The sequence below is a fragment of the Cynocephalus volans genome, chromosome 2, assembly GCF_027409185.1.
Source record: "Cynocephalus volans isolate mCynVol1 chromosome 2, mCynVol1.pri, whole genome shotgun sequence".
Taxonomy (NCBI): domain Eukaryota; kingdom Metazoa; phylum Chordata; class Mammalia; order Dermoptera; family Cynocephalidae; genus Cynocephalus; species Cynocephalus volans.
The window spans coordinates 47,036,655-47,180,833 of NC_084461.1; the positions used below are offsets into that span (position 1 = coordinate 47,036,655).

The window sequence follows — 144,179 nt, forward strand, 5'->3', positions numbered from 1 at the left end:
CTGGTTTTGGTATCAGGATGATGTTTGCTTCATAGAATGAGTTTGGGAGATTTGCGTCCGTTTCAATCTTTTGGAATAGTTTGTTAAGAATCGGTGTCAATTCCTCTTTGAATGTTTGGTAAAATTCTGCTGTGAATCCATCTGGTCCTGGGCTTTTCTTTGTTGGGAGCCTTCTGATAACAGCTTCAATCTCCTTTATTGTTATTGGTCTGTTCAAATTTTCTACATCTTCATGGTTCAGTTTTGGGAGCTTGTGTGTGTCCAGAAATTTATCCATTTCCTCCAGATTTTCAAATTTTTTGGCGTATAGTTTTTTATGGTAGTCTCGAATGATTCCTTGTATTTCAGATGAATCAGTTGTAATATCACCTTTTTCGTTTCTAATTTTTGTTATTTGAATCGTCTCTCTTCTTTTTTTTGTTAGCCATGCTAATGGTTTGTCAATTTTATTCATCTTTTCAAAAAACCAACTTTTTGATTCATTGATCTTTTGTATTGTTTTTTGGGTTTCAATTTCATTCAGTTCTGCTCTGATCTTAATGATTTCTTTCCGTCTGCTAACTTTAGGTTTGGATTGTTCTTGTTTTTCTAGTTCTTTAATGTGAAGTGTCAGGTTGCTCACTTGCCATCTTTCCATTCTTCTGAGGTGAGCATTTAATGCAATAAATTTCCCCCTTAATACTGCTTTTGCTGTATCCCACAGGTTTTGGTATGATGTATCATTATTTTAATTAGTTTCAATACATTTTTTGATTTCCTGCTTGGTTTCTTCTTGGACCCATATGTCATTAAGTAGAATGCTGTTTAATTTCCATGTGTTTGTATAGTTTCCAGAGTTTCGTTTGTTATTAATTTCTAGTTTTAATCCATTGTGGTCTGAGAAGATACATGGGATAATTCCAATTTTTTTGAATTTATTGAGACTTGATTTGTGACCTAATATGTGATCTATCCTGGAGAATGATCCATGTGCTGATGAGAAGAATGAATATTCTGAGGTTGTTGGATGGAATGTTCTGTAGATATCTGCCAATTCCAATTGGTCTAGAGTATTGTTTAGATCTTGTGTTTCCCTACTGATTTTTTGCCTAGATGATCTGTCTAATATTGACAGTGGGGTGTTCAGGTCCCCTGCTATTATGGTATTAGTGTCTATTTCCTTCTTTAGGTCTAATAGAGTTTGTTTTATAAATCTGGCTGCTCCAACATTGGGTGCGTACATATTTATGATTGTTATGTCTTCTTGATGGATCAGTGCTTTTATCATTAAGTAGTGTCCCTCATTGTCTCTTTTTATGGTTTTTAGTTTAAAGTCTATTTTGTCAGATATAAGAATAGCTACTCCAGCTCGTTTTTCTTTTCTGTTTGCATGGTAAATCTTTTTCCATCCTTTCATTCTTAGTCTATGTGAATCTTTATGGGTGAGGTGGGTCTCTTGTAGGCAGCATATAGTTGGGTCCTGCTTTTTGATCCAGTCAGCCAGTCTGTGTCTTTTGATTGGGGAATTTAAGCCTTTTCCATTATGAGTTGTTATTGAAAGGTGTTGATTTATTCCTAGCATTTTATTGGTTGTTTGGTTGTCTTAGGTGTCTTTTGTTCCTTGCTTTCTGATTTACTGTTTGGTTTCTGTGTTTGTTGGTTCCTTAGGTTGTAGATAGTGTTTTTGTTTGTTTGTTTTCTCTTCATGAATGCCATTTTTATTATACTAGTGGGTTTTGATTTTTCTTAGGTTTTTATGGCAGTGGTAGTTATTTTTCAGGCACCAAACCCAGTACTCCCTTGAGAATTTCTTGTAAGGGTGGTCGTGTGTTAGTGAACTCCCGCAGTTTTTGTTTGAGAAATATAGTGTTTGCCCTTCATTTCGGTAGGATAGCCTTACAGGGTAGAGTATTCTTGGCTGGCAATCTTTGTCTTTTAGTATTTTGAATATATCATCCCATTCCTTTCTAGCTTTTAGGGTTTGTGATGAAAAGTCTGATGTTAGCCTGATTGGGGCTCCCTCATAGGTGATTTGACGCTTCTCTCTTGCAGCTTTTAAGATTCTCTCTTTGTCTCTGAGTTTTGCCAATTTGAGTATAACACGTCTTGGAAAAGGCCTTTTTGGGTTGAATACATTTGGAGATCGTTGAGCTTCCTGGATCTGAAGATCTGTGATTTTTCCTATACCTGGGAAGTTTTCTGCCACTATTTTGTTGAATATGTTTTCAATGTAATCTCTGTTTTCCTCCCCTTCTGGGATACCCATGACTCGGATATTAGAGCGGTTAAGGTTGTCTGATATCTCTCTCAGATTTTCTTCAATGTGTTTGATTCTTTTTTCCTTTTTGTTTTCTGCTTTTGTTATTTCAAACAGCCCATCTTCAAGTTCAGAGGTTCTCTCTTCAACTTCGACAAGCCTGCTGGTTAAACTCTCCATTGTGTTTTTTATTTTGCTGAATAACTTCTTCAGTTCAGCAAGTTCTGCTACATTTTGTTTCAGGACTTTGATTTCCTTGTACATTTCCTCTTTCAGGTTTTGTATACTTTTTCTCGTTTCATCATGATGTCTAGCTGAGTTTTCTTGTATCTCATTCAGTTTCCTTAGAATTATCACTCGAAATTCCTTGTCAGTCATTTCAAGGGCTACTTGTTCTATACGATCTAGAGTTTGAGATTTATTAACTTTTGGTGGTGTACTTTCTTGATTTTTTGTATTTCTGGTATCTTTTTTTTTGATGTTTATTCATTGTGGCAGTGGTTTCACAGTCCACTGGTTTGAGACTATTGACTAACTAAGATGTTGCTGTGGTTGCCAATTTGGTATGGCTACCTCCGTGACTACTCAGTTGGCCTCTAGTGCCTTGTGTGTGTGGTTGCCTTGGGTCTTGGGCCTCTCTGGGGAGCCACCTCTCTGGTCAGCTTGGACTCTGCTGGGCTGCTGGATCATGGGGCGGTACCGCAGGATGTGTGGTCTCTGCTGAGCTTCCACTTCCTGTGCAGGACTTCTCCCTGTTCCGTGTGGTCTGGCCCGGGCTGTTGGATCACGCAGTGGTGACCCCACAGGGTGTGTGGTTTCTGTCGAGTCTCCGCCTCACTAGCCGGACGTCTCCCTGCTCTGTGCGCACTGGGCTGGGCTGGGACGTGTCTTCTGCAACCCTCGTCTATCAGCTGGGCCTTCAAGACCCTGCTCGGCACCGCCTCGCCCAGGAAGTCTACCAGGTTTCTGCTAGGCGCAGACGGCTGTTCACTCTGGGTGCCTTTGTAGCACTGGGTAGATCTTTCTCGGGACTTATCACCTTCCTCCTGGTATCACGGTTATTTGTGTACTTGTCTTATCTCCCACACCAGAGTGTGAGCTCTTCGGGGGAGGAGCCTGCAGCACACAGTTCACCTTTGAATCCCCCCGGCACGGACCGAGTCCATTGCCCTCCTGCAATCAGCTCTCCGGCAGGTTCAAGTAAACTCGGGAACTCTCCGACCACACTATTCCTAAACAGAAATCGGTTAGGCGTTTTTCCAAACTGGTGGCCGCAGAGATGGTATCTGCCTCCCAGTAACAGGAAGTTTACCAGGGGCCGGAGCCCAGGGTGTGGTGGAGTGATAGTCGGCCCAGCCCGAACTTCCTTGCCCTCCCAGAGCTGGCCAGGATGCCCCATGCCACCAGCCTCGCCAGAGAACAGCTGAGGGAGTGGGAGGGGAGGCCAGCCTGCAGGCCCCGGGAAGCCCCGCGCCGGGGCAAGCAAGTGGGAAGGCTCAGTGAGGAGCCAAGCCGGGTGAGGAGGACAGGCTTGACCAAACTGGGTCATAGCTGCCACCACCTGAGAAAATGGAGGCAGCCCCGGGGGCGGTGAGTGGCCCGGTGGGGCAGGCGGAAGCCGGGTAGGCATCTGTCCCCCGAGCAGGGCCATGTCGGGGGTCACTCACAGGGCTATGCCGGGTCAGGCAGCTCCCTCTCTGCCTGTGCATCGTCACCGTCCCCATTCTCGGCCGCTGCTGCCTTGAGCTGCTCACTCGGTCCTGCGGCGCGGCTCGGGTGCTCCCAGGAAACTTCTTTTATGCTGGCCTGAAACCTCGAATCCTGAATAGGGCAGCTGGCCGCCTTCAGCATGGCCCCGGCCTCTGGGATCCTGGCAGTGTCAACAGCAGCCCTGGCGCTGTGGTCCCTGTTTAGAGACTTGCTTTTGCAGCTAAGAAACAGTTCTTTTCCTGCTCCATACTTCAAAGCTGTTGCCTATAAACGAGGCAGCCTCTCCTGCCAAGGGCAAAGTGGTGGTCAGCCCCCACGACCGGCCACCAGCAGCGGTCCTCCCTTAAGAGACGGCAAGAGGAAGGTCCACAAGTTTCCCGGCTGCCTAAGGCCCAGTGGCCACCTTTTCCACCTCAGCTACTCCGTGCCAACCACTGCAGCCACTGCCATCTTAGGATCGATATGAGTCTCTCTTAAAGCATTTCCTGATTTTTAGATGTCTCAGAGCCAACAGAGCACCCTGCCAAAGTCTTACCGTACTCTACCATCAGTGCCTTTCTATTTGCTTGTTTCCTTAATAGTTGTAAGCCCCTTGAGGGTAGGACCATGTCTGGTTGACTGTACCATTTCCAACCTTGCTCAGTGCTGGCACAAGTAGTTACTGAATGTATGATTGTGATTCCAACCAATGTTCGTAGGCAAAAGTGGTTTGATGACATTGTCTATCCTGAGAATATTAAAATTTTTGTCCTCATGCTTCTTACATCATCAAGAATAATATTCATTGAGCACTTACTGTGGTTCATGCTATTTTCTGGGGGTAAGGAAAAAAGCCAAACCACTTCCTTATTTCTTCCATTGAAATGATATTTAAATAAAGTCACTTTCATGTGTTTCCTTTTATTTCAGTGGTGATTAAAACTGAGGTCACTCTTCTAGGGATTGGTGTATAGAAACCCCAAGGACTAATCCCTGACATTAAGCAACACCGACCTCAGGGCCATGGACTTGATCATTGTTGACCAGGGGCATCGAACCATTCTTTAGACTCCTGGAAATGTTAATGCCAAATAAACACCTCTTGACAGTATATACTTGTTTAGGGATTGTTTTTAAATATGTTGAGCTGGACCACTTGTTTCCCATCTCTCATAATTAAACAAATAATAAACTAATAAGCAGCTTTTGATTTGCTTGTGGGAATGCAATTGTTAATATGTACTAGGAAAAAATGAGATCACTGTGGGGCACAGTGAAGTCATTATTTATGAGTCAGCAGAATTTTTGATGGTTTCCTGGAGCAAATAGACGTTTACATTTCTGATATTTTGATCCTATCTGGCAAAGTGTGTATCTGACATACGTGACTTTTGCAGTTTCCATCTAGGGTGCCCTTACCACATTGGTCATAGCACAGTTTGCAGAGACCTAACAAGAACAGCCAGGCTCACTGGATTAAGTTATTCCATCTCCATCTTTGTAGAAAGGAAATTGTACCATTTAATGCTTCTTACTTAAACCACCATTCAGACAGAGGAGAGAAGGCATCAGGAAGGTCAGTACTATAGTCAGGATCTGAACTGAATTATGACTGTAGGCTGAATAAACAGAATTAATTTCCTGAGCCAAAAAAAATTTTTTTGTTTTGTTTTATTTTATTAGATATGAGTTACCTTTTCTTAAACTAAAAATCTCATTCAGTGGAATCAGGTAGAGTCAGAATTGGATCATCAAACTTATTTTTTTCTTTTCCCTAGAAATGTTTGAATTGGAATAAAATAAAAATATTCAAATGTTTCTTAAATAGAGCCTGAACCAGAGAGTTGTTTTGCATGAAGCCCTAGTTATAAATGAAGACAAATGACTCTCAGATACTCACCAGTTTGTAAATTTGATCAAGGACAAAACGGTAGGTGTCAAAAGTCTCCCCATTCTAAACTGAGGGGCTAGAGCACCCACGCTGGATAGTCAGGAGGTATGAACCAGTTCAGGCAGAACGAACCCATATCCCCTCCAGGCTTCAGATGCACTGGTTGTGAGGTTGGGAAGTTGAAAAGACTTACATGTGGAGAGAATGCCCCTGGAGAACGTTGAACTCCTGGGGACTTTCCCCCTCGTTCTCCATGGGGAGGAGAGGAGGCTGCTTACCCCTGACCTCAAGCCACAAAAGAAGGGTTTCAAAGAGACCATCAGGAGAGACTTACCTGTGAGTTAAGAAGGTGTCTCAGGAGCAAGCTGCAAGAGTGCGTGCTTCCTGAGCACCAAACAAAAGCCAATATCATCTTCAAGTGGATCTTGCCCAAGAGAACGTCCTAGGGTAGAGGAGGAGCTCCAATAGAAGGCTGAGCAGTCAGAATCTAGGGGCTGGTGGGAGGCACAAGCTGCTGGCTGGAGGAGAGATCTTGTTTGTAGCGAGAGAGATGGAATGAGATGGTCTTTAAGAAGAACCATTGGAGAAAGAGGTCACTGTGCTCCAGTTGGTACCCAGAGGACATTGAGGCCAGCCAGAGTGCAAGACTTCCCCCTTCTCCCTCACCACTCCTTCACTGGGTCTGACCCTGAGGGGTCTAAAGCATTTGCTAGGGAGTTGGAGAGGAGGTGGGTAGAGGAGGAGAGAAGAAGCCAACAATACCAGTCCTCTACTGCAGGCTTCCAAGCCAGAAGCAGACCTGAGCTAGAAGTTTAGATGAGAATTTTGTTAGATGGTCTACAGGGTGTGTTTACTGTGGAGTGGTGGGAAAGATTAAAATTGCTTTCACGTTCACACTTTGCTGAGACTAACTTCTTTAAAAAATGGGTCATGTATACATTTTGGAATGTTCATTTTAAAAAAATGTGCAACTTGTGACTTTATGGCCTCCTTTTATCTCAACACCGCACTCTCCCTATGGCCTCCTTTTATGCGTATGTGTCACACACACACACATATATATATAGTCATACACTTTTATAGCTGGAAGGATACTTAGAGATGTTCTAGTCCAACATATTCATTTTACAAATGAGGAAAATGAAGTTTCATAGGATCTCTCTCATTTCTAAAGTTCTATGATTTTTATGGTATTAACAGCTACTCATAGAAGATATCGAAATAAATCATGCTTTTCTCTTAGGGATACCAATCAGGCTACCTTTTCAAACAGAGTCAAGAGCCCTCTGGTGCTGGGGAGGCACTCAGAACACTAGCTGCCTCGTTGCTTCTGTAGGGCACACAAGGATGATTGCTTTTTAAAAAAATTTAAACTGGGGACCTGCCAGGCTAAATAACTGCAGTGCTTGACCAAGAGCCAAGCCTAGGAGGCTAAAGACAGAGCTCAAAGATTGCCCTTGTTTTAAACAAGAACAAGATCATTCCTATTTACCTTCAGAGAACATTTGGGTCTTATCCCGTCTAGTGATTTAGTTTTGCTTCTAAGATGTCAGTCTTTCCATAGTGCCGTGGCTCTCTATGCCTGGGTTTTTCTCCCCACTCCCATGGCAGAGGTGAATCCAGAACAATCTTTCAAGGCAGGAGAACAGAGGAGGAGGCAATGACCACACTCTATTTATCTCCTTTCCTTTTGAGTTCTCCATTTAACATCATCAATTGCCTCTCCCTTACCACTCACAAGCCAATTACCATGTGTATTATGGTGGTTGGCAGGACGTGGGAAGGTTACCAGTGCAGCCCAGCAAGCATTCTGTGGTTGATAGAGCACCAAGGACCCCATTCAAGCCCCAATCACACACCCCTTCTCCTCTTATGTCCCCAGCAGTCATGGCCCTTAGTAGCCCCAGTGACCAAGTAGTTCAAATATCAAAGTGAAGAGGCAATTACCTGGAGTATGAGAGTGTTAGGGTCTTAGATATTCAGACAAACACAGAGCAGTGGGGAGGGTGTGGAACCTGGCCTGGAGAAGTCCCTCGGGTGACAGGCATGGATAGAATCCCGGAGTCCAGCCTCTCACTGACCTCTCTGCAGCTGGGAGACTGAAGGAAAAGGAGGCCTGAACACAAAGGTCTCCTTGGGACCCCCCAGCACAGTTTCAGGCTGACTCCACTAGGAGATGCGCCCTGTACCAGCTCTGGGCTCACAAGCCTCCTCAGCTTCCAAGAGTGTACAGGTTCCTCATTAGCCCAGGTTGTTTGTCATCAAGAATTCCGAAGAAGTGCTAGCTCTACAAACAAAGCCAATAACCACTCTGTTGTTTTGCTGAGATTCTCCTTTATACTTACAGATGACAGGGAGCTTTTACAGAAAACAAGAGTTCTTAACAGCAAAAAGCCTCCTGCCCTTAGAACATATGACTGAATCAATTGAATGATGCCCATGTGTTTATTCTCATGGTGTTCTAATTTCCCATCTTAACTCTATTCCTAACTTTTTGTTTTAAAGCATACTGATAAAAATCACCTTTCAGTAGAATCACTATTGACCTCACCCATTGTATTAACCAAGTTAAATAGTAACTACTTTGGTAACTCTTAAATCTTAGTGGTTAATACTAGACAGGTTATTTCTTGAAAACATCAAAGTCCAATCGGGCGCTTGGCAACTGGACTGAGATGGAGTCTGTCTAGTGGTTCTGCCATCTTCTAGCGCCTCAGGTCGTCCACTGGGTCGCTGCATCTGACTCCCTGTGAGGGAACAGAGTGGCGAACGACCCTGGGAGAGGTTGTAGGGAAGTCGGGCACATTACAGCGACTCACATTCAGAATCAGCCCATGTCTCACCTCACTGCAAGGGGCCAGGAGAAGTAGTTCCACCACGTGCCCAGGAAGAAGAGGAGCTCAGGTTTTGGTGAGCGCTGGCAGTGTCAGCAGCAGCCAGCCTGTCTGGGGGAAGGAGGGTGTGCGTGGATTAGTGGTGGGGGTCTAGAGCCAGACTACGTGGGCTGGAATCCTGGTCCTAACACTTCCTAGCTGTGTAAATTTGGCACAATAATGGCACTTAGCTAATAGGGTTGTTGCGAGGGTTAAACAAGATGACTTGTGTAAGTACTGAACTGGAACATGACTGCCCATCATAAACACCTGAGATATCTTAGCTGTTTGTAATGAATGTGACGCACCTAGACCAGGTCTGACACAAGAGAACGTCAACCGCGATTGTTAGTCCTTTCCCTTACTTATGGCTTCAATCAAGAACATTATTTTCTAATACTCAAGGTCTTCTACTGACCTCTGTGTGCTTCTTTGCTGCAGGTTTGGATGTCTGTTTCCATTCCTGATTTATATTTCTCTCTCCTCCATCACACACCCTCTCGCTGCAGACGTCTCCTTTGTTTATGCCCCACTCTGTGGTCTGCAGTTCCCTCTCCTCTATCAAACACCTCCTGAAAACTTCCTCTTAAAAAGATGAAATGAAACTTTGCCTTTACTGCACATTTAAAGAATCTCTCTAAATTAAGGGGGAGCATTCTCCTCTGATTTTCTTTTTTTCCCTACATGGCATTAATTCTCACAGGAAATAAAACCCAGGGGAAGCAGGGCTATTAGCTACAGCAATCCCTGAAATTGGGAATCAGGTTTTGTGAAGTTTCTGGGATACTGATGAGACAAAGCCAGAAAACAGAACCTGAGATAATTAACAGTTTTTGTAATTGTTTCATTTACATAAAGGCAATCTGGAGAAGTTTGGCTGGTATCCTTGTAGACAAAGAGCTTTATGAGAGTGAGCGTTTTGTTTTATTCATAACTGCAGCTCTCTCGCCTGCAACAGTATATATAATAGGTGCTCACATCTTTTTTATTTAATCAATTTTGGAGAAAGGAGAGTTAGCAGCAGAAGGGAACGGGCAAGTGAGAACATGACATTAGGATATTTGTATATTGGTTTGGTGGTTCCTGGCTCATGCTACTCTCTGATCTTCTCCTGACCTTCTTTCACCTGCTCCTCTTTCTCCCTGAGACAGGAAATTCTCTGACCTACCTTGTCTGATTGTAGGTCACAAGACCCCCATTTCAGAAGGGGTCCTGGCATCATACCCAGGAGGAAGGAAAGCTGCACAGAGAGGCTGAGGAGAAGCTGAACAAACAGGCCTTGCTGGGTTTCCCCACCTAGTTTGTTAATGTTAGATCAGGCCCTTTTGGTCCAATTGCAGTTTGTCCATACTGCTTCAGTTGTCCATACTGCTTCAGTCATGCCTATGTGATGACGCTTCCATAAAAACCCACGAGCAAAGGGTAGCAGAGCTTCTGAACAGCTGAAAAAGTCCTGGATGGTGGCGTGCCTGGGGAGGGCATGGAAGCTCTACACCTGTTCCCCCATACCCTGCCCTGTGCATCTCTTCATCTGTATCTTTTGGATGTCTTTACAAAATGGGTAAATATAAGTACGTGTTTTTCCGAGCCCTGTGAGCCACTCAAGCAAACTAATCAAACCCAAGGAAGGAGGTGTGGGAACCCTGATTTATAGCTGGTTGGTCAGAAGTCCCAGAGGCCTGGGCTTGCGACTGGCATCTGAAATGGGGGCAGCCTCGGGGACTGAGCCCTCAACCTGTGGGATCTGACCCTATCTCCAGGTACAGTGTTGGAACTGAATTGAATTAGAGGACACCCAGGTGGTGTGCACTGGAGAATTGCTAGCTTTTTTTGCTAGTGGAGAGAAATCTGCACACATTTGGTCACAGAAGTCAGAAGTCAGTCATCTGTGTTGATTGTTGCTGAGACAGTGCAGAGGAAAGACAGTGTGTTTTTCCCACTCTCAGAGAATAAGGGTATGGATTTATTAAAGACTACTTAGTTTCTTCTGGTATTCTCCCTATTGCTACTTGTGGTATTTGTAATTAAGGGATTAAAGTCATCATTAACAAGTATTTTCCTTTGCATTAAAAAAGATACTAGCAATGTTGAAAGGGCTAACATATTTCATAAAAATGTATGCCCTTCAAGGTCTAAATGGCTATTCTTTTCTACCACATTATTCATTTTTCTCTTTAAAACTTCTCAAGAAGACACATCCTCCAGATTAAGTTCAGTTGAAAAAAGGCAATTACTCATATGCTTGTGTTGGTGAAATTTTAAAGTGACCAACCAACCAACCAACCAACCAACCAACCAACAAACAAACAAATAAATAAAGAGCAAAGCATTACATTCTATTAAATTAATTCTGATTTTTAAAATAGGCTGTAAAGTTAGCTTTTAATTGTTGAAGATAAAACACATTTGAGAAACTTCTTTACCTGTTGTCCAATGCTTTTTTCATAAGACAAGCATTACACTGAAAACAATAAGGGCGTGGTTACCTTATGCCTGACGCTTTGTATGTGCACATGTTTGGATCTGTGCTACACACAGCCGATTCTTGATCACTGGGGGACTGCTTTGAAAATTGGCTGGTCTTCCAGGCCTCTTTCCTTCCTTCTCCCCCTGGCAGAGCTCATGAGCACACCCACAGGACGGGTAAGTGTTAAGAAAAATGTGAACATAATCAGTTTGTTTTGCTTCTTGTAAACAGTTGTGTTAAAAGGTTTCAGTGAAGAGAGAGAAAGTAATGGATAATCCATTAAACACTGTGTCTCGGGAGTGCCATAAACGCCTCTCTATTTTCTGCTGGAGTAATTACCATACAGGAAAATTGCTGGATCGTGATCCTCCTGCCTCTCCACCTTGAAAATCTCTGATCTGTGTTCCTGGGTTGGGCTGAGAGTGTCCCTGCCTGGGCGTGGGATCAGCGGGTGAAAGGCTTGGCTTTCAATGTGTCCCTTTCTATTCCCCATTTCCCATAGTCTCACAAGTCGGCTCTCCTTGCCTGAATAGACCTACTGATGAAGAAATGAGGTCAGATCAACATGAAGCATCATTTTGAGAAAGAAATAGTCACTGATACCAACACCTATGACACTGGGGCAGCTTTGTCAAATATATTAAGATTTCTTTTTTGCCTATCCAGTAAGGTTAACACTTTGTAAGAACCAGTCCAGATTTTCTCCTTCTCTGACCTTGTACCAGTTACAAAGAAACTCTTTGGCTCTGAGCTTCAGGATCCAGAAGAAGTGCAGTGCTGCTAACACTTTGGATTATCATTTCAATTTTTATTCAAGTCTGTTCAGGTCTAGAGTCTCTTTTTTAAAAAAATTAGGCTCTAATACTGTGACTTTGGTGCTCTATAAGTGGAAGAATAAAAGCAAAGAAATAATTTTGAGATTTAATATTTCTTAATTTTCTTAAAAAATAATTTATTGGCTTCAAATCTTAAAAAAAAAAAAAAAAACAAACAACCCCCCCCACCCGAAAACCAAAACAAAGGATACATAGCTTAAATGATGACTCTTTTCTCTAATAAATTTAGGAAAATCCTTGACACTTAACCTCATATAATTTGTTATATCCTTTCTACTCTATGTATTCTTTTTTCTACAAAACCTACCACAGAGCACACAGTCAATAAATATTTGTTGAAAGAATGAATGAATGCATAAATGCATTATTATCATCCATTGCTGGTCCAGAACAAGCTAAGCCAAGGCCAGAGAATAGGTGCTAGAAAAGGAGATAATTTCCAGATTTTGACATTAGGACTGAATCCTTCTGAGTCCTCATCTTCAGAATCAGTGATGTCTGAGTTCTTGTGCCCTGTGACTTTAACCTTTTTCCTTACCAACAAACAGTGATTGGCTATTCAAGGAGCCAAGTAATTCAGACTCATATATATATATATCCATTTCTGCACATAAGATCTATACTTTGCCTGGCTGTAGAACCCTTTTCTATCCCCTTGATTCTGAAAGGGCTGGCCAAAGGAAAGACACTGTCACATCCATTTCCTGCCTGACTTTGACTCCTTACCAGGGGTTGGTGTTTATTTCTCAGCTACAAGGGGTGTTGAAGAGGCCACATGTATTTCCTGAGCATTAATAGGGTGTCAGGTGGTAACAATATCAGACATAAAGCCACAGAGAGTGCTGCCTACATCAACACCAGGCTACCTACCTTGAACAGAAAAACTAAACTGAGCTGTGAGCTGTTAATAGGCTCATAAGGTAACTAGGAGAAACAGTGATCATCCATGAATACTCATTAAGGCGTGAATTGGCTCTTGACGAGCTCTGCGGGGAAATCCTACTCTTGGTGCAGTGCTGAATCACACAGGCATATATTATAGGGGTTTCATTAGCCCTTGAATTAAATTATATCCCATGAAATGTTAACAATTTAATACAGTAAAACCTAGGCATGTCATGATTCCCCTTAGGACAGGCATGAGTCCTGTTCTTCAGCATCAGTGTTATCAAAGGGATATCCTTGAAAATATTATTTAATTTTAAGTGGAATTAATTCTCAATTATTTCCAGAAAAAGAGTTATATCCAGTAGTATGCTGGATCTCAAAAAAAAAAAAAAAAAAAAGAAAAAGAAAAAAGTAATCCCTGATTTAGAGTGTTTGCTAATTTGCACGGTGTAAATATTCTCACAATGGCTGATTTCAAGCTGCCAATGGTTGAACCACCAGCTCACAAAATTCCTGAATGCTGGATTTAACAACCAACTCTTGCAGGCTGGTAAGAGCTGGCTCCAGCACCCTGCTGCCCCAGTAGTAAAATCTTATTCACTTGATGAGCTTTTGTTAGAATACTACAAAGTGCTTTATGCAAGTTTGAACCTTCCTCCTGGGCTGATGGACTGTGGTGAAGGGCAGGTGGTGCTCTAGAGACGTGCTCACTAACCTCCGCAATACAGAGCCTTTATGGGTAGCTCTCAGGGGCTAGAGGTTCAAGGGATGGAGGATCTCTTTTGTCTTTCAATTTGTTTTTTCTCTCCCCCAAAATCAGTTGTTCAGAGAACCCTGGGAAAGATGTCCTAGAGTGATCTGCTTAGACACATGAGAGCACTGCCTTGGTTCTTAGTTTTTCTAGAATTCAAAGGCTTGCTTGGCTTTATCATATCTGAGAAAATTCCTCTAGCAGCCTCCTGATAAAAGAATGCTGTTAAAAAGAACTGTGAAAGAATACTGGTTAGCTTCTTTTGTAACCTCATGAAGGAGCATAACACCTGCTGCTCTGTATCTCGCCAATAGGTAGATTCCATTAAATGTGACTCTTGAGCCCTGACAAAGTAAGTTGCAGTGGGAGTCCTAGGAGTCCTGTGAACAAGGTCTGACATGTTGCTCAAGGGAAATGGAGCTTATCCTTCCGAAGCTGGGGCCAGGCCTTGGCTTGCTCATCGTGGGAGACAATTCTCTGGGTGCTAAGATGTGGCTTTGCTACCTCGTAACCTGTCTATTTTATAATCAGTGTCTAAATAGCAAGTGTAATTAGCTTCTTTCAAAAGCCTTTTTGGTGTACTTTTAAATCACATGAATAGAAGCAATGGAGATAATTTCCTTCTTCCATTCTTTTATGTTATTCACTCTTGTGTCTGGCCCAGGTTCACTTTCAGTGCACCAAAGATGTCGTTCAGGGTCATCTATTTGTATCTGGGTTCAGTTCTTGGATTCAGTGCCCACATGGGGCCAAGTACAGTGTCTTCCACCCTCTACCTCACCTTCCTATCTTGCACAGGCCCCAATCTCCAAAAACTTCAGTTTCTTATCTTTAATGTTCACCATTTAGATTCTACCTCACCCTCCTTAGGGGACTGGCAGTCTTTTTTTTTTTTTTGCTCACGTTTTTCCTAGTTTGTAGACCACTAGCAATTGCAAGGTGATTTGCCATTCAACATTAATAAAATTTTTACTAGGGACTTAATAATCAACAAGTTATTTCCTGTTTTTCATATATCAATGTGAAAACTACCTTTGCCCCTCTGGTGACAATTGTGCTGGTGTAACGTGCTGACTGGAAACTCTTCAGTTTTTGATATAATTTATTCACTGACTTCCCAGATTTGACCTGTGGAGATATCTTGGAATTCATTCAGCTGCCAGAAAAGCCAAGGTTGAACTAGAACAGAGGTCACAATTGCTTTGAAAGACTATAGTTTTGATAAAAACATGGTTTGTTGACAGTCTTCCTCTACCAGTATTAACATTTTTATGTTGGTGTCTGGAAAGTAAGTGATTTTCCTCATTTTAAAATATCATTTTTCCCCTGAAGACACTCAGAGAGTCTGGCTATGACACGTGAGAGCTTCTATCATGTTCCTTTATTGTCAGTTTTTGGCTTGGGTATTTTATGCTAAGGTTAAATATGCTCCTTCTTCATTACCCCATTTAAACCTCTGGTGGATTCCAAAAGGTTGTTTTGAAAAATTACCTTTAAAATGCCAGGATGCACTTGCTTAGAAACATGCATTGGCAAATTTCAAAGAGTAAAGGCAAAAGCAAAATTAATGGCTTTGTTTGTCTTTCCGAAAGGCTCTGTGTTTCTAGTCAGTCACTTGGTGGGGTTTTTCTAAAATCATTCTGAGTGTCAAGCTGTGCTCTGGTAGAGTTGAAAGGGACAATAAGCTGGAGTCATAGAAATGTATTTGTATTGGCTTAATTCCAGGAAGATGAGAACACTGGAGTCAAGTGTTTACTGGAAGAAATAGCACCTGTGTTAAACCAGGTGATTACCAAAGGGGAAAAATTAACAACCCTAACTTCCAACAACTCTGACTGATTTAGCATAAAGTATTGGGTTGGTGAGCATTTTCCACAAATAGTAATAGCAGGTGCACTTTGCCTGTATAGATGTATAGGCTGGATTCAGAAAGGAGGCTTTGCCAAAGGTATATCACACTGTAAAATTTGAATGAATTTTACAGAACGAGAAAATGGTGGTTTGGGAATTATGTACATGGACTATAGGACTAGAGAGACTTCACGTCTAAGCCCTGCTCTACCATTTATTATCTGTGTGACTTTGCGCAGATTACTTAACTTCTCTCTCTGCCTTGGACTGCTTGTTTGTAAATGGAGGCTTGTGTGTATGTGGTGGGGAGGGATGGGAACAAGGTCTACCTTATAGATGTAATGATCCAAATGAAATGATGTATGCAAAGTTATTATTTTTATATGTATGAATAAGTGATATATCCTTAGCAATAAAGGGTACTATAAGTGGTAAAACAAGAAAAAAATCATTTTAGAATGAAAAGTTGCTTGACATTTTTGAAAGTTAGTCACTAATTGGTGAATACCTAATTTCTGATTTGGACAGTAAAATTTTGGCCAAGGATGAATCTACCCTAAATAAACAGCTTTACCTGGTGGCAAAAGGATAGCTGCTTTATTCATTTATTAAGGTTTTTTTTTTTTTATGGTGGCTTGCCAGTAAGGGCTTCAAACCCTTGATCTTGGTGTTACCAACACCTCATTCTAACCAACTGAGCTAACCAGCCAGCCCCCAGCTTCTTTATTTAAAGAGGTGGTAGTAAGAAGCATATTACAATATCTAACAAAAATTTTCTATCAAATTGGATGAAAAGGCCCATCTTAGAGGACTCTGTGTGTATGTGTGTATATAAGTAAGTGTAGGTGTTAGTGGATTGTGGCTTTTTCCAAAGCTATACTCATTTTTTTTTTTATTGCTTCGCCCTCTTTATTATCCACTTAGGAGAAGGGCGTACCAGTTTCTTAAATGATCAGTCAGGGCTTGAGCTTTGGTTAGTGTAGCAATCTTCTGGATAATTCATAAATATTTCAATTCTCCCCTTTCCAGACACATGGAAGGATTATATTTCTCCACTCCCTCTGAGTTAGGCATGTCCACCTGATTTGATTTGGCAAATGAAATGTGAGAGGAAGTGAGGAGACCCTCTCTGTCATTTCCTCTGCTTTGGTCACCAATAAAGCACATGTTGAAATGGAATCTACATCAGCCAACTCTGCCAGCTGGTGTGGGACATGTACTGTGAATCAGAAATAAATTGTGTTAACCAATGAGATTTGGGGGTTGATTATTATTAAAGCAGAAGCTAGCCTATCCTCACTAATCTAGGCAGCATAGGGCCAGGTGTCTACCTGTGGGCAGACATGGATTCAGAAGCAGCCTGTTGACACAACTGAACAGCTTAAAGGTTTGATGCTCACAAAAAATGATTTTTCAAAGACAAGAACAGGCCACAAACACAACAAAACAAAAAATAAAACCCTTCAGAAGCTATGTCCTGAGAGCTCTTCTATGTGTCCTCTCTCTAGCCACTGCCCAGCTTGGGAGGTTGATCCATAGACTTTCTCTTTTACAATCTCTGATTCAGATAACTATCATTGTCAAAATGGGATTGTGGACTAATGACCTCTTTTATTTATCACTTCCTACATTTCCCTCCCTTGTCAACTCCCTCTCTGCCTCTCTACTTCTTTCCTTTCTGGAAATAATGATTGAGTGCCCACTGTGTGCCATGCACTGTACAAATTTCTAGAAGTACAAAACCAAAGAACCATGATTTTTCCCCAGAAGAGCTTCTTTCTAGGTAATGATAGAGTCTGACCTCTCTAAACAAATAATACTAATATAAAGTGATAAATGTTATACTTGAAATATTTACAAAATAACATGGAGGCTCAGAAATAACATGAAGTGACCATCATCTTATGTGGCTAAGCCTTGAACTTTATACAGACTTCTGGCCAAAATCAATCTAAACAACAGATAAACATCTTAGTAAGGAGATCTGCAATTGGTAGCAATCTTTCAAAACTTTGCTAAATCTTTAAGTTTGAGAAGGTCTTGAGTAGGCAGAGACCATTATTTTGAAACAAACAAACAAAAGAATTATTAAATACATAGAGTATTTGAGGAATGTGTGAGAAATGCCTAAACAATTCTGCTAGGCCAGGATATAGATCTTTCCAACATATAAGACTTTCTCACTGTTGAAACAATTAATCATATCTGAAAATGTCAGTAGGCAGAAATAATCAAATAACAAAGAAAAGACATAAACATTGCCAAGTCATTTGAGTTATAGCCAGAAACTGACAAAGCTAAAAAATATTTTTGTAGAAGATTGTACATTTAAAAACCATAAACTGTGACTGATTAAAGGAATTTATTACTTTAATCTTAATTAAGTTTCATCAGTCAAAGATAGAATTGCAATAAGTGTGAAGAAGTCTAGAATGTGCTTTTTTTGTTTTTTATTCAGCAAAGCATACATTTTTTAAAAACAAAATCAACAACAACAACAACAACACATCAGCAAACATGTCACAAAACCAACCAAATATAGCTAAGTTTCCTTGCTGTTAACATATTCTGACTTTTAATTTAATTTAATTTTGGCATGCATAGGTAACAGAAACTCACAGACTTAACAACATATGCACACCCAAAGATCCTAAGTGCTTATTTAGGAATTGTCTTTATTTGGAATAAAGAATTTTGAGTTACAAAACTGTGAATGGCTTATAGATGCAGCTTACTAAATTAGTCTTTGTTCTTACAAACTACTCTTGTCCTCTGAGACTTGAAAAAAAAAAATCATCTATATTTCTGCAGTTCGCAGCCCACAGTTAATTTTCATCATTGGGATCGGCCAAGTGTTCACTCTCGTCAGCTGGCATTCTGTGTCCCCGGTGACTTGGAATAGCAGGAAGCACTCGGTTTGTCCATAGAGGTTCTCCAGATAGAACTGGGGAGGGAGAAGAGAATGAGAGACTTTGAAGATTTGCTTGTCTCAGAGTCTCATGAGGAATGGTGTCAGGACAATAGTGTTATTTCTTAACAAGTGGAGGCATTTCTAAGAAGTTCATCTTGGAGAGAGCTAGACTGCAGAGGAAAGCTGTGTATACATATCTGTCCAGGCTTATCATGCAGTCAGGGATTTAAAATACTCACAAATACAAGACTGCACAAAGTTTGATCAGAACATGATTGCGCTGTGCATGCCTGGCAGAGCTATTCTGTAGGGTGGAGTAAGCTGTTGAAGGTCAAGTCAGCACAAGGCTCCAAACAAGCTCCAAGACATTTGTGTTGTGCTTTTATGCAAACCTTAAAAGTTTCTCAGGTTTCTTTTAGAAAAAGCACAGTGTGCTCTTCCATTTTTTCTTGTAGAGCTAAGTTGATCTAAGATCTTTAACTTTCCTTCTCTCCTGAAACTTAATTGTGAAAAGCAAAGCTCTTGGGCTATGGCAAGGAAAACCTCTCTGGCTTCTCCAAGCTCCACCAGAATTCAAGATTGAGTGATTCGTTCCTTAAATAGATGTCTCTGTGGCTACAGTTCTGCTTAAAGACAGGTTCAGTCCTGAATTTCATTCAATGGTAGAATCGACACCATCCCAAATCTCTCACTTTACACAAATCAGTAACAGCAGAGAAACTGATCGGTCAAGGAAGAGGTCTTGATTTCTGCTGCTAACTTTCTGTGTGACTTTGGACATATCCCTCCATCTCTTAGTTTCCTTTTCTCTGCAAAAAGATGGGGTTGTACTAAGACTCTGTGGCTCATTGCTTTTACCTAAAGAGTTCAAGAACTCTTGGTTTGTCCCCTTGAAACTCTAGCCTGGTGGATAAAAGATATATTAGATATTTACTCTGTGCAAACAGTGTGCCAAGTGTTTTACGTAAGTTATTTTCATTCTCCCAACAATCTTATCGCTTGGCACTATTGTTAGAGACAAAGTGAGGAAACTGAAGCACAAAAAGGTTGAGGAACCCATTTGAAATGGTTAGGGTAGCTCCCAAATCATCTAACCTGCAATTAAGAGGATGGGGAGGGTGTGTGCGCACGCGTGCATGTGTGTGTGCATGCACGCGCACGTTTGCGTGTGTGTCATAAATGAGGTAGGGTGGAATAGGAAGAAAAGGACAAAAGGAAATAATAATCTGGTAAACACTGCTTGTTTCATAAGGCAGCGAAATCACAGTTATGTAGGTTTGCTGCTGGCTCTGCTACTTACTACCTAAGTAACATTGGGGAAGTCATCTAACTTTTCTGGACTTCGTTTTCTCAATCTGTATAATGGGAAAAATAACAGAACCTGCCTCAGGGTAGAGCTATGAGGATATACAAACTCAGAATGAAGCTGACAAGCATTCTGAAATGTCGACGTTTCAAATTTAACAGTGGCTGAAAATTAAGGATCCGAGTGTTAGTTAAACTTTTGCTTGCTGATAGCTGTTAACTTCCCTCCCCATACCTCTTGTTCCTGTAATATAATTATATAAGTCGTTGATGTTTGGTTTTCCGTCAAGCTGAGGAGATGAGCCAAACATCACAAGGAGAATTTATGTTTGTTTTGCAGAAAGAATGAATGCTCTTAAAGAAATTGAGACCACTGGATGACCCAGCTCCAGCTGCCACTGGTGCTAAGGAACCTGGTCACCTAAGATCTTACCTGGAATTGGAGAAAACACAGAACTTCCCTTAATTTCCCCAAGACTTGGAGAGATTTTTCTCTCCTGTCTCATTGCTTTGGACAATTCAAATAAACCTTTCTCTATCTCTAAGCACTGGTGTTTCAGTTTTTGGCTTTAGCTGCATGTGGGTTACCCGATCTTGGAATTTTGGATTCTGGCAGCAAGAATTTCTGGGTGTGGGGCCCAGGAATCTACTTTATAACAAGCACCCTAGGTAATACTTAGGCACACTCAAGTTTGAAGATTACTGGCCCAATAGAATGTATTAATATTTTATATTATGAGAGGTTTTTTGTATAAAATATTATAAAATAAATCATTGATGCCAAAAGTAATCCTGATGATTAGCCTCTCCTTTTTGCTTTGGGATGCAGGGACTGTGAGTACAGATGTGATGCACAACACAGTAAGGAAAGCAATGTCAGGAGGTCAGTCTTTTTTTTTTTTTTTTTTTTAAAAGATGACCGGTAAGGGGATCTTAACCCTTGACTTGGTGTTGTCAGCACCACGCTCACCCAGTGAGCGAACCGGCCATCCCTATATGGGATCCGAACCCGTGGCCTTAGTGTTATCAGCACCGCACTCACCCGAGTGAGCCACGGCCCGGCCCAGGAGGTCAGTCTTAAGAGAAGAATTTTTAAAGCAGCTTTGTAAGAACATTAAATAATACATAGCAAAATAAACTTCTCTTATCATTTTTATAGTTAAAACACAAAAATTCCTGAAGAGAGGGAGTATTCTTTCTTCTTTCTTTCTTTTTCTTTTCTTTTTTTAAAAATAAGCTTTACCAAGTTGGATGAAGCTTTAAAGACTGTCTCTATTTCCTTGTAACTTACGAGTTTTGGCCCCCGATGTTCCCTTGAAAAATGAAAATAAACTGAAATAATATTTAGTTGTGTCTAGACGTGTTAACACTTGCAAAGGAAGCTGAGGAAGATTCAAAATACTTACATTTTTGGTCTGGTAGGGGAGCTAGGTTGTTCCGAGGGACAGGAAGATCCCTGATTTTGGGTCTGTTTGGGGAGAGATGCTGAAAATTTTGTCCTGGGGACAAACATATTTGCATCAATCATTTGAGACTCAACCAAGTGCAAATTATAAAGTGTAATGGATAAGAGAATTATAAAAGTTGTTAGAGATCATTAAATTTAAGGTGCTAACACCAACAATGAAAACAATAATGACAGCTATACTTTACGGCATTTGTTATATTCTAGCCATTGTTTAAATGACAGAGAAAGGTAGCAGAAATCATTTTTTGAGTGGACTAGTTTATACAAAATTTTACAAACAAGCATAGTTGGTTACTCATCCCATAAAAGTTAAAACTGGAAAAAATAAAAGTAAAATAGATATGGCATAACATCACATATCTATCAAATCTTTGATGAATAAGTGGGTGACGAGTGGGATATATTTTTCCAGAGCAGTGTTACTCACTCCTGGTTGCACATAGGAATTAGCTGAGGAATTAAAAAGAAATACTGCTGCCTTAGCCACATCCCACATCAATTAAATCAGAATCTCTGGGGAGGGGGCTGGGCATCAGATTTTTACCAGTGCCCAGATAATTCAAATGTGCAGCCAGGATTGAAACTCACTGACTTAGAAGATAGAGCTGTTCTCTAATGTTGACTGTAAGCAGTAGCGTGCTGGAGCTGCATGCACCATATGAATCGGCTCTTGAGAACTGATGGTTACATTTTCAGAAATATGTGAACTGTTTGACATCACTCTAGTGTCTTGAAATCAGCTTTGCTGGGAGTATTTACACCATGGAAATGAGCAAGCACTGATTTTTCTCCTGTAGAGCCAGTTGTTAAACATTCATCAACACACTACTGGTTACAAAGATGGATGTTCCAGATATCTGAAAATAGAAGGGAATACACAAAAGTTATTTAAGTTCATTTTAAAAATTAATTGAATGATGTAATGAATAGGAGTTTGGTCTCTGGGCTCAGACAGGATTAGGATGGATTCCCCGTTTCCCCACTTTTTAGCTATATGACCTTTATCAAGTAATACAACCTCTCTAAACCTCAATTTCTCCATCTATAAAATGGCAAAAATAATTGTATCTGCCTTTTCCAGTTGTTGCGAAGATTAACTTGGAGAACAAGTGTAAAGCATTAAACATTAGCAAAAAAGATAATTTGATCTTTTGTCTATTAGTCTAGTAAGAAGGAACTGGAATTACTACAGCAATGTTCGTAGGGTTTGAGAGTCTTCTGTTTGGGTAAAGTAGTCCTTAGCACAAATAAAAAAAAAAGCATTAGCCAATTCATCATCTGCTGATGTGAATGGTAGATTCACTGTATAGGGGCAGCCACCTAAGCTGTCATTTGATGGAGATTGAGTAAAATTTCCAGTCTCCCTGGAGGATATTTTGCCATTACATTTTATTCCTTTGAACTTTGAAGGCCAAATAACTTAAAGAGCCATTACTTACAAAAAAACTTTCTTGAATAGAATTATGTTAAAATCCATATCTTAATTATTTCTTGCTTAGGGTTGAATGTCTCCCCAAAACATAATCCCCACTGTAACAGTTGAGATTGGGAAATCCTGTTGTGGTAATCAAAAGGTGGGGTCTTGGAGAAGTGATTAGATTCTGAGGACCATGCCCTAGTGAATGGATTAATAATGGTGGTCATGGGCATGGTTCTGAGAGCTTTAAAAGGAGAGCACATGAGAGTCTTTCTCTCTCTGCTTCTGCCATCTCACAATGTGATATGTCGTGTCAAGAAGTCACCACTAACAAGGCCTTCACCAAATGTGTTCCCTGGACTTTGGACTTCCCAGCCTCTGAAACTGTAAGCAATAAATTTCATCTTCTTACAAAGTACCCAGTTCCAAGTTTTTTGTTATAAGCAACAGAACTTAACTAATACAGAAAACTGGTACCAGAGAAGTGGAGTGTTGCTTATGACAAATACTTGAAAATGTGGAAGCAGCTTTGGAACTGGGTGTTGAAGACAGGCTGGAAAAATTTGAAGGAGCAGGCTAGAAAAAGCCCAGCTGCTGGTGAGAGTTTAGAAGTCAAGAAAACCAGGGAAAATTTGGAACTTCTTAGACACTGGTTAAATAGTGGTGACCAGCATACTGATAGAAATATGTACAATAAAGGCCATACTGAGGCAATCTTAGATGTAAGTAAGAAGGAGCTTTTTGGAAACTGGAACAAAGATCATCCTTGTTATGAACTTGCAAGGAACATGGCTGCATTCTGTTCATGCCCAAAAGATATACAGAACGTGGAACTTTAAGGTGCTAATCCAGGGTATTTGGCAAAAGAAATTTCTAAGCAGCAAAACTTTCAGGAAGCTGCATGGCTACTTGCAACAGTCTATTCTGAGTTATGGCAGAAAAGGAGGCATGACATAAAAGGCAGATGTATAATTAAAATGGAAACAGAGCATAGGATTTGGACAATCTGCAGCCTGACCATGTGGTAGAGAAGCAGAGAGCATTTTCAGGAGAAAAGTGTAATGGTGCTAAGAAGATTAGTACAAAAGAAAGGGATTATCAAGAGAAGGGAAAAAAGCCCTGAAGGCATTACAGAAGTCTCTGGGGTCAACCCTTCCATTATGGGCCCAGAGGCCTATGGAGATGGAATGGTCTTGCCCTCCATACGCTCACTGCCCGGGACCACATCTGGATGCTGATTCCCACACCAGCACTCTGGCTGCTTTGGCTGCTCCAGCTATGGCTAAATTTGCCCCAGGTGTTGCTGAACCTGCAGCTTTGGAAAACACAAGCCAAAAGCCTTGCTAGCATTCACATGGTGTTTAGGCTGCAGGCTTGCAGAATGCCAGAGCTGTGGAGGCTTCAGAACTTCCATCTCAGTTTCAAAGGGTATATGGAAAAGCCTGGGGGCCCAGGAAGAGATTTGTCTCAGGGGTGGAATCACTGAAGACAGACTTCACCAGACCAATGCCAAGCAGAAATGTGGGGTTGAAGTTGCAACAGAAAATCCCCATCAGGGCCATGTCTAGTGGAGACATGGGAGCAGGACCACTATGGAGACCTCAGAACTGTGGAGCTACCAGTGTGCAGCTGGTAGCTGAAGCTTCATCTGAGGAAAGTCATAGAAGTGGAGCTGAGGACTTGGGGACCCAACCCCTGCACCAGTGTGCAGAGGACATTGAACATGGAGCCAAGGTACACGATTCATCAGCTTTGATATTTAATGCCTGCCCTGCTGGGTTTTGGACTTGTTTGGACCTGTTACCCCTTTCTTTTGGCCTATTTCTCCCTTTTTGGATGGGAAGATGTTTGTCCCACCATTGTATCTTGGAAGTAGATAACTTATTTTGATTTCACAGATGGGACTTCGGACTTTGGACTTTTGAGTTGAAACAAGTTAAGACTTTGGGAATGGAATGAATGTGTTTGTGTGTGAAAAGGACATGAGTTTGGGGGGCCATGGGCAGAGTGTAGTGGATTGAATGTCCCCCAAATTCACTGAAGCTTAATCCACCTGTAACTTGTGAGGGTGGGAAATTCTGTTATGGTAATTGATAGGTGGAGCCTTGAAGAGGTGATTAGATTGTGAGGACCTTGCCATAGTGACTTGTTTAACAGTGGTCATAGGGGTGGTTCTGAAGGCTTTAAAAGGAGAGTATGTGAGAATCTCTCTCTTTCTCTGCTCTGCCATTTTGCCATGTGAGACCCCTGTGTCACCATCACCACCACAAAGGCCTTTACCAGATGTGTTCCCTGGACTTTGGACATTCCAGCCTTTGGAAACGTTAAGTAATAAATTTTGTTTTCTTTGTAAATTACCCAGTTCTGGTTATTTTGTTATAAGCAACAGAAATGGACTATCACAGAGCTAGCTGTGTGTTCATACATTCATGAACACTTGTGCAGAAATTGCCAAACCAAGAAATGAGATAATGATCATTATGAATAATGTCAATTGAGCATTTACTAATGTCAGGCACTGGGCTAAATGCTGTAGGTATAATCTCATTTAAGCCTGACCACTACCTTTTCTTGGGAGATAGATACTCTTAACATCCTCATTTTACAAAGGAGTACCCTATGGCTTGGAGGAGTTCTAAAAGTGCTCAGGGTCACATGCTGGGAAGTGATAGAGCCCCAACTCCAACCCAGGTCTGGCTGACCCTATAACCCATACTATCTGCCTATTGTTATGATGGAAGAAATGGGCAGAGAGGGCTCCAGTGACTTGGGAGGTGGAAAGAGAGCTAAATTTTATTTTGCCTGGTGTTGAGGGACAGGGTGCACAGCCCAAAGCTCTCTCTGTTGCAGGCACCTCCAGGGAGTGTCCAGTCTGTGGGGACAGGATCAAGGACCACTGTCCTAGAACAAAAGGGCAGGAAAAGTTTTCATAGCTATGTGGAGGAACCAGAGATGACTGGAGGATTAATAATAATGTCAAAAAAATAAACTCATTAATCATCTATCGCACACCTGCTGTGTTGCAGATGCTGGGGTACAAAGAGGAGGAGAAGGCAAGGTGCCCAGGAGGCGCTTAAGGTTCCTGCGGGAGGAGAGACAGGAAAACTTGTCATTTTGAAGCCTCGTGAGGTGAGTAATGCTGTGATAGAGCATGTGAGGGCATCGCACAGGAATAGAGGGCCCAGAGAGGTCGAGGTGTTCTTGAATCCCACAGACCTTGCTGGAATGTCTGCTCTGCCACTTCCTAGCTAGCTCTGTGACCTTAGGCAAGTGAGCTAATCTCTCTGTCTCAATTTCTTCATCTGTCAAATGGGGAAAAAACTTCTGCAGTGTTGTTGAAAAGGAGGTGTGTAGTTCACTGTCTGCCCCAGAGGAGGGGGCTCAACAAGGTAGAGTCATTATGGTGAGTAGTAAGAAAGCTATACCCACTGCAGGGATCAGGGTGAACTTCACAGAGGAGGTGAAATTTGAGCTGGTTCCTGAAAGATTACAGGAATCTGTCAAGCACACAGCGGAGAGAAGCTAAAATAACATGAACAAAGATGTCAAAGAGTATAAAGGTATAAGGGTTGTCAGGGAACTGAGAGATATTCAAGGAACTGCTGAGAACACGGGGGGGGGGGTGGGTATTTGAGATGGGAGGTGCAGAAGCTGAGAACAGGGAGCCGAACCAGACCCTCTGTGAGGGCTTTGTCTGTCCAGTTTGGCAATCTGGCCTTTGTCCTAGAAAGATGCAGGGCCTCTGATGAGGGTTTGGATCTCTGTACTGGCCAGCGGCCACAAAACAAAAACAAAATCCAAACAAAACAAAGAAGCCAGAGGGGTCACAGGATCAGACCTACTCCGTCAGAGGAGTGCATTGTTGCTGGGATAGTCCAAAAAATTCTGGAGAAGGAAGTAAGCACTTTCTTACTTTTCTTGTGATGGCTTGTAAATAACCAGGCTAGTAGAAAACACCACAGAGCTTTCTGTTCCATTTTCTCTGGAAGCTGCTTGAAATGAATAAAGCTGATGTGTTCCAAATTTCAACTCATTAGGATAAGTGCCTCATTCTCCATCTCTCTGCATCTAGCCTACTAACAGGTCTCAATAAATGTTAAACAACAATCATTATAGCTAAATGTTCAGGGTTGCTGATGTAAGCACAGGATAGTGGCTGCCTGGAATTGAAACAGTAGCACTACTAGCCTGTATTATTTCCACCAAACCCAGGGCAGAAAAGGAGAAAAGACAAATAGACTATCCAAGTTCAAGTCAGTGGTGCAGGGTACGATTTACAGTATCCAATTGCTTTCCCATGTTAAGCTTTTACATAAAAAATGGGAGCTCAATGTAGAAATCTGCTAAGTTTCAACCTGCCTAGACTAACAACTTAAACCATGCATGTGAACCCTTTCAATTGTAGCACAAACGCCTCAATATTTCTAAAAACAACATGTCAAATTTTGTTAAAAATGTTCAAAATTGTAAAAAATAAAGTCCATAAGACAGGGAAATCTTTTTATTGGGGAGGACAATGTAATTTTATAAGTAAATTGCATTGTAGATAATTGGTAAGCATACCAACAAACTGGACTTTAAGATTTAAAGAGGGAAACACATTGCCATGGTGATGCCTTCCTATTTAGATTTGGGTTCAAGTTCTGCATATATCATTAACTAGCTGTAAGACTTTGAGCAAATCATTTAACTTTTCTAGGTCATGTGAATTATAACTGAAAAGGGCCCTGCAGTGGATTGAATGGCCCCCTGAAGTTACTGAAGCTTAATCCCCACTGTAACTGTTGAGGTTGGGAAATCCTATTATGATAGTTGAAAGGTGGGGACTTGAAGAGGTGATTAGATTGTAGGACTGTGTAGTAGTGAATGGATTAATAATGGTGGTCATGGTTATGGTTCTGAGGGCTTTAAAGTGAGAGCATGCGAGAGTGTCTCTCTCTGCTCTGCCATTTCTGTCATGTGAGACCCCTTTGTTACTATCACCACCACCAAGAACCTCACCAGATTTGTTCCCTAGACTTTGGATTTCCCAGCCTCTGAAACTGTAAGCAATAAATTTTGTTTTCTTGCAAAGTACACAGTTCCAAGTATTATAAGCAATGAAATGGATTAATACAGAAAATTGGTATCAGAGAAGTGGGATGTTGCTTACAACAAATACTTGAAAATGTGGAAGCAGCTTTGGAACTGTATGTTGAGAAGAGGCTGGAAGAAATTAAAGGACCAGTCTAGAAAAAAACCTAGCTATTGGTGAGAATTTAGAAGACAAGAAAACCAGGGAAAGTTTTGAACTTAGAGACAGGTTAAATGGTGATGACCAGAAAGCTAATAGAAATATGGACTGTAAAGACCATTCTAAGGAGATCTAAGATATAAATAAAAAGGAGCTTTTTGGAAACTGGATCACCCTTACTACAAACTGGCAAGGAAATTGGCTGCATTCTGTTCATGCCCAAAAGTTTTATGGAATGTGGAACTTCAAGGTGTTGACCCAGGGTATTTGATGGAAGAAATTTCTAAGTAGCAAAGCATTAAGGAAGCTTCATGGCTACTTGCAACAGCCTATGCTCAGTTATGGCAGAAAAGGCATGAGGTAAAGCCAGAATTTATAATTCAGAAGAAAGCAGAAGGCAAAAAGTAGGAAAGCTTTCAGCCTGGCCATGAAAGCAAGGCCATGTAGCCCAGTGACCATTTGCTAAGTAGATTAGTGCAAAAGAAAGGGATTATTAAGAGAAGGGGGAAAAGGCCATGAAGGCATTGCAGAAGTCTTTGGGGCCAACCCTTCCATAATGGATCCAGAGGCCTCAGGAGACAGAATGGTCTCCAGGATCAGGCCTGAGTCATTCTCCATGGGCTTGCTGCCCAAGGCCACGTCAGGAAGCTGCTTCTAGCACCAGCACCCCAGCTGCTTTGGCTGCTGCAGCTGTAGCTAAACTGGCGCCAAGTGTGGCTGGATGCACAGCTTTGGAAAATACAAGCCAGACGCCTTGGTGGCATTCATATGATGTTAGGTCTGTAGGCTCATGAAATGCTAGAGCTGTGAAAGCTTGGGAGCCTCCACCCCAATTACAAAGGATGTATGGAAAAGCCTGGGGGCCCAGGTAGAGATCTGTTGTAAGGGCGAAGTCACTACATAGAACCTTTGCTAGATTAATGCCAAATGGAAATGTGGGGTCAGAGCTGCAGCAGAGAAACCCCATCAGCGCCATGCCTTTGGAGCTGTGAGAGTGAGTCTGCCATGGAGACCCAGACCTGTGGAACTACCAACATGCAATGCCAGCCTGGGAAAGCTGAAGCATGGACTGACACCAGGAAGCCATAGAAGCAGAGCTGCCCAAGAACATGGGGATCCAACCCCCATACCATCATGCAGAGGACATCGAACACAGAGTCAAGGTATATAATTCACCAGCTTTGAGACTTAATGCCTGCTCTGCTAGGTTACAGACTTGTTTAGGACCTGTTACCCTTTTCTTTTGGCCTATATCTTCCTTTTTGAATGGGAATATGCACTCAATGTCTGTTCCACCATTGTATCTTAGAAGTGGATAACTTGTTTTGATTTTACAGATGGGACTTAACTTCGGACTTTTGAGTTGAAATGAGTTAAGACTTTCAGGATGGAATGAATGTATCTGTATGAGAAAAGGACATGAGTTTTGGGGGACCAGGGGCAGCATGCTGTGGATAAACCCCCCCCCCCAAAGTCATTGAAGCTTAATCCCCACTGTAATTGTTGAGGGTGGGAAATCCTATTATGGTAACTGAAAGATGGGGTCTTGGAGAAGTGATCAGATTCTGAGAGCCATGCCCTAGTGAATGGATTAATCATGGTGGTCATGGGTATGGTTCTGAGAGCTTTAAAAGGAGAACAAATGAGAGTCTCCCTCTCTCTCTGCTCTGCCACTTTCTGCCATGTGAGACCCCTGGGTCATTGTCACCACCAACAAGGCCCTCACCAGATGTGTTCCCTGTATTTTGGACTTCCTAGCCTCTGAAACTGTAAGTGATAACTTTCATTTTCTTACAAAGTACTCAGTTCCAAGTATTTTGTTATAAGCAACAGAAATGGACTAATACAGGCCTCACAAGACAAAATGGTGCCAGACCATGTATCCAGAGGGTAAGGAAATTGTGGCCCAGAAAGATGACATTTCTTGCTTTATCAGTTAGGGTTTATCCTGAAAATAGAGACATCTAGGTCTTTTAAAGGGAATTTCATATAGGAAATTGGTAATACTGGTGACAGAAAAGCTGAGAAGCCAAACAGAGGGCAAGGTAGAAGGACAGTCCAGAGATTAGCCACAGCAGAAAGAGGCAAGCAGCTTTTGGCTGGAGGAACCATGGGAGGAGATGGTATTATCAACCCCTAGAAGCTAGTGGGAGCCAGTGCCACAGAGTGAGGGGCTGTGTGGAGGCAGCTGGGAGGACATGGAGCCTACTGGAGATTGCCCAGCAAACAGGGATGCTGTGGAGAACTGCTGGTCTGCTACTGGTTTCCCTCTTTCCTGCTCTTAATCTTGCCAGTGCCTCCTCCTGGCAGAAACCACCTGGAAGATGGCTGTCAAGGAAGCCTGGGAAGTGTAGTTCTTTGATAAAGAGTGGAGCAGGTGGGGAAGGACAGGCAATGGACTGGGACAGTGACTTACATTTCTTCATCTTTAAAACACTGGTCATCTCTGGCTTGTCTCTAAGGTGTAGTGCTTAGCGCAGGGCCCGACACAGTTAAAAACAACCAATGTGTGTGTGTACACGTAGAATGCTTTGTGCAAGTCACTGTTCTAAGTAGTTTACACATAGCAACTTTTAATCTTAACAGCTACCCACAACCCTGTGAGTCAGGCATTTTCTCCCATTTTTCAGATGAGGAAACAAAGGTTCAGAGAGATTAAGTAGAGCAACTAAGTGGCAGAGCCAGAATTTGAACCCAGGCAGAATGGCTTTAGAATCTCTCTCTTAACCATTGGATATTCTGTTTCTTGATAAATTAGAATGGTAAAATCTCAATAATTATTGGATAAATAATTGAATCACTAAGGTCCTTTCCATTTTAAAACCCTATGTCTTTGTGTCTAAACATAAGAAGAAAGTCAATTTAGAGTCAGCTGCAAAATCATTTTAGCAAATCCACATCCCTTAAAGCTCATTTGGAGGTTAAATACTCTTGAGACACTTATTTTAACATGACTCAGTTGCTTAGAAGGGCTCCTAGTCATAATCAGAACTCAAAAATATTGGTTGAAAAAATAAATACTTTGATACACACACAGCTCATTTCTTAAGATTCTCTTGGAGAATTTCACTTCTGCTTTTCTGCTATTCTGTTCCTCCAAGACTTTTCCAGTTACTTCATTGGATACTGAGAAAATCTCCAATAAAAGTTTACTGAATTTCCTTTTATTTCAAATAATATAGAAATTTCTGGGTGGCACACGTGGCAGAATCTACTAGTTCACTGTCTGATACATGTACTCTCTCTTCTCCTTGAGAAACAGGAGTCCAATTTGGGGAGGACAGCAATGTGCCTAGCTAAAAGACTACATATAGTTCCCGGTTTCCCTTGCAGGTAGGTGTGACCGTGTGGCTAAAGTTCTGGCCAATGAGATATGAACAGAAGTGTGGGACTTGTGGCAGATGGGTTTTTTTTGGGGGGGGGGGGTGGATGGCCAGAATGGGGATCCAAAACCTCGACAGCGGTGTTTATAACACCAGGCTCTAACCAACTAAGCTAATTGGCTAGCCCCGGGCAGATGACTTCTAAATGGGCACTGATTCAGCTGGGGGACATCCATCTTTCCCCTTATCTACTTCCTTCCTTCTGCTCCATCAGCCATTGACTGTGAAATGACCTGGAGGAGAGAAGCTATATGTTAGGCTGCCAAGCACATAGATGGAAGGAGCCCGTGTCTCTGGTGAGCACCGAGACATCAAGTGTCTGGGAACTGCCTACTTCAGACTTCTTTCATATAAAAGCAAGAAACTTCTATCTTGTTTAAACCACTGTGACTTTGGGTTTCTACTACAGGCAGATGAACTCAATCCTAACTTATATAAAAGAGACAACCCAAAGCTGTCCTTGGAACAGGAAAACAAAAAACAAAAAAACAATAAAACAAGACTTCAATTTTCAAAAGACTTTCAAAAAAGGTTATTAGCTTGTCCATGCCAGGACTAGCTCTAGAGAGCAGGCTGTGTTGAGGTGATGGAGTCCACTAAATGTCAAAGGTGGCAGACCAATAGTTCCCTTCCTTACTCTTCTGTGGAAAAAATGTAAAAACATTACTCATGTCACCAGTCAAATGTGTCACTGCTTTGTGCAGGAAGCAGAATCTTGGGTGGAGTTTTTCCCAGACACCAGGAAGCCTTCATGTGCTTATCCATATTTATCCCGTGCTATCAGCACCGTGCTATAACCAACCGAGCTAACCAACCAGTCGGCATGTTAAATGGGAAGAAATAGTCTTCTTCCAAAAAGAAATATGACCCTCCACTGCTTTTCAAAAAACACATTGTCCTCTTTGTCTTTCATTTTTCTGCTTTTGACAGAAATATGGGTTCAAGAAGTATATCATTTTTTTCTTTTAATCCTACTATAAGAAAAACAACAGAAATGTGTTGATAAGGAATATCTGACACTTCATGGAGATACACTACAGAGTGTTGTGGACTGAATTGAACTGGGGACAGTGGTGTACAAGTGGTGTCCAATGGGACAGTGGTTATTCAGATCCACCAATTATTGCCACGTGGGAATGTGGGTTCTGTGTTGCCAGATTTCCAAGTTCTCAAGAGAAGCTAAAATTTTAGATTTTTATGTAAAATGTCATGGTTTTGAAATCTTGGCAATTAATTCACTTAAAAACAAACGAAGGTACTGTGGTACTTAGATTTTGGAAGCTGCCTGTGGCCTCTGCTTTAGAGCAGTGGTTCCTAGTCTCTGGTATACATCAGAATCACCTATGGATCATTCTTAAAACATAAAAATAAATTCTTTAGTGTGATACGTTTATTTATAAGGGGGAAATAGATACATACACATTTGCTTGTATACACGATACATTTATTTAAAAGGGGGATATATACATACTACTTGTATATAAATGTAGATATATGTGTGTGTGTAAAATACCTCTGGAAGGATAAACAATTAATGACATTGGTAGATTTGGATGAGAGGCACTGGGTAGTTGGGGGAAGAGGCAGGCAGGAGAAATGCCTTGTAACCCTTTGTTATAAGTTGAGACTTGAACCATAAATGTGTGAATGTGTTACCTTTCTGCGTGTATTCAAACAAGGCATTGCTATTATATCTCTTTCGTCACCAAGATTTTGTTCAGTAAATCTGGGGGGGGATTGAATTCCTGTTTTAAAAACTGACAACTACACAAACAAATCAACCCCTTGTAGGTGATTTTGTCACACACCCTGGTTAAGCATCCTCGTTAGTGGACATAGCAAAATTCCTGTGCCAATCTGGCAGACACCATGCATACTTATTGGGAAGATGAGAAGGCATATACTTTTACTTGATAATTTCCCTCTGGGCAGAAAACAAAATGTTTCTGTAGCCTGGAAATCTTGAATCCACTGGTGCTCCAGGAGAAAAAAGTGGCCCTAATCTCTAGGCTACTGTCACTCCAGTTCCCAGCCTTGAACTATATGAGACATTTCCCATATGGGGCCTGCCAGGAATCAGAAGAAGAAATCAAGGACATTACCTGATGAAGGATTATGTAGATGAGGAAGATGTGGTGGCCCTGAGACCTCATGGTGACCAGACCGGCCAGTGAGCAATCTGTCTGGCAGCTTATCAGAAGAAGACACAGTCCAAGCCTTGTAGGAGAATACCTGGTTAGAATCACCCCTCCAGGCATTATCTAGCAATGTCTGGCAGCCAGTTCTGTTATTTAACAAATCCTGCTCACTTCGACTTTTCTGAGATCTCTGGGCAGTATGATGAGGACCAGAGCTTAGGCCAGCATGGGAAGTGGCCCCGTGGGAGGCTGTCAGGAAGTTATTGCCCAGGTTGATGGGTGGGAGACTCTGCGTTCTGATTGGTGGAAGCCCCTTACGGGCCAGAGGTTTCTTTTCTGGCAAGAGATATTTTGGATTCTCTGGGGTCCTTTTCTTAAATTCAACCATAGCCACCTGATCCCCAGGCTGTTCTTGGCAGTTGGTATCCACGAGGCTGTCAAAGGTGGTGATGATGTCATCAACTTCCGAAGTGTCCTCCCCCCGGAATCGGTCCCTGTTGTGATCCTTCTGATGGGCTTGCTGCTCTTCTTTCTTGTTTTTGCAGAAGATTTGGTTGAGCATGCTGAACCGTCCCTCCTTCTTCTGAGGTCTGCTGTTCTGGGAGGGAAGGGGTCGAGTAGGCTCTGTTCTATGGGAATATAAAACAGCAAGGTTGATATGTGAGGACAGGAAGTAGAGACAACGTCACTAACCAAAATAGTGTCCTCCTATTCCATCTGCTTGATCAGGTTGTGTGAGGTCATTCACAGACACCCCCAAGCCCTCTCAAGTCAAAGGGGAGGCGTAAGAACTCGCGGCACCCTTTGTAACCCCCATCCATAAGTGGTTCCTTACCATGGTCAGTCCTCTGCCCAATTAGACCGTTTCTTAGTCAGATTCTTCTTGCTCTCTCAGGGGCTATCCTTTCAAAATTTACCTTAGATAATCTGTTTTCACCAAGGGATAAACTAGGCTGAAAAAAGCTGAAAGTATCAATGTTCTTACTTCTCAAGGACAATAGGAGTGTAAGTTTTAAGTCACAGAGATGAAGGCCAAGGCCTTGAGTTCAGGCTTCAACTACTGTAGGAGGAGGGTGCGGGTGGCAGAGGTGGGGAGAGTGTGGTTTTAGGCTTTCTCTGAAAGAGATCCCAGGGGTAAGGACATAGTGTAGGCATTATCCACCTCAGGAAACTTGCCCATTTTATGTCGTTGGAGTGTTCTGTGTTTCTCTTTCAATCTTTACTGAATTTCCTGTTGAAAAATATTTTTTAAAAAAAGTATACTAAAGGATACCAAGGAAGGAAGCTTCAGCTTGGGCTGCAGCAGGAGCAGAGGACGTGGACGTGTCAGAGATCAGAAGAGAGGTGAGCAACACCCAACGTGCAGGCAGATTCTGAAGGAGGGTCTGTGGTTGTCCAGCTGGCTCTACTTATGTCGAGAGTTTCCCTGAGGCACTATTCTGTTCTTGTTCCTTGGAAGATTCTGTGCAATTCTCTTTTGAGGCCCCGATTGACTTAATGCTTTCTGTGGTACAAATTAATGATGACACCTGACTCATGTGCATGCCCCTAAGGGTCAGACTGCAACATTACTTTTTGGAGTGAGATATTGTAATCTGTAATTTGAACAAATCACCACTTATTTTGGATGCATATAATGAATGTTTTCTCTACAGGTCACACAGTTCATAATTGAATCTTCATTCCCATGATGCATTTGTATCTTCATTCTTTCATCTTCCAGTAGGCTTTCTGAAATATTGAACACAGTTTCTGAACTCCCATAAATAATCAGAGAGAACTCTGGGAAATCTTCGACATTCATTCAAGTTTCTCTGTACACACTATGTTCCTATGTTAATTAATGCTATTTTGGCATCTCCTGAAATCCATCTCCTCCTCCTGTTCCAGATTGTGATTTGGGCCAATGGGTCTCAAAGTGTGGTCCGCTGAACCCTGTGGGGTCCCCAAGACTTTTCCATGGATTTCATGATGTTAAAACCATATTCATAATAACACTAAGATGTTATCTGCCTTTTTCACTGTGCTGCCTTTGCACTGATGGTGCAATAGACATGCTGGGTAAAATTGTGAGTGACTTAGCATAAATCAGGACAACAGTGGCATCAATGAACTTGCAGTAAAAAAAAAAGTCATTTAACTTAATGTCCTTGTTGAGGCAGTAGAAGTTATTGATTAAATATTGACCCTCAGGGATACATTTTTTGACAAAATATGAAGCACTCATAATTCTGCTTCATTCTGAGGTAGGATGTTTGTCTTGTGGTAAAGCACTTGTGCAGTTGTTTGGGTTGCCAGCTGAACCAGACAGTTTTTTTCATGGAACACCATTTTTATGACTTATAGACAAACTACAGTTATTTGGAGTTGGGTATTTGCAGGCATTTTCTCAAAAACACACAAAGTGAAATACATAGAAGCGGAAAGTAGAACACTGGTAACCAGAGGCAAGAGTGGGGTGGAGGGATGAGGAACTGTAGGTCAAAGGGTACAAAGGTGCAGTTATGTAGAATGAATAAACCTACAGATCGTAAGTACAGCATGAGGACTGTGGCTAATAATATTGTGTTGTGTACTAGAAATTTTCTTAGAGAACAGCCTTTAGGTGTTCTTACCACACAAATGGAAAAGTAACTATGTGAAATGAGGGATATGTTAATAGGCTTGACTAGTAATCATTTCACTATGTATATGTATATCAAAACATCATGTTGTATACTTTAAATATATACAATAAAAACATATGAAAAATGTACAAAGTGAGCCTGTCATTTCAAGGAAAACAACTGGCAGTTATCGTTGCCAATGACAAAAGTCTAACTTTCAAGCAAAAATTTGAATTTTGGAAAACTTGTATTATTCACACTGTAATAAAAGCTTTTCTGATGAGATCAGTGGTGAGATTAACAAATGTGACTTTTTGATTTTATATAATGAAATGTATTATTTGGAAGATCTTCATAACTAAACAAACCAATATTTTCCAAATGACCAATGTAAGATATTATAAAATCATTCATGGATATAAGACCCATTTAAAGTGTAACCTATAATAATGGATTTTAATGTAATAGAGTACAAACAATTCATTGATTCTGTGACAGAGTGTACATCTCAACTAACTTTTATTTATTTATTTTTTATTTATTTTATTTTATTTTATTTTATTTTTTATTTTATTTTTTAAATTTTATTTTATCAATATACATTGTGGCTGATTATTGCTCCCCATCACCAAAACCTCCCTCTCTTCTCCCTCCCTCCCTCCCCCCCAACAATGTCCTTTCTGTTTGCTTGTCGTATCAACTTCAAGTAATTGTGGTTGTTATATCTTCTTCCCCCCCCCCCCGGTTTGTGTGTGTGTGTGTGTGTGTGTGTGTGTGTGTGTGTGTGTGAATTTATATATTAATTTTTAGCTCCCACCAATAAGTGAGAACATGTGGTATTTCTCTTTCTGTGCCTGACTTGTTTCACTTAATATAATTCTCTCAAGGTACATCCATGTTGTTGCAAATGGCAGTATTTCATTCGTTTTTATAGCTGAGTAGTATTCCATTGTGTAGATGTACCACATTTTCCGTATCCACTCATCTGATGATGGGCATTTGGGCTGGTTCCAACTCTTGGCTATTGTAAAGAGTGCTGCGATAAACATTGGGGAACAGGTATACCTTCGACTTGATGATTTCCATTCCTCTGGGTATATTCCCAACAGTGGGATAGCTGGGTCGTATGGTAGATCTATCAGCAATTGTTCGAGGAACCTCCATACCATTTTCCATAGAGGCTGCACCATTTTGCAGTCCCACCAACAATGTATGAGAGTTCCTTTTTCTCCGCAGCCTCACCAGCATTTATCGTTCATAGTCTTTTGGATTTTAGCCATCCTAACTGGGGTGAGATGGTATCTCAATGTGGTTTTGATTTGCATTTCCCGGATGCTGAGTGATGTTGAGCATTTTTTCATATGTCTGTTGGCCATTTGGATATCTTCCTTAGAGAAATGCCTATTTAGCTCTTTTGCCCATTTTTTAATTGGGTTGCTTGTTTTCTTCTTGTAAAGATGTTTGAGTTCCTTATATATTCTGGATATTAATCCTTTGTCAGATATATATTTTGCAAATATTTTCTCCCACTCTGTTGGTTGTCTTTTAACTCTTTTAATTGTTTCTTTTGCTGTGCAGAAGCTCTTTAGTTTGATATAATCCCATTTGTTTATTTTTCCTTTGGTTGCCCGTGCTTTTGGGGTCGTATTCATGAAGTCTGTGCCCAGTCCTATTTCCTGAAGTGTTTCTCCTATGTTTTCTTTAAGAAGTTTTATTGTTTCAGGGTGTATATTTAAATCCTTAATCCATTTTGAGTTGATTTTAGCATACGGCGAGAGGTATGGATCTAGTTTCATTCTCCTGCATATGGATATCCAGTTATCCCAGCACCATTTGCTGAAGAGGCAGTCCCTTCGCCAGGGAATAGGCTTGGTGCCTTTGTCAAAGATCAGCTGGCAGTAAGTGTGTGGGTTGATTTCTGGATTCTCTATTCTATTCCATTGGTCAGTGTGTCTGTTTTTATGCCAGTACCATACTGTTTTGGTTATTATAGCTTTGTAGTATAGCTTAAAGTCAGGTAGTGTTATGCCTCCAGCTTTATTTTTTTTGCTCAGCATTGCTTTGGCTATGCATGGTCTTTTGTTATTCCATATAAATGTGTGGATAGTTCTTTCCATTTCTGAGAAAAATGTCATTGGAATTTTGATGGGGATTGCATGGAATTTGTATATCACTTTGGGTAGTATGGACATTTTCACTATGTTGATTCTTCCAATCCAAGAGCATGGGATATCTTTCCATCTTCTTGTATCCTCTCTAATTTCTCTCAGCAGTGGTTTGTAGTTCTCATTATAGAGATTTTTCACATCCTTGGTTAACTCAATTCCTAAGTATTTTATTTTTTTGGTGGCTATTGTAAATGGGCAGGCTTTCTTGATTTCTCTTTCTGCATGTTCACTATTGGAGAAAAGAAATGCTACTGATTTTTGTGTGTTGATTTTGTATCCTGCTACTGTGCTGAAATCATTTATCAATTCCAGCAGTTTTTTTGTAGAGGTTTTAGGCTGTTCGATATATAGGATCATGTCATCTGCAAACAGGGACCGTTTGACTTCATCTTTTCCAATATGGATGCCCTTTATTTCCTTCTCTTCTCTGATTGCTCTGGCTAGTACTTCCAACACTATGTTGAATAGGAGTGGTGAGAGTGGGCATCCTTGTCTAGTTCCTGTTCTTAAAGGAAAAGCTTTCAGCTTATCCCCATTCAGGATGATATTGGCTGTGGGTTTGTCATATATGGCTTTAATTATGTTGAGATACTTTCCCTCTATACCTAACTTATAGAGGGTCTTTGTCATGGATGAGTGCTGAACTTTATCAAATGCTTTTTCAGCATCTATAGAGATGATCATATGGTCCTTGTGTTTGACTTTATTAATATGGTGTATCACATTTATTGATTTGCGTATGTTGAACCAACCTTGCATCCCTGGGATGAATCCCACTTGATCGTGATGAATAATTTTACATATGTGTTGCTGTATTCTGTTTGCTAGTATTTTAATGAGGACTTTTGCATCTATATTCATCAAGGATATCGGGCTGTAGTTTTCTTTTTTGGTTATATCTTTACCTGGTTTTGGTATCAGGATGATGTTTGCTTCATAGAATGAGTTTGGGAGATTTGCGTCCGTTTCAATCTTTTGGAATAGTTTGTAAAGAATCGGTGTCAATTCCTCTTTGAATGTTTGGTAAAATTCTGCTGTGAATCCATCTGGTCCTGGGCTTTTCTTTGTTGGGAGCCTTCTGATAACAGCTTCAATCTCCTTTATTGTTATTGGTCTGTTCAAATTTTCTCCGTCTTCACGGTTCAGTTTTGGGAGCTTGTGTGTGTCCAGAAATTTATCCATTTCCTCCAGATTTTCAAATTTGTTGGCATATAGTTGTTTATAGTAGTCTCGAATGATTCCTTGTATTTCAGATGAATCAGTTGTAATATCACCTTTTTCATTTCTAATTTTTGTTATTTGAGTCTTCTCTCTTCTTTTTTTTGTTAGCCATGCTAATGGTTTGTCAATTTTATTTATCTTTTCAAAAAATCAACTTTTTGATTCGTTGATCTTTTGAATTGTTTTTTGGTTTTCAATTTCATTCAGTTCTGCTCTGATCTTAATGATTTCTTTCTGTCTGCTAGCTTTAGATTTGGATTGTTCTTGTTTTTCTAGTTCTTTAAGGTGAAGTGTTAGGTTGTTCACTTGCCATCTTTCTATTCTTCTAAAGTGAGCATTTAATGCAATAAATTTTCCCCTCAATACTGCTTTTGCAGTATCCCACGGGTTTTGGTATGATGTATCATTGTTTTCATTAGTTTCAATAAATTTTTTGATTTCCTGCTTGATTTCTTCTTGGACCCATATGTCATTAAGTAGAATGCTGTTTAATTTCCATGTGTTTGTATAGTTTCCAGAGTTTTGTTTGTTATTAATTTCTAGTTTTAATCCATTGTGGTCTGAGAAGATACATGGGATAATTCCAATTTTTTTGAATTTATTGAGACTTGATTTGTGACCTAATATGTGATCTATCCTGGAGAATGATCCATGTGCTGATGAGAAGAATGAATATTCTGAGGTTGTTGGATGGAATCTGAGGTTGTTGTAGATATCTGCCAATTCCAATTGGTCTAGAGTCTTGTTTAGATCTTGTGTTTCTCTACTGATTCTTTGCCTAGATGATCTGTCTAATATTGACAGTGGGGTGTTCAGGTCCCCTGCTATTATGGTATTAGTGTCTATTTCCTTCTTTAGGTCTAATAGAGTTTGTTTTATAAATCTGGCTGCTCCAACATTGGGGGCGTACATATTTATGATTGTTATGTCTTCTTGATGGATCAGTCCTTTTATCATTAAGTAGTGTCCCTCATTGTCTCTTTTTATGGTTTTTAGTTTAAAGTCTATTTTATCAGATATAAGAATAGCTACTCCAGCTCATTTTTCTTTTCTGTTTGCATGGTAAATCTTTTTCCATCCTTTCACTCTTAGTCTGTGTGAATCTTTATGGGTGAGGTGGGTCTCTTGTAGGCAGCATATAGTTGGGTCCTGCTTTTTGATCCAGTCAGCCAGTCTGTGTCTTTTAATTGGGGAATTTAAGCCTTTTACATTAAGAGTTGTTATTGAAAGGTGTTGATTTATTCCTAGCATTTTATTGGTTGTTTGGTTGTCTTAGGTGTCTTTTGTTCCTTGCTTTCTGATTTACTGTTTGGTTTCTGTGTTTGTTGGTTCCTTAGGTTGTAGATAGTGTTTTTGTTAGCTTGTTTTCTCTTCATGAATGCCATTTTTATTATACTAGCGGGTTTTGATTTTTCTTGGGTTTTTATGGCAGTGGTAGTTATTTTTCAGGCACCAAACCCAGTACTCCCTTGAGAATTTCTTGTAAGGGTGGTCGTGTGGTAGTGAATTCCCACAGTTTTTGTTTGTCTGAGAAATATACTATTTGCCCCTCATTTTGGAAGGATAGCCTTGCAGGGTAGAGTATTCTTGGCTGGCAATCTTTGTCTTTTAGTATTTTGAATATATCATCCCATTCCTTTCTAGCTTTTAGGGTTTGTGATGAAAAGTCTGATGTTAACCTGATTGGGGCTCCCTTATAGGTGATTTGATGCTTCTCTCTTGCAGCTTTTAAGATTCTCTCTTTGTCTCTGAGTTTTGCCAATTTGACTATGACATGTCTTGGAGAAGGTCTTTTTGGGTTGAATACATTTGGAGATCGTTGAGCTTCCTGGATCTGAAGATCTGTGATTTTTCCTATACCTGGGAAGTTTTCTGCCCCTATTTTGTTGAATATGGTTTCAATGGAATCTCCATTTTCCTCCCCTTCTGGAATACCCATGACTCGGATATTTGATTGCTTAAGGTTGTCTGATATCTCTCTCAGATTTTCTTCAATGTCCTTGATTCTTTTTTCTTTCTTTTTGTCTGCTTGTGTTATTTCAAACAGCCCATCTTCAAGTTCAGAGGTTCTCTCTTCAACTTCGACAAGCCTGCTGGTTAAACTCTCCATTGTGTTTTTTATTTCACTGAATAACTTCTTCAGTTCAGCAAGTTCTGCTACATTTTTTTTTCAGGACATTGATTTCCTTGTACATTTCCTCTTTCAGATCCTGTATACTTTTCCTCATTTCATCATGATGTCTAGCTGAGTTTTCTTGTATCTCATTCAGTTTCCTTAGAATTATCACTCGAAATTCCTTATCAGTTATTTCAAGGGCTTCTTGTTCTATAGGATCTAGAGTTTGAGATTTATTAACTTTTGGTGGTGTACTTTCTTGATTTTTTTGTATTTCTGGTATCTTTTTTTTGGTGTTTATTCATTGTGGCAGGGGGTTTCACAGTCCACCGGTTTGAGACTAATGACTAACTAGGATGTTGCTGTGGTTGCCCATTTCGTATGGCTCCCTCCGTGACTGCTCAGTTGGCCTCTAGTGCCTTGTGTGTGTGGTTGCCTCGGGTCTTGGGCTTCTCTGAGGAGCCACCTTTCTGGTCAGCTTGGACTCTGCTGGGCTGGTGGATCACGTACCACAGGGTGTGTGATCTCTGTTGAGCTTTCACTTCCTGTGCAGGACTTCTCCCTGTTCTGTGTGCTCTGGCCCAGGCTGTTAGATCGTGCAGTGGCGACCCCACCAGGTGTGTTGTTTCTGTTGAGTCTCCGCCTCCCTGGCCGCACGACTCCCCACTCTGTGCACACTGTGCTGGGCTGGGGTGTGTCTTCTGCACCCCTCCTCTATCAGCTGGGCCTTCAAGACCCTGCTCGGCACCGCCTTGCCCAGGAAGTCTACCAGGTTTCTGCTAGGCACAGACGACCGGTCTCTCTGGGTGCCTTTGTAGCACTATGTAGATCTTTCTCGGGTCTTGTTCACCTTTGTATCCCCCCAGTATAAACCGAGTCTAGCGCCCACCTGCAGCCTGGTCTCTGGCAGGTTCAAGCAGACCTGGGAACTCTCCTACCACACTATTCCCAACCAGAAATTCGTTAGGCTTTTTTCCAAACTGGTGGCTGCAGAGATGGTATCTGCCTCCCGGGAACAGGGAGTTTACCTGGGGCCGGAGTCCAGGGTGTGGTGGAGTGAGAGTCAGCCCGCCCGTACTTCCTTGCCCTCCCGACACTGGCCAGGGACGCCCCCCGCCACCAGCCCTGCCAGAGAACCGCGGAGGGAGTGGGAGGGGAGGCCGGCCCGCAGGCTCCGGAAAGCCCCGCGCCAGGCCAAGCAAGTGGGAGGGCTCAGTGATGGCCGAGCCAGGCGGGGCTGCCCGCACCTAGGAAAATGGAGGCAGCACCGGGGCGGTGAGTGGCTTGGTGGTGCAGGCGGGAGCTGGGTGGGCATTCACCCCCCGAACAGAGCTGTGCCAGGGGTCACTCACAGTGCTGTGCCAGGTCGGGCGCTCACTGTGTCTCTGTCAACTAACTTTTAGGAAATTATTATAGTACTTGTCAAATTTTGGCTTAGTATCAAAGAAAAACATCCACAATTATCTGAAAAGGCTATTGAAATAGTCCTCCCTTTTCCAACCACATATCCATGTGAGGCCAAATGGTCTTCATCTACTTCAATCAAGACATCATATTGCAACAGACTGAATGCAGAAGCAGATGTGTGAGCCCAGGTGTCTTCTACTAAGCTTCTGTTAAGATATCAAAGAGACTTGCCAAAAATCTTAAACAATGCTGCTCTTCTCATTAAAATTTGTTGTTTTTAATAAAAATATTCAATATTAATTAATATGGTTTTTATGTTAATGTGTAAGTGTAATGGGTTTATTATTGTTTTAAATGAATAACTAAATAAATATTTTATTAAAAATTTCCTAGTTTTAATTTCTAATGCCCTAATTTTTTTGGCAGCTGGCTGGTGAGGGGATCCAAACCCTTGACCTTGGTGTTGTAACACTGCACTCTAAACAACTGAGCTTACTGGCCAGCCCTCTAATGCCCTAAATATTGATAAATGTAACTCACATAAACAAAAGTTCTTTGGGATCCTTAGTAATTTTTGAGAATGTAAAAGTGTCCTGAGAACAAAAAGTTTGAGAATTGCTGATTTAGGCAAACGGATTAAGAGGACACGGCATAAAGGAAAGAGGAAAGGGTGAAACAGGAAAGAAGAGATTCCAGTCCAGTGAATACTAGGCTGATGGATTTAGGTTTACTACTATCATTTTGCTCCACGTAGTTGAGAATGTTTTACTTTATGCTAGATAATGGCAAACGAATTAACTATATAATTATTTAATATGTTTAATATTGTATACTATTAATTAAATCTTGTAATTATAATATTAGGTTATTTCTGGTTTTGCACATTGGCAATTTAAGAAATTTCATCCAACTTTATAAACCTTTGAGAGGAAGGAAAAAATGAGTGCCTCCTGGTGTACTCACCTGCTCTCTTGGGAGAGGAGTTTGACACATGCCGAGTGACCGCAGTAGAGGGCATAGGCAAGGGGCGTACTCTCATTGATATCCCGCAGGTTGCTGTCCATGCCCAGCTCCAGCAGTGACTGGACACATTCTGCCTTCCCTGCAGCTGCAGCCCAGTGCAGAGGTGTCCTGGAGGAGCCACATGGGAAAAGCACAAGTTTCTGAACATATGAATGGTACGGGTTGCTTAGCCAGCAACAGCTCCAGCTCAAAGTTGGGTGGAGGCAGGAAAGCCTTGTTGCTATGTACAGCATGGAAATCGTATGTATTAAATGAGTTTAAGGATGATGGTGTATATGTGCATGGCCTCTCCTCTAGCTCTAAGTGTTCCCTGGCCTTCTGCCTTCTCTGGCCTTTCTGAGAAATTCCTAGAAGAGGAAGCAGTGGGTCAAAGGGTATGAACAGTTTTAAGACTGTTTAGACACAGTGCCAAACTGCCTTCCAAGAAGACTGACTCAATTTATCCTCCTACTTTCTGTGTCCTCATGCCTTACCTAATACTGAGTATTATCACCACCTTAAAAAAATCTTTGCCAATTTGGTAGGCAAAATGATACTTCATTGTTTTTTTCTTTTGCATTTCTTTAATTAATAGTAAGGTTAAACTTTTGAAATACACATTTATTTGCCATTTGAGTTTCTTCATTGAAATGACTCCCAATGCCCTTTGTACATTTTCCTATCAGAGTGTTAATGTTTTTCTTACCAATTTGTGTGGGCTCTATATATACTAAAGTTATCAGTCTTTTATAGATTAGGTGTATGAAAACATCTTCTCTAATTTGTTACTTGACTTTTAATTTTTTAGTAATTTTTTCCATAAAAAAAATCATATTTAATTACCTGTTCATTTTTTTCATAATGTTTTGTTTAGAAAGTCCTTTATTAGCTAGAAAGTAGATAAATATACACCAGTATTTAAAGTTTTATTAAATTATAAAACCAGTATTTTCTTAAGAAAATGAAAAGAAAAGCTGGAGACTGGGAGAAAATATTTGCAAATCACATGTCTAACGAAGGGCTTATAATTAGAATACATAAAACCTCTCATAACTGAACAATAAGAAAACCAATAAATAAACCAATTTTTAAAATTAACAGAAGATCAGAGTACATGCTTCATCAAGAAAGATGTATGGATGGTAGATAAGCACATGAAGAAGTAATCAATAACATTTGTCATTAGGAAAATGCAAATTAAAACCACAATGAGATACCACTACACACCTATTAAAATGGCTAAAATAAGAAAACTCCCCCAACCCCTTATCCCCCAAACAAAACAAAACGAAACAAAGCTTTACCCCAGGTGCTGGCGAAAATGCAGAACAACTGGAGCTTTCATACATTCCTGGTGGGAATGTAAAATGGTAACAGCCACTCTAGAAAACAGCTTGTCCGTTCCTTCTGAAGTTAAACGTATACTTACCTTACAACCCAGAAATACCACTTTTAGATGTTTAGCTAGAGAAATGAGAACTTACACACACTCAAAAACCTGTACCCAAATCCCAAATGTTTATAGCAGCAATATCATAATCGCCCCAAACTGGAAAAAATCCATTTTCCTTCATTGGGTGAATGGATAAACAAACCGTGGTTCATCCACACAGAGTAATACTTCTCAGTAATAAAAAGGAACAGAACACTGATGTATGCAACACCATAGATGAATCCCAAATGCATTCTGCTAAGCGAAATAAGACAGCTTCTAAAATTTGCACACTGTATATTTCTACTTACATGACATTCTGGAAAAGGCAAAACTATGGACACAGAGACCTAATCAGTGGCTGCCAGGGCTTAGGGATGGGAGAGAGTTTGACTACAAAAGGACAATATGAGTTGATGTTAGAGTTGATGGAATTGTTCTGAATTTCATTTGTGGTGGTTACATGAATCTATACCCATTAAAACTCACAGAAGTGTACGCCAAAAAAGTGAATTTAACTGAGTAGGAAGAAAACTAGTCTTTTTCCTAGATTTATTTGGATTAAAAATAAAAAAAACTGTGTGTGTGTCTAGATATGTATTTTGGTATGTTCAGTGAGGTGCAGAGCCAATCTATTTTTCCAATTACGTAGCCAATTTTTCTCAACATTCTTTACTCGTGTGGCAGGATCATATTTTGAGATCCTGACCTATACACGTATTTTTCTACCCTTTTTCTTTCCCCCATTTAAGATGATGGTTGAGTTTGTGTCCAACAGGGGAGAAATGCACCAGGACAGATAAGGGAAATAATCAGTGCTTTTCTGTTTCCAAAAGCCAAGTCCAGAACTGAGAGCAGATTTGGAGCAAAGGCAAAATACTTAACTGAACATGAAGGAAAGTGCCTTCCCCACCACTAGAAAGACAGTCCCCCACACCCAGCTGTCACAGCGGGTGTGGCGAGAGGGCAATAAGAGCATAAAAAACCAGGGGACTTAAGAGCGAAGGGAACAGACCCCTGCTTCCTCAGGAGAGCTACTGGGAGGGAGGGGATGGGGAATGCTTGTGTGCAGTGTCTGGGCCGTGGGACCAGAGACAGCCCCAGATCCCCATGCTCCCAAGCACAGCACAGACACAGTTGAAGGTGATCAGACCTGAAAGGACTAGGACAGAAGACAACGGTGCCATCCTCATCCTGCATTCCTACATATCTTACATTGTAGAAAATTCCAGAACCAGGAGCACGATAAGGGAAGGCACAATAAGGGAAGGGGATGGGGATGAAAAAGACGGAGGTTAAGTTTCCCACTAATCTAGTGAGATGATTCAAAAACAGAAATTAGGTTAAATTATAGATAATGTAATCATTAAATTAAAAAAATTCTGGCTTGTAAAATAACATTAATACTTGACAGAGTAAATATTCCATCCTTTCCCCTATTTAAATAGACTATAGGGAAATGAGAGTATTTTCCTGGCTGTTATCTTTAGCACTTAGCCCAGAGCCCAGCACATTGAGCCCCTGCTCAATAAAACAGTTGAATTAATGGATGCTTTTGTGATATTGCCTTCTTTATTACACAAATGACAAAATAATTCTGGGTAATATTAGACCCTAATTTTTTTTTTAACTTTGTGAGTAGAAATGAGAATTTGGATTACTTATTTAAATGATGCTTGTTATTTTCTACCTTCTAGGAGGCCAAGGCTTGTGTTTCTCTTTGATGAAAGACTCTACTTGCGTTTCGGTAACCTGTCCCAGTGGAGTTTTAAGTATTCCTAATGTATAGCAAAAACTTTAATCTAAAACAGATGTTTAAAAAACTGCAGCTTAGCTGAAGTGCATAAAAAGTTAACTCGCTGGGAGATAGAGCTGCATCTCTGCAGATTATATTTACTCTAAAGAAAGGTTTCTTTCTTATGTGTAGATTTATGCTGCCCTGTGCCTTGTATGCTATTACTTTTGGAAGCTGTAGACTTGTAATTCCTTAGGCAGTTGCTACCAGGAGATCAGAGGAGAGCATGGAGGTGACTGAAGGGTGAATAGCTCTGGCCCTCAGGTCGTCCTGGGAAATACTGTGGAAAGGGACTGCACATTTGGTTGTATACGTGGTTTTGGATGATGTACTGATGCCACACTACCGAGTTCTGATATTTTTTCTTAGGTTGGGGGGTGAGAAGAGGCAAAGGGCAAAATGACATTCCTATGAAGGGCGTCTGCCACAAAGAGAATGGCTATCCCTCCTGTCATTCACTCTGGAAAGGGCCAATCCTGGAAATGAGGGCATGGAAGTCCTCTTCTAAGCCTTGTGCTGTGGCCTTGCCCTGGGCAGAGGGAGTTTCTGAGAGAGCCAAATGGTCTCTCAGGCATGGGGGCAGCTTGGGGGCTGGGCAGAGAAAGGGTCAGGTGGGACTGTCTGTGGAGGGACTTGGGCCTGAGTATTAGGAGAGCATCACGTACACAGTGTGGGCCCAGAGTTCCCACGTGTAGATTGTGTCCTCTGTCAATTAAACACACTCCTCCTCATGTTATGTTATAGGCAGCAATTATAACACTTAATAGGGCCAATCATACTGCATATTTGAATGTGGCAGATATGATTTGTTCCATTCTACATGAGAGTCCTCCAGACAACATTTATTCTGAAACAAGATGAGTTACCAACAGATTATGCCTTCCCATTTAGAGAATTATTGCCAATAAATTCAGTAGATGGAGGGTCAGACATTGATCTAGTCAGGCTTGCCATCAAGTAACAATTCACTTTGAAGCTTTGTGAAATACTCCTTTACAACAATTGCCAAGACCAACTATTTTACTTCATCTGACCATCAGCATGGAAGAGGTCCAGAAGAACAGGGGGATAATTTCAATTGTTTTGTTGAGAAATGAGGAGAGAATATGGATAACCTCTATATGCTATAACTAATATACTTAGGGCTTTTGTGGAGAATCTCTAGTACCCAATTTCAAGTTGTGTGAGCTGTAATTCCTTTCTTATCTTTAAGCTTCAGGATAGCCTTACAGACAGAAGACTGGTCTCAGCTATCACAGTGGGGAGCTAAAGGTCAGAGCCCATGATTCAGAAGAAATGCAGCAGAGATGAGCAGTGGACTGATGTGGTGGCCTCTGAATGACAGACAATGAATAAAAGGAAGCAGCATCGGCTGAGGCATCTGTAGCCAAGGGGTGATTTATGAAACATGTCAACATTCCCCAGAGAATTCCCAGAAATACGTGGAGAGGGGAACTTGATAAAAGACTGTCCTCCCTGAAGATAGATGAGTTGTGTATTAAAGTGAATTGTGACCTCATAGACTGAAGAAATTTGGGACATTTAAGCTACATATGCTGCTTCCGGGTTATATGTTCTGTGACATTAATCTTAGGTGAGTACCACAATGTTTTTTTTTTTTTTCTGCAGCTGGCTGGTACTGGGATCCAAATCCTTGACCTTGGTGTTGTAACACTGCACTCTAACCAAATGAGCAACCAGCCAGCCCTACACAATGTTTTAAATATCATAGATTAATGATGTATTTTTAATATCTGGGAACTTATTATGTTCTTTTGACTCTCTTATGACTCTAACTTTTGTACTTTTTTTTTCCCCCCTTGGTTTTACCTTCTTCCCTGAGGCCTGGGGAACTAAATTTTCTTTGCTATGTGTGTGGCACTGCAAAATGGGAAACATTCTGTTCAGAGCAGTTTCTAGGGGTATTTTGAAGTAGGCAAACTTCCCTTTAGCTGTCCTTTCTGAAATTTGTTCTTTTCTTCCCTTTATGAATCACTCGCCTTTTCTCCTCGCGTGACTAAAGTGCTACTTTCTCAACTGCTCAGGATCAACACCTGCTCTTAGGAAAAAGTCTAGTTTCAATGATTTATATTCTAATTTTAATTAAAGTCATCACGTGAACCACCTCCAGCTTCTGAGACTTATGTGGAACCCAAGAAGTTTTCCCCTTGTTAAAAGAATTTCAGGTATCAGTGAGTAGGAGGTACTTTCTTGGGGCATTTAAAATCATTATAAATAGGTGGCTAATTTTTCATTTTAATAGAAGAGGGTAAAAAGAAACAAACAAAACCAAACATAGTGCCCAAGGCTTATACATATTTTCAATAGTCTTATCTGTTGTTATATTTTTCCTACATTTCCACTGACTCAATGCCCAGCCAAAACAAAGGTTAGATAAGCAGGACATTGTAGTTGAAAAGCTTTAAGTCTGGAAGACAGGGCTACAAATCTTCATTTAGTTGCTAACTAGCTCTGAGATAAGTCTTTTTGACTTTCTGGACCCAGATTCCTTTTCTAGCCAATAGATCTTTAGTGACTGAAAACAAAAAAAAAATAAAAAAAACCCCCAAAAAACTGATAAGGTCCCATCTACTTCTAGGAGCCCAATAGTTCTGAATACAAAACTCCTATTATTCTCTTCTCTGGATAACAAGAAATTGTTGACCTTATGACATAATCCAGGAATGAAGAAAGAAAAGAAAACCTACCTTAAAGAACAAAAAGGGCATATAGCAGGAAGCTGAAATACGGAAAGCCTTCTGAGAACACAGAACATTTAGCAAAAAGCGGAAAATCTGACAGTACTGTACAGTCACAGCGTCTCTCTCCATAACAATGATTTTCCCTCCCCTCACTAAAATAGAGCAATTTTTGTCACAAGCACATGTGTATTACTGGAAATAAGGATATAGTCATATAGGATAACTCCTTAAACATCTTTTTTTATTTTAAGATTAACATTCGGGGAAGACGACTGGTAGTTCCCAGCACTTTCTGAGTTGCCATGGATACCTGTCATCCACATCCAGAGCCTGCAGGTTACACTCAGGGACTCTTGCCAGTTCGTTAATAATGTCGCTGAAACCTGCTGCCGCGGCGATGTGTACACATGTCTTCCCGCTCTCATCGTCATGGTTGATTATGGATGGGCCCTGGTGATGGCTCAGAATGATGGAACACAGAATTCTATTTCCACTCTGGAATATAGAGTCAAAGGAAACCCATTATGTACAATCTGGTGCTCTTCCCTGGCTATGCATACGCATGTTAAGATAAAAATGCAAAGTAAAAAATGCAACAGAAAAAAAAAAAAAAAAAAGAGAAAAAGAGGAAAAAAAAAGAAAAAATGAAAATAAATAAATTCTACATACACCCTCAAACTAATTTCCACTTATCTCAAGTCACCGCAGGGATTTTGTCTCCCATAAGAGCTAAATTGCCTTCCATAATTAGTGAACTAAGGATGGACTTAAATACAGGTATAATTGACTGACATCAGAGCCAGCATGATGGATGGGCCACCTAGACAACTTGCTCATTAGGTATGTTCATTTTGCTTCCCAATTTGCTATAAAGAAACTTGCAGAGTTCATTTTATTGTTAAAGAAATGACTAGGATGAGTACTGACTGGGGGCACAATGATGCAGGAATAAAGCTCATTCCCTTCCTTCTTGGTGTCTCTCTTGACCTGTCATGGTGTTTTTTATTTTCTATATAATGTCACACTCTCTTGCGCTAGGGATTCTCAGCATGAATACAGAATCTTGCAGGTGCCTGGCCCCTGCCTTGTGACTGGGCACATGCTTGACCCTGACCCTCCCAGAATCTGTGCCCAGGCCCCTGCTAGGAGCAGAGGGAGGCAGCGGTTGCTGGGGGAGGGGTGGTAGGGGGACGAAGGAGCAGAGGGCTGTAAATCTGCTCCAGAAAGGCTGGGAGGCAGAACTGTGTGAGCAGGGGCTCCGTTGTCCTATCAGATTTCATTTACAAAACAAATTCAAAGATAAAGTAATGTTGAAGTGAGCAGGACTGAAGCCATGTTGGGACCTAAAGCTACCTCTGCTGCAGAGTGGGGGAGGATTTTAAAAAGGACAGTTTTTTTCTCTCCACTCTTTCTTCCCATCCCCTGACTTTCTTATCTCACTTGCTAATAAGTAGGAAAACAAGGCCGAGAACCTAATTAGTACTCTGCAAAGCTAACAGTTCTTTCTTTGAAACTTGTAGGGTTTTGAGAAATGATTAAGGCCAAATGACTAAAGCAGACCTTGGGCAGCCGCCAAGTATACTGGTGCTACTCAGAATCTTTCAGGTCCTGAGATAACAGCAAAGATGACAACAGAAACCAGAGGAGGCCTTGGTAAGACCTTGTACTCGACCCATAGAAACAGACCCCTCGTAACTCACATCTCCTGCTCTCCTGCTTTTCACCTCCCACATTCCATTCCCTCAAGCCTTTCTTTAAGAACCTCTCAGTAAATGTAAATCTTTGAGATGGGATAGTCTACCATCTCCTTCCGCTGAATACACCTGCTCTTCTAACACCAACCATTTGATTTCTGAGTTTTTTTTCTTTCCTTCTCAAGGGGGTGGGCAGCTGGACCTGAGTCCAGTAACAGTAAGAATTTCTGGATGGTGACCATAGAACATTACACAGGGTCCTCTTCTGAGCACCGGGCCCTTGATGGCTGTACTGGTTGCATAACCATAAAGCCGTCCCTACCTACACACTTTTTCCTTTTCTTCCCCTTACCTTCCCTCTTCCCCACTCCATCCTTCCTTGTGTAACAAAGACTTTTAAATAACTTTGATCAGTTTTTTAAGTTCTATGGCATGCCAGTCATCAGGAGACTGTTACACTGGACGCACCTAAGCTCTCATGCGCATTTTATCAACTTTTCTAAGATTTTTTCCACTTGCTGATAATTACACACATTTTGAAGGGATCTGAAATACATTTTAAATAGTCAAGAGACACTTTTCTTTAAAAGCACTAGCCATTCGAGAAGGAAAACAGAAGCAAAAAAAAAGGGTTGGCTTCATAAATTTCTTTTGCTTACAATTTCCCAGAAGAGTAAAGGAATTTAGGATGCTAAGGTGATTCAGAGGGCAAAGCACCCAGTCAAAGTTTCCCCTCTTTGTGGAAGATGAAGCATTAATCACAGATAGAAAAAACAAAACCCCTTCACACTTTCTCTCCCTCCCTCCTCACCTGACTCTTGGGAGGAGTCATTGTGAAATGGTAAACTGAGATAGGGGCTGCTGTCAGGACCCTTGAGTCTGCCTCTTTGGGAATCCTGACCAGCCAGTCCCAGGTAGTAGATCTCTGGTGAGCTGGAATACTAGAGTCAGCTTTTCTAGGTAAGTGAAGACTCCCACTCCTTACCCTTTCCTTCCAAAATGTCTTTTGTCCTGAATTTTCCAGAAGATTCCTTTGCCTCTGTACCTAGATCTCACTTATAACGCGATCATTTGTATTTTCCTTTTCTTTATAAGAAGATCCTCCCAGTAAAAATGGTGATAACCATTTGTATTTGTTGAATGAACACGTTGTGCCTGGCCCCTTTCTAAGCTGTGGCACGTACTAACTCATTTAATCCTGACAACAATCCCACAGGTAGGTACTATTATTATCCCCACATCGTAGAGGAGAAATCAAAGGCACAGAGGGGTTAAATAATTTGCTCAAGGTCACAGATAAGAATGAGCAGAGCCAGTGTTGACAGTCTATCTGCAGAGTCCTTGTGCTTTGCCACTACACCATTCTGTCTCCAATGAAAAGAGTGGTCTATTTACTTGATCCTGCATGTTCATACTGGGGCAACATAAAGTGAGAACTGCTGTTTAGACCTGCAACACTAGCAGCAGGGATGCATCCCTTGCCAATTGAGGCCTTGCTTAGAGTTAAACGTTAGGTACTTTAAAAGCTTCTCCTAGGAAGGTTGCCATGGTCCACCCTCATGAGAATTTGAGGGAGCCCGAGAGAGCACTGGTTTGTAAGCCAAGGCTCTGGATCAGTGGTCTCCTGGTGACAGCATCCCTGTTTTAACAATCCAGACTGGGTGTCAGCCAAAGGTAGGCTCAGACTGGGAGGCCAGGGAGGGGATCTGTCCTGGAAGCACCAGGAGAGAAGAAATGGGGAAATTGCCCAGATGGGCCTTTAGGAAAAATAAAGGATGGGTTTACATTTGGTGGGAATGTTATTAAATAGGGGAAGTAACAATATCGTACATATCCTATTCTTATGGAGCTCTACAATTCTACATTGGCTACCAGATGACAATTGTGGGTTTGTTTATTTGTTTTTGTTGTATTTACTTGCTTCGTTTTTGTTCGCGGATAATCTATAACATTGCCTTGATGTACTCTGAAAACTACTGGGAACTATTTGAGTCCTAGTTTTTTTCCTTTACTCCTCATGAGGGAGAAGAAATGGGGACTCATGACTTATAAGAAGCCTTGTCAAGAAAAAAGTTGAATTAATGTGTAATGATTTTGCATCAGGCAGACTGATAAAAAAACAAGATTCCAGTATCCAGATTGTGGACCCTCTTTATTCTAGGTGACCTTTGAAGGAGTGTAGTGGGAAATTTAGGACTAGTTGGTTATCTGTTAACATATGTCTGGAGAATTAGTTCTATGGTGGCTTCCTCTTGGAGAGAACCCCAATCTCCTCCCTTCTCTTGAATGTTGGGATATGTTTATATCGCTTGTTTTGTGATGGTGACTGTATAAAGCAGAGTTCAGTGCTTTAGCTTCTGTGCTTTATTTTTGCCCTCTTAAAAGGGCAAGATGGTTTTATGATGTGAGAAGACTACTCTGGCCCATCAGTTCAGCTGGAGCCAGACATGTTAGACTGGAAGGGAGATAGCAGGAAGATCTATGAGTCTACGCAGTTTGAGAGTTGAGGGTTTGGGGGTAACCAGAGGAAGAAAGGTGTTCAATATCCATGGTCTAGAGGAGTATGGGCCCTCTTCATGGTTAGCCCCTTTGGACCTAGACTTTTTGTTTGGCCTGGACTCCAGAGGCTGCCAAACCCAAAGCCTGGGTTTGACTCTCCTGGACAGCAAGTGGAAAATGGAAATGGTGAGAGCAGTGGAGGCATGGTGGCCTCTGGCCCTCAGCTGCTGAACGACTTCATTCCATAGATGTACTAATGCTTACCATGGAAGAAAACATCTCCATTCTTGTTGTGTTAGTGTGTGGAAAGGGTCTGGCTTCTGCTGCCAGCTGTCTGGCAAGATGAAGCCTCCCGGATATCTCTGCATTGTCCCTGCTAAACCTATGAGTGGGAATCTTTCTGCTGAAATGGAGCCTAGCAAAGAGTAGCTCTCAATAAATATTTGCTGAGCAACGAATAAATAAATAAATGAGTCAAACAAGCCTCACAAAGCCAAAATTTTACTCATCCTTATTGGTTTCTCTGTCTTCTTATTATCCCCCTCCTTTTGCTATCTTTGCTCTTCTTTCTCTGTTTGTATTTACTCCTGAGTCCTTATTGTCCCTCATTCTTCCTCACCCCCTTCCTCTCTACAACTGAGCATTGGGGAGCTGACATATGAAGGCCACTTTAAATTAGCTCCTCTTCAAGGCTCCAGCTTCCTAGTCTTTGCTGTCAGGGTTAGGGGGGTTGAATTTATAAACTTGACTCTCTCTTTGTTTACTCTGGGCTTATGTGGCTTTGTAATCATCCTCTCATCAAGCACTGGGAGTTATGTGGCCTGGGTTTCTAGGTGGGGACTGGCAAGGGAAACCTCCCTTTCTCCACCTGGGAACTAAAGGGTTGAATTAAATGACCTATGTGGTCTCTTCCAGTCTAAGTTTCTTTCACTTAATGAACTGGATCCACTGGTATGTGGTATTTATAATTATCCCCTGGCATTCTGCAGATATTTAGAGTTGAAGTATATTTGCAGGATTTTTGACACAGTTCAAACAGTTGACCACAGATCTACTGTGCTACTGTGTGTGTGTGTGTGTGTGTGTGTGTGTGTGAGAGAGAGAGAGAGAGAGAGAGAGAGAGAGAGAGAGAGAGAGAGAGAGAGAGAATGTCTTGGCCAGCACAGGAAAAGGGAGGATTACATGCTGGACCAAATTAGTCTCAGGCATTTGGGGCTTGAAGGTTATATTTAAGAGCTCCAAGAGTTTGTGTGTGTGTGTGTGTGTGTGTGTGTGTGTAATTTCCTCAACCACATAACCATATACTGAATAAACAAACACGAAATAGTTGTTTCATATTAATGCAGTTTTTTCCTTCCATGCTTCTTTGAAAAGTATGTTGAAAGAAAAGTACTCCTGAGAAAGATCCCAAATAAACATATTTCCTGGAAGTGGGGGAGGGAGCTAGTGATGAAAATTGAGGGGCAGTAGATATTCATCCCTCTGACTGACCTGCCCTGATGCGTAGAATTTCTGTTGTTGGAAAAACTCCTTGGTATTAAGGCATTATACTTCTGGAAGGCTGAATGTTATTCTGACAACGTTATTCCTGAATGCTTTTTAGTTCCATAACAGAAGTGAGGTCACAGGGTGTATTATCCTGTTTCCATTGCTTATCAGAGAATACCTGAAACTGGGTAATTTATAAGAAAATGAAATTTATTTCTTTAAAGTTTTGGAGGCTGGGAAGTCCACAGTCCGGGGGCACATCTGGTGAGGGAGGGCCTTGTTCTTGGTGGTGACTCTATAGCAATGCAGGGCATCACATGGCAAAATGGCCCAGCGAGAGAGCTAACTTCTCACTCACTCTCCCTTTAAAGCCATCAGAACCACACCCATTACTCCACGGATGGATCAATCCATTCACCAGGTCATAGTTCTCACAATCTAATCACCTCTTCAAGGCCCCACCTTTTAATTATCGTAATAGGATTTTCCACCTTCTTAACACGGTCATAGTGGGAATTGTTTCAATGAGTCTTGGGGGGACATTCAATCTACAGCACAAGGCAATCTGCTGCCCCCCATACTGGAGAGACAGACAGGCAGGTACAGAAATTCACAACATACCAGAGCAGAAACTTCTGCGGGAAACATGGCCTCGGTAGGAAAACATAAACTGTAGCTGATGAACTGCTGAGGGCTCAGTGTGGACAAGTCTGAAAGTTACAAGCTCCACGGTAGTGGTGGTTAGGGGACAGGCATGCTTTTGTAAGTTTTACTTCCAGTAGTTTTACCTCCAGGTTCTCACAGTAAGAGAAAAATCACCATGGGCTTCTGGCAGGGGGAGGAGAAAAGGAATAATTTTGAAATGCACCAGTGCTCTGTTCTTAAGAAGATCTTCCCTCAGGAGAAACTAGTTAACCAGAGCCTAAACTGCTGGGGTTTTCTAAGAGCCTAACTGACCTGGGACAAGGGAAATTCCCAATTCCAGCCCACTTTAGCCATCCTCTCCCACATAATGGGGGAGAAAAAACCTTGAGAAACACTTTTGAAGTTCACAGTCCAGAGGCACAAGCTCACTAAAAGACAGAAACCTAATCGAAGGTCTATAGAATGCTTCCCTCCCCCGACACCTGACCACCACATTACTAAAGGCCTATTTACACAAGTTCTTTTTACCCCATACATCATTTCTGGCTACCGAGAAAAATTACAAGGCATATTAAAAGGCAAAAAGTTTGAAGAGACAGAGTAGGCATCAGAACCAGACATGGCAGGCATGTTGGAATTATCAGAACGGTAATTAAAAACAACTATAATTAATATGCTAAGGACTCTAGTGGATCAAGTAGACAACACGCAAGAAAAATGGGCAATGTAAGCAGAGTGATAAAACTCCTAAGAAAGAACCAAAAAGTGATGCTAGAGACCAAAAACACTGTAACAGAAATGAGGAATGCCTTTGTTGGGCTTATTAGTAGAATGGACATAGCTGAGCAAAGAATCTCTGAGCTTGAGGGTATCTCCATGGAAACCTTCAAAACGGAAGAACAGAGAGAACAAAGACAATAACAACAACAAACAAACAAACAACAAACAAACCAGAGCAGAACATCCAAGAACTGTAGGACAATTACAAAAGGTATAATATGCAGGAAATAGGAATACTAGAATGAGAAGAAAGAGAAAATTGAACAGAAGAAATATTTGAAACAATGTTAATGACTGAGAATTATCCCAAATTAATGTTAGACCTGAAAGCTCAGAGAACACCAGCGGAATAAATGCCCAAATCCCTACACTTAGGCATATTATTTTCAAACTACAGAAAATCAAAGATAAAGAAAAAAATCCTGAAAGAAGTCAGAGGAAAAAAAACACTTTACTTATAGAGGAGCAAAGATAAGAATTATGTCTGATTTTTCCTTGGAAACTATGCAGCGAGAGAGTGGAGTGAAATATTTAAAGTGTTGAGAGAAAAGACCCCACCAATATAGAATTCTGTACCCTGTGAAATTATCCTTCAAAAATGAAGAAATAAATATTTTCTCAGATAAACAAAAATTGGAGGAATTTTCTGCCAGTAGACCTGCCTTGCAATAAGTATTGAAAGAGGTTCCTTAGAGAGAAGAAAATAATATAGGTCAGAAACTCTGATCTACGTTAAGCAAAGAAGAGCACTGAAGCAGGAATAAGAGAACGTAAAATAAAAACTTTTTTCTTATTGTTAATTGGCTTAACAGATAACTGTTTGTTCAAAATAATAATATCAACAATATATTTAATTATGATGCTTATTCATATACCTTTATATACATATACACATATATATGCTTATAAATGCCTTTATATAAGTGAAATGAATGACAGCAATTATACAAGGAATGGGAGGAATTAGGATTATTTTGTTGTTATAAAGTACTCACACTGTCTGAGAATGGTATATTGTTATTTGGAAGTGAATTTGAATTAGTTGTAACTGTGTTTTGCACACTCTAGAGCAAGTACTAAAAAGTAAAAAAAAAAGTATAACTAATATACTAAGATAAGAGAGAAAATGAAATAATATAAAAGGCTAATTAAAATCACAAAAGATAGAAAAAAGAGTAGAAGAAAAAATAGGAACAAAGATAAAGGGAAATAAATATAAAACAGTAACAAATATGGTCCATATTAATCTAACTATATCAATAATCATTTTGAACGTTAATGGTCTAAATGTACAATTAAAAGACAGAGATTGTCAGAGTGGATCAAAAAACAAGACCCAAATGTATGTTGTCCAACCTACTTTAAATACAAAGACACATATGGAGTAAAAGTAGATGAATGGAGAAAAATTTTCCATTGCGAACACTAAGAAAAAGAAAGCAGGAGAAGCTATATCATTAATTTTAGATAGGGCAAACTTTAAAGCAAGGAAAATTATTATGGATAAAGAGAGTTATTATGTAATGATTTAAAGGTGTCAATTCTCCAAGAAGATGTAATAATCCTTATGCACCCAACAATAGAACCTCAAAATATGAGTCAAAAACTGATAGAACCACAAAGAGAAATACATGAAATTTATAGCATTGAGTGCATATATTAGAAAAAAGAAAGATCTAAAATAAATCATCTAAGTTTCCACCTTAGGAAACTCGAAAAAGAAGAGCACATTAATTCCAAAGTAAGCAAAATAAAAATAAAATTAAAAATTAGAGCAGAAAGCAATGAAATTGAAAGCAGAAAATCAATAGAAAAAAATCAATGAAGCTAAACTCTCAAAGGAACTCTCATTCATTGCTGGTGGGAATGCAAAATGGTACAGTCACTTTGGGAGACAGTTTGATGGTTTCTTATAAAACTAAACATACTCTTACCATATGTTCCAGCAACTACACTTGTTGATAATTAGCCAGAGGAGTTGAAAACTTATGTCTACACAAAAACATGCACACTGGTGTTTATAGCAGTTTATCCATAATTGCCAAAACTTGGAAGCAATCAAGATGTCCTTTGGTAGGTGAATGGATAAATAAACTGTGGTCCATCCAGACAATGGAATATTATTCAGTGCTAAAAAGAAATGTGCTATTAAGCCATGAAAAGACATGGGGAAAATGTAAATGCCTTTTACTAAGTGCAAGAGACCAATGTGAAAAGGCTAAGTACTTCATGATTTCAACTACATGACATTCTGGAAAAGGAAAAGCTGTGGAGACAGTAAAAAGATCAGTGGTTGCCAGGGCTTGAGGGGAGCATGGGAAGACTAGAGGGAGCACAGAGGATTTGTGGGGCAGTGAAACTGCTCTGTAAGATGCTATAATCGTAGCTACGTGTCTTTATAACTTTGTCAAAACCCATAGAATGTACAACATCAAGAATGAACCCTAATATAAACTATGGACTTTAGGTGATAATGGTGTATCAATGTAAGCTCATCATTTGTAACAAATGTACCTCTCTAGTGGGGGATGTTGATAATGGGGAAGGCTGTGCACATGGGGGACAGGGAATATATGGGATATCTCTGTACTTTCTCAATTTTGTTGTGAATCTAAAACTGCTCTAAAAAAATTTTAAAAAATTGTTTTTCCATAGAGAGAACCCTATAAGCCATTAACCCCATTGGCCTGAGATGGATAAGTTTATTAGACTGAATTCGATGAACACCTCTTGGGGTACTTAAGATTCACAAAGCCCTGTTTTAGGTGTTGAGAGACATTTAGATGAATAAGGCACATTGTCCTAAAGCACACAGTCTGAAGAGGAAGACACAGGCACCCCACTAATTATAACACAAGTCCTAGAAGGAACATGGAGGGAATAATTCTGAAAGGGAGTTTAACAGAGAAAGTGACATTTAGTTGGGTTTTGAGGGATAAGAAGAAAGAAGTATTTCACCTGAATGGAAGAGTGTGACCAAGGAGGAGACAGAATGAGTCTCTATGAGTATTGGGGCGGGGGGAGGAGGGATTATTAATATTCTGATGTGACTGGAACAGACTATGTGGGCTGAAGGGGAAAGGTCGGGGAGTGGGGAGTGGTTGTTCACAGCAGTAGGTCCCAGCTTGAGGACTTTGCTCTTTGCCACAAAATGGAACTCAGTGAAGGTTTTTGAGCCAAGGACCAACAGTGACCACAATTGTGTTAGTGAAATAACAGCTATGTTGGTACATGTCATTGTCATTTGTGGGAAGAGCTGTGAGAATAGATTGGAGAAGGGAAGGACTGAAAGTAGGAATACCAGCGACTGCCACTGTTCAGGTGAGAGATGGTGCAAGCTTGGTCTAAGGAAGAGATGATGGGTGGGCCTAATTTTCTCCATTTGCTCTTCTAGGTCACTCCCCATCTTTTCCATCCTGTTTTCCACCCATCAGCATAGTATAGACTGCATCAAATAGGCTCCCTATTCCTTTGACTTCTGGTTGGGTTTGGCCAATGTGTGGCAATGACAGGAGGTGGATGTAGGAGGAAAGACAGATTGGTGTATTTATCTCTCAGTTCTCTTCCTGCTTGGTCGCAGTTTGGATATTGTAGCAACGGCTACAGTTACTGTCTCAGGACCTCTCCTGTGGCTACAGCTTTTGCTGTGTCTCACTAATCCTTTCCTCCAATGCCTTTTTAGGCCCACGGGTCCTAATGGCCACCTGCTGTTGCTAGCCCTGGGGTTGTGTAATAAAGAGCCTCTTTGTGAATCTATCCTCAATTACCCCCATCTGAGTATGTCATCGTTTTCTTGCTGGGACCCTGACCTGGACAGTGAGGATAAAAATGAGGGGACCGAGGTGAGGAGCCTGAGAAGGTAGAATTGAGAGGTCTTGATAACCAACTGAATGTGATGGGTGATAAAGAAGGAATACTCGTGGACCATGTGGAAGTCTTTGCTTTGAGCTACCAAGAGGATTGGGATGTCATGTGAAGGGGAGACCATGGATTCAGTTTGAACATGTTGAGTTTGAAGTGTCTGTGGGTGATTGTGGGGAGATTTCTAGTAGAGCCAGAAATGTGGTTCTAGAGTTCAAGAGAGAGGTCAGAGCTGGAGATATTGATCTGAGAATCTTCTGAATCAGATAGCAGTAGAAGCCATGGGAACTGATGAGCTCTCTGGGGAAGAGAGAGTGAAAAAAGGATTGAGGATTAACTTTTGCAGGGTTGAGAGGTGAAAGGGAGATGAGGTGAAAGAGAGACATCTGTGTAGACTCCTGAAAAGCTGGTGTCATCACAGGTAGGTGAAAACATGCCCCTAAGAGGCTGGGATACCATCTAGGAAGACTGTATTGGGGATTAGGGCTCTGCTCAGTGTCAGCCCAGATATAGCCAAGCAGGGGGTTCTTCTGGATGGATAGGGGAGTGTGAACGAGAGCAACGGGCCCTTGGAGGGGATCACCAGCTACCATGGGGCCTGAGAAATGGGAGCAGAAGTTGAACTTAGTTTACTTCGTGGGCCTGATGTTTCACATCTTTACTGCCGTGCTGTCTGATCAAATACAGAGGCTTCATTATTTAAAAGTACTATATAGCTTTAAGTGTGATCTCATTGTGTGGCCCAAGAGAAAAGCAGGAAATTCAGTGAAAGGAATAAATGACAACGGGAAATAGACTCATTCAAGTGGAAAAGCTTTAAAGGGAGCACAATGCTGGTCCTGTGTTATAAATGAACAAGAAGGCTAAAGAAAGAGAGTGTAATAATGATTTCAACTGACATTTGGGATTACCCTTAGTATTTGTAGTGTAAAGGGCAGAATATACCACTTCTGAATTTTACTGCTAACCACAGAGAAGGGAGAGGGTTCACAGTTCCTCTAGAGCTGTGATTCTTAACCTTTTGGGAGTAGTCACTGATCCTCATAGAGGAATTGAAGAAAGTTGTAGACTTTTTTTCTCAGAAAAATGAATACAAACATACTTGCATACCCACACATCCAATACTGCATATAATTGTAGGGGTGTGGGAAGGGACCTGTCCTGTTAATCTTTCGATGATCAATGCCAGACACACAGTAGATGCTCAAGAAATATTTATTAAGTGATTGAGTAAATAAATGAGTGAGGTGTCAGGCTTATGCAATCATCAAAATGCAAACATCTTAGGTAGGAATAAGGTATTAGGACCCATTAATATGAATTCTTTTATCATAGAGGTTCTCAACATTAGCTGTACATTATAATCTCCTGGGGGAAAGATAGGGCTTAAATTAAAAAATATGCAGGAGAATGAAACTAGACCCATACCTTTCACCATACACTAAAGTCAACTCAAAATGGATTAAAGAATTAAATATACACCCTGAAACAATAAAACTTCTTAAAGAAAATATAGGAGAGACACTTCAGGAAATAGGACTGGACACAGACTTCATGAATAAGACCCCAAAAGCACGGGCAACCAAAGGAAAAATAAACAAATGGGATTATATCAAAATAAAGAGCTTCTGCACAGCAAAAGAAACAATTAACAGAGTTAAAAGACAACCAACAGAGTGGGAGAAAATATTTGCAAAATATACATCTGACAAAGGATTAATATCCAGAATATATAAGGAACTCAAACAACTTTACAAGAAGAAAACAAGCAACCCAATCAAAAAAATGGGCAAAAGAGCTAAGTAGGCATTTCTCTAAGGAAGATATACAAATGGCCAACAGACATATGAAAAAATGCTCAACATCACTCAGCATCCGGGAAATGCAAATCAAAACCACACTGAGATACCATCTCACCCCAGTTAGGATGGCTAAAATCCAAAAGACTCTGAATGATAAATGCTGGTGAGTTTGCGGAGAAAAAGGAACTCTCATACATTGTTGGTGGGACTGCAAAATGGTGCAGCTTCTATGGAAAATGGTATGGAGGTTCCTCAAACAATTGCAGATAGATCTGCCATATGACCCAGCTATCCCACTGCTGGGAATATACTCAGAGGAATGGAAATCATCAGGTCGAAGGTATACCTGTTCCCCAATGTTCATCGCAGCACTCTTTACAATAGCCAAGAGTTGGAACCAGCCCAAATGTCCATCATCGGATGAGTGGATACGGAAAATGTGGTATATCTACACAATGGAATATTACTCAGCTATAAAAACGAATGAAATACTGCCATTTGCAACAACATGGATGTACCTTGAGAGAATTATATTAAGTGAAACAAGTCAGGCACAGAAAGAGATATACCACATGTTCTCACTTATTGGTGGGAGCTAAAAATAAATAAATAAATTCACACACACACACACACACACACACACACACACACACACACACAAACTGGACGGCGGGGGGGAAGAAGACGTAACAACTACAATTCCTTGAAGTTGATACGACAAGCAAACAGAAAGGACATTGTTGGGTGGGAGGGGGGAGAGGGAGGAGGGAGGGGGGTTTTGGTAAAGGGCCACAATAATCAACCACATTGTATATCAACAAAATAAAATTAAGAGAAAAAAAAAAAAATACTGGGTCCCACCCCAGAACAACTGAATGAGAATCTAAGAGTTGGGGCCTGGGAATCAGTATTGTCTTAAAGCTCTTCAGATGATTTTAATATGAAAACAGGACTGGAATCTCTGTAGCAGGTTCAAAGCTCTATCCTTTAATAAAGAGAAAGAATATGAAAGCATGCATATGACAACTAGGTTTTCTGGGGGAAATCAGAACCATAATAAAAATGATCATCTCTTCCAATCACATATAGCACATTGCCTATGCATGGTGTCATTTATACCCCCAAATACACTGATAGTTAAGCCAAGCAGGTGTTGGTGACTCTGCTCAGATCAAATCTAGGTCTGTCAAGGCAAACTCAGGTCTTCTGAGTTGAGTATGTGGTTCTTATGATTTCGCCATACTGTCTCTTAGAGGATAAGAACAGGGGTTCCCACTGCTGGGAGCCCAACTCAGAAGGTCTGGAGTGGGCTATGGGAATCTGTCATTTCATGAGCACTGCTGGGGATTCCACTGCAAGGCCAGGTCTGGGGCAGCAGCTCTCCATTGGGGCTGGGGTGAAGGAAGGGGGAGCTGAGGAGGCACGACAGTATCACTTGGGGAGACTTTTCAAAATGTACATACATCCCAGATCTGGGGAATCGGGATACAGGGGTGTTGTGGGTGGATATACAGAAAATGCTTGATTCTGATGCCACTCACCTCAGCTGAGAACCAACATATGGGACACTTCTTGGGAGCCCAGCCAGGTTCCTCTGGGGCTACTGCTACAGTGGTGACCCCTGACTAGCCAGAGGCAGCCCCAGGGGACTGGGCCCTGGGCAGAGACTGGTGGGGGGTGGGGTGGGAGGAAGGGTGATCAGATACTGAAAGTATGTAGGAGGGTCCTGAGGGCAGGTGGAGGGGACACAAACAAGCTTTGCCCAGGCTGGCCCTGGTGCAGAGCAACTGAAGCTGAGGTTGGAGGGACAAATACAGCAGTTTTCAAATCACTTCTGTTTTCCCCTTACATTGGGCACATATGTCAGTCCTGAAAGTCCCAGGTGCCCACCTCTGCTGTGCGTGGCATGTGAAAACACTGAGCGAAACCATGGTCGGGGCAGCACAAACTACTCTCGCAAAGATCCCTGCAGCAGCTCAGAAAGGGTGCATTCACTGGGCCGAGAGATATGACCAGCGGGCATGTCTGTGCAGAGACATCAGGACAGAGTGGACTGGCAAGTGTGTTGAAAGGAGGCAAGTACTGCTCTCAATCAGAGAGCAGATAACTCTGAGTTAGTCATTCCCCTTGAAAGCAGAAAGCACTTCGGTACATGTTAGCTGCCAGCCTTCTTTCACCTTATTCTCAGTTTTATCTTCTTTGAACTATAGATTTCTTGGGCCTATTCTGGTTTCTTTGGTTGTGTGTACTGACAGAGACACCCTTCTGTGAGAGTGACCTAGGATCATGAGCCACTATTTTCACTTTTCTGTACAGAAGTCATCACTTGGAATGATTCTGCTGTGGAAGATTTGGAAGGAAGAAGAGAGAGTTTGAAGGGATTTTCCCAGTAATTCTTCGAAGGTTTATCCTGGGACACTGTAAGCCAGTAGCAAGCACTGAGATGGAGAGAGAAACCGAGTAAGAGAGGGGTGTGTGTGTGTGTGTGTGTGTGTGTGTGTGTGTGTGTCTTTGTGTGTGTGTGCACATGTGACAGCCAAGGCAGGCTTTGCTTGATATTCTGAAACTCCTCCCCCTCTGCATCTCGGCAGGGTTTCTTCTCCACAAGTAATGCAGCCAGAACCTTCAAAGTGGCAGGTCCTCTGCATGTGAGAGGAGGGGAGAAGTGTAAGTCTTACTTGCTCTATCATACATACAAGTTTCATATCGGTACAGGGGCTTGTACCTGTGACATTTCACCTGTCATCTTTGACAAACTCAGAAAATTGTTAACACTGCTTTACACCATTTAAACTTGAGACAAGTCCATTGGCCAATTTCTCACCTGGACCGCCCAGTGGAGAGCCGTTTTAAAGTCTTTATCCACAAGGGTGAGGTCTGCTCCCTTCTTCAACAGCATTTGGATGTGTTGAGGCCGGTTGTGGAAAGCTGCCCAGTGGAGTGGTGTCATTCCCTACAAAACAACAATCAGAGCGGACAGAGATGAGCACAGGCACTCAGGAAGGAGACTGCCTGCTGCACAGGCAATCAGGAAGGAGCAGGCAATCAAGCCTGCTCCCTAGGCCTGGGGGCCGTCACCAGACGCACTGGTTGCTGCCTGTTAGCTCATTCATTTGTCAATCCATTCATTCAACAGATGTTTACTGAGCTACTGCTTCACTCCAGGCAAATAGGTGTTGAGGATACAAAAGTGAACAAAATGAACAAGATCCTTGCCCTCATAGGAACTGCACTGTGGTAAAGGAAGACAGACAATAAATGTGCATGAATCAGCCAAACGATTTCCAGATTGATACATGCCATGAAGGGCGCATGCAGGGTAATGTGACGGAGAGAGACCAAGGGGGCAGGGACTGTTCTAACAGGCCTCTGAGAGAAGAACGGAGGGAGAACAGCCAGCACCATGCCACCGAGGCAGAGAGTGTGTTCAAGGAAGGCGCCTGTGACAGGAGTCACGCTAGAATGCAAATCCCCACCACAAGGACAGGGGTGTTGTCTATTTTACTGCTGTGTCCCCAGGGCCTAGAGCAGAGGCTGGATAAATAGCTGTTGAGTGAGTGAATGGATGAAGCAGGAGAGGAGGAGAGTGATGTGAGATGAAGTTGGAGAGGGAGGCAGGGGCTGATTCTGGGAGGTGGAATGGGGGATACCGACCCTGCATAAGGCACCTGGATTTTATTCTAATTCACTGGAAAGACAGTATTATGGATTGAATTGTGTCCCACCATAGTTTAATGTCTTGGAGGACTGGTCCCCACTGTGACAGTGTTAAGAGGGTGGGGAATCCTATTGTGGAAGTTGAAAGGTAGGTCAGTGAAGAGGTGATTAGATTGTGAGGACTGTACCCTTGTGAATGGATTGATCCATTCTTGGAATAATGGGATTGGTTCTAGTGGCTTTAAAAAGAGAGTAAATGAGGGGAGTTCCAGTCAAGATGGCAGAATAGATGGTCCCCAGCATCACTCTCTCCCACAAATCAACCAATTTACAACTATATAAAAAAGCAACAATAGCCAAGCTGGGGCTGCTAGAGCTCAGGGGAAGAGGAGGAGAGACCTACAGAATGCATGAAGGAGGGAGAAGCCATGATGAGAGAAAGAAAAAACTGCTCTGCTTTAAGGCTGGAACTGCTGAGCATGTGGAACAGGAACTGGCAAAAGCCACAGCTATGCCCTTTGGATGGAGTTGCTTGGAGGCAGCAGTGGAGAAGAGGGCCTAGGTGGGCCCCAGGACAGCAAGACCACTAGTAGGGTTCCTGTGGACCCACACAGGAGCAAGGAACCACAACAACTGAAAAAATGGAGCCACTCAGAGACTGGTGAGTCATCACAAGGGACTGGTGCACAGCCCGTCCCATGGGAAGTGTTTGCAGCATGGGCGGTGGGGAAGATGGGCCCACTGGGGGAACACTAGAGCACAGCAAGGACAGCTGATCTGCACCCCTATCAGTGTAGGACCACTCAGAGAGGACTGTTCAGGAATGTAGAATTGCATGGGGTGCGGTTTGATGAAAAGACTCAGGCCCAGATCAGAGTTACTACACAACGCAGGTGCACTGAGTCTCTGGAGAGCTGGAAGTACCTGTAAAGTCAACCATTAAACCCTGAGCTGCACAAGAAGCCTTTCCTAGGGAATCAGCAGCAAAGCAGCAATTTAGCTAAACCACAGAGCTCAAGTACTGGTTTCCACAGGAAGTTCCCCCACTTTAGAAGTAAGCAAAGGACAAAAAAATTAGTTCTGGCTCAGACATACTGCTAGTGCCTTGGGTCTGCCCAGTGATGTGAGGCATGGAGATGGGGACTGATGCCCCCTCCCACAATCAGGCACTCCGTGCCAGTGCCTTGGGACCCACCCGGTGACCTGAGGAATGGAGAAGGGGACCGGATCCCCCTCCTCCCCTCAATCAGGCACACTCTACCAGCACCTCGGGGCCTGCCCTGGGACCCGAGGTATGGAGTCGGGGACCAGACCCCCCTCCCACAACCAGGCACACTGCCAGTGCCAAGGAGCATGTCAAAAACATCTACTCCATGTGGGTGGCCCACCACAGCCACCACAATAACCATGGCTGCCACTAAAGCGGTTAGATGCCACAACCACCACGCAGATGGTCTGCCAACCACTGGAGTGCATTGACAGAAAGAGAGTCACCAGTAGAGATAAAGAAGAGGATGTCTCTCTTCACAAAGCCCATTCCAGAGTAACAGAAGAAGCATCTGCTCTATGATAATATTGGGAGACCTGATCACACCTCTCAGCATTGGACAGATCATCTAGGCAACAAATCAACAGAGTAACCATTATTCTTTCAGAAGGAGAGAAGAAATCTAGGGTAATTGGAGGGGTGAGGGGGGAGGGTAAGGGGGATGGGGTGAGATTGGACAAGGGGCATAAAGAGTAAGTATAATTTGTAACAATATATATGCTAGTAATATTGATTTGATCAACATATCTCAACGCTGAATCCCCAAAATATGTCTATCAATTTTGATTCAATAAAAATTTTTTAAAAAAAGAAAAAAGATAACTCCAATAGTTGCATTGTCCTATAAGAATACAAAATTAAGGTTTTGTATATAATTTAGCAATCTCAAAAATAAATAAATAAAAAAAACAAAAAGAGAGTAAATGAGGAGGTTATTTTCTCTCTTCTTCACCATTTTTGCCATGTGAGTCCCCTGGGTCACTGTCGCCAGCACCAAGGACTTTACTAGATGTGTTCCCTAGACTTTGAACTTTCCAGCTTCTGAAACTGTATGCAATAAATTTCATTTTCTTATAAATTACCCAGTTCCAGGTATTTTGTTACAAGCAACAGAAACGGACTAATAAAGACAGTGAAAGATTTTGAGCAGGGGTTGGTATAATAAGATTTACACCGTTTAGAAGAAATCACTCTGTATAGATTAGAGAACAGAGCTGGATGAGTCATCTGGTGAATGCCAGCTTCTTTCAGAGTTTAAGTCATATAGTTTGTAGGCATATAGTTTAAGTATAATTTAACAGTAAACAAACTTATACTGAGAAATGGTAGTCCCAAAGAGCCAGTATTATTTGGGGAGTATGCTATGAAGAGATGGGCTCTTCTTGCCCACTCATTTCAATTACATGAAATGTATCTAAAATGAATTGAAATTAAGATGCCTGGTAAAAGGCACAAAGGGTGTGGGCAGCTTTGAAACTTCTCTTTTTATAGTCATCTCTGCAGATAACATAAAGATAAGAAACACCACTGTGGCCTTCTCTGCTTCATCCGGGGTGAGCAGAATGGAGGAGATGGGCCTCAGACTAGACAGGAGTGCAGTAGTAACAGCCCACAGCTAATATTTATTGATCCAGAGACCTCTGTGAGTTCTTATATATATTGTCTCACTTAATCATCCAAACAAGCTTCTGGAAGAAGTATATTGTGGTGAAGTCCACTATGTGTTCACCCAACTCTGTTTCCTCTTCCTCCAGTGCACATGGTCATTAACCAGCCTTTCGGCAGATAAGAGCAGCCGCGTGACTGAGTCCTGACTGTGGGAATGTGGAGAGGGATGGAAACCCCCTCTGGGCCTGGCATAGAAAACAAAACCCATGTTGCCCCCATACTCTCTTCCATCATTTGACAACTGAGTGCAGAGGAAGACAAAGCTCTAGGAGGTGCTGGGACCATTTGATGGAAAAGCCTGGGTCCCTGATTAATAAGGGAGAACCTAGCCACTCCGCCAACCAGCACTGAACTATGATGTGAGCAAGACATAAGCTTTTATTGTGTCAGGCCACTGAGAGTTTGAGTTGTTTGCTGTAGCAGTTGGCCAACTCTGCCAGGTGTGATTGTCCTTCTCATTTTATGGAAGAGGAAGCTGAGCTCTAGAGAAGTTCCCAAGTCTGTGAGTGAGCACGGAACTGAATCTAGGGTTTGAGGTTTGTGGGGCACTGGGATTAGAATGTTAACTCCCCTCAACCAGTTCCATATTTTTAAATCCTTAAATTATGGTCTGCTTTCAAGTTGCAAGTTTCAAGTGTCTGTAACAGTGAGCTTCCGAAATAATCTTGAGGCTATTAGTTTTATATGGAAATTGGTTCTATATGGAAAAGAATGCTGGTCTAAAGCAATGGGACTTGTTCTTATTCTAATCGGTGAATATTTACTTGGAATTCAGAATAGCTCAATGCATTTCAATGGGCACTTTTCATTTTAAATTAGGCCCACTGAGATTAGAAATCTGAACACAAGGGAGTCAGATTCTTTTTATTATGCATGGATTATTCCTTTCCCAGTCCTGAGTCCCATTTGCTTCAGAGTCATTGGCTTCATGTGGAGGTGCCAACAGTACTCAGGGCTAAAGACACTGATTCACATTGAATTTTGTCCAAAAAATTTATTCCTCTCAAAACAATCAAGACTTGATTTTTGCACTGCTTATTCTAAGAGCTAGCCATGGTCACAATGATCACTTAAATTTTGCTAACTATATGCTAAAATAAACCTATTTTCAGTTTATTTTTTCAAGATAAAGTCCCAAAGCATTTTTTAATTATCTTAAGAAATTTTGGTTCCCATTTAAATAGATTCACTTTAAATGGCCTTTTTCTGGTTCTAATTATCTTCAGATAACAAGGACTGCTGTAGAATCTTCAGAAAAAAAAAATTTAAGTATAAATCAGTAATATGGAGGGTACTTACAGCATTTTGAGCCAAGCATACATTTTAGAAGCCAGAACTTCAGATCCAGAATATGCAATAAGTAGGGGACACCATATTTACATTTTGTCCCTCTGTCATCAGAAATAATGCATTTTACACTTTAGTTTATACATAATAAAAACAAATGTTACCAAAAAAAAAAAAAAGATAGTGATTCAACTTTCAAGTCACTGGAGTGTAAGCTTCACCAGGGCAGGGCCCATATCTGCCTGTCTGAATCCCTAGAGGTTCAAACAGTGCCAGGCACATTGTAGATGCTAAATACTTAATAAATGAGTGAATGACTTCTCACTGTTCTTGATTAAATTTCTTGCTTTTCTAAAATTTGGCTTTGCTTTTTAAAATCATACACACAAGAAGGAAAGGCAGAACATGACTTCTTTATAAAAAATGAACTGGTCTCATATAATCGTTGTTACCAACTCATCAGTTGAAATTTGCTGGAATTTTTGATGAGTACTCCAAATGATCTTGGCCTTTGTACCACTGTCAAAGGGGAGGTAGATGGCAATGACTATGTGCAGAGATAAGATCTAGTAATGTGAGAATTCAATGTGAAAATGTGGTTGCCAATCAAACTCTGGTTATGCAGTGTTCCTTCTTGTCTTCTGAACACAGTTGCTAGGCTTCAGGAGTTATTCTCTTAAAACAACAGCCACAAAACCCCCTCACAACCCAACTCTTGCATGTTTGGGTAAAGGAGTGGGGCGGGGGAACACTACCATTTTCATGCACCCACTTGGTGCTACGAGCTCTATACATGTTATCTCATGGAATCTTTACCACAGTCCTGAGGGAGAGATCATTTTAGGCTCATTTTACAGGTGAGGAAACTAAAACACAGGCAGGTTAAATAGCTTGCTTAAGCCATTGACAGAGTACATGGTAGCGCTGGGATTCAAATCCAGGTTTCTCTCACTGGAGAAAAATGTTCTTTCCACATATCATACTGGTCCACTTTTGTTTTGGGAATGAGCTCAGATGCTGGAAAATGCTCTTCTTCATGATTTTTGCTGAATTCAAGGTCTCCTCACTTTCTAGAACAGTTGTTCTCACTAGTGTCAGGGTTGCCACCCTGTATTATTTATTATGTTTCATTTGGCATTGTTTCTGGTCACCTCCTAAAAGCACAGCTGGCAAATATTTATTTTTGTAAGATATTAAAATATATATTTATATTCATTCTCCTCACTCCACCCCGACCCCAGAATTTGGGAGCACCTTTAGAAATAACTGGCAATCCTCTGAATGGCCCCAAATCAAGACTTGAATTACTTCATCAGTTCTCTAAATAATCTTACAACATAAATAGATTGTGAACATTCAGTGAAGTCAAGAAAAATTTTCTGCTGCTTTTTTCCCCCCCAGTTGGGCTAATGAGAAATATAAATAAATCCTCTTAGAGTTAATAATATGAAAAATAAAACTTTCAAAATCAACTCAAGGGCAGCAGTTGGTATTGCACAGCATTCTTTGTTTAGGAACGTTTTTCTACAACTGCCTTCTCCTTCTTTCAGCTTTTGTTGAGTTACAGGTATTGTAGTTGCATTATGTTAAGATTCTGGTGACCATTTAAGGGCCAGACTTTAGGCTTTGTGATTGGTGTCTGCACTGGGTAGTACAGAAATCACAATTAAGCTGTGACACCCACAAAGGCAGAGGCTGTGGCATATTCACTGTGGTATGCCCACTGCATGGAGCACACAGTAGGTGTTCAAGAAATGTTTACTGGAAGAATTAATTAGTAAATTACAGGTCATCAAGGATCCCTGGGATTCATGAGAAGTATAAAATCAGAGTCTGCTGGATGCCAGACAGCCACCCGTGTCCAAACGGTGGAGACCTTTACTACCAGCTGCTCCATGGAGCTTCATTGAGGACTCAACTGGCCTTTCAAAGCATCAAGGAGCTGAAAATCTAGGAGTCACTTGCAGACATGTTGCAACAAACACCCAGATGGCCCTGGTGGCAGTAGAATTCTATTCTTTTGAAAAACAAAAAGTATTGGCGTAAAGAGTAACTCACATTCAGTTAAGAATATAAACTCTTCAGACTGTTTTGAAGGGAAATGTTGTTTTAGTAGACTTAGGAACCATTTTTAGATTGCTGATGAGACTAAACGTAAGTTCTCACTGTTGGGTGCATAGTAGGATTGCTCTGCAACAGCGCTCTTCTGTAGATGAGTAATTATGTGACTTGAGCCTGTGCCACCGCAATTTCAGTTAAGGGCTTACTGGTCCTATCAGCTTCTCAGAACTTTTTTTCCCCCCAAACCACTATAACTTTTGTGTTTTCTGAACCAGAAATCTGATTTAGTGCTTAGCAGGTGTTACATTTCAGAACTGCAATTTTAGACCAGCTCTAGCTGACACTGAAAGGCACACAGAGAGAAATGCTGATGTGGCCGGGTGTTTTGTGTGTGCCTCATCTTGCTGCACTGGGGGACAGAATTACCATATAGAAGGTGGCAGAGAAGGATCTAGAATTTCACAGAGGTCTAGCTTGGCTCTGGCTGACATTTAAAAAAAATTCATATATGATTGATCCCCCAGCCACATATGAAGGGTCTTCAAAACGTTCATGGAAAGCTTTGTATTATCTTTTAATTCCATTTTTCCATGAACATCTTGAAGTATCCTTGTATGACCACCCCTACAAAAGTTATAGTTTTAAAAATTACATGGTGTTATAATTGCATTAATGAAAGCTTTTCCCTTCATTTTATTTGGAAAAAAAACCTTAGAGTTATAGATCTGAAAGATTAGTAAATTAAATCATTGTCTTTGTTTTGGAATTTCCTAATTTGGATAGATAAACAATGAACATCACAGTAGCCAAAGATTATAACTGGAGACCAAAAATAATCTGAGGTTGGATGTTAGGAAACTAGAAATGGCTAATAACAATGGCATTTTTTAACAAGTCTCAGTTTCTCTCTATAATAATTATAAAAATAATGTATCTGACATAAAAAAGTTTTTAGAATGGAGATTTTCATAATTTAAATAATACACGAATGCAAGAAAAACCATAAAATGAGTTTAGGTCATGGATGTATAGGAGAAAATTCTAACAAGAACACTTGTAAAACAAAGTCTTTAGAATAGAGGCCTAAGTCAGTATATTTCTTTTTCAACAAAACAAAACACCTGCATTCTTCTGCACTAAATTGTGAACTCTGTTACATCAGGGATGAAGCCTACGTGAGACATGGTAGGTACTTAACAAATATTTGTTGAATGACTAAAGTAACTATCTTCCTGTCCTAAGTAGATTACCTTGGGAGTCTATACAATTACTCTACTCATTGCTCAAAATGTTTTTGGAAGATCTTTTTTGGAATTTCCACTAGAGCAGGGGTTCTATCCCTGGATAGACATCAGGATTTATGTGAGCTTGCATCAGATAAATAAATTATACCTTTATTTTCATTAACTGTTTTTTTATCCAGTCAAATTTAGAAGTGAGAGGTTGTATACCAACTTTAGTGACACTAATGTCAGTAAGTTCTGATAATCCACTACCATTGGACCAGCCCATTTTCACTAACTTCTGAGATTTACCATCTTCTTCCATCATGAATAGAGATAACCCACAACAGTAGCGTTAATAGTACCTGTGACTTTGCCACCAGTATAAATTACAGGTACTTTTCCACCACAATAGTTATTGCAGATATCTCAAAATATTATTTAGATGCATCATTACTTCAAAATTGCTGTAGTTATTGGTCCCATCACCAAGTCTTATTTGATGCATTAATAAAAAGCTTATATATTACTATTACAAGTTTGTTCTTTAAAATATTTTAATAACTGTATTTTAATATAATTGATTTATATTGTAATCCTATATATTTTATGTAATTTCAGATATTTTTCTGTGAAAGGGTCCTAGGCTTTACTAGCACATGAAAGGTGTCCATTCTAGAGTCTACAGTATATTTTTTGAAGATCTTAAATTCTAAATGATATTTTAAGAGTAGATTTTGAAAATAACTAAAAGTACCTGGAATCTAATTTGGTAAATAAAATAAATAATTGACTTGGGTCAACAAAACAAAAGGAGAAAGGGCCATAAAATAAAATAACATGACTTTTGCTTGAATTTAACTCTCTTTCTCTCTCTCTCTTTATACACACACACATATATACTTTTTGAACCTCACTATGTGCAAGTTATTGAGCCAGATTCTAGCGATACAAAGAATGAAAAAGACATGGTCTGTCTAGAAATTTATGGGATTACTGGGGGGAGAGGAAGGTGAAGGCTCCTTTGTAGTAGTGATCCTACTCCATTTTTTAAAGGTATTCAGTTTTAGGATAAAAATTTTGATGCATTTTAAAAAATTTGCTGTATTATTTTACAATTTTCTAACTGTAAAGTTAAGAGATTTCTAGAGTCAGGAGCTGTTTCTTCTGATTTTGCCTTTATAGTGCAAAATATCCACTTGTGGTTATATCTTAGGAATGTGGTAAGTGGAATTGGTGCTAAGAGTTACATCCAAAAGTTTACATCTGTTTTCGCAACTTGGATTTATTTTCTCAGAATGCTATTATAATTGAAGTTTGGATTGTCTGGCTGCTCACAAAAATCTATTTATATAAGAACATGCATTTAATACAGGATCAACAATACATCCTAAATACTAAGCACAACTGTGCTTCTCTGGATAAATGCATTCAAAGTTCTAAGCCAGATGTGAATGGCTCATAGCCCCTCTTGATGGGGTGCTCTTCCTCTCAAAGCTAAAATGAGATCAGAAGAGGTTAGATTACACTTATTTAGTGATTTGTTAATTCCCTTTAGCTGCAACAAAGAAGCCTCTCTCTGTGTCAATAATTCCCCTGAGGTCCTCATTTGAAGAGCAAAAGCACAAAGAACAAACTGACCCATCTTGCCTTTCCCACAGTATTAAACTGTGCAGTGTGGATAGTTTCTAAGTCACTTTATAATTAAGCGGTGTGGTTAATGAAACTGGAAAAACAAACAGATCATGGGAACAGAACAACGAGTTCAGAAATAAAATCACACGTTAAAAAACAATCTTGTAAAAAACTAAAAGAAAATTTAGCATAATGTAGTTAACTTCTTAGGGGTAGGTGAGACTTAATTTTTAATTTTTTTTTTTCGCATCTGGCCTGTATGGGGATCCAAACCTTTGACCTTGGTGTTACAACACTGCACTTTAACCAACTAACCGGCCAGCCCATGACCTTCTTTAAAAAGACACCAAAAGCAAAAGCTGTAACACACAAGAATGATCATTTTGATTACATCATACGTTAAAATTTCTATACAAGAAAAGACACTACTAAAAGTTCTAAAATAAGCAACAGACCATGAAAATATATTTACAATCTAACAACTGACAAAGGATAAAATAAACTCCTATGAATCAGTAAGAAAATGACAAGTAACCTAATAGATCAGTGGACAAAGGATATAAACAGGCAAGCACAAAAGAAGATATAAAAAGAGCATTATACCTATGAAATGATGTGAAATCTCATTAATCAGGGAAATGCAAATAAACAACAAGAAAATCCAGCAACAACTGGAAAACAACACTAATTACACCACTGGTGGACCTATAAATCAATACAGCTATTTTGAGGAACAAGTCGGCAGTGTGTATTAAAAATGAAAATGTACATGCTATACTACCCAACAATTCTTCTAGAGAAATGCTTGTATAAAGTACTCAAGGAGGCTTGTACAAGAACATTCTTTAGATTAGTGTTTATGGTGGTGAAAAATTGGAGACAACCTAAATATTCACTCATAGAGGAATAGCTAAATAAACAGAGCTATTTTCATAGCATGGAACACCACGAAGCCATTAAAAGGAGTGAGCCAGATCTATATTTATCAGCATGGATAGAGTTCTAAGACATATTCTTGGGTTGAAAAAACAAAGTTGCAGAACAACAGAGAGTGTGATAACTTTTATGTAATACTCCATAGTTTCTACGAAGATGTGTAAAAGGTTGGGATGGACACGTGTTAAACAGCGATTACCTGGGGGCAAAGGTGGTGGGGTGGAAGTAATCAAGGATTTTCTAGAATTACTTGTAATTTAAAAATTTTTAAAAAGCAAATGCGTTTATGTATTACTCATATAAGTAAAAACTAGTAATACAAAACAGTTGTTTAAAGTCACCGAGCTCAGATCAAGAAAGCCTTTAAAGTGATATTCGCCTCCCTGATAAAAAATAGTGTCATGTTTTGTTCTGCTTGAGCAGTTACAGAACGGCTTCATAAAATGATTTCTTCCTCCATCTCTCCATTCTTTAGTTTCAGTTCTCCACCTAATATATCTATTAATGAAGTCAGGTTTCTACTAATTCTACTAATCTTTAACCATTATCGTGATAAGCTAGGGACTCCTTTAGTTATTCCTGGAAAATAATTTCGTTAAACTATGTTGGGATGTATCTTGCTCTTTCCTCTTGTCATTAGGAATCCTTAATGCTTTTTTACTAGCACTAACTTACCCTTTCCCATATTGCGTTTGATTTTGCTGTTTTTGCTTCCTGGTAGTTAGCAGATGTAGGGTGTGTGTGTGTGTTTTAACTGTTACCCCCTATACAATGGAGGCTAAATCATGATTGGACCTTATTGAAAAATGATTGAGAGAAGGGGAGAGCAGGAGATTGCCTGCTCAAAATGTTGAGAAGTCAAATACAGGAACTCCAACAAAGTAATGAATGCAAAAGAAATCCTGGGCTGTGTTCTTTCCATTTCAGAATTGTTCTTTTATCTCAATAGAAGAGCTTCTAGCCCTTGCAAATTTATCCTAATTGGCTTACACTAGCAATGACTATATATATATATATATATATGTATTTATAATATATTTAGAAATACATATATTTATGTATTAGAAAAACATAGTATGATAAGCACAGGCAAACATTAGCAGTTGGTTTCGGATGGATTTCAGACATGCTGTGACATGGACTGAAGAGGAAGCTGAGACACTGGATTGGAACTGTTCCTTTTGAGGCTCCTGCTCTACTGGGCCTGCTGTTTGAGCTTAAAACCAAATGGTTTCGAATGCTGGAGTAACAGCAAGAGGATCCTTTTCACAGAGGCCACATTGCATGAGGAGGAACCAGGGACTTTTCTAATATTTACCACATATTATCTGCAAGGTGTTACAATGACCACTCTTAGAAAGATCTGTGTCTACCTTCATTGTCACCACCAGGCAGGCCCCTCCCCGGTGGGGAAAAGCAGGGAACTATGGCTTTGTTGGAGGACATTAGTTCAGCGGAGGGGTGGACAGAGTTGGGATCTATATGTAGAATTTAGCTTTAGGGTATGAAGGTCTGAATTTGCCACCTTTCTAAATAAGACCCAGTTTGGTGAGTGAGGGCAGAGGTTGGAGGTAGAGAAAGTGGTTGGCAACTTGCCTAAAATCTAGACGTTCACAATCTGCTGACATAAACTGCAGCCACTCAGGCCCCCTGCTTTTACGTCATGGGCAGAAAGTGATTGGAGTGTGCTTTCTCACCTCTGGTTCTCATTTTTAAAGCAGAAGTTTAAAACAGTGCAGTCCTCTTTCCTCTGGAGTTTTGCTTTAAACCACTGAAGCTATGGGGAGTGGAAGCAGCTTGTGACCACCAAGTCAGGGTGGCGTCCATCCTCAGATGCAGGCTGCAAAGCAGGGGCTTTTTGGTGTTGTCATTAATGCCAGTCAGGAGGAGGCCTTTACTTAGAAGGCTCGAGACAGATGGGGGGTCAGCCCAGGAGAAAGCTATTTGGGGACTTAACCCTACCCCTTTGTCTATGGTCAGCTGGCTTCCTTGAAATAGTATAATATGGCATCTTTGCATATATGCATTTTAATATTATCAGACTTTCCTACTATTATCAGACATTGTTAGTGAAGCACAGCTAAACCAAGCACGTATTTATAAAAAATCCCATTAAAAGCCAGGTATTTCAATTGGCTTTATGACACTTGTTAAAGAAATCAGGCTGGCTAATGAAAATCAATACTGCCTTTTAAAAGAGTTAAGTAGATGTAACAAGACTCTAAGTTACTCTGGGGCAACTCTGGTTAAAGTCTGATCCACCCTCCCTTCAAAAACTTTGCTCACGAGTGTTGAACTATCTTTTCAAAACCTTCTACAATGCTGTCTTTCCAACACAAAGGAAACAACAGTTGTGATCATTGGGATTACTAATGTGGCCTCTGGAGCAAGCAGCCTGGAAGTACTGTCTCTCTGTCATCTTTCACTCAGAAAGAGTTCATCTGGAGCCAGTGTGAAAGTTGATGAAATCACTTTCTGTCAGACCCAGGCAAAGTAGGGCTGGGAAGGGTATGGAGGAGAGATATGCTTGCTTGTCTGAGATAAAAACTGTTTCCATGGACTTTCTAAAAACCCGCCAGAAATCCCTTCATATTTTTCACATCCTTCACACATCTCCTGCTTTGCATTATGCACATGTTTCTGTGATGAAGTTCATCATTAGACATTCTTTATAACTACAGTAATTCAAATAAGATGCTCTGAGAAGAAACTGCCCAGTAATGGCACCTTAACCAATAAACTGATGACAAATCTGACTTTGAGCTTCCAAACCTAATAAATGCTGTTTCCACGCAGCTTACATGAACCTCTCCCTTTTTTGGCAATAAAAGCTTTCTGGAATCCTTCCCTCACTGAATGCACTTGGGGCTTGCCATGGTATGCATTCTGGATTATAATCCTATTTTCTATTCCCAAATAAACTCAACATATTTGGAGATATTTTTCTCTACATTTTTTTTGTAGGTTAATACCATCTAACTTTCTGGGACTCAAGAAGACAGGAGAGAGCAATATTTATTTCTCAATGCCCAGAGGGAAATTACAAAGTTTCAGTTGTATGGTAAATGCTTACTTAATGTAAAGAAGTCCTTCCCTATTAGAAGCTACCCATACCATGGTAGGGATACATTTCTGCCTGAGGATTAATAGTGGGGACACAGGCTTGCCTTCAGGGTGGAAACACAAAATGTGCTCCATGTCCCTCCTTGCACCTCTGTGAGAAGCATCATGGTCCAGAAAAGCCCTTCCTTTCACCCTCACATGCAAAATGGCACCTGTTGCTTGAGAGGGCAGACTCACCTCACTGTCCTGGTGATTAATCTCACCGAGATCCGACTGTTGCAACAGGACTGTTAGGAGCCTGCAAGGAAAAACAGAAGGGGCACATGAGAGCAGACAGTCACAGTGCTCTTAGCATCGGTATAAGAATATGGCATTAGAAATATAGTCAGCTGGTGGCCTCCAAATGAAGATGAAGCCTTTTCTATGCATCTGGGGAAAAGATCCATGGAAAAGAAGCAAGCAGAGGTAAGGAATATCTCTGTCTTTTTCTCCCCCTCCTCTCCATCCTAGTGCTCCTGCAGGGGCTGAGGGGAATAGAGAAAGTGAATCTGTAGGCTCATTGTATTTGCCAGGCCTGTGTCACCTACGCATGCACTTTAAGAACCAAAATCATCTAGTGCTTATTCTTTACTCATTTTACATAAACTTGTAGTGTTTCAAACAGTTACACTCCTAGGTACATATGTCATGCCTTTTACATGCATAAATTATACCATGAGGTGGTTAGCATTTACCATTTTGCTCATTGTTTGTAAAACATACAAATATCTAAGCATGAGATGACAGTAATCAGTGTGAAACGACCATTACCGATTCTCAAGTTTAAGCTCTTACTCCACCTGGGTCCAACACTCGGTTGACTGAGGTCAACACCCCATTTGTGAGAGAGGCAGTTGACAATAATGGTTAGGAGCCTAAACTCTTGAGCCAGACTGCCTGGGCTCACATCCGAGCCCTGCCACTGACTAGTTCTGTGACCTCAGGCAAGTACTTACTTTCCCTGCACCTAAGCTTCCTTGTCTGTGAGGTGGAGACAATAAAAAGTATACATTTTATAGGTCAGTATGAGGATTAGATGAGTGCATCTAATCCTTATCTAATTATCTAATCCAGCATCTAGTTATGCTGTAAATGTTATGCTGTAAATGCATAAAGCATTTACAGCAAGTGTGGAACACAGTAAATGTTATTTCTAGAACACTTAACCCTAGAAGTTTGAACCTTGGCTCCATCTTAGCGGAGATTTTTCAAAACCACAAACCACAAAGACCTGGACTTTATACTCAGGGTTTCTAACTCAGTAGGTCTGGGGAGAAGCCCAGCTTCTACAGTTCAAAATTGGAAATTTTTGTAAGTAGCCAGGTTTGGAAACTTTTGATAAAGGTGCTGAATGAATTTATCAATGGATACTCATCAAGAATAGTGTACAGGCAGACCATGAAGGAAATTCAGAAATTATGTTTGGAAGAATTATTTGAAATTGTTTAGTCTCTTCCCCAATCAAAGTTTTATTGTCTCTCAGCTTAGATGACATCTAAAGACCTAAGTATTAAACTGATATTTATATATCAGAATAGAAGAAAAGAAAGATGGATTGATCATATTGCCTTAGTTGTACAAGTAACACAAAGGATGGACTTCTGGTTGTTTGCTGTGGAGGTGAAATAACCAGGAAGCCTGTGGTTTAAATCCAGCTTTTACCACTGTCTTTTGGGGAGCCAGGATAATGCTGAGATTTGCTTCTGGCCTCACTGCTGGTGACCTCTCTGAGTTTCTGTATCCTCATGTGTGTGACATCAGTGGTGTTGAGGATCAAATGACACAACAGGCAGAAAGTGCCTGCCACACAGACTTTCAAGGACCGATAGCTGTGACTGCAAGTAGTACATCTCTTATGCTCTTTGAATTCTAGACTCATCCTCTATCTGGTAGGAAGACGCTATAAAAATAATTCATTTTGGTCGACACTTTTTTGTCTTTGTAATTATTTCACCACTGGATATATTTTCCCTTATGGCTGCTTTATGGATGGGGGCAGGGCTTAACTGGTGACTGTCCTTCATTCTCTCTTTCCTTTTTCCTTTCTTTCTCTCATAGTATTGGCTATTGTTTAATCTCAGAGCCCCTGTTATCTGAAGAGCTGGGGGAGAGTGGGAGGGGAAGGCAGGAAGCTGGCTGTGGTCCAACGTGGTTATCCTCGGTTAACCCTGAACAGACTGAGGTCATCTGTAGCAAGACAGGGTCTCCTGGAGCCACTCCAGAGCAGAGTGACCACTTTGAGGGGAGTGGGGCTCTGGCTGGATTGGAATGGGGGTGGGAGAGCAAGCTCTCTTGTCCTGTCCTGGGTGGGCTCCCAGGTTGTGGGAAGAGCCACGTACGTGGATATTTCTCTCTTTGCCTCTCAAGTCCATTCTCTGTGGTGTCTGCTCTAAGGCTGTCCTATAAGAGTGGTATCATCCAAGCTCTCTTGCCCTTGACTTCCCACTGTGGATGGCCAGTGGGAGAGCTGGCAGGAGGAGCAGGGAGCCAGCTCTCTTCCTTGCAATGATTCATTTCTCCACCAAAGGCCTCGGCTCCTCCCAGGTGGCCTCTCTCCTACAGCTGCAGCTCCCACCACAGCTCTCAGAAGGTTTCGATAACAGCTCCCTTCCTTGGCCCTGTTGGCCTAGGGGAGAGGGTGGCAACATTTTCCTGCTCTCTTGGGAGAGGTGGGGGTGGGGTGGGAAGTTGTATCATCATCTCTTGATGGTTAATTTTAATTAGACTTTCTTCAGTTGCCTCCTTTTGCTATCCCATGATTTCCTTGTCCTGACCCTGATTGATACATGCCAATCTATGTTGCCTGATGACACAAATTTACAGATAAAGGTGTTCTCTCTCTCTCTCTCTCACACATTTTACAAGAGCAAAGAAACTGAGGCCCACATTGCCAAGGCCATCATGCAATGCCTTGTTGATCCAGCCTGATTGAGGAACCAGGTGTCTGGTTTCCAGCCTGGTGCCTCCTTGCTGTTCTGTAGTACAGAGGTGATCTGCAAGACACTTGTCCCACATCTGTCTCAATTAGCAGACAACTTGCAGACCTCTGTGTTTTGTTTTCTCAGAGCTCCCGTTTTGTTGGCCCAGGAGTGTTTCTTCCACAGCCCCCACTAGCACCAGTTCAACTTCGTCCTGCTCTCAGATCTCCAAGGCAGTGGCGTAAGGCCCACCTCATCTCTGGTACCAGGACAGCAGGCCTGGGTGCCCAGTAGAATCATTCCCAGACAGGCAGTGTGTGATTGTAAGAGCACAGAGGCTGGGGCCAGGCTGCCTCTGTAAGAATCCCCACTCTGTACCAACCAGCCAGTGACCTTGGGCAAGCTAGGAAACTCTCAGTGCCTACATTTTTTACCTGTAAAATAGAGAGCATATTACATACTCCCTAAGGATTTGTGGAGACTTTAAATGAATCAATGTGTACAAAGCACGTAGAATAATGCTTACATGCCATAAGAAGTTCCACATAATGATTATTATTTTAAAAAGCCCTACCCATGATTTTCTGATTCTCCCTTGATTGCCATTAGGTAATTGGTAAGTCAGAGAGAGAGATTAGCTAGAAGCATCTGGGGGCGACATACTTCTGTATACTTTTCTGTTTTGCTGGTCCTGAGAATTCTCCCAGCCCTGGAACTGGCCTGCCCATGATGGGTGGGAAAAATGGTCCCCAAGCCAGCTGTCTCCCCTTCCTGTCCCCAAAGCTGCCTGGCTGTGAGTATGCTGGAGTGGCACATCCACCACAGGTTAGAACACATCTCCTGGTAACTAGAGCGCAGGATCCAAGGAAATGATTTCCTTCCTCCCTCTGGCTGCAGTCAAGAGCGATGAAAAGAGGCAGAACTGCTGGAACTATGGCAGGGGGGTTAAAAAAACAAATCTGCTGGTAACCACGGAGACCACGAAAAAGACCTTCAGAGAGCCCCTTGGCTGCTTTCAGAGGAAATTGCTGCTTGCCTTCCAAAACCAGCATGCACAGCATTGTACAAACATGACTCTGTTCTCTTCGCAGCTTTGTCTTCATGATCATGCCTCCTGTTTCACACAGGCGCCCTCTGAACGTCCCAGCCAAGGGAGCAAGAAAAGCCGCTGGGAGCTGAAAGGGAGAAAACCTGGGCCTGCTGAGAAGCAGAGGGTTCAAAGCAGCAAGGAGAATTGTGAGATGAAACCCATGCTCCTTTGCTTTTGTCAACCCAGTGTGCTTTCGTGTTCATAATTATACGTCACTCACCTCTGCATCAGCTTTGATCCTGGCTGGGCTGGAGTTTAGCTAAGGATGTAGATTGGAACTGATTGGTTTGCCAAGGAATTGTTTCCATCAGAGAACCAAAATCCCTATGGAGGCATAGGGCTAACTGAAGTGTCTCCTTGGTTTTTTTATAAGTAGCTTCAGTTTGAGGCTTCCCTCTGAATAACCTAGAGTGAGCACCATGCGGGAGGAGCTTGCTGTCTGGAAACCTAAGGGTCAGCAGATTGCACACAGGTATTGATATTCAACACTATACCCCAGAGATATGTATAATCAATTAGGTTGCAATTAAAAAAATGCAGATTTAAAACCAGTATGCACACCTGAGCCCAAGGCCACCGTATGTATGAATAAGGGGAAAATACAGACATGTATTCACTAACAAAGGCAGCAAGGGGAGTTACGGGGGAGCTGAGTGCTTGAGTTTAATACTGATTGGGTTCTGTAGTCTAGCAGCAGTCTGTTTCCCAGGGCCAACACAAATGTGAGTGCTGCTCATACCCTGACAACCTTTGCAGTAAATGTGTGTGCACGCCAGCGGGATGGAGGACTGCATGTGCATAGACCTGTGCATGCATGTGTACATGCTTTTTGTGGACCTGTGTGTGCCAAGGTGAAGAAGGCCAGAGAGAGAGCTGGTGGAGTGGCAGTAGCCGGGTGTCATTCTTTAGTGCTGATCCATGGTATTCATTTCTATCTATTTTCCTTCATCATCATCATTATTAATATTATGGTGATAATATTAACTTTCTGAACACAAATGATATACTAGGCACCGTGTTTAGTACTTCCATACATTTTCTTGTTTTCTTCTGCCTACTTTCCTATGAGGTAAGTACTATATTCTTTCTACTTTCAAGAGAAGAAAGCTAGCCGAGCCTTGCCCAAGATAATATGGTCAGGAGGAGATGGGGCCCGATGGAAACTCAGCCATTCTGACTCCAGAGCAGGCACTCCTGGCCACCCTTTACCTCAACCAAGCAAGGATTTCAGGTGGTTTTCAGGTACATGTAGTAAAACAAGATAACAAAGAAGAAACTAGACAAAGAGAAAACAAGGGCAGGATAAAGACGATGTGAGCTATAGTCCTACATGTATGCCAGATATGGAATACAATTGGGTTTTGAATTTTCTAAATACGTAAAGAGAGAAGTGCGATCATAAATCACAGTGTCCATACAGAAAAAAAAAAAAAAAATTCTCAGGACAAGCACAGCAATTCCTCCTTTAGTGGAAATTTTTCTCATATAGGATTTTTTTGATGCTGTAATGGACAATGAGCCAGTAAGTTTTGTATGGATGTTTCTTACATGGCCTCTCAATACAGGCCAAGGGCTTAATGACAAAATATGGCTATTAAAATAAATTCTGCAAGGTCCTCAATAGTGGGTCTCAGGAGCACAGCAGACCCAGTGGGCAGGTTATCTTCACACATGCACTAAGACAATTAAGTAATCTCCCTGTGCCTCAGTTTCCTTATCTGTAAAATGGGGATAGAAATATTACCTACTACATAGAAGTGTGGTAAAGATTTGATGAGGCAGCATGTGGAAAGTGCTCAGAGTTTTGCTCAGAGCATGACAAATAACCAATGGGTTTGTCATCATCATTATCATCATCACTGTTGTAAGTTATGTGCAGACCTATATGCTTTAGTGGTCAACCAAGCTGGCCTAAGATTGTGTCCACTTAGGAAAATTGAGCAGTCCAACAGGCCTAATAGAAGGTGGCTGCCTTCCCCATTGCGGTTGTGGGATTAGGAAGTACCCACAAGTCAGGCCATGCTTTATTAGTTAAAAGGACTTGCATTACCATATCTCAGACAGGATTTTATCTTTCAGAATTAGCTAAGTTTCCCTGTAGGACGATAAAACTATGTCATCAGTACACCGAAGGATGTTTATTTTCCTTTAACTCATGCAAGGTTGGTGGCTGAATCATTAAGGTACAATTTCAAGAGATGGGGAAGCCACAACTCTCTGTTTTGCCAGGCAGAGCAATGTAATGAGATCCTAGAGAGTCTATGGGCACCTCTGGGCATAATGAGAAATAGACATATGAATCCACAAAAGAGGAAGTACACCTGGATTGGCTTTCAATTTATTATTGCAGTGATTTCATAGGATGAACTAATTGACTGACCAATTGACCTTGTTCACCCCTCAGGTGCAATGGGAGGGCAGAGATGGCTAGCTTTTCAATTAAATCCACGTCCTCATGCTGCCAGGATGGATCTGGCCATCACATTTTAGGCACAAGTGATGACAATTTGCTTTGTACCCCATGAATATTCATAACCAATAAAAACAAAACAAAACATTAAAAAAAAAAAAGAAATCCACATCCTCCTTTCATGGATTGGAGTCACTGATGGGAGGTAGATTCCTGGCTGGGGACCGTATATCCTATAGTTCCTTATACTCAGATGTGGCCAAATGACTGATCCCTATTAATGGAATGTAGAGCAGAAGTGAACTGTGTCATTTTGTAGGTTGACGTTTTAAAGAAATAAGTGAGACTTCTTTATACCCCTCTTTTCCCATCTGAAGGCTGAATGAAGACTATTCTGTGATCCGAAGGGGTGATGTAGCCACAGAATGGAAGAAGCTTGGGTGCCTGAGTCACCTTGTGGAGGGGAGCCATCCACCATCCAGGAACACCTACACTGGATGTTATACAACCCAGAAATAAGTTTTTATTGTGTTAAACACCAAAGCTTCAGGTTTTACTTGTTCCAACAGCTGTAATTACTATATCTTAAGCAGTCTTTTTATCTTTCAGAATCGGTTAGTAGATTTTGAAATGACCACTCTGAGTGAGGTAGGTAGAAGCAATTAAATAGAGTAAACCATAAACTTATTTCCTAACCACCCTTGGGAAAAACAGCATGATATTGTGACTAAATATTTTTGTGGATTGTCTAGAAAAGTCATTCTTTTTCTTTTCTAATTCATCAAAAGGGAGTCATCCCCTTATAATGTCTATTGATTGTTAACTGTCTGGATACACTGTTTCTTCTCTAAACATCCTTGTTTTGTTGGGCTTTGGGTAAATCCTAGTTTTTTGTTATTTCTGGATATAGTCCAAGATAATAAGAGGCAAGCCTTGGGAATAGTCCTGGAATTTCCCAAACCCTTTTACTTTACTGTAAAAGAAATTGAAATGAAGAAATCTTGTTATCCCTCAACCTGGAAGATTACGGCCTTGGTCTCCTCACCCCCCACAGAGATTTAGGTTTTAGTTCTGGACACGTGGTACAGAGGGTGAGGCCTAATGAATGCACCCCCTGTGGTGCTGGCCTGTGGCCTAGGATTGGGGAATGCTAAATTCCTGTCAGTGGCATAGAGCAGAGGTGGAGGGAGAGCCCACAGTGTTACTAATTCCATAGTAGGAAGTGCTGTTACCAGCTGCTTTGAGGAGTTTTCAGAAGAGTGAGAACCATTTAGAAACAGAGGAATGGGGAAGCTACCCTTGGTCTGGGCAAAACTTTTTCCTTGGTTGCTTAATTGTCTTACAAAATGTGACCTTCTTGATCATTCAATTTTTTGATGTATATTTCTTCACATGGCTTCTAGGAGCATACACTGGTTTTCCTTCTAAGCCGCTGATCTCTCTGTCTCAGACTCCTTTGCGTCCTCTCAGCTCCCACACGCTGACATGACTCTGGGTTCAGAAAAGAGCCTTTCTGCCCAGTTGTTGCTCTTTTACCCTGTCTGATTTTCTTCATAGCACTCATTACAACTGGAAATGATCTTATTTATTTGCTTATTAGTGTACCTCTTAACTCCTTCACTAGAACGTAAGCTCTGTGAAGTCAGAGACTGTCTTGCTTACTATGCAACTTCGAGGGACTAGAACAGTGGTCTTTAATGAGAGCTCAATAAAAAGAATCAATAATTGGCTGACTGATTAATTGAATGAGTGACTACATAAATTCCAAAATCAAAGACTAGGAGAAAAAGGTTTTATCGAGGTAGGATGGGAATGAGATTAGAGTTTAAGATTATTCCAGGGTCTTTTCTTGTGGCCCTGTCTAGTGCAACTTCAAAAGAGAAGAATGGGTTTTGTTTTTCTCAGTCATAGAGAAAATGATTAGTTGACCTTCTCATGCAAGTTGGGTGCCTCCCAGATTGAGCGTCCTGTGAACCTGGCTCTTACCTCACGTCAGGCTCAGCAGTGGCAGCGTGCAGTGGCAGACGGCCGTTTTTATCCGGTATATTGTGCTTGGCACCATTTCTGAGCAGACTCACACAGCCTTCCAGCCAACCCTGAAATGCAAGTGCAACCGCATTGTTATATAACACAAGCCCGCATAGCACAGTCCAGCAAATAATGCTCTAGCTTTTTCTTCTTCCTTGCTTTGGCTAAAATCATGTTCCATTTGACCTGAAGTGGTTAAGGACCACAATTCCAATTTTGACATCTCAACAGGCTAGAGGCCTTGAGGTGCAGATTTCCAAGTTTTCTGTCGGACTTTCACCCTGTCAGATGAACCCTGACCCTAGACTCTCTCTCCTGTCTCCTCTCCCCACTTCCAGAGCCACCCACTGGTATTCCACTTGTATGCTCAGACTGCGCCAGTTCCCAGGGCTAAAAGTGGCATGTGATAGCAGGTAATTAACTAGCTCTAGCATCTCATTCTGTGGGCTTAGCTCCAAATCATGCTGTCAATGGTCGGACTGGATGTCACAGTTCAATTCTAAAAACTGGGCTCCTATGTCATTTCTGAGTCCCACCCTCCATTCTATGCCTGAGTTTATCTATGTCTGATAAAAGAGCATTGGTCCTCTATCCCAAGTTCCTTTTCTAGTAATCACAAGGACAGCATCTTTCTTATTCCAGTCAGTCCCCCTCACAGTGCCTAGAAGCCTGAGCCCCACTCCAAGGGCTGGGACTCACCACCTTATTGACTAATCCTTCTGATGCTGATGGCATAAATCCCTAAATATGGAGGTATCACCAGCACCCTCCAAAGGTTCCCCATTGCTGTATTTTACCCACCTATGCATTCCCCAAGAAACTTTGGGTGTCTACTAATCATCCAGATGGAGATGTGATATTGCCACATCCCATGTGTGTCCCCTCCTTGGTCCACACTTACAGCTGGGTCATTTTCCTACTGTCTTTCCTGTTAAAGAGCAGGTGTAATTTAGAGTAGCCCTTCCTCTCTGTTCCATACAACTTTAACTGACCCATCCCTACTGATAACCAAGTTTAGCTTGCATGCTGAGGAAAATGCCTCTCACATTCATCCAGAACTGCTTGGGTTACTCACCCAATTATAAGTAGACATATACATAGATAAACTATGATTATGAAGAATAATATGATAACTCTCTATTTTGTTAAGAAGCAGGCTTCCTGCCTTCCTACATTTGCGTATGATTAAGCCTAAGATTATCCAGTAAGAGCAGAAAGATGACTGCAGATTTCCCTCCTCATATTGTAATATTGGAAGCAATAAAAAATCAAAATGTTAATAAATCCATGGAGAGGAAACAAAAATAATGATAAGAATAGAAGCCTTTGGCTTTGTAAAGTCTGGAGAAAAATCTGTCAACAACAGTACATCAAAATTCATAGTTTTTAATTAATATTGAATAAGGTTTTGTAGAATTGACCAATAATATCTAAATCTTAAGTAGAAGCAGATATTTTTCTAGCATTGCCAGTTTTGATTCATAGTTTACTAATGTATTAAATCTGTTTTTAGTTACTAATGTCTAAGTCACCAAGTTCTCTGAATACAAGGAAAATGACCAGGGGACCCAAAAGAAAGGCATGCTAGACAAATTTTAGAGTTACCAAAGATTTACAGTTTTTGAAAAGCAGATCTTTTGGTGGAGAAAGGTTTGAAACACTTAAAAAAGATCATTTTGCAACATTTCCTGGAACTCTGTGTGTGCATGCGGTTTCTTCTTTTTTGTTCAGAAAAAAAAAAAAAAATTACAACCATTGAATATATCTGAAACCCTTGGTCACTCTTCAGAACCAACAAATGAGTTTTGTGCTTACTGTGTACTACTGGCTGATTTCATGCGTTTCTGCTTCCCTTGTGATAGACTTAGGGTATTATTTTACTACACTTCACAAACAAGGAAAGAGGCACAAAGAGGTGATGTGATTTGCTCAAGGTCACACATCTGTGATTAGTTTATTTGCATACTGAGTTTGGAGCTGTGACTGAGACTTAATTTCTGAGTGCCCCTTTTGCCAAGTTTCTCTTTAATACTTGCATTCAAACATTGCCAGGAGGGAGTGGGGGGCTTCACAGTGCAACCCCCAGGACACCACCTCTTCCCAGTGAGCCTCAGCAGAGCCAGGGAGGAGTCCTGCCTAAGGGAGCCACACAGAGTGTGGGCATTGTTAAGAAAGTGGTGCCACATGGTATCATGCAGGCACAGTCCCCTCAAGTGGCTCCTTAGAATGTGTTCCTAGAAGGAGTTGTCTGGAAAGGTGTCACCTCTCTAGGCTCCATAAGTGCCCATCATTATTCACTGTGCTTTCGAGGAGTACTTCTTTTAAGCCCCTTGCCTAGCTGTCTAGCTGAAGAGATTTGAAATTTTGAATTGTAGAGTTTTGCAAGAAGCACAGTTTGGTTTCACCACATTCTGTATGTTAGTGGCAGTCAACTTTAGAAGTCACTTCTATCTCCTTCTTCCACCCTTTGACTCAGATATTCTCTTTTCCACAGCTCAGATACCAAAAAAGTCTGTAGCAAGAGCACTTATCAGGGCATGTTCTAGAAGGCAGGAGGACGATGGGAATATGTCTGTGTGAGGTGTGGGACATCAGCCAGTATGCACAGACCAGTGGTTTTCAAACTTGAGTGGGCATAAAAATTGGCAGGGAAATTTGTGTAACTTGCATGCCCTCCTCACCCCCCACTAGCCCAGTCCTGCTCCCAGAGTTTCTGACTCAGGAGGTCTAGGGTGTACCCCAGGAGCCTGCATTTGAAACAAGCACCCTGAGGGATATTGACACGAGAGATCTGTAGACCACATTGAAAAATTCTTCCCAGATTTGTGTGTGAGTCCTAGAAAGAAGTCTTTTAAATAGAAAATGAAAAAGTAGGTACTAAAGAAAATCTCTGTGAGAACTGGGCAATGTTTCATTGCAGTCTAGGCTGGATTGCAGGAAGGGGAGGTGTTTGGGGAAGGGAAGTGTTTTACTTCAGTGGGGGCCCTTCAGTGGGACTGGTCCAGGGTTGATATACCACCATCAATGGCTGGTGATAGCAAATGCTGAAGGTGGCAAATGCAAGATGCTGCATGAGCAGCAGTGGTGGTCGTGATGAAGACGCTGGGGGCCTCATTGGAGAGAAAGAAGAATGATGACCTCCACATGGTGGTCAGAACTTATTTGACATGATCTCAGGGCAGCCCTGGGGCCTCCCAGAAGGATAGCAGGGAAGATTTGAAAAGAGACAGGCTTGAGGATCTTCAATAAGGCTTAACCAAGCTTGCTCAAGTGTTGCAAAAATGCCACCCTGAAATCTCAGTGGCGAGGATAGGCATTGCACAGTTGCACAGTTTTTAAAGGAGTGCTGATTGTGGACTGAGTCCTGTGCTTGGTGTGGCCCCTTCAGAGCCTGGTGTGTCTCCCCCACTCCCTAACCCTCCACTCTTCCCAGATCTCATTGTTGCCCACATTCCTGAGCCTCAAGCTGGCACTCAACTAATCCTACCCCATAGGTGTTAACTGGATCTTCAGAGTGTTACCACCCTCTCCCGGTTACTCATGGAAAGCTTTCTTAGAGGAAATACCAAGTGCATCCAGAAATGTCCCAAGGGAAATTCTGATGATGTTAAGACAGAAAAGAATGTTTCTCTGATGGTGATACCACTTCTATATTAGAAGATTGTTAGGAAGATCCAAAATGACTTAAGTCCATGAACCAATTCTAAGTGGGGATATAAATGTTGAAGATTATTGTAGTAAACGTCAAAGCGCTATTTCCATTGACAGCTGCATAAATCCCAGAACAGTCTTCTGCAAGCAGGACCCCATAATGACACCTTTAGCACACCCTGCTCCTTAGCCCCCGTGACAGACATGTGTCGATACCAGGTAGGTGGCCAGGCATAAACTCGTGCGGCCATAGGCGTCCTGTGTGTTAATGTTGGCTCCCATCTTCAACAGCAGCTTCACTGTGTCCAGCTGACGTCCAGAAACCGCATGCATCAAGGGCGTACATCCTGGAAGGAGACATTTCAACAGCCTTTAAAAATGTTTGACTTAACAAGATTTATTTGCCTGTTCATTTATTTTACTCTTTGCAAAACAGACCTAGCTGTTGAACTGTATGGGACTGAAGAGAGATGAAGATGATTGTTGCTACATTTTTATAAACTACACATTTTTTTGGCCTTTAAAAAATATTCTACAATTTTACAATAATTAGTTGGTTAAAACATTTTGGGTAGATGATAAAAATTGCTTATGACTGCCTGGGGGTTCAGCCTAATTTGGGGCATAACAGGCATGTTTATCCTGACTGGGCTTGAACAATGCAGGATCTGGAAGCACCTTTGGAAACCAACTCCAGCCAGGCAGATAGGTTCGGCACACTTCTACTGGAGGTAGTTAGTGGGTGATAAAGGGCAGTGATGGTAGCCTAGCTCTGGGTTGCACAAATTCTTGCTAAAAGAGATCACCTGTACTGAAATACTTCCCTGTTTTCACAATAAATACAGGCTGAGGCATTTGATTTTTTATATATTTTCCTCCTGAATAAAAGTAGAGTTGAAATTACACATGCTGATTCATGTTGCAGGGCTGTCAGAACAAGCTACCCTCGTGAGGCAGAATGCATGTGCTTCACACTTCTTTAGGCAAAGAAACCAAGCCTCAGGCATAACGCCTTGCCCAGCTGAGACTTGTTTAGATGTCTTTTAATTGGAGACTCATGCCATTCTCCACATGAACTGCAAGCTATGACCCTCAGAAATCCCTCAGAAGGGGCAAATCCCGGGACTGCTGTTTTCACTGAACTTTTGCAGATGGTAACCCAATTCCTCTGCAAATCTCTCCTTTCTAATACTCTTTCAGGCATCTGTACTAGGTATAAGCAACAATGAAGTACTATGTCTTAAAATAGTGGCAAAATTTACCTCCCTCCCTCCCTCCTTCCCTTCCTTCCTTCCTTCCTTCCTTCCTTCCTTCCTTCCTTCCTTCCTTCCTTCCTTCCTTCCTTCCTTCCTTCCATCCATCCATCCATCAACAGTGGTGGCTATAACTATCAGGAGAAAAAAGGACATGCTGCAAAAGGCAACTATTGAAGCTATCTGTGAATCTGAAATGTTCAGTAAATAAAGGTAAAGAATTTCTAGATGTTGTTTTCATAAAATTACATGCTCTGTCTGGCTAACTTATATCAATCTTGAGATCCTAGTTTACGTATAAATTTCCTCCAAGAACACACTTCTCTGACCCTCCATTGTAAACTGGGTCCCATGTTACAATCTCTCATCATCCTTTATTTTTCTTTAATAATGTTTTTAATATTTTGTAATTATGTATTTATTGGGGGTGATTATTTGTTTAAAATTTGTCTCTTCTAAGCTGTAAATTCTAAGGAGAAGGAACCACATCTCTCATGCTTATCACTTTATCCTCAGCACCAACCACTGTACCTGGTACCTTAAAGATGTTAAAAACAATTTTGAAGTGCATAAGCAAATGATTACTGAACAAACATTTCTTAATTCTAAAATAATCTTGCTAAGATGTCTCTAACCGAGGTTTAGGAAGGAGTGACAGAAGATTCATCTCCAAGTTGGGTTTTAAGATTTATTTTAAGTCGATATACCTGTCCTATTAGAAAATATAAAAAAAGTCAAAATAGAACAAATAAGAGAGTACAGCACTGTTACTGTATATAAAATTAATATGTAAAAGAAAAGGTGTTTCTATAAACAAAAGCAATAAGAAAAGTAACAATAAACAATACCAATAAAAAAAGAAGGTACTTTAGAAATAAATTTAACAGAAGAAGAACACAACTTGTGTGGATAAAATTATAAAACTTAATGGGTGACACAAAAGAATAACTAAACATGAAAAGATTTACCATATTTGAATGGGAAGGCTCAGTATAGCAGAGTTATCAGTTTCCTGAAAATGAATCTATAAATTCAGTGCAATTCCAATAAAAAAAATTCAACAAAGCCTTTGTGAAATTTGACAAAAATGGATCATAAAATTTACCTGGAAGTGTAGAGTGTCAAAAAAAAAAAATTCAAGATAATTTTAAAGTAGAACAAAGAGAGGGATATTGTGTTATTAACCAACAAAATTTATTATAAAGCTATGGTAATTAAAACAATTAAGACATCAACAGAACAGAAAAGAGAGTCCAGGAAACACTCAGACCTATATGGGAACTTGGTATGTGATCAAAGTGACATTACAAATCAGTATTAAAAGAAAAGATATTTAATAAATGGAGCTGACCAACTGGCTATACAAAAGGGGTAAATTAAAATTAGATCCAGACTTCATATCATACATAAATATATTTTAGATGAATTAGAGACCAAATATAAAAAGCAAAATTTAATCTTTAAAAAGAAAATATAGAGGAATATCTTTGTAACATTAAGGTTGATAAAGTCTTACTGATGAAGACATAAAAACCACAAACTATAAAGGAACTTGTAGTGGATTGAATTATGTCCCCCCAAAATTCACTGAAGCTTGAATTGTGTCCCTCAAGTTTTATGTAACCGAAACTTAGCCCCCACTGTGACTGTTAACAGGGTGGGAAATCTTATTACGGTAATGGAAAGGTGGAGCCTTGAAGAGGTGATTGGATTGTAGGACCATGCAGTAGTGAATGGATCAAAAATGGTGGTCAGGGGCGAGGTTCTGAGGGCTTTAAAAGGAGAGTGAATGAGGTTAGTCTCTGCTCTCTGCTCTTCCGTTTCACAATGTGATACCGTGCGTCACCGAAGTCACCACCAAGACCCTCACCAGATGTGTTCCCTGGACTTTGGACATCCCAGCTTCATAAACTGTAACCAATAAATTTTGTTTTCTTACAAAGTACCCAATTCCGTGTATTTTGTTATAAGCAACAGAAACAGACTAATACAGAACTATTCTATTAAATTCAATTATAGTCAAATTAAAATTTTCTGTACTACATAAGACATCATAAACAAAATGAAAAAGCAAGCCACAGATTGGGAGAAATTATTTTTATTCACAAAACAAAGAAGATTATTAGCTCAACTTAGTAAAGAACATCAACAATTCAATCAAAAAAATAAACAATGTAAAAGAAAAAATGCACATGTATATGTACAAGCAAGAGAGAAAACAAACCAATAAACATAAAAAAGACTATAAATCTCACAATTTCATGAGATGCATATTAATATAACACTGGGAAACCACTTTGTACATATTGGATTAGTAATTATAAAAAGTCTGAAATGCCATGTGTTATCAAGGATTTGGGAAACTCTTCAACACTGTAGCTTGTCTTTTGATCCTCTTAACAGAGGAGCAAAGTTTTCACTTTTTGATGAATTTAGATATAGCAATTGTTCCTTTCATGGATGACTCTTTTGGACTTAAGTCAAAGAACTGTTAGCCTAGCCCTTGATCCTGAAGATTTTCTTCTGCTTTTTGTTTTTCTAAAAATTTTAGTTTTACCTTTTACATTTAATTCCATAATATATATTGAGTTAATTTTTGTATAACATGTTAGGTCGAGTGTGCTTTCTCTTTTTCTTTCTTTTCTTTCTTTCCTTCTTCCCTCCCCTCTCTTCCTTCCTCCCTCTTTCCCTCCTTTCTTTCCTTCTCTCCTGTCCTTCCCTCCCTCCTTGCTTCTTTACTTTCTTTTTTTCTTTCTTTCTTGGTGTTGAATTGCTCCAGCACCATTTGCTGAAGATGCTATCTTTCTTCCACTGAATTACATTTGCAATTTTATCAAAGATCACTTGGGCATATTTGGGTAGGTCTACTTCTGAGGTCTCTGTTCTTTTCCATTGGTGTATGTATCTACCCCTCAGCCAATAGTCTTGATTTCTGTAGCTATATAATAAGTCTTGAAATTGGGTGCACGGATTCCTTCCACTTTATTTTTCTTTTTAAAAATTGTTTGTACCTATCATAGTTCCTTTGCATTTCTATCTAAATTTTAGATAATCTTGTCTATATCCTTAAAAAAATCTTGCTGAGGTTTTGATAGAAATTGTGGTCTCTACACTATGCCACCTCTTTTTACAAATTGCATCAAACCTATGTAGGAATTTGAAGAGCATTGCATGTTTATCATATTGAATCTTCTAATCCACAAACATGGTATGTCTTTCCATTTATTTGGATCTGCCTTGATTTATTTTATAGTTTCAGCATACAGTCCTATACATGTTTTGTTACCTTTATACCTAAGTATTTCTTTTTTATTGAGAGATTTTAAGTGGTATTGTATTTTTAATGGTGTCCATGTGTTCATTGCTAGTATATAGAACTACAATTTATGTTTTTGTATTGATCTTGTATCCTGTGATCTTGCTGAGCTCACTTATTAGTTGTAGGGGTGTTTTGGTAGGTTCCTTAAAATTTTCTATGAAGACAATCAAGTTGTGCAAATAGGGCCAGTTTTATTTTATCCTTTTTAATATATATATGCCATGTCTTTTCTTTTCTTGCCTTGTTGTGCTGGCTTTTTGCACTCATCCTGCACTATGCTGAATATAGTGGTGAGAGTGGACATCTATTCCTTGTTCCTCATCTTAGGGGCAAAGCATTCTGTCTTTCGTTATTAAGTAAAATATTAGTTCTAGGTTTTTTTTTTTTGTAAATATTCTTTATCATATTGAAGATGTTCCTCTCTATTCCTATTCTTCTGTTAATTTTTATCATGAATGTGTATTAAATTTTGTCAAATGCTTTTTTTGGTATCGATTGATATGAACATGTGATTTTTCTTCTTTAGCCGGTTAATTTGATGGACTACATTAACTTTAAGATATTAAGCAGAGTTACATCTCTAGAACGAATTCCACTTGGTCATGGTGTATAATTCTTTTTTATATTACTGAATTCTATTTGCTAATATTTTGTTAAGTATTTTTGTATCTATATTCATGAGGACTATTGGTCTGTAGATTTCTTTTTATATCATCTTTGTCTGGTTTTAATATCAAGGTTATATTAGTCATAAACATAACTGAGAAGAGTTTCCTCCTCTTCTCTTTTCTGGAAGAGATTATGTAGAATTGATGCTGATTAGTCTTTAAAAGTATGTAGAAATCTACAGTGAAACCATCTGGGCCGGGAGGTATACTTTTTTTGGAATTTTAAAATTTTGAATTGAATTTTCTAATAGTTATAGGGCTATTCACACGATCTATTTCCTATGTCCTCTTTTAAGTTCATTGATTCTTTCTCCTTTGTCCTCATTCTGCTGTTGAACCTATCCATTGAGTTTTTAATTATGATTATTACAGCTTTTTTTTTATTAGCTCTAAAAATACCCATTTGGTTTTTCTTTATAACATTTATTATATTGTTTGCTGAGAATTTCTATTTTTTTTTTTTTTGCATATGTTTTGAGCATGTTTGTTCCTTGAAGCATTTTTGTCATGGCTACTTGAAAATCTTTGTCAGATAATTCACCTCTGTTTTCTCAGTGTTCGCATCTATTGATTGTCTTTGTTCATTCAGTTTGAGCTCTTCCTGTTTCTCAGTATGACAAGTAGTTTTGTATTGAAACTTGAACATTTGGGGTATTATGTTATGAGACTACTGATCCTACCTAAACCTTCTATTTTAAGCTGGCTTTTTTTGGCACTGCTCTGAAGGGGAAGTGAAATGGTACCACCTCATTATTGCAAAGTGGGATTAGATGTCCAGGTTTCCTACTCAGCTTCCATTGACATCTGAGCGAGGGGACTTTTCATTACCACTGGTGGTGGTGAAAGTCCTAACTGTCAACAAGGCCTCATCTGACACCACCCAGCATGTAGGGAGAGGGGGGCCTAGTTTCTACCAGGTGGGGGTAGAGGTCAAGGTTCCCCACTCTGTTTTTGGTGGAAAGGGTGAGGCTGGGCCATAGTTATTTTGTGGTGTTTGGCTGGAGTAGAGCTGTTATTGTCTGAAAAGTTTTCAGTCTTGCTAGGCTGTTCCTTTCCGGGTCCTTTGTCTAGAGGGAGCAGGCTTTTGGTTGGGCGTGAGTCTGTCTGTGCCTATTGACATTTCTGGGTTGCCAGATTCTTTGGCTCCAACTCTGGGATATATGAGGCAAAAAGAAAACCCAAGGAACTTACCACCATGTCATTCCGTGGGCCCCAAGTTCCTAGCCAGTTTGTCATTTTCTCTCCATCTTCCAGAGTCTTATGTTTATTTTATATTTAATGTCCAGGGTTTTTAGTTGTATTTAGCAGAAAGAATAGGGGTAAAAGTACATGCACTCCATCTCTCCAGAAGCAGAAGTTCATGCTCTCTGACTTTAACAGTCCCATTTTCTCAGTATCCATTGCTACCAAGAGTATCCTGTTTTTCTATTCCCCTTTTCTAACTACTTGGCCTGTCTACTTTGGTAGTTCATACAAAGATACCGGAAACAAACTCAGACCAACTGACTTCATTATAAGAGGAGATGTAAAAGAATTTAAAGCTTTGTGTACAAAACCCCCTTATTTATAGGAATACTGAGGTATCTGCACATAGCCACAAACAGGATACTCCTCGTCCCTCCAATGTCAAAGTGGCCTGTCAGATATAATTTTATTAACATTGCTCATTTCTGAAGGCCATCTCTAAAAAGATAGAGCAGAACATTCTGGATTCAAAATGCATGAGTATCTCACCTTCGCTGTCACAGCATTCTAGGATGGATGGGTCTTCTCGAATCACTGCAGTCAGAGCATTGACATCTCCGTTAGATGCTGCCTGATAGACCATGGTCAGGTCAACTTCCTCAGATGAGTCACCTTCATGAATCAAATAGACACAATGTTATTGTGTGGGGGGAGTTTACTGAAAGAATAACACCACCCAAATCATCACCCACACAAGTGATTCATTAAAACCTCTCTAGTGAATCTAGGCAGAACACTGAGTCATCCTGATCACACGCACCCTCACCACTTCTAAAGAAATGTGGACCACTGCGGGCCATCTGTAATACCACTGCATGTTGGAAAGGATGTCCTTGAGATTTCATGTTCTCTCCAGGCATTCAGGCTTCTCGAGATCAGTGAGACCAGACAGGGAAGTGGGGCCCTCATCTTGGCTATGGGTTTCCTTTTCTGATCTGAAACATATTTTCCTCTCAATGACTCAGTTTACCTACCTTTGAAAGAGACATTGTGCTTCTCATTCTCTGCCCTCCAGATGTACTCACCACTCTTTCCTGCTTTGCTCTGTACCCTGAGGGCTGGCGCTGGCTGACTGCCTCAGCTGGGTTTCCTTGCCCTCTCGCTTGCCGATGGAATGGGAGGTAATGGCAGGAGACCGGCGGGGAGAAGAGAGGGAGATGGGACATTTCTTCCTGCCCTCCCCTAGTGCAGTGTCTAGCAGTGGCTGCCTCCCTCCCACCGGGAGGCTCTTCCTCTGCAGAGCCACCTCCCACTGGGCTCCCTGATAACACTGTCCCTTCCAGTTCTCTTTCAGCCCTAATGGGGTCGTGGCTTCCCACTGATGTTAGTCTGTGGTGCTAAACCATCCTTAGTTTGTTCTTTCATCCTTGCTTCATTTCTGTATGTGCCTCTTCAGGAAAGCCCCTTCATTTCAACCATCCGGGGTTTTAGGAGGTGGTATTTCCAGAAGAAACAGAGCTGTATGCAATTCCTTTGAATTGGTAGTCACCTGTATTGTACCTTTGTGCATGATTGAACCAACTGATAGTACTACCAAAGGTGACAAGAGAACTGTGGGCCAAGTGACCCCAGGGGAGCACTGGAAGGGCTGGGAGGCAAGTTCAGCCCATGTGTGTTTTTTCCCTAAGCACAGCCATTGTCCAGGGGAAAATATGTGCATAAGAAAAGTAATTTTAAGTTGTATTTTTCTACTAAGGTAAATATTATGCCAGAGATACTTTTCAGTTCTAATTGATTTTTATTTGGCGGTGGTCCTAACCCCTTGGCTTGGTTTCTCTGTCACGGTATTTCCGGGAAGTCATTAATGATTTTCAACCAGTTGACCTGTCCCAGGAGGAACTTGTTATTGAAAATGATTCACTTATAACAATAAACTGTTTTGTAAAGTGAGTAGTTGCTCCCTAATTTGTCCATGGTAGTTTTTTCTGTTTTGTTTTTGTTTTTCAGCAGGCTCACAAGCATACTTGCTTGGGGGCTGGCAGTGAGAAGTGTGGGGTGTCAAGGTCAAACATCACTTCTGTCCTAAGTGCAAAGACTCTGGAGCCAGACAGCTTGGTTATAAATCCCAGCTTGAATTGACCAGCTGTGTGAATTTGGGCCAGTTACCCTCTCTGGGCCTCAGTTTCCTTATCTTTGAAATGGAGCGAATGATGATGAGGATTACAACCACTACCTACCTTTCTCATAAGTTGTTGTGAGGGAAAAAATGAGTTAATATTTAATTCTGTGTGCTTTTAGAGCAGGGCCTGACAAGTAATAAACACCATGTATACTCGGGTACTATTAGTGCTACTTTTCTTTGGCTTGCTTACAGAACATTAGAAATCTGGTACATGTAGTGGAAAAAGTCCCTTGCTGATAATGGTTAATAAAGAATCCATACATTGCATGGAACATTAACTCTCTTTTAGAAACCTTCCCAGGAGTATAGATATTTTGTTGATTGCTCACAATACCTGAGGGCATAAGAAATAGGGCCCAGACCTGAGGACAAATATGGGCCTGGTATCTGGTTGTATGACCACATCTGAAGATGCTGGTAGCATCACTCTGGAAGGAAGCTCCTGGTGGTGGATTGAGGAGCTCTGTGTTAATAGTCTGTATGTTATATACTGTACTTATGTAATATATATAAAAGTGCTTACAACCTGCTCATCACTGAGTGCAATAAAATATGTAAGGCACATTTATCACCCTGGGGAATATGTACAGCTGGGAGAAATAATGAATGCATTGTCTGATAGAATAGGATCCCTAAAATATCTTGCAAGAAGGATTCTAATAAGATCCAATTTAATAGGGTTGAACATAGGGTAACATACCTTAGTCCATAAAATACCCCGTTGAACTAATTGAAAGGTGATTGAACCCACGGGTTGATTCAGTAGAACTGACTGAACATTCAGGGGCAAAAAATATGACCTAGATCTAGGCCACTCAGCAGTAGCGCTATCCTGACCACAGAGACTGGTTCAGGAATGTGACCCAACTGGAGCTCATGAAAAGCAATGATACTTTGGCTGGGATTGTTGGCAACAGTACTCTTACTTTGTTCCCCTACCCATGAACCTAGGAGCTACTTGGTGACATCTTATGGGTGGAGAGCCTGTTAAGAAGAATGAAGACATCACAAGAAGAGCAGAACTGGGTCAAGAGAAGGAAATAGTTGAGATCTGGTGATGTCCTTTGAGCTCCTGAATCAAGCCACACCTTAAGCCAGCACCATGTCTAGAACATTTTTTATGTGTACCAATAAATTCCTTGTTTGCTTTAGTGAGTAGATTGCATAGATTTGTATGTTTGTTTTGGTTTTCTTTTTAATCACTGAAAGAGTTCTAACCAATAAAATGTTTTAGAGGCAGCACATTTGGAAAGAACTTAGGGTTTTAGTTGGATAGTTAGCTCTATAGGAATTAGCAGTATTTTAATAAACTAGTAGGAACTCTGGTTGCATTATCAATAGTCCAGTAACTATATTAAAGGAGGTGATTGGCTTTTTTCCATTCTTAACTGGTCAGTGTCATGTTGAGGTCTATGGCCTATGTATTAAATGGGGCTACAGGGGCTGTAGAACACTCAGAGGAGAGTGACCAGAGTGGGGTATGAATGGACTTGATTCATGTCACATGAAGAACAGTTGAAAGAAACAGATGTGTTTACTCACTGTGCCCACTGAACAACAACTCCCAATTCTTTCCTGCCACATCCCCTGAAAAGCACCATTGCACTTTTTTTTCACTATGAATTTACTATTTTAGGTATCTCACATACATGCGATCAACAGAATTTGTCCTTTTGTGACTGGCTTATTTTACTTATCATAATGTCCTGAAGGTTCATCCATGTTGTAGCATGTGTCAGAACTAACTTCTTTTTTAAGGCTGAACAATATTCCATTGTATGAATGTACCACATTTTGTTTATCCACTCACATGTCAGTGGAGACTTGGGTTATTTTCACTTTTGGCTATTGTGAATAATGCTGCCATGAACATGGGTGTAAAAATCTCTTTGAGACCCTGATTTTAGTTCTTTTGGGTATATACTCAGAAGAGGAATTACTGGATCATGTAATAATTCTATTTCTCATTTTTTTAGGAACTGCCATACTGTTTTCCATAGTGGCTGCATTATTTTATTTTCCTACCAACAGTGCATGAAGCTTCCAATTTCCCCATATCCTCCACAACACTCATTATTATTTTGTTAATCTTAATGAGTGTGAAGTGGTATCATATAGCAGTTTTTATTTGCATTTCCATAATGATTACTGATGTTGAGTATCTTTTCATGTGCTTATTGAGCATTTGTATATCTTCTTTAGAGAAATGTCAATTCAAATCCTTTGCCCATTTTTGAATTGAGTTTTTTTCATTGTTTTTTAAGTTGTGAGAGTTCCTTGTATACAGCTGACCCTTGAACAATGCAGGGCTTAGGGACACCAAACCCCCACGCAGTCAAAAATCTGAATATAACTTTTTACTCCCCCCAAACTTAACTGCTAGTAGCTTACTGTTTACTGGAAACTGTCCCAGTTACATAAGCATTTGATTAACACATATTTTGTGTGTTATATGTATTATATACTATATTTTTATAATAAAGTAAGCTAGAGAAAAAAGAATGTTAAGAAAATCATTAGGAAGAGAAAATACATTTACAGTACTATACAGTATTTATTGAAAAGAATCTGTGAATAAGTGGACCCATGCAGATGCAGTTCAAACCTGTGTGATCCAAGGGTTAACTGTATTCTGGATACTAACCCCTTATCAGATATATGATTTGCAGATGTTTTCTCCCATTCTGCGGATTACCTTTCACTCTGTTGATAGTGTTCTTTGATGCACAAAAGCTTGTAATTTTGATGTGGTCCAACATGTCTATTTTTTCTTTTGTTGTCTGTGCTTTTGGTATCATATCAAAAAATCATTGCCAAATCATGAAGCTTTTTCCCATGCTTTCTTCAAAGAGTTTTATAGTTTTAGGTCTTAGGTTTGGGTCTTTGATCAATTCTGAGTTAATTTTTATATATGGTTATATGGTATAAAGTAAGAGCAGTTTATTGAATTGTGTGCCCCCAAAGTTTAAAGTGTTGGAGGCTTGGTCCCCATTGTGACAGTGTTAAGAGGTGGGAAATCCTGTTATGGCAATTGAAAGGTGGGACTTTGAAGAGGTGATAAGATTGTGAGGACCTTGCCATAGTGAGTGGATTAATGGTAGTCATGGGTGTGGTTCTGAGGGCTTTCAAAGGAAGAGCACATGAGAAGTTCTCTCTCTCAGCTCCACCATCTGCCATGTGATACTCTGAGTTGCTGTAGTCACCACTAAGACAAGACTCTCACCAGATATGTTCCCTAGACTTTAGACTTCCCAGCCTCTGAAACTGTAAGCAATAAATTTCATTTTCTCACAAAGTACCTAGTTACAAGTATTTTGTGAAAAGCAACAGAAATGGACTAATACAGAAAATTGGTACCAGAGAAGTGGGGTGTTGCCTATAACAAATACTTGAAAGTATGGAAGTGGCTTTGGAACTAGATGTTGAGGAGAAGCTGGAAGAATTTGCAGGAGTAGGCTAGAAAAAACCTAGCTTCTGGTGGAAGTTTAGAATACAAGAAAACCAAGGAAAGTTTGGAACTTCTTAGAGACTAGTTCAATGATGGTGCACAGAATGCTGATAGAAACATGGATTGTAAAGACCATTCTAAGGGGATCTCAGGTATAAATGAGAAGGAACTTATTGGAAACTGGGGCAAAGATCACCCTTGCTATGAACAGACAAGAAATTTGGCTGCATTCTGTTCATGCTCCAAAGTTTTATAGATTGTGGAACTTCAAGGTGCTGACCCAGGATTATTTGGCAGAAGAAATTTCTAAGCAGCAAATCATTCAGGAAGTTGCATGGCTACTTGCAAAAGCCTATGCTGAGTTATGGCAGAAAAGGCATAACATAAAGCCAGAATTTATAATTCAAAAGGAAGCAGAGGGCAAAAAATTGGAAAACTTTCAACCTGGCCATGTGGTAGAGAAGCAAAGAGCGTTTTCAGGAGATAAATGCAGTGGTGCAGCCGGGCGACTGTTTGCTAAGGAGATTAGTACAGAAGAAAGGGATTATGAAAGGAAGGGAAAAAAGACATTGAAGGCATTTTAGAGGCTTCCTCTTTCATTAGATGTCCAGAGGCCTAAGGTGACAGAATGGTCTCAGGGAACAGGCCTGTGGCATCCTCCACAGGCTCACTGCCTAGGGCCACTTCCCGATGCTGGTCCGGGCACTAGTACCCCAGCTGCTTTGGCTGCTCCAGCTGTGGCAAAATTGGCCCCAGGTGTAGCTGTACCTACAAGCCTGAAGCCTTAGTGGTATTTGCAGGCTTGCAAAATGCCAGAGCTGTGGAAGCTTGGGAGCCTCCGCCCCAATTTCAAAGGATGTATGGAAAAGTCTGGGGGCCCAGGAAGAGACCTGTTGTGGGGGTGGATTCACCACATAGAGGCTTTGCTAGAGCAATGCCAAGATGAAATGTGGAGTTGGAGTTGCAGCAGAAAAACTCCATCAAGGCCATGCCTAGTGGAGCTGTGGGAGTGGAGCTGCCATAGAGACAGAATTGTGGAGCTACCCCTGTGCAACACCAGCCTGTGAGAACTGAAGCATCTCCTCAGACCAGGAAAGCTACAGAAGCAGAGCTGCTTGTGGACTTGGGAACCCAATCTCTGCACCAGTGTGCAGAGGACATCTAACATGGGGTCAAGGTACATGATTTGCCGTCTTTGAGATTTAATGCCTGCCCTGCTGAGTTTTGGACTTGCTTAGGACCTGTTACCCATTTCTTTTGGCCTGTTTCTCCCTTCTGGATGGGAATATGTACCCTATGTTTGTCTCACCATTGTATCTTTGAAGTAGATAACTTGTTTTGACTTAGATGGGATTATGAACTTTGGACTTTTAAGTTGAAACAAGATAAGACTTTGAGGATTAAATGAATGTATTTGTATGTGAAAACAACATGAGTTTTGGGGGGCCTGGGGTGGAATGCAGTGGATTGAATTATGCCCCCCTGAAGTTTAGTGTGTTAGAGGTTTGGTCCCCGTTGTGACAGTGTTAAGAGGGTGGGAAATCCTGTTATGGTGGGGCCTTGAAGACGTGACTAGATTATGAGGACTCTGCTGTAGTGAAAGGATTAATGGTGGTCATGGGAGTGGTTCTGAGGGCTTTCAAAGGAAGAACACATGAGAAGTTCTCTTTCTCTCATCTCTACTATCTGCCATGTGATATCCTGAGTCACTGTAGAGACCACCAGGACAAAGCCTGCACCATATGTGTTCCCTGGATTTTGGACTTCCCAGCCTCTGAAATTGTAAGCAATAACTTCATTTTCTTACAGATTATCCAGTTCCAGATATTTTGTTATAAGCAACATAAATGGACTAATACAGTAAGGATCCAACTTTATTGCTTTCCCTGTGACTATCCAGTTGTTCAAGCATTATTTGCTGAAAAGACTATTCTATCCCTGTGGAATGGTCTTGGAACCCTTGTCAAAATCAATTGAACACAGATGTATGGGATTATTTCTGGACTCTCAGCTGTATCCATTAATCTGTATGTCTGTCTTGATGCCAGTATCACATTGTTTTGATTACTGTAGATTTGTAGTAAGTTTTGAAATCAGAAAGTGTAATACCTCCAGCTTTGTTCATTTTTAAGATTGTTTTGGCTATCTGGAGTCCTTCGATTTTCATATAAATTTTAGGATGGATTTTTCTATTTCTGCAAAAAACATCACTGGTATTTTGATACTGATTGCATTAAACATGTAGATTGCTTTGGGTAATATTGATGTCTTAACAATTTTAAACCTTCTAATCCATGAAACACAAGATGTCTTCCATTTATGGGTGTCTTTAGCTCCTTTTGACAATTATTTGTAGTTATCTGTTTACAAGCCTTTCACCTCCTTGGTTACATTTATTCCTAAGTATTTTATTCTTTTTGGTGCTACTGTAAATAGAATTGCTTTCTAAAGGGCTTTTATGCAGACAATTTCATGATTAAATTGTTCTATGAGACTTCAGCAGTTAGAAATAGCAACAGGTGAGAGTGACAGAGAGACAGGTATTTTAATTGTTGGAGCATTGTAAAAATGTTCTGGGTCACCTGAAGAGGTAGTGAGCTTCCTGTCATTGAGGATGGCCCATCTTGGCTAGATGGCCACCAAGGAAGCACGTTTAAAAGGATTTCAGACACAGAGTGAAGCACAGGGTAGGGGGAAGGGAAGACACATGAGGCAGAGCAGAATGTACTTCAGAGTTCCTCCTAGCCTGGATATATGATACTGAACTGAAAAGTGATTAGGAAATAGGAAATAAAGGACTTTCCCTAGAAGTTGTGTAGAAACAGCCAATCTAAATTGTGGTCAATGCAAATAATTAGGCCTAAATTTGCGGGCTTCATGAATCATTTCTGTAGAAATAAGAAAAAGTGATGGTAATGCAATGGGAAGGATGACTGATCCTTACGGAATCTAAAATGGGGGCAGGAAAATTTTTTTCTACTGAAAATTACAAATCTACTTAAGATATCCAAAAGATCTACATAAGCAAACAAAACATTAATCCTTCCTTCCTTCCTATTTATCTATCTACCTACCTACGTGCCTGTCTGTCTAGGGGAGGATCATGTTTTGAATGGCTATTGCCTCTCTAAATGTGTGAAAGCTAAACAGATAGGCTCATGTATGGGTGCCTAAAGAGAGATTTCAGATTGCACACGGAGAGAGTCTGAAAGTAGAGAAAATATAGGAGACATGAAGAAATAAGAAAAAAGAAATGTGAAGAGATGTAGATTATATTTCATAAGAAATTATATATGTATATGTATTTGTGTATATATGAAATATGTAAAAAGAAATATGGAAGAACATGCATCAAAAAAATCAATAAAGATGATGTCTTAGATATTCTTCAGAACTTTCTATATTTTCCAAATTCTCCATAATGAATTTATATTCTTTTGTACTCATCAAAGTAAACCATGCTTTTTTTTTCTTAAGTGGTGAGAGGAGTGTGGCTTACTAGCCTTTCATCAACATGCTGTTACTAAAAGGGTAGACAGAGCCTCGTGTATCTATAACTAAGAAAGCAAGTCCTTGATATTTAACGAAGTTCTAAAAAGGGAAAAAATGTTTTTCTAATTCTGACCTTTATAAGTATCTAGTAAAATTTCTTAAAAAGTATATATTTAAGATTTTTTATTAATTTTTACTTAAAAATTGGAAGAATAGACAGTCTTGAAATCATCTCTTTCCTTCCCTTTTCATGGTCAAAAAACCTAACTGGTTTCTGGATGTAGCATAAATTATCTACTTAATCTCCAAAGCCTAGCACTAACACTGGGATTTCACACACATGTATGACAGGCTATTAAAAATATTTTGAGTTAGAGGACCTTCCTCAAAGCTTCTTAGATTTCAGACAAGTGTGGGTCCCTTTTCTAGAGTGTCACATGGTGCCTCTGCTCTTGGGTTATTGTAGGTTACTATTATTATTTAGGAAAACCCTCGACTGTATCAATTACTGGGCCGATTTTGTTGAAATTACCCAGAGGTCAGCTTGACGCTTGTTCTGCTTAAGGTATGACCCTTTTGTGAAAGGGCTAAGTCAGTATAAGGGAAGATTGGGAATTGCAGTTTCAAGGGTACACACCAGGATGGCTTGGGAGGCTTTCTTTGGTTTATTCTATTTGGAGTATCCTTGGGTAACTGAATTCACCCTCGAGGCACCAGTGAAGTCTGGATTCATTTTGGACAACTACAGATGACTTTGCAGATCTTCCTTAGTTCCTTGAAGTAGAATTGATTGCTTCTAAAGAACGGAAATTTATTCATTCATCTGTTTATTCAACATCTACCATAGGCTAGTAAAATTGTGGGTACAAAGGTGGTAGTGTTTCTGCCCCTAAAAAAGACATGCCTTTGTGGGAAGACCAACGTCTAATTTATGATTGAGACATAACAAGGATACTGTGGTAGGACAGGGGAAGAATCACTTAGATGAATAGTTTCCTGTGCATGCTCCTAATTCAGATTCCTCTCTCTTTTTGCAGGATTATCCTGGATGCTTTCAGAATAGGAGAGAATTTGTATTCTTGGGGCTATCCAGAATGACCTGTCTGTAAGGTGATGAGGTCTTTCCACCTGCAGGGAGGGTGCCAGGCCTTCATTTCATCCTGGTGGCTCCATGTGACAATATTGCCACCCAATGGTGATGAGGAGTCTCTGTGGGCTTTGACCAGGCTCTGAGCCAGGATGATGCCAGTTCTGCTGGGTAAAATTAAGAGCCAGTCAGGAACATTCTGGCCATGGAGGAACAAGTTTAAGGTTGTTGATACAGTTGGCTGGCATTGAAACAAAATTGGTCTCATGTGACTCTTATCATATATATCATGTGATACACAGCATACATATGTGGAGCTGATACAGGAAAATGGTAAGAGCATCGGCTCTGGGACCCAATGTCCTGAATCCTGGTACCGCCACTTATGTACCACCTATGTGACCTTATGAGTTGCTTAACCTCTCTACGCCCATTCTTCACTTATCAAATGGGATAAGAATAGTGCCTACTTTGTTGGGCTGTTCTGAGAGCTAACCGAGTTAATTCACATAAAGCATTTAGAGCAGGACCTGGCACAGAGTAATTATTCAAATTGTGTCGGTTACAGAAAGAGAAATACCTCATGTTCTCACTTATTGGTGGGAGCTAAAAATTAATATATAAATTCACACACACACACACACACACACACACAAAAAAAAAAAAAAAAACCGGGGGGGGGGAGAAGATATAACAACCACAATTACTTGAAGTTGATACGACAAGCAAACAGAAAGGACATTGTTGGGGGGGAGGGGGGGAGGGAGAAGGGAGGGAGGTTTTGGTGATGGGGAGCAATAATCAGCCACAATGTATATCGACAAAATAAAATTTTTTAAAAAAACAAAAAACAAAAAACAAATTGTGTCAGTTATTATTATTATCTATATTACTGCTTTGACATAGATAGGCACTCCCCCCTAATGAGACCCTTTGTCTTGTGCAGCAGACTGTAGTGATTTTGTAAAGTGAAACATTTTGCTAATTTTCATGTCTTCTCCTCTGGTCCCTTAGGGTATATTGCCTGATACTTTAAGAATGTTATATCAAGTATCAGTCATATGGAAAGAAGAGAAAGAGAAATTTCTAACATTTTTAAAGAGAAAAATAGCTCCAAGCGTTCTGCATGTACCCGCTGAGAGAACAAATACTCAAAGCAACCTTCATGCCGTGGGAGTAGAAAAGAAGGGATTTCATTCTGTGGGGAGGAAGTCTTGCAACAATATTATTCCAAGGGGTAAATATCTGGCCACGATCAAGCCTTTCTTCATAACCAGACTTGTGATGCAACACATGTACGTCTTTCAGTCTCAGCACTCCTGTGTTTCTGGGGTTGCTTCTTCTGAATTCATCTGTGAATGCCATTCCACATTTAGCAAGTCTCCTGGACACAGAGGGCCCAGGAAATAGAATTTTCTGTTTTAAGAATCATGTCTATGTTGAACTTCAGTAAAGATGCCTCTCTAGGATGCACTTTCATTTTAATAGTACTAGTTCTTAAAAAGAAAAATCTTAATCTTTAATGTATAGGGCCTTTAGTGTGGGGGCAATAGATGTATTTATTGATCCATATAGTATGCGTGTTCTTCTCATATAGGTTTTCTCACCCACTGGAGTTTTGTGGAATCTTTTTGATGTTAAAGTATTGTGTCAAGAACTTCTTTGGTAATTAGGCAGATATAATTCTTAAATTAATTTTATGAAGAATTGTGCTAGCCCAGCTGGGTTTTGAAAATTGAAAAGTAAGTCAAGTGGTATTTTGACCATCACTCCTTCAATCTCCCTCACTTTCTTCTGAGTCAATACATGACACCACCCACCTTCTTCATTTTTTAGAAATGGCAGGTGTGGGAGTCAGGTATTTGCCATTTTAATTGGGGACTCTGGAAAATGAGGATGAGTGAGCAAGCAGGGTTTGTTTAGTTTGGAGAAGAACATACTCGGTTGAACTTGACAGCTGTTTTCAAATATTGGAAAGCTGGAAGAGAGTTTAGACAGGTTTTTTGTTAATCCAGAGGGTAGAACTAGTTCTCATGGGTAAAAATTGGAATTGGAATAGATAAGACTTTGAAATGTCTAGAGCTGTTCAGAAATAGAGGGGATTTCATGTTTAAGCAGGTTCTAACCAAACATATCTTGGAGATGTTCTTGAGGAGATACCTGTATTGAGTAGAAGACTGACCTCTTAAGTTTCTGTCATGATTGATATTCTATGTGTCTACCTAACATCTGTGGAGAACCAAATAATGAATCACCTGTCATTGCATGAACAATGACTGTTGGGCTGGGAGAGATTTGGAGAAGGGGGTCTTCCTTGGATCTTTTAAAAGACATCCTCCTGGAGGCCCTCTACTGTACTTACTTGTACAACTGCCCGTAGTGCCTTGATCTCCTGAAATAGTTTAAGAAAACAAATGTGATTTGGGTGGCTGGCCCAAGTGTCAGAGATTGAACAAGTCTATTGCTCTGTAGTCCTCTAGCTTTACATTGTCTCAGAAGCCCTGTCATGGCTACATTCTGTCAGCTGGCCTCTACGGATGTCCACATTGTCTTGAATCTTTCTCCCCCTTTATCAATCATGCATTCCCAGAGTGGACAGGATTTCTTCCTTCTTTAAATTTTCTTTAAAATTTCACCAGTGCTTTAGGGTGTTTGAGCATGCTTTCTGTCCACAGTTACAGATTGACAATAGATCCTGGATGACTGGGATTCTAAAGGTGTTTACAAGCAATTGAAATAGAATAGCTTCTTGTGACATTGGGATTATTGCTGGGTACCTGCCTTGGTTTTGTTGTTGCTTTATAAAAGGCATAGATTAAAACCCACCCTGGTGAATGATTGCTGTGCATGTGACCTCTCTGGAATTCATGCTTATTTTGGCTGTATGGCTTTGCTTTTATAATAGAAAAAAAAAAAAATCCCAAACTATAGATGGTAGAAGCAAGAGTAGTGTTGGATATGTTGTAGATACTTGATAAATATATTTTTATCAATTTTATTAGCATATTCTCTCCCAATTGGCAAATTGAAGAGGGGTAAATATAAGAAATAAAGAAATTATTATTCTTCATATTCTTTGATCATAGAGTTAGGAAAATTGATGGAAGAGGAGACTTCTGCCCCTTTAAACAATTTGATAAGGCATGCTACTAGAATTACAAGTAGAATTAAAGTAAATGAACAGTTCCCCTCAATCTTCATATATTACAAATATATGATTTAAATAAACCATATTTAAGCCATATCATTAGAGTTGCAAGCATGTAATTTTGTAAGGTCTAAAAAAGTGACAACAGAAATGCTTTTTCAATAACCAGGAGATCTGATTGCTTAGTTAAATCTGAATCTCATAATGAACTGTCTTTTTGAACATGGAACATATTAGCTAAGTGTTAACCACTCTGGGCTTAGGTGTTTATTTTGTAAAATGAGAGCGTTGACTACATCCCTGGATTTCAACACTTACTATACATTAGAATCACCTGTGAGCATTAAAAAAAAACCTGACACCTGAGTCCTATCCCCAGATCTTTTGATTTAATTCATATGTCATTTTATGTTATTTTATTTATAATACTTTTTTAGATTAGGAAATTATAAAAATACAAAAACTATTCCAGAATATTATAAGAAGTGATTGTTCCACCAGCTGCCCAGACATCAAGGGAGGGATATGAAAAACATAAAAAAAAACAGAAAACAATAACAACAACAGAAAAGGAAACATGACGCCTGTGAAGAAACACAGCAATTCTCCAGTACCAGACCCCAAAGAAAAGGAAATTTATGAAATACCTGAAAAAGAATTCCAAATAATAATCTTAAGGAAACTTAGTGAGATTCAAGAGAATACTGATAGACAACACAACAAATTAAGAAAAACAATTCATTATCTGAAGGTGAAGTTGAACAAAGAGACAGATGTTATAAAAAAAATAACCAAGGAGGAATCTTGGAACGGAAGAATTCATTAAATGAAATAAAATACAAAACTGAGACCTTAAGCAACATGCTAGATCAAGCAGAACAAAGAATGCCTGAACTTGAAGACAGGTCTTTTGAAAGAACTCAGTTGGTCCAAAAACAAACAAACAAACAAACAAATAAATATAAAAAAAGAATATGAGATTTATGAAACAACTATGAAAAAAGCCTATGAGATATATGGAAGAACTTTAAGTTTACAAACATCCATAATGTGTATTATGGGTGTTTCACAAGGGGAAGAGAAGGAAAAAGGCATCAAAAACCTATTTAATGAAATAATAAGTGAAAATTCCCAAGTATTGGGAGAGATATCAACTTCCAGATCCAAAAGGCTCAAAGATCTCCAAACAGATTTAACCCAAAAATAGTCTTCTCTGAGACACATTGTAATTAAATTGTCAAAAGTCAAAGACAAAGGGAGAACTCTAAAACCATCAAGAGAAAAGTGTCAAGTCACATGTAAGGGAATCCTCATCAGACTAATAACAGATTTCTCAGCAGAGACCTTGAATGGCAGGAGAGAGTCGAATGATATACTCAAAGAGCTGAAAGATAACAATCTGACAGCCAAGAATACTATAACCAGAAAAGCTATCCTTCAGAAATGAAGGAGAAATAGTGTCTTTCCCAGACAAACAAAAACTGAGAGAATTCATTAAAACTAGGCAGTCCCTACAAGTAATCCTTAAGGGAGTCCTACATCTGGAAGCAAGATAACTATAATTACCACCAATGATAACATACAAAAGAATAAAACTCACAGGTAGAGCAGATATGCAAATGAGAAAGAAAATGAAATTATATCTTATCACTGCAAAAACCCACCAAACAGCAAAGTCAGACAATTAAGAAGAAGAACGGAACAAAGGATATATAAAATAGCCATAAAACAACTAACAAAATGTCAGGAGTAAAGTGATACCTTTCAGTAACAACCTTGAATATAAATAGATTCCCCATTTAAAATCTATACACTGGGTGAATGGATTAAAAAACAAGACCTAACTATATACTGCCTACAAGAAACTCACTTCATCTGTAAAGACACACTTAAATAGTTAAGGAGTGGAAAAAGATATCCGACACAATGGAAACCAAAAACAATCAGGAGTAGCTTTACTTACATTGGATAAAAAAGATTTTTAAAGCAAAACTATAAAAAGAGACTAAGAATAGCATTATATAATAATAAAGGAATCAATTCTTCAAGAGGATGTAACAATTATTATCAAAACCTAAGGGATACTGCAAAAGCAGTACTAAGGGGGAAGTTGATTGCAATAAGTGCTTATATCACAAAAGTACAAAGATTTCAAATAAACAACATAACATTGCTCCTCAAGGAAGAAAAGCAAGAAAATCCCCAAATAGGAGACAAAATAAAATAATAAACATCACACCAGAGCTAAATGAAACAGATGCCGAGAAAAGATACAAAAGTTTAATCAAACAAAAAGTGGGTTTTTTGAAAAGATAAACAAAATTGACAAACTATTAGCTAGACTAAAAAAAAAAAAAAAAAAAAAAAAAAAGAGAGAGAAGACCCAAATAACAAAAATCAGAAATGAAAGAGGAGACATTACAACTGATACCACAGAAAGACAAAGAAGCGTTAGAGACTATTATGAATAACCATACATCAACAAATTGGAAAATCTGGAGGAAATAAATAAGTTTCTGGACACATACAACCTACCAAGACTGAACCTAGAAGAAATAGGAAACCTGAACACATCAATAATGAATAACAAGATTGAATCAGTAATCAACAGTCTCCCAACAAAGAAAAGCACAGGACAAGATGGCTCCACTGCTAAATTCTACCATACTTTTCAAGAAGAATTAATAACAATTCTTCTCAAACTATTCCAAAAAATTGAAAAAGAGAGTATTCTACCAAACAGATGCTTTGAGACCAGCATTATCCTTATACCCAAATCAGACAAAGACACAGCAACAACAAAATGAAAACTACAGGCCAATATCCCTGATGAACATAGATGCAAAAATTCTCAACAAAATATTAACAAACCAAACTCAACAGCATATCAAAAAGATTATACACTATTATCAAGTGGGATTTATCCCAGGGATACAAGGATGGTTCGACACACACAAATTAATAAATGTGATATATCACATCAACAAAAAGGACAAACACCATGTGATCATCTCAATACATGCAGAAAAAGCATTTGAAAAATTTAACATCCCATCATGATAAAAACTCTCACAAATTAGCATAGAAGGAAAGTATCTCCACACAATAAAGCCATATATGATAAAATCACAGCTAACATCATACTAAATGGGGAAAGTTGAAAGCTTTTCCTCTAAGAACAAGAACAAGACAAGGATGCCCACTCTCACCACTTCTATTTAACACAGCACTGGAAATTTTAGTCAGAGCAATTAGGCAAGAGAAAGAAATGAAGGACATCCGCATTGGAAAAAAGGAGGTCAAATTGTACCTGTTTGCAGATTACATGATCTTATATATAGAAAAACTAAAGATTCCGCTGAAAAACTCTTAGAACTGATAAACTCCGTAAAGTTGCAAGATACAAAATCAACATACAAAAATCATAGCATTTCTATACACCAACAACAATCTAAATGAAAAAGAAATCAAGAAAGCAATCCCATTTCCAATAGTTACCAAAAAAATAAAATACCTAAGAATCTGTTTAACCAAAGAGGTAAAAGATCTCTACAACGAAAACCACAAAACACTGATGAAAGAAATTAAAGAGGACACACAAAAAATAGAAACAAATTCCATGTTCATGGTTTGGAAGAGTTAATACTGTCAAAATGCCCAAATTGATCTACAGATTTAATGCAATCCCTACCAAAATGCCAATGACATTCTTCACAAGAAAAAAAAAAAATCCTAGAATTCATATGTAACCACAAAAGACCCTGAATGATCAAAGCAATCCTGAGCAAAAAGAACAAAGCTGGAGGCATTACACTACCTGACTTCAAAATATACCACAATAATATAGTAATCAAAACAGCATGGTACTGGCATAAAAACCACAGCTCTCTGATTTTTGACAAAGGTGCCAAGAATATACATTGGGGAGAGGACAGCCTCTTCAATAAATGGTGCTGGGAAAACTAGATGTCCATATGCAGAAGAAAGAAGCTAGACCCATATTGCTCACATTTACCAAAATCAAGTCAAAATGGATTAAAGACTTAAGTGTAAGAACTGAAACTATAAAACTACTAGAAGAAAACATAGGGATAAAACATCAAGATATGGGTCTGGGCAAAAATTTTATGGAAAAGACTTCTAAAGAACAGGCAACAAAAGCAAAAATAGACACATGGGATTACATCAAACTAAAAAGCTTCTGCAGAGCAAAAGAAACAATTAACACAGTGAAGAGGCAACCAGCAGAGTGGGAGAAAATATCTGTGACCAGGGATTAATATCCAGAATATTCAAGAAACTTTAACAACTTAGAAAAAAAAAAAAAAAGAGGTAATCCAATTAATAAATGAACAAATGATCTGAATAGACATTTCTGAAAAGAAGACATACAATGGCCAAAAGATATATGAAAAAAGCACTCACTATCATCAGGGAAATGTAAATCAAAACCACCATGAGATATCATTTTACCCCAGTTAGAATTGCTACTATCAATAACACAAAAAATAACAAATGCTGGTGAGGATGTGGAGAAAAGGGAACTCTTACACAATGCTGATGGGAAGGTAAATTAGTACATCCATTATGGAAAACAGGGATGTTCCTCAAAAAACTAAAAATAGAACTTTCATATGATCCAACAATTTCACTGCTGGGTATTTATCCAAAGGACAGGAAACTAGAATATTTATATGCACTCCCATGTTCACAATAGGCAAGATATGGAATCAATCAGGTGTTAATTGATAGATGAATGGATAAAGAAAATGTGGTATATATACACAATGGAATACTACTCAGACATGAAAAAGAATGAAATCCTGTCATTTGTGGCAACATAGATGAGCCTGAAAGACATTATGTTAAGTGAAATAAGTCAGGCACAGAAAGATAAATACCACATGTGAGATTCTCACACATATGTGGAAACTAAAAAAGAAAACTTGAACTTTTAAAAGTAGAGAGTGGAATTGCTGCTGCTAGAAGCTGGGAATGGGCTGGGTTAGTGGGACTCGGGAGAGGTTGGTTAATGAACATAAAATTATGGCTAGATAGGAAAAATAAGTTCTAGTGGTATACAGTAGTGCTAGGCATCTATAATTAACAATAATTTATTCTGTGTTCTTCAATGGCTAGAAGAGAGATCAAATGTTCTCACTGCAAAGGAGTGATAGTTTTGCAATGATGAATATGCTAATTACCCTGATTTAATAATCACACATTGTATACATGTATTGAAACATAACTCTGTATGCCATAAATACATATAATTAATACATTTTAACTAAAAACATAAATTCCTTTAAAATAAAAAAATCCCAAAATATACAAAAAAAATCATATAGTTTTGGTTTTTGCTCTTTTTCACCTACTATTAGATCATAAACATTTTCCCATGTCATAAGATCTGAAAAATGTTACTTGTAAAATGTGTCAAAAAATTCCATTGACTGGACTTAGCACAACTGCTTTAATCATTCCCTTATTATTGACATTTAAATAGTTTTCTTCTTTGATATTATAAGTTCTACTGCTATTCTGAATAATGCTATGACATTTTTACATATATATGTATTTTTTGTGAATCTTTGATTATTTCCTTTGGATACATTCCTAGAAGTGAAATTGGGAATCAATGGGTTTGCCTCTTTGTCAAACTGTCCTCCAGAAACGTTGGACCAACGCACTCTCCCCAAGCAGTGCTTGAGAGCACACATTTCACCCATTCACAAAGATACTGTGCATTCTCATTTTTCAAAAAATTAATGCTAATGTGAAAGAATAGTATATATCATTTTTAATGGCCATTTTTAATTGTTCCTGAGAGTTTTTTTCATATGTTTATGGCCATTTAATGAATTACCTTGTGTTCTTTATATCTTACTATTTTGAGGTATTTGTCTTTATCCATTTGATTTGAAATGGTTTTATATACAGTAATGATACTAACCCTTCATCTATTATTTATGCTGCAGTTACGTTTCCCTGTTTGCCACTTAAGCTCTCAGTTTGGTTTTGTTGGTTTTTAAAAAAATCCATTTTCAGGGTTTATGTAGTAAAATCTATGGATACCACATTAAAAAATTTATTTCATTGCTTTTATGATTAGAAAGGTCAACCTGTGAAACCTTATCCTTATTTATTCACTAACATTTAGCTATACTTAATATGAATTTTTTAAACTTCGTTTTTGTACACTGCAGTAAATTTTTTTCCAAATAGTCAATTACTAGATAATTCTCCCTTTCTTCACTAATTGCAATGGCAATCTTATCGTATACTAAATGAGTATTAACACTTCAGAAGAGGCTTCTCTTGCAGCTCATTCACTGGAATTTTGGCTTGGGGAACAGGGATTGCAGAAGTACCCTCTCTGCAGTGATATGTGCATGAACCTGGTGATACAGCCAAAGTCCACCTCAGTCACATTCCACAGCATCTTGTGGTCAGTCCAAAGTCAAGATTCTTAGCTTTTTTGTGTTTCTTGCATAGTTTTGAATTCTAGAACTTTTGGTAGCACATTTGAAAGAATTAAAAGACTCAGAACAATCCTAAAGTTAGTGAAACCTGTCAAACAATCATTTATACAGAACAACATCTCCCACTTGCTATAAAAACAATCCACTGTTACTGCATTGCTCACGGGGCTCTCTTCAGCACCATGTCACTGTCTGGATAACAGTCACAGTAACGGCTGACACTTACACAATGAGCCAAGCAGTGTGCTAAGTACTTTCTATAAATCAACCCATTTAATTCTCATCTTCTGAGGTAGGTACTACAATTATTCCTATTTTATGGATGAGGAAACTGAGGAACAGAGCAGGAAAGTGACTTACCCAACGTTACATAGGTAGTGAGCAGTGAAACCCAGACAAAGCTGCAGGAAGTCAGGCCCCAAATTCTTCCCTCTGGCCTAAGTGCACTGCTGTCTGTAACTGTCTGGTCACTCGAGAGGCAAAGCCTTCAGCTATTCCAGTGAACTTGTGACCTTTCTTTGGTGCTGGATAGACATTCCATATTTCCACATTCCATTCTCTCTTACAGCAGCCTGTTCCCCACGCTCCACCCTGCTGTACGAGCTCTATGGCTCCAGTGTTCTGCCTGCCAGACCTCACTGTGCTAGAGTTTATACTCACTGCAGCAAAAATAAATTTTATACATTAACCAAAAATTGGAAGCATACCTGTGAAGATTTCATTATTCATCCAGGAGGGAATTAAAGCTAATGGTAATAGCATAAAGATTTTAAAGTAGGGTTGAGTGAATTCATTTAAAATGTCAAGATAAATGTCAAATGACCAAGGGGCAAATAATTCTCATACTTAAGCACAAAAATAAGTAAAATTTTTCTAATTTATTTTCTAAGGTTAACATAACTGGTAAACACATAAACACACACACACACACACAAACACTCATAGACCAATTCAATTTGTTAACATAAAACTCTAAGTTTTAAATAAAATTCTCAGGCAAGAGAGCATGTCCCAGGTCCTAGGCAAGGAGCCAAGACTGCAGCCCCCTCTGCCCAGAATCAGGCAAGAAAACACACCAAAAACATCACTTCCACATGGGTGGCCCACCACAGCCACAGCTGCCTCAAAAGTGGCTTGACATCACAGCAGCAGCCACAGCCACTGCTCAGGCAGCCCGCTGGACACTTGACTGCACTGACACAAGGTAAGTCACCAGTAGAGACCAGAAAAAGAAGAAGACATCTCTCTCCTCAAAGCCCACTCCAGAGTAATAGAAGAAACACCTGCTTTACCAGATGACCAGACATCAATGTAGAGATAGCATATATACGAAAACCAGTGAAATATGACACCATCCAAAGAATACAGTAATTCTCAAATACCATACCATATAGAGTAGGAAACACTTGAAATGACTGAAAAGGAATTCTGAGCAACCATCTTAAGGAAGCTCACTGAGAAATGAGAAAACTCAGTTAGATAACATAATGAAATTAGAAAAAAATCCAGGATATGAAGGAGGACATTTACAAAGAGATTAATACCGTGAAAAAGAATATAAGAGAACTTACGGAACTGAAAGATTCACTCAACAAAGTAAAAAACACAACTGAGAGTTTAAGTAGCAGACTACAACAAGCAGAAAAAAGAATTTCTGATCTTTAAGATAGTCTTTTAGAAATAACCCAGATGGACCAAAAAAAAAAAAAAAATGTAAAAAATGAAGAAAATCTAAGAAAGCTAGCAGACAACCTTAAGTGCACAAACATTTGAATCATGGGTGTTCCAGAACAGGAGGAGAAAGGAAAAGGCATGGAAAACCTATTCAACAAAATAATAATGGAAAACTTCCCAGGTATAGGAAGAGACACGGACCTCACATTTAGGAGGCACAAAAATCCCCAAGCAGATTGAACCCAAAAATATCCTCTGCAAGACACATTGTAGTCAAACTGACAAAGTTCAAAGACAAAGAATCTTAAAAGAAGCAAGAGAAGAGCATCAAGTCACCTGTAAGGGAACCTCTATCAGACTAACAGCAGACTTCTCAATAGAAACTCTACAGGCCAGAAGAAAATGGGACGATATATTTAAAACACTAAAAGAAAAAAACTGCCAGCCAAGAATACTATACCCAGCATGGCTATCCTTCAGAAATGAGGGAAAAATAGTGTATTTTCCAGATAGACAAAAGCTGTGGGAATTCACCACCACATGACCAGCCCAACAAGAAATCCTCAAGGAAGTCCTCCATCTAGAATCTAAAAAACGATAATTGCTACCACAAATACACACAAAAGAACAGACCCCACTGGTAGAACAAAAATGCAAACGAGATAGAGAAAGAAACTAAATCTTACCACCACAAAAAGCCACAGCGACAATGTAATATTGCCCCTAGTTTCTGATTTTGGTGATTTTGGTCTTCTCTCTCTCTTTTTTTTTTGATCAGTCTAGGAAAAGGTTTGCAAATTTTGTTCATCATTTTAAAGAATCAACTTTTGGTTTTGTTAATTTTCTCTATTGCTTTTTAATTCTATATTTCCTATCTTTCTGTTGTAATCTTTATTTCCTACTTATATTTGCTTTTAGTTTAGTTTGCTCTACTTTTTTTATTTTCTTACTTTTGAGATTTTTCATATTTTTAATATAGGTGTTTACCAGCATAAATTTTCCTTTAAGCACTGCATGAGCCCTGCATCCCACACATTTTGAGATGTTGCGCTTTGATCTTTATCTCAAAGTACTCTCTAATTTCCCTGAAATTTTTCTTTTTACCCATTGTTTATTTAGGAGACTGTAGTTTAATTTCCACACATTTGTGATATTTCTAAATTTCCTTCTGTTATTGTGGCCAGAGAACAAATTTTCTATGATCTTAAACAAACAAACAAAAAAGTTCATGGAAAGATTTCCACTATCTTTCAATTCTACTTTTCCACAAACTTTTTGAAGTGCTCTTGTGCTTATATTCTGTTTTATTGATTTTTTATGCAATTTATGCTGCTAAACTCAGATATTTAATTTCTTTTCTTGATTCTTTTTATTAAATAGACTTATCAATTTGCTTAGAAATTAATTTGTCTTTGAAAAGTTTATTCATCTTCCTCTGTTGAAATTAATTTGATATTTGTATGCTTTTGGAAGACTTTTAGAGAGCTATTTCAAATAATTATAGAGATTATAAAATGAAGTACGTAAATTTTCATAAGTTTTACATCTCCAGTTTTTGTGAAAATTTGAAGCTCTACTCTCTACTGAGTATTTTGTTATTCATCTGTTATTCAGTTTGTGTATTTGTTATTTGAACAGATAAATGTGCGTATCCTTGTAAAAAAATTAATTGATTAAATTCTACTGGATCAAATTTAGTTGGGTATTAAAGAAATAATATACCATGGCCAAAGAGAGTTTATTCCAAAATATAAAGATATTTTTGTTTGAGGAATCCATTAATAAAATATATCATGCCAATAGAACAAAGGGGAAATACGTGATTATAATAGCAAAGACCAGAATGGCATTCAATAGAATTTGCTATCTGTTCCTAAAACATGCTTAATATCTAGAAATAGAAGATTACATTCTTGATATGATTAAGTACATTTTTTTCAAACCAATTGCAAACATTGTACCTAATAGTGAAACAATAGAGAAGGAAAGAAATAAGACAAACTCTAATGCAGTAGGATATGAAACAAGAACAAAGAACAGCCTTTTCAAGAAATGGTGTGGGAAACTGGATATCCACATGCAGAAGATTGAAACTTGACCCCTATCTCTCACCATAGACAAAGATCAACTCAAAATGGATTAAAGACCTACATTTAAGACCCCAAACTATGAAACTACTAGAGAATACTGGGGAAAGACTACATAAAATGGGAGTGGGCAGTGCTTTTTTGAGTGAGACTACAAAGGCACAGGCAACTAAAGCAAAAATACACAAATGGGACTTCATCAAACTGAAAAGCTTCTGCACAGCAAGAGACCCTATTAACAAAGTGAAAAGACAACCTACAGAGTGGGAGAGTGTTTGCAAACTATGTATCAGACAGGGGCTAATATCCAGAATATATAAAGAATTCAGACAACTTAACAACAAAAAACAAATAACCAATTAAAAAATGGGCAAAGGACCTGAACAGACATTTCTCAAAAGAAGACATACAGATAGCCAACAAGCACAGGAAAAAATGCTCAAAATCACTAATCATAAGGGAAATGCAAATTAAAACAACAGTGAGATACCCTCTTACCCCAGTTAGAATGGCTGTTATCAACAAGACAGAAAATAACAAATGCTGGTGAAGGTGTGGAGAAAAGGGAACCCTCCTACATTGCGGGTGGGAACGTAAAGTTGAACAGCCATTGTGGGAAACAGTGCGGAGGTTCCTCAGAGAACTAAAAATTGACCTGCCTTATGATCCAGCTACCCAGCTACCCAACGGAAATGAGATCAGTATATCAAAAAGACATCCGTACTCCCAGGTTCACAATAGCCAAGAGATGGAATCAACCTAAATGCCCATCAACTGATGAATGGATAAAAAACCTGTGGTGTATATACACAACGGAATGCTATTCAGCTATAAAAACAAATGATATCCTATTATTTGCAGCAACATGGCTGGAACTGAAAACCATCAGTGAGCCAGGAACAGAAAGATAAATACTATAAATACTAGGACCTCACTCATATGTGGAATCTGAAAAAAAAAAAATGTAGTTCTCATAGTAGTAGAGAGTAGAATAATGGTTACCAGAGGCTGGGAGGGAGGGAGAGTCGGGGGTGGGGGAGGAGAAGTGGTGGACACAACTATGCCCTCTGCCTTAAGTGAAGCATTGTGCAGTATATGCGTGTATTGAAACAACACACTGTACCCCACAAATATGTACAAGTCAATGTTAAAATAAAAAAAAGCAATGAGATATCATAAACATTAAGGAAGAGCAAAATAATCATAATTGAATAATAGCTAACTTACGTTCCAGGCACAGTCCTAACAGTTTTATTTGAATTAAGCCATTTATTTATTTCGCAACTTTATGACATAGGTAGTATATTTATAGACGAGGAAATCAAAGCACAGGGAGGTTTAAGAACTTTCCCAAAGTTGCACAGCTATTAAGTGGCAGAGCAAGATTTGAAACCTGTTCATCTCATCTGGAGCCAGGATTCTTAACTACTAAGTGGCACTGCCCCTCATTGCTTGAATGATTTAATTATCTATTAAGCAGCACAAGGGAATTAACTACAGAGCTAGTAGAATTAATAAGATTTGATTAAGTCAGTCAGATTTAAAAATACGAGAGTACTTCAAAAAGTCAATGAAAAGATTTGTATTATCTTTTAATTCGATTTTTCCATGAATTTTTGAAGTACTGCCCTAAATTTTAAACTAGATAGTTCTATATTAAATGATATAAAGAGGCAAATAACCCATTACAATGAAAATATAAAACACTCAGGAATAAACTTCACCAAAATATTCATAATCTAAATGAGGGAAACTACAGAACCTTATTGTGGGATGTAACAGAAGAGTTGAATTTATGGAAATACACAGCCTGTTCCTAAATAGGAAGAGTAAATTATATAAGCAATTTTAATTATTACCAGATTCATTTATGTTTAATGTCATTTCAATCAATGTTTCAGCAATTTTTTTGGGAGAAGAGGTTAGGAAAATATTAACTTTCATTTGTAAAAATAAATGGATAATTTTATGGCTTAAAGAAGAAAAAAGAATATATTTAAATATTTGCTTACCAATACACAGAATCTCTCTGGGAGGATGTATGAGTACAAGAAACTGATTACATTGTTTTGCTTCCAGGGAGGAAATTGGTGGCTGGAGTTGGGGGAGAGGCTGAATTATTCGTTGTACATTTTTTTATGCCTTGGAAGTCTGTAAACATATTAATGTTCCAAAAGCAAAAACAAACAAAAGAGGAAACAACAAATGGGTGAGACTATCCAATAAAATTTTAAAAAAATTAGTATTGAAGGAGATTTCCTCTATCTAATAGTATAACATTATAAATCTATAATAATGAAAATAGTGAGGTTCTGCCTCAAAACTGGATAGAGCAGCAGAGCCCAGCAGCTTGCCTGGCACCAGCATGGAAGATGGAATGGAACAGGTAGGCTGGCTTCTGAGCAAAGCAAACAGTGTTTATTAGAAGGCATCTTGGACTCAGAGCACAGAACACCAGGAACAGAGGAAAGTGTAAGTAGAAGCACTCCAAGGTCTCTAAGCCTCCCTGGAGAATGAATTTCCTTCCGATATAGTTTTCCTGCTCAGGCAAATTCTGTTCCTTCCAACTTCCAAATGAAGAAGAGGTGCTGTGCCATGAATTCACTACAGAGGAGCAGACAACTTGAAGGGTGGCAGATCCTTTAACCTGGGAAGACTGGTTGTCCATGTGACCTTAGGTAAGTCATTTATAATAATCACTAGCACTTACTGAGTGATTCCTGAGGGCCAGGCATGGTTCAGGTGCTTTATATGTATTAATCAGCCTTTATAACAACCCTTTATGGTATCATCATCTTAACTTATAAAGCGAGGAAAGCAAGGAATGGAGATGTTAAAGAGCTGGGTCACACAGTAAGTGGCAGCACTGGAATCCACTAGAATCTGAGCATTCAGCTTGGCCCCAGGGGCCACAGTTTTCCCTCCACTGTCCCCCAGCTAATTCTTCTATATTTCAGTTTTCACGGATAAAGAGTGAAGGAGTTGTTTTATATATTCACTAAAGTTTCTTCCAATTCTAAAAGTACTACTATTTTAAGAGAAAACACTTCCAGGATCCATTATTAAATTGGTTTCTGCTGTGACCATCTGAAACCAGACACTTATGAGCCCATCTCAACCCCTTTCATATTCATGTGGTTCATGTTGGGTCAGCCTAGTTGTGGCCAAAACTCTAGGACAGCATTTAAAAATAATATTAAGTAAAAAGAAGAATAAAATGTCAATTCAAGTGCATTTCAGGTGCCCCCCCTCACAGTTTTTAAAAACAATATTTTTAAAAAATAGACTGTGTTCTGATTTACCGTGGTGAATCTAAGGTCAAAGAAGTCGTCTCAAGGGTAAAGTTGGTGGAACCACAACCAACGGGCAGGATGCCAAGGTTGAATGAATTCTTTTTTCTTTTTTATCAACCACTATTTCATGTGACCTTGTTTATGGTGTCACAGCTCTCTGAACTGTCTCTTTGGAGAAATGTCAACTTGTTGCTGCACAGAACAAATGGGCCAAGTAGGAAGATGGTAAAGAACACTTCTTCAGGAGATTCTGTGATGGAAGTTAAGCCCTGGTCTTGCAAATCCTGAGTTCCGATCATATCAGTTCCACAGGTCACATTCCAGTATAATTTTACCCTTTTAACCTCCTCCTCGCCCTCCTAGGATGCTGGGGCCATTCTTTGCTCCAAAGCAGGCTGCCACGGAGACTGGATCCACATCTGCCCCGGAAGAGGTCGGGCTGCCACACTGAGCTTATCACACCATCCCTGCCAGCCCAGCTCGAGCAAATCAGGATTGGAATCAGATGCCAAGGACTCTAGCAACTATCATTTTTCTTTCCCCTCTCTGGCTAGGTGTCAAGAAGGGATTGATAGGATGGGCTGCGCAGAAATCCAGAAAGTATATCTTGGTGGTGAAGGAGAGTGTGAGGAGGGCTTGGGGGTCAGAAGCCTGAGTTGAAATGGCAGCTTTGCCTTTGTCCTGTGTGGCCTTGGGCAAGTCACGTAACCTCAGATGGACTAAAAATAGAATCTGTCTCAGAGGCTGTGGCAAGGATTAAATGTGATAATAGGAGTAAAGAGTTTAGCACAGTGCCTGGCATATGGGAGCTGCTTAATAATCCAAAGTGATTGCTCCTTTTAAAATTATGAGTAATGGTTAATATTCCTGGTCTGGTCTTCTGTTTCTCTTCAGAAGATACTCTCCAGACCTGGAATGGAGCGTGAGTTGCCATGGATCCATCCTGGTGACTGAGAAGCTGGGAACAGGCTGGAGCTAAGACGCTGACAAACTCGGCCCTTTGCTAGTGAAGAGAATACAACACTATACTGTATTAATTTTTGTACTGCTCAAATTTTAGGAAAAAATATTATTTTAAATGCTGTCAGAGCCAGTTGACACTAATATTGAAACACCTCTACCCCCAAATGATTTATCCTTACAACATTTCTGTAAGTTTGGAATTATTTTCCAACCAAAAATTAAAAAAGGATTAGAGCACTATTAAACATTATATGTGTATATTAAGTTCTGCAGGCACATTTAGAAATGAAAATATTTCCTGTGTAGCCTGGAATGTTCACCCTTCTCTTCTTCCCCCAATATCGCCAATAAGATGAGAATAGCCTTATCAGTGAGCAAGTGCCATTCTTAAGTTTCACAAAGAGAAAATAAACTAAGGGCCCTTATTAAGCATGCAAACCTATTCAATAGTTGAAAGTTAATATCAGGGTAAAACCATCATGACTTTAAAAGATAAGTCGGAAGATCTGAGATGTAGATCATTCATGATATAAGGGCATTCTCAGAATCGGCAGACACTGCATTGAATGAATGACATGCTTTTTGAGAGTTATAAGTGTGCTAAACATGTGACTCCTGGTTGGATGTGGTCTTTCTGTAAGATGGCGTCTAGCCCATCCATATCCCATCTTTTACACCAACTGCTATGGTTTGAATGTACCTCCCAAAGTTCATGTATTAGTGTATTAGTCTGTTTCTGTTGCTTGTAAGAAAATACCTGGAGCTGGGTGATTTATAAAGAAAACGAAATTTATTGCTTACAGTTTCTGAGGCTGGGAAGTCCAAAGTCCATCTGGTGGTGGTGATGACAGTGACCCAAGGGTCTCACATTGCAAGATGGTGGAAGCAGAGAGAGCAACCTCCTCATTCACTCTCCTTTTAAAGCCCTCAGAACCACATCTCTGACCACCATCTTTAATCCATTCACTGTGGCATGGTTCTACAATCTAACCACCTCTTCAAGGCTCCACCTTTTAATTATCATAATAGGATTTCCCACCCTCCTAACAGTCACAGTAGGGGCTGAGTTTCTAATACATAATACTTGGAGAACACAATTTAAGCTTCAGTGAGTTTTGGGGTACATAATTCAATCCACTACAATTGGAAACTCAATTCCCAATGCAACAGTGTTTAGAGGTGGGACCATTAAGAGGTGATTAGGTCATGAGGGCTCTGCTCTCACGAATGGATTGTTGCTGTGATTACAGGAGTGGGGTCCTTATAAAAGATGAGTTCAGCCCCTTCTCATACTCTGTCACTACGTGATGCCTTCCACTATGTTGTGATGCAGTAAGAAAGCCCTCACAAGATGTGACTCCTAGATCTTGGACTCCCCAGTCTCCAGAACCATGAGCCAAATAAATTTCTGTTCATTGTAAATGACCCAGTCTGTGGTATTGTGTTATAGCAGAATACAATGGACTGAGACACCAACCTTGGACCTCAGTGCATCTGGATCCTCACCTTTTTACCTTGCCCCATAGGTGAGATGTTTGTTTCATAATAAAAACAGCTACAAGTTTAGTGGCTTTCTTTTAAGTCCCACTAAAATATCCTTGCATCAAAATGGTGGTACCAAAGGGAAAACCCACGGATATCAGGTACCCAACACAGTTGCTTAGTTTTGGAAATGTTGTGGAGTTCATACGGACAGGTGGCAGGAAAAGCTGAGTGTAACCCAGCTGACTTTAGGAGCAGGGGCTGAGGTGAGGGGTGGCCTTCTGAAGCTGACCTGGCTACGCTGTGGAAACAATACCAGGGTTGACTCAGGAGATGCGGTTGCCCAGATGGGCCTTTATCCCCACTGGATACCTCTCCAGGATCCTCCCTCTTGGGATGCATACTTCTGGTAAGTGGCCCTCTCCCCTAGGACAGTAGACTGTCCTGTGGAGAAGAATCCTGCCAATGACACTGTCCCCTGATCACTTGCAGTTTCACAGCTCTTTAAGGCTGTGAATGGTAACTGTTTGGATAACCAGGCGCTTCCTTCTATGGAGTCCATAGGAGGAGGTGCGAATGGTGGAAGGAGAGGAATACTCAGGTACCAGGGGCAGAACCTGTCCGAGGTGGTCACAGATGGGGCCATGGCAGAGACTCCAGAGTGGACTGATCTGTCACAGTCTTTCCCAGGAGCTGGTTGTCAGGAGGAAGAAGGGGGGTCGCACAGAGAAGGAGGCAGAAAAAAATCAGGGAAGGCTTCTGGCAAACATGGCTGTCTGGGTGTGGTCTTGAGTGGGCAAGAACACTGGAGAAAGCGTTCTTCTCCTATCTCTCTTGTTCTCTGCTCCTCTTCCTTGACGAAGAGAGGGAGAAGGCTGAGCATCTTCTCAGAGGCAACGGATAATCTGCTTCTAAACCAGTAGACTGGTGATTTGCCAGCTAGTCTTCCTTTATCTGGACTGTCAATCTAAAAGTCAATCACAGAATTCTCCTCAGTGATCCTGGGTTTCATTCCAGACTCCCACTCAAGTTCTCTGTGCCTAATATCATCAGCCGAGCCCAAGTCATTCCTCTCCCTTTCCTGTCTCCTGGGCCTGCCTCTCCCCTGCTCTTCTTCCCAAGCCCCTTCCAAATTTTGCTTATTCTTTCTTTGGAGACATCTGGTTGTCACACCAGAATTTTAACTTTTGCTTTTTCAGCAGAGAACCAATCTTTTTGCTTAGCATTCCGATTTTAGATGAGAGGTTGGGATTTAAAACCAGCACATCTGTGTGTGGGAGCTTTAAAAATCTACAACACTTTGGGATAACAGCTTGATTGTGAAAATAAATGCTTCATTAATCTTTTTTTTTTTTTTTTTATTAAACTTTATAGTTGGCCAAGGAAGAGATGTACAATAGTAGAAAGAACATGGGTATTGAAGTCAAAGAGGTCTAGACTGGAGTCCCAGCTTTGCCATTTTACCTTGTGGTAAAGTTGGGCAGCTCACAACCTTTTTGAACTTCCTCATCAGTTAACAGGTGTAATAATAGTGGAGCTGACGTGAGGATGATAAGAGCTGTCTACGTACAGTCCTCAGCACAGAGTCTGGCTCTGCTAAGTGCTCAGTGAACGGTACCTCTCGTCATGTACTCCATGGAAGGGCCTGCAGAATCTGCACCAAATAGCTGCTCTTTCTTCCTCCCACCTCTCGTATGCCAGCTTTCCTTCTAGCTTAAATAAGGATGGACTTTACCAAAAACAAGACATGAGGGTGATGCTTTCTGAGATTTGATCTCTTCACACTCCATGTAGGGGTTGAATGGTGGCCCTAAAGATAGTTCACTTCCTAAACCCTGGAACCTGTGACTGACTTTTACCTTACATGGCAAAACAGTGAATATTACCTTATATGTTAACAGATGTGATTCAGTCAAGGACCCTGAGAGGAGGAGTTTATCCTGCATTATCTGGAAGGTCTCTAAATACAGTTCCATGTATCCTTATGAGAGAGGTGGAGGGAGTTTGAGACACACACAGAGGAGAGACACACACAGAGGAGAAGCCCATGTGAAGATGGAGGTGGAGACTGGAGTGATGCGGCCACGGCAGGCAGAAGCTGGCGGGGGCAAGGAAAGATTCTTCCCTAAAGGCTCTAGGAGTGTGCCCTCTCCTGACATCTTGATGTCAGACTTCTGGCCTCCAGAACTGTGAGGGAATAAATTTCTGCTGTTGAAAGCCCTCAGCTTGTGGTAATTTGTTACAGCAGCCCTAGGACACTAATACACTGTGTTAATCTGGGCTGCAAGACTGAGCCCTTCCTCCCATTCTCCCAGCAGCTGGACAAGAGAAACAGCCTGGGAGGGTGTCCCACGGCCCACACCGCTCCCTGCAAACACACCTCCCAGCGCCAGACACATTTCCTCACACAGCCTGGGCAGGGCCATGCCCTGTGCGCTCTCAACACCACAGACGGGTAGGCAAGGCCCTGGAGACCACCCTTTTTCTCTCGTTTTCTACCTGAGGCTTAGCATGCCGACAGGCACAGCAAAGCTTTTGTTTCCATGAGTAGTGACAAAGCTCAAAATGCAAATATCTTCAGTTACATAACATGTTGACTACCACGGGAGCCTTTGTGTTCTGTAGTAAAATGATTTTACTACAGGTCCTTTCCTGCCTGTTGGCTCTGAATGGGAAGACAGCCTGGAAGAGCTCAGGGGACCCGAAGAGATGTTGCCATGGTGAAAGCAAAGCTCACACGTGGGAGTGCAGGGTCCTGAAGACCCAGGTCTCCTTCCTCACAATTGTACAATTTTACAAAGCAAGCTGGAGACATGGCCCTGATCCCCTTGGCCAGTCTTTAAGCCTCCCAGCAACCTTGTGAATATTTAATAGTATCCAGAGGAGATCAGTTTGTTTGTCCAAGTTCATGCAACTGCAAAGAAGGCTGAGACAGGTCTTGAGCAAATGTCTATCTGTCACCAAGATCCTGACTCAAGGATGTCTTGTTATCTCTAGCTAAACAGAAATATAGAAAAAGTCAGTTGGGGGGGATTTAGACATATCAAATCCACCTCATTAGAGCCCTAAAGGTCATTCTGTATCATATTGTTCTGCCATTCTCTGGGCAACCATGAACCAGAGTTCTGGTCTACACTCACCCCAGAGTAGTTGTTAGTGCCAGAGACTGTCCATGACCAGTAAGATTCCTCTTATTCTGTTGTCTGGATAGAGAATACCTAGGTCTCAGCCTTCTCTTAGCCATGTGTTATTATTATTGAGAGGGCCCAACCTTGAACCTCTCTGTGCTTCTGTTTTCCCATCTGAAATGTCAGAGGGATGGATTGGATGACTGGTTCTCAATCTTTGCCGTACACTAGAACTTCCTGGGGAGACTTCGTTGGGCCATCCCCCACACCAATTGTATTGGAGTCTCCATGGGTAGGATCAAGGCATTGGCATTTTCAAAATCTCCCCAACCAATTCATACATGCAGCCAAGTTTGAGAACCAGTGGTTTGCATGACTTCTAAGGTTCTTCCAGATGTAATGTTTTCTGACAATATCTGCATGGGAAGCCAGTGCCACTAGAGTTTTGATTCTTCTGAAATTAAGAATTCACGGAAAACCTTTTACTAAAGCCCCACACTCAACTTTTCAAGAGGAAGTCACTTCCCTATGGTTTGCGTAATAACATAATATTTAAAAAATATATAATGGTCTAAACCTATTATGGTCTTGTCATGCTTTTAAGAAAGAGGAAGGATTAATGGAATAATTGAACTATTCAGGTATCGTTTGGTTAATTATTATTCTAGGGCTTGCTCTAAATGATACCCTGGGGTTCTGGAAAAAAAATAATTAGTGTAATCTAGTTAGCCAGTGCTAACTAAGCCCTCATTTGATCTGAGGACTGATAAATTCAAGCTGGAGGTAGAGAGGTGAATAGTCTTTTGCACTTTAGAAACTCCCAGTCCAAAGTGGTAAAAATATAACAGCAATAATAATAACAGCAGCAAAAATCAAAAATACTTATTGTGCATTAGGCAATGTGATAGGCACTTTATACACATTATTTGAGATTCTCACAACAACTCTGCTAGGTAAGCATCATTTTCTTCATTTTATTGTTGAGGAAACTAAGGCCCAGAGTGGGTAGGTGACTTGCCAGGGTCACATAGCCAAGAAGTAGCTGATCAGCTGTTCTGACCTATGTCCGTAAGATTTAGAAATCCATGCTATTTCCACCATATCATAGCACATCTAGAAAGAGAAAGGATTAAGAAATAGAGATAGAGATGGCAGGGAGAGGGTTAACTTTCCTTGGGGAGAATCAGGCCTCGGGTGGAGGAATTGCCGTAAATTTCTCACACGAATGGTACTATAAGAAAATAAATATTATAAATCAAGATATTAGCTATGTTTTGTGCTCAGTCCTATTAGAAGGCACAACACTGGAATAGCTGATTTCTTTACAAAGGGCTAGTTCTTCCACAGTCAGTCCCAGCTTCCTCAAATTAGTCTTCAAAAATAAACCCATTGTGTTTCTCTGTGGATTGCATGGTTCAACAACATCATTTTTTAGACAGTATGAGCTCTTTGGTTCTAAGCAGATTTTCACTTTTGCTGACTGCCATCAGTGATACAAAACGTACGAAGAGGAAAGGATGGTGGGTACAGCTGTAACAATGCCTTTCTCTATGGCCTTTGTATTCAAACGCAGTGTGAACCAGCACACTCTGAAGGCATACACACACACTCTCTCTCTCACACGCACACACACATACACACTATTCTAAATGAGTTAAGACCTGTAGAACACACTATATGCATATAATTAACTCAGAAATCTAAATATAAATTTTTCATTTGAGAAACCCACTGAGCTAAAATAATTCATCCACAAAACCAGATGTAGCTTGAGGGGTAGTAAACACATTATGGCCTATAGCAGGAAAAGGGGAAAAGAAGGAAGCAATGAATTTTCTCAATGAGGCTTTCACAAACCACCATTTCATGTGGTAGCCAAAACAAGCAAAATCACCAAAAGAGCTTAGGATCTTCAAGAATATTCAAACTATAGAAAGTGGTTTAGATGTGAGATATTTAAAGAAAGATTCTAAAAAATATTTATTACATTTACAGAATGGAAATTTCCTATACAAATATAGAGAAGATGTCTAATTACACATAAGTATTACATATACATGCATATATACATACTACATTTGTGAAATGTACACACATAGACTGTATGGCTAAATACATGCTTATTATAAGGATGAGTTGATTTCATAGCAACATTTTCTTGTCGGAAATTACTTCCACTTGGAAATTGTTAATAAGGACGCTATACCCTATCATTGCAAATAACAACATAATTGTAAGTCATTACACAACCTTGGATGAGATAATATATCACCCCAGCATAAATATGGGCAACATTTGTTCCTGAAGGAAATCAAAAGATACTGATGAAGCTATAGCAATGAGATATTGGGTTAATAGGCTGAAAAGAGATACATGATGTCTTATGTTACTCACTCTAATACATTTTTTTAAGACTTGAAAAAAAAAAACAGAATAAAAATGATACTATCTGAAGCTAATGTGCTTGAAACCCAATTAAAAAAATTTGTAGGTAAAAATACTTCAACAAGACAGATCATAAGCTTATTTTTCTAAATGCTTATCAAATTAGAACATTTAGAACAGTTTTGTTTTTCAGGTGAAATCCTCTTTACACATTCTACATAGCCAATGTACACACACACACACACACACACACACACACACACACACACACACACACACACACACACACCTGTCTCTCCTTACAACTGTAAATCTCTACCGTTGGACTAACAATGCTAAGAAGCAAAGGATGTATTAAAGCAGCATTTTACCTTTTTGCTGATCAAACACAGAAGGGGTGCTGAAATCCATGGTAGGGCTGTCTCATCATTTACCATCAGAATGGCAAAAAACATCCACGTCTCTAGTGAGAAAACATCATCTCGCATGTTACAGTCAACACAACAGTCAGATACAGCACCGCTTCCCAAGACCCCTGTTTGGAAATAAATGTGCATTAGAGTTGCAGGTTGTTGTCAAGGCAAATGAAAATAGGTAAATGCCATTCCTGTAATGCCTGCCAGGAAAAGAGTTACTCTATGGCCTCATTCGTCAGCTATACTTGTGTATAAGTATTTCATGCCCTCTATACACAAACAAATAAACAAAATAGCTCAAACTCAAAAAAACAGTGTTCTTGGGGGCCACCTGCCTTGGATCTGGGCTGGGAAAACACTGCAGGTCACGGAGCTTCAGCAGCTGGAATGTCGCTTTAAACCAACAGAAATCTCAATGGGTGAGTGAGGTTCTCAGGGCCAGACGGAGCATGTGCAGAGCTGCCAGTGCAGTTTGTGCTCGGCCGTGTTCCTGGTGGAGTGAGAACTGCATTTGGGTCATGTGAGCAGACAGCGCCATCTCAATGGAATAGGACGTAAATATTGTAGCAGCAGGCGGCTGGCCATGTGCTGCGTGGAGTAATTATCCACTCCTGCAGCTCCTCTGCAGTTTTCCCTCAGCTCCGTTCTCCCATTGACAGGAAGGATCAGGGGAAGGAAGTGGCGTTTGAGAGATTACATTTCAAGGCTCAAGTATCTGTGATGATAAAATTAAAACAGTCTGCAGTCTCATTGGTCTTCGCTGCAGCACTATATGTGCTGAAACCTGAAAAATCACCCAAATGTACATCATTTAAGGAGCAGTTGAGTAGATAGTAGTGAGTTCATACTCTAGATTAGAAATTCTGAGGTAAATAAGTCTCTTTGTATTTATCGGGTGGGATGTGACTAATCTGCTGTTGAATGAAACAAACAAGTTGTATATTTCACTTATTCATATTTTTATAAAATCAGAAATTGCTAGCTGTATATGTAAATCTGTTCACATGTGTTCAGCTGAATACTGAAAAAGATATAGATACATACTAAACTGTTAATAATTGGTTACCTCAGAGCATTGCAATTAGAAAGGACATTTCTAACTTATTCTTTATCAATTTCCGTATTATTTTGGCTTATATAACAAGTATTGATTATTTTATATTTGTAATAAAAAATCTGATATAAAAATTCCAACATACAAAGCTCTACATTCTAGACAAGACCAGATTTTTGGATAAGTTGAACAGCCATATGGTAGATGTTCTCATAAATGATATTGAGAATGGTAATAACTTTTTTCTTTAAACTTAATTAGGTGTGTGAATGTGGAAATAAAAGCAGAAACCATTTTTCTTCATACATGGACACATTTGTTTTGATATGGACTGATCTTAACTTATAAATTGTGTTCTTTCACAGGCAGGCTTTTTTCTTATCTCTTGCCTCATATTTTCTCGGTGGCCATCATTTATTCTCTGTTACATTGGAGGGCTCACTTCTCTGGGACAATACTACTACTCACTTGACAATATCCACTTTCCTTTCCCATATCAGCTCCCTGCCGCCCCACAATGCCCTGTGTTCTTTTTATTTAAAAAGACAAATAGAACATACCTCTTATAAATTATTTCCCCAAATTTGCTCCACAGTTATTTCTCTTAAATTCCCCAGCACCAGTTTCTTGCGTTAACCATGATAGCCAAAGTGAGGGGGCTGAGGGTGGATTTGGAGGAAGCTGTCAATTATACTAGCAGATCCTCAGCTGCGGAGAGATGACTCAAGCTCATCCAACTGGCCGAGGTAAAGGAGTTGTTGCTGCTCAATCCCAAACAAGAGAAAAACAAAAAGCTCTACCTGCTCAATGAGCTTACTCTCTTGGGTGCAACTTCTGCTTCTAGCTGTCCTGGAACAATAGGGACTGGATTTACCCTCCTGCCTTCAACAACTGGAAAACTGGGCAACATAGCTGAAACAACAGTTTTCAGACAGGAGGTGGTACAGGACAGTGCTCCTGGGAGATGATAAACAGATGAGGTGGTCAGCCCGACAAGTCCCCAGTGGCTGCCTGGGAGGAGTCCCCAGGCTGCAGTGCTTGGAGAGGATGATGGGGTGAATGGTTTGTGGAATGGTCCACAAAAAGCTATGTCTATGCTCTAATCCTCAGAACCCATGAATGTGACCTTATTTGGAAAAGAGGTCTTTATGTGCATAATTAAGTTATGGATCTCAAGCTGAAATCATCCTGGGTTACCCAGGTGGGCACTAAATCCAACGACAAGCATTGTTACAGGAGACACACAGAGAGAAGCGGATGCATGATATTGGAATGATGCAGCCACAAACCAAGGAACACGTGTAGCCCCCAGAAGCTGGAAGAGGCAAGGAACAGATTGTCCCTTAGAGCCTTCAGAGGGAGTGAGGCCCTATGGACACCTTGAATTTGAACATCTGGTCTCCAGAACTGTGTGAGAATAAATTTCTGCTGTTTGAAGCCATCGAGTTTGTGGCAATTTGTTACTGCAGCTTCAGGAAATTAATACAGAGGAGGAACTCTTAAAATAAATACAAAGTCTCTAAAATTGTTACATTTCTGTGAGCATTTATGTCATTACCAAAACCAAATTAAAATATACAACATTTTCATGTTTGTAAAAGAGCTGCTTTGGGCTCATTTTGAAGAAAGGAAAGGACATGGGCTTGAGTTTGTTGTTAGGTGTGTGATTTGGGCAAGTTACATAACCTTCTGAGCCTTGACATGTAATCTGTGGTGTGGGAACTCTACTCCCTCACTCTTTGTGAGAGTTGACTGTTATTATCATTCAATCCACTTCCTGGTCTGCAAACACAGAGATAATTCTTTCTAGACAATCAGAGCCAAATGTAAGATAATGTTCGGTTGTATCTTCAAACACATTTTGAGTAAGGCACTTTTCCACACATATCCAGTGCCTGTGGTTCATTAACTCTTATCTATAATGTAGGAGGGGAAGAGAGGTCATGGTCTGCATGACTGTGCAAAATCTGGCTCTTTCCTTCCTCTCCCGTTCATTTCTCACCACTCTCTGTCCCCAGCATCCAGCACGCTAATCTCCTTTCTGTTCGTGCCCTTTCTAACCCCCTAAAGACTGTGATATTCCATCTCTCTACTTGGAATGACTTTCTCCAGCTCAAATACCACCATTTCAGAGAGGATCTCTCTGACCACATTATCTAAAAAAGTGCTCCACTCCCACACCCCACCAGTCACTTCCTGCTCCAGAATGCTACTTTGAGAATTTACCGTGAGAAATACCACTTCCAGGGAGATAGGGCATGTTGTGACATCTGTCTAGCTCAGCGCTTCTCATACTATTTGTGTTGAAGGATCAGGTTTTTAAATTTCCAAACCATCATTGATCAACACATTCCTAAAATATGTTAAAAATTAACAGTTGAAATATAAAAAGAAAAAATAAGACTTAGAGAATGCAAATCTCAATCTTTATTATTAGATTCAGTAGGCATAATATTACATGTTGCTGAATATAATCATAACAATTACAGGATAAAAAAATTACAAAAACTGTACACATTGTTCATTGAAAGTGTGCTTAGGCATTAATATGCCATGCTGTCCAATACGGTAGCCGCATATGGCTATTTAAATTTAAAGTAATTAAAATTACATACGATTAAAAATTCAGCCCCTCACACATAGTAGCTACTGTGATTTTGCTTTCTCATGATTAAAGACTTTTGTTCTTTGAGAGATGCTGGTAAGAAATGAAAAGACAAGCCACAAACAGAGAAAAAGTATTTGCAAAACACAAAGCTGATAAAAGACTTGCATCCAGGATATATAAAGAATCCTCAAAACTTAATAATAAGAAAATAAACAACCCAATTTTAAAAAAGGGCAAAGATTTGAACAGACATGTTATCAAAGAAGAGACACAGATGGTAAATAAGCAAAAATTCTCCATATCATTACTCATTAGGAAGATATAAACAAAAATCACGGTGAAATACCAATATATACTAACCAGAATGTCTTTTTAAAAAACAACCTAAGATCACACCATGTGCTGGTGAGGATGCTGGAACTCTCATATATTGCTGATGGAGGAATGCAAAATGGAGAAAATCTTGGAAAACAATTTTGCAGTTTTTTATGAAGTTAAACATAAATATGGCCCAGAAATCCAACTCCCAAGTGTTTGCTCAGGAGAAATGAAGGCATATGTTTACATAAATATCTGTATGTAAATGTTTATAGCAGCTTTACTATCATCAAAAACTGGAAACAACCCAAATTTTTATCAGCTGATGAATGGATAAAAAAACTGTGGTACATCTATATGATGGAATACTATTCAGCAATAAAAAGGAAAAAACTACAGACACATGCAATTAGTGGATAAATCTCAAATGCATTATGCTGAGTTAAAGAAGCCAGACACAAAAGGCTACGCACTGTACTGCCGAATTCCATCTATAAGACATCCTGGCAAAAAGTATAGACAGAAATCAGATGAGTGCTTTCCAGGGAGGGAATGGACTACAAGGGGCATGAGAGAACTTTTGGAGTGGAAAAACATTTATATCTTGATTATGGTGATGGTTACATATCCTGTATTCATTTGTCAAACTCATAGGACTAAATACCTCAAAAGCGGCAAATACTGCATATGTAAATCATACCTCAACAAACCTGGAAGAATCAACAATACAAATCTTCCTTCTATAAGTTAACTAATAATGTTAACCTAAATTTTAAAACATGTTTGTTAAAAATTAAAGTAACTGAAACTAAGAGGTTTTAAAAATAAATAAGTGCTGACTTTTCTCAGATACTTACACACTTTTAGAGTATAGTTGACAAACTAATCTTAGAACATCACATTAGCACTATCCTGCTGTGTGTGACTTTCCCTGCAAGTTTGACATCAAACTGACTGATCTATACCACGTTCAATGAGACAAGCCTGCCATCAGAGGCTTGGAGGTTGTGGCAATGACAAATTGCTGTAACCATTTCTAAATAGTTACATTTAGAAGTACTTGAAATTTTTCTACTTACCTTGTCACACACTGGTGACAAACAGTTCCTGTTTGAGTAGTGCTCGCCTCTCTAGCCTGGACTTTCCCTATGATGGGCTGCTTCTGACCATTCAGTTCTCTGCTCAGAGAGGCCTTCCTGGATCTCCCTATTCTGCTAAAGGCACAGCTGCCTCCCTGCCCAATTTGGGTTACAGTTAATAAAATATCCTCATTTCCCAATCTCATAATTTTCACCATGTGTAAATAACTCGTATTTCATTATGCCTTTGTTGTCTGTCTCCCTGTAGCAGATGCTGTCAGTCCCCAGACCTGCCAATGTGCTTCAGCTAGCTCTCAAATGCCAGTGTCTGTACTTTAGTCTGAGGACATTTTTCCAGAGTGCAGAAGGCCACTTTGCCAGCTCCGAAGAGGGAGCCAGCAGTGTGGGGAACTAATCACCCCTTCCCCACCCCACAGCAGCCCTTTACAGTGACTCCCAGGTGCTAGCCTATAGACACCAGTTCCCTTGCCCATGGGCAGAATGATTCTGAGGCGTGCTGTCTTACTTCACCTGCTGAGTTTCCCTTCCAGGGTTCAACCCCATTGCTACCTGTGATAACAGGTCTAATAACATACCTTTTATGGGCTGCCATTCCCTCCCTGTATTACTTCCCCACTTTCCTGCTGGTATTTCCTGCACCTCTCAATGAGTTGCTTGCCAGGATCTGCTTCTGGGGAAACTTGAATTAAGATATTTCTCTACTAGAGGGTAAACTCTTTGATGGCAGGGCCCTTGTCTGCTACTCTGTGTGCCCTATAGTCTTGCGCAGAGAGGCACGCAAAGGATATGCCCCATACGAATTTAGTGAAGGAATGAAGGGTTTTCCTTGCCCACGCTAATGTCTTGCTCATTGACAATATGACCTTAGAACCCAATTAACCAATGATCATCAGGATAATTTCATATTAAGAACTTTCTGATAAGAGCTTCTGATGTCCTTGAAATTTTCCAGTGCAAACAAAAAACCATACATTTGAGAATTCCAGGTGTGCTCCCATGTTCTAATGATATTCTGATGGTGTTGTGAACTCATGGAAAGACTTAAGAAAGTCCTATGTTTTATTTAGGTGAAACCAGAGCCTTCTGCACAAATGTACTCAAATTAAGGAAGTGAGAGCTATCATGGTGGCAGTGTAGGCCAGTAGCTAAGGGCTTGGGAGTCAAATAGTCTTGAATTTAAATCCCAGCTCTAGCACACTTCTATCTGTATGATATTGAGCAAATTTCCTAACATCAGTGATCAAATAGGATAAAAATACCTATCTCATACGGTTGTTAGAAGAATTTAAATTCAATAATGTATGTAAAGTGTCATTGTGGAAAATTGAGATTTTGCATTGGTTTTAAAGAAATCTGTTAAAGTCACTCATTTATTTTACTAAAAAATGCCTTTAGATTTGTTTCTGATTTTAGAAAGACTTGCATAGTCATTTATCCTGCATAGTAATATTCCTTTTCTTATAAATTACCTGTTTGAGTTCATTAAAAGGAGATCAATGAAATCAGCTGGTAAATTAACTATTCATAAGACTCATGGGAAAAATCAATCTCTTCTAATAAACACAGTTACACCTTTAAGTGAACAAAGACAGTTTTCCACTACAAATTTTCCGAAACCTGTAAGTTCTTACAATAAGTAAAAGGTTACGAAGTCCAAATTCCTTGGTCCTACTAAGGCAAAACTTTCAATATTATATCTTTTTTTCCTCTTTACTAAGCAGACTCAACTTTATAATACTAGATGGCAAAGTGTAGATTAAACTTAATTTTTATCATTACTAGCATATAGTTTTTTCCTAACTTTTTCATTTTAAAATCTATTTAAACAAAGCCAAACAGCTAACTAGTACTTTGTAGTCTCAAAGTATTTCAGTCAACAGCTTCTTTATTTAAACTTTTCATTGAGATTAATGATGTGTAACTTCAATTATAATTTTAATCAATATTGACTTAAATTATTTAGTCTTTTTCATAATTACTTCCACAGCGTCAAACAGAACCTAGTACCCAGTATGTGGTAGCTGCTACCATTATTGCAACTGGAAGACTCAAGCCCATCCTCCCGACCACCCCACCATCCCATACAGACCCAGAAGAGTGTGAACTTAGCCTGAGACTTTAATTAGATCCATATAAGTGGCCATTTCAAAGCTTCCAGACTGCATTGTCTAATACAATAGCCACCAGTCACATGGCTATTCAGCACTTGAAATGTGGCTAGTCCAAATTGAGATGTACTACAAGCATAGAAATACACACTGGATTTTAAAGACTTAGTGTAAAAAAGTTGTAATATATCCTCTTATAATTTTAGATAAATTATATATTGTGATGATAATATTTTAGATATATTGGGTTAAATATATCATTAAAATTAATTCCACCTGTTTCTTTTTCTTTCTTTGAATATGTCTACTATAAAAATTAAAATTACGTGTGTGGCTTGCATTTTATTTCTATTGGACACTGATAATTTATAGGGTCTTAGAATGACTTTAAGGAAAGGCTGTTTAGCTGACTCTGGCTCAGTTGTCTTCCTTATTTCTAGCAGGTCTGATGGGGCACAGTTTGAAAGAGGGCAGGGGTAGGAAGGAAGAAAACATGTCACAAATGATAATGTGAACTAGTACTGCCATTCTGAAAAAAGCACAAAATGGGGCTTGGTGTGGATTGATTGAATTGTGTCCCCCAAAGTTCATATATTAGAAGCTTAATTCCCACTGGAACTGTTGAGGGTGGGAAATCCTATTATGGTAATTGAAAGGTGAGGCCTTGAAGAGGTGATTAGATTGTAAGGACCATGCTGTAGTGAATGTATTAGTAATGGTGGTCAGGGTCGTGGTTCTGAGGGCTTTAAAAAGAGAGCATGTGTGAGTCTCTCTCTTTTTGCCATTTTCTTCCATGTGAGACCCCAGCATTGCTGTAAAGTTACCACCAAAGAAGACCCTCACCAGATGTGTTCCCTGGACTTTGGACTTCCCAGCTTCTGAAACTGTGAGCAATAAATTTCCTTTTCTTATAAATTACCCAGTTCCAGGTATTTTGTTATAAGCAACAGAAATGTAATACAGGGCAGTTAAGAAAACACCCACCATTATTATTTGGAGTTTCAACCAGAGGTCACTAAATCAAGCAGCCAGGCAAGAGGTGTAAAGGACAGATTGGTGAGGTGTGAGGCAAGAGGGAGTGTGGGGACTGTGGGGAACTGAAGAGCAAGTGCCTAAGGGGGCAGTGCACTCATCTCTGGACTATTATTGCTGTACAGGAAAGCAGAAGCAGAGTGGACAGATCTTCTGAGTTTTCATGAGATGGTCAAAGTGCCGATATTTAAGTGAATCTCGATTTTAAAATATTGCAACAAATTTAAAGCATTTTTATCATGCTGAAGGCCAAAAAAACATCTGTGGGCCTGGTGCTGGATTATCCAATGAGCAGATTAAAGCATTTGCTTAGAACACAGGGAAAGCACAGGTTTTTAAGTTTTCTGTTTGATATCTTAAAAACAGCAATGAGGGGGCTGGCCCCGTGGTGCACTCGGGAGAGTGCGGCGCTTGGGAGCGCAGTGGCACTCCCGCCGCGGGTTCGGATCCTATATAGGGATGGCCGGTGTGCTCACTGGCTGAGCGCGGTGTGGGCGACAGCAAGCCAAGGGTTGCAATCCCCTTACCGGTCACAAAAAGACAAAAAAAAAATTAAAAACAAACAAACAAAAAACAGCAATGAGGTAACTGTCAATAAAAAAGGTCAGAGTGACATTGGGCTGTCAGTACCTGTCCTGTCAGTGCCTGCTTGCGCTTGGCACCTGAGTGCACACTGGTCTGCCTCTGCCTGCCAGCACCTGCATGTTTTTGTCTGAGAGCTTTCTCTTGCTGCTGGACCCTGCTTTGTGCCCAGGCAGGAAGCTGGCAGTGCCCCAGAGTTAAACACAACAGCATCCTGCCTCCAGAAGGAGGAGTCCTCAACTAATGAGTGAAGGGACTTGGTGTGCAAATATCTCCGCTTCCTGATCCCTTGGGTGGGACAATTCTAAGGCATGTGTTTTACATTTATCTTCACATGTTCTCCGAGGGATTAAGATCCAGCTGCCCATAAGAGTAACTGGCTTGATGATCCTTTACTGGCTGCTTTCTCTAACCCCTCTCACTCTTCATTCCTCTACAGGTGTTTTCTGTCATCTCCCCAGTAAACTATTTGTACTCAAATCGGGGCAAGCAGTGTCATAGTCTGCTTCTGGGGAACCCCAAATCTTAAACTTTCTTACATTTATCTTACAGTTTTTAATAGAGCTTTTGTTTTGAATTACATTTGTAGGGGCCTATCATAATCGAATCTGTTTTTAAAGTCTCTAATAAACAGTCACCAGTTAGTAACTTTTGCTTAGAATTGTTACTTGAGAATTACTGTTTATCCAAATGGCAGGTACTCATATATGTTGGATTAGATAGTGACCTGCTGAACAATCAGAGGAATAAAAAAGTTATTGTTAACACATGCTGGGAGAGTGAGGTTGAAGGGGATCCTACTTGGATTGCTTCCTCTACCCTGTGCGGAAGCTTATCTATCCCGGACAGTTCTGCCAAATGCTACACCATATTGTTCTGCTAAGTCTCCAGGATATTATTTTACTGTGAAAAAACTGGATGTTTGCAAGAGGTGATGTATCCTTGGGCAAGATCAGTTCCTATGGATGGAACCAGTTATCAGAAAAAGAGCAGGATATTTCCTCTTAGGGGATAAGGTAAGAAGAAAGAGAGGCTCATGCAAAACATCTTGACCCTAAAGGCAGGCATGATGTTAATTTCATGTAACTTGATTGGGCAATAGAATGCCCAGAGCTCTGGTTATGCAATATTTCTGGTGATGTCCATGAGGATGTTTCTAGTAGGGATTAGCATTTGAATTGGTGGACTGAGTAAAGCAGATTGCCCTCCCAATGTGGAGGGGCACTATCCAACCCCTTGAGGGTCTGAATGCTCAGATTAATCTGGAGCCATGACTTCATTCATTCAATTGCATGATAAATAATGAACATTGACTGCACAACAGGTCTTGGTGCTGGGGACATGGTGGTGACCAGAATAGGCATATGGTCCCTATTCACAAGAAGCTTTCAGTTTAGAGGTGATTCAGGGAGCCACTTGCTGTAGTCTTCTGGCATCTCAGAGTCCTTGTTTACAAGAGGCCTGAGGGAATATCTCTGAATGACAAACTTCTATAATAACACAGTAATCCTACCCATATCCGGGCAGAAAGGATGCTCTTCCTCCTATCACTCTGCCGCACTGACAAATGCTGCTCCTGCTGCTATCTAATAGGCAGGCTTGCTAGCCTACCTTACCCAGACAAAATATGTAAAGGGGCCTCTCACCCTGTAATCCTACTTGGATGTATTTAGGCTCATACTGGCTGGTGGGCATTGATATTACCATGGGTATCCATAGATCAGAATAATTTTGGCCATTCTTTTAAAATCCCAAATAAATACTTTTGAAAAATGTTTTCTTTCTTTGAAGTGCATTTATTTTTAATAGATTAGTTTTCCATCTCAGCTGGAAACCTTGGGGTTAGCATTTTCTTCCATCTGGATTGTGGCCACTTCCTCAGCAATCCCATGGATTTGGCAAAATACAAAAACTGAAACATAATAAAAACCACCCCCATAATGCTCTTAAATGTTTGTGTGGATGGTGATTTTGCAGAACATCTCAAAAGTGTTTTCAAAATGTTCTAACTTTGACCACGTGCCCTTTCCTTCTATTTTTAACTCATGATTGATTGACCAAGTTCAAATGAAGTCCTGCGGTTTGAATTAAGTTAGCACTTCACAGAGTTCTGGCTCCAGCCATCTCGCTCCTCCCTTCTGTGCCTTCCTGGCAGACTCTGGAGTGTTTAGAAGAATATTTTTCTTTGCATTAATTTTTTCTGAGAGGAAGTCGTTGTAAGGAATCTAATTGAACTTGGTTTTCCAAAGTTTTTGTAGAGTTAGAAAAACAAAATGTGAGGTTACCAAGAAGGTTAATGGAAGAGAAGCCTGTGGTTGTTTGACTGTTTCCTTAAAATAGTTGCTAATGACAAAAAGTGTCTCTCTGTAGAATTGATCTGTTTTGTGACTACAGACTATACCCCTAACAGCCACAG

General features: G+C 40.1%; 1 protein-coding gene across 1 annotated transcript; it reads right to left on the reverse strand.

The window, feature by feature from the left end:
* Positions 1 to 18,307: 18,307 nt before the first annotated feature.
* On the reverse strand, positions 18,308 to 98,367 carry ANKRD55 (ankyrin repeat domain 55). The gene is made up of 10 exons (XM_063087850.1): positions 98,244 to 98,367; positions 91,486 to 91,616; positions 87,577 to 87,686; positions 79,371 to 79,431; positions 65,380 to 65,508; positions 50,097 to 50,281; positions 43,819 to 43,986; positions 33,302 to 33,966; positions 21,105 to 21,197; positions 18,308 to 18,426 (listed from the first exon to the last, which is right to left on the reverse strand). Exons 1-10 carry the CDS (start codon positions 98,335 to 98,337, stop codon positions 18,308 to 18,310), a joined length of 1,755 nt encoding a protein of 584 aa, XP_062943920.1. The 5' UTR covers positions 98,338 to 98,367.
* Between the last annotated feature and the right edge of the window lie 45,812 nt (positions 98,368 to 144,179).

What these genes read in the sequence shown, in the direction of transcription:
- ANKRD55 (XM_063087850.1), bottom strand. Translation starts at nt 98,337, where the DNA reads ATGGTCTATCAGGCAGCATCTAACGGAGATGTCAATGCTCTGACTGCA. An exon ending in GCTCTGGATGTGGATGACAG is followed by an intron (nt 43,987 to 50,096) that starts GTATCCATGGCA and finishes TGGCTCCTCCAG; the next exon opens with GACACCTCTGCACTGGGCTG. An exon ending in TCTACATAATCCTTCATCAG is followed by an intron (nt 21,198 to 33,301) that starts GTAATGTCCTTG and finishes GTTTGTCCCCAG; the next exon opens with GACAAAATTTTCAGCATCTC.